The sequence below is a fragment of the Canis aureus genome, chromosome 10 (assembly GCF_053574225.1).
Source record: "Canis aureus isolate CA01 chromosome 10, VMU_Caureus_v.1.0, whole genome shotgun sequence".
Lineage (NCBI taxonomy): Eukaryota > Metazoa > Chordata > Mammalia > Carnivora > Canidae > Canis > Canis aureus.
The window spans coordinates 61,086,556-61,208,057 of record NC_135620.1 but is presented as its reverse complement, the minus strand read 5'-3'; the positions used below and the strand labels follow the sequence as shown (position 1 = coordinate 61,208,057).

Genomic DNA, 121,502 nt, shown 5'->3' with positions numbered 1-121,502 from the left:
GTATAAAAAGAATTATGAAAATATACTGTATATTTACAAGAAATCTAGAGATGTTTTATTCTGTGGAAGGAGTCTCATGCTTCTTAGAATTTTTCTGTTTTTGAACACAAATTCATACAAACTTTATCCTAAAAGTTCAATTTCATGTGTGTATATATAGACTATTTGTGTGTGTATGCGTGTGTGTGTGTGTGTGTGTGTGTGTGTGTGTATTTTCTAGTAAATGTACCTGGAACCTACAGAATCCTTACAGTTTTGGCATTGAGATCTTTCTTCATCTCAATGAATTTTTATTTTTCTTTTAGACATTAATTTATTATTGTTGTGCCCATTATCTACAAGTTATTTTCCAATTCAAGTTTTGTTATGATTTTTTTTTATTTTTTTTATTTATTTATGATAGTCACAGAGAGAGAGAGAGAGAGAGAGAGAGAGAGGCAGAGACATAGGCAGAGGGAGAAGCAGGCTCCATGCACCGAGAGCCCGATGTGGGATTTGATCCCGGGTCTCCAGGATCGCGCCCGGGGCCAAAGGCAGGCGCTAAACCGCTGCACCACCCAGGGATCCCAGTTATGATTTTTAAAATTGTGTCTGTACTTTCATATATATCCAGATCAGTCTCCTTTCATTTATCTACAGAATGCAGAGTTGGAAAGTCATACATTTTTCTCAAGAGAGTGTTTCATTTAAAGCTCCCAAAGCATATCTTTTTATTATTATTATTTTTAAAGTTTTAAAATTCTGTTTCTTGAACATGTATTACAACCATTGTGTCTAACTACCTGTTTGTATTAATTTTGATTGATATTCTCTCCAGACATGGGCCTACATGGATGGTTTGGCCTACTACCCCTCCTTCCTTCCTCCCTTTCTACCATTCTTCCTGCTTTCCTGCCAGCTCACTTCATCTCGGTATCCTAAGAGGCAAATGGAATCAATCCTTTGCTTAGTGAAACACATAACACAATGTCCACACCTATGGACCTACAGTGTAATAGTAGACACAATACCTATCCTTTGCAGAGGCATCTGGAAACATCCTCCCTGCTCTCAGATCTCTTTCTGATCCCCTTGCATGAGTGTCATGGAGAATTTTGCCCAACTCCTTAATCTCTTGGCACTTTAGAGGTCCTGACTTTCACACAGGACCAATGTGGACTAACTCCCAATACTTTTACAGGATCCACAGATCTCTGAGAAGCAAGGTCCCTCCAGAATTCAGAGATTTTTGTTGTTTCATTGCCTACTTTTCTCAAAGGGGGAAGTAATTCTATAGCAGTTTTATAATTAGATCATATTTTTAAAATTCACTCTACCAAAAACTGACTTTTAATTGGAGTATTTAGGCCAGTTACATATAGTATAATTATTGATATGTTAGGGATTTAGTCTGACATTTTATTTTCTGTTTTCTCTCTGTTCTCTCTGCCTTTGATTTCTGTGTTTTCTTTTTTTTTTTTTTTAAGAATTTTATTTATTTATTTGAGAGAGAGAGAGAATAAGCAGGAAGAGTTGCAGAGGGTGAGGCAGAAGCAGACTCTGAACAAGGAGCCCGACTTGGGTCTTGATCCCAGGACACTGCAATCGCGATCTGAGCCAAAGGCAGGCGCTTGGCCAACTGAGCCATCGAGGCTTCCTGATTTCTGTTTTCTTTTTCATGCCTTTGTTGGGTTACTTTGGATTTGATGTTTTTTTGTTTTTTGTTTTTCGTTTTTTTTTCTGTTTTAAGTGCATATCTTTGTATTTTTTTTTTTATGTAATTGCTCTTGTTGTTACATTCAATATATGTGACTTCTCACAGTCTGTTGGTGTTAACATTTTACCAGAAGGAACAAAATATACAGTGTACAAAGCTTATTTCCTTTTATGCCTTTTTACCTTCCTCATTTATTATATAATTGCTTTAAATATTTTCTCTACATTAATTGAGAAGCATATCAGATAGTATTACAATTTTTGCTTTGACCATCAAACATAATTTAGAAAATTCAAAAGGAAAAGAATAATGTATATATTTACCTACTTACCCAGACTTCTACTCTTCTTTTTGTTCTTTCTTAATGCCTTGTGTTCCAGGATTCTGTACTAACTAGATAATTCCTTTTAGCCATCATTTTAGGTAGGTCTGCTACAACAAATTCAATTAGTTTTATGTCATCCCTATAGGATATTTGTACTGGATATAGAATTCTGATTTGAGAGTTTTTTTTTTCTTTCAGCATTTAAAACATGTAGTGACACTTTATTGTGGCTTCCATAGTTTCCTATGAGAAATCCACTGGCATTTGTTTCATTCCAGGTTAGGTATTAATCTTCTCTGGCTGTTTTTGAGGTATTTTCTTTTGCTTTCATTTCCCAACTGTAACTATAATTTGCTTTGCAGTGACTCTTATTGTATTTATCTTAATTAAGGTTTATTTAACTTCTTAAATCTATAGATTTTTTAACCAAATTTGGGAAGTTTTATTCTTTTATTCCTTCAATTACTTTTTCAACTTTACCTTGCTTTTCTTAATTTTTTGCTGGGCTCCAATAGCATAAGTATAGATCTTTTATACTTTTCACAGGCCCCTAAGAATTTGTTCTTGTCTTCTTTTTTCTGACTCTTATTCAGATTGGGTAATCCCTTGTTCTATCTTTCAGTTCACTGATTTATTCCTCTGTATACTCCATTCTGCTGTTAAAGCCAAAACTGAATTTGTGTGTGAGGGGAAGGGGTATTTTTTAGTTCTAAAATTTCTATTTGGTTCTTCATGTCTTATACTTTTACTGACACCATTTCCTTACTGAAACTTTATTTTTTATTTGTATCAGGTATGTTGATAATTGCTTGTTGAAGCATTATTATGATGACTGCTTTACAATGTTTGTTAGATAATTCTACCATCTTTGTTATATAGGTTTTGGGCCTTTCTCATTCAAGTTGCAGTTTTCCTTATTTTCAGTGTTACAGGTGATTTTTTACATGTGGTTATTATAAGATCTGGAACTTATTCAAAGATTCTTTGAACTTTTTCAAAGATACCTTGAATCTGGCTTTCTCTGATACTATTTTTGCCAAGGAGAGGGAGGAGGGTAGAAGTCCAGGCTCCCCACTCTCCCTTTGTTGACACTGGTATGGGTGAGGGCTCCTCATTATTGCTATGGTAGATCTGGCTTCTCTCTATAACTCTGTAGATATTACCCTACTGGGAAGGATAGAAATGCCTTGTTAATGTTTCTCTTATGACCTCAGCTGATCCCATAGGGACCTTGTTACTGCTTGGTAGTGGTGGTGAAAATCCTGACTCTAATAGGTCTCCTCTGAAACCAACTCATCAAACGCATAAAAATATTATAAAGACACAAATGTATGATTTCTTCTGTACTTTTTAAGCTGGCGAATTATTTTCTTTATTAAAATTTCAGCTATTCCTATTTCCATTTTTATATACCTTATATATTGGTTTCCATTTGATATGCCTTATATAAAGATATTTTAACTGTTTCACCTACAATATATTTTAGTTAAAGTTGAGGTATGAGATTCTAAACTAAGTTTTATTTGCAAGCTATTAACTACTTACCCCAACACATTTTATGGAATAACCCTTTTCCAGTTAGTTTATAATGCTTTTTGAATTAGGATTAAAATCCTCATGTGTGTCTTATTCTGTTTTTCTGTTCTGTCTAGTACATTGTAGACATTTGTTTTAATCTTTCTACTTCATAATTTATATGGTGATCTTACTCTCACAATTCTTGTCTACTAATTGTTTTTCTTCTGAAAAATATTTTCTAATTTGCTTTTTAGCTGTATTTGTAACAGTAGGAATTCAAGTTCTACCTATGATATTGACTAATATGAAGAGAGGAGATTGTAACTCCTCAGTGGGAATGAGAATTCTGGCTTCCTATCAGGTCTTCTCTGACACTACCCCAGTGGGGAAGTAAGTGACTCAATACAGCCAAGAAAAGGTAGAAGTCCAAACTCCCTAGTTCTTTGCTGAGAATGGTGGAATTGAACCCTATTTGTGTATAGAGGTTATACTCTAAAATTTTTGTCTTGTTAAGTTATCCCTTTCCTGGTCTTTTGGTTAGAAAGAATTTTATTGGGGCTTTTGTTTGTTTGTGTTCACTCATGTTTCTGGTTTGTCAGCTTCTTCAGGTCTAAGCCTGGGATATATGAGGCAAAATGAAAATCCAGGAAACTCACCATTGTGCTGTTTCTTGGGTTCCACGGTTCTTAGCCTTGTTTTTCCTTTGTCTTTCCAACTTTCAGAGCCTTCTTATTATTGACTTAATATAATATGCAGGGATTTAAGTTGTACTTATGTATGAAGAATAGGGAAATAGAAGTCTCATCTAACTTTCTGTCAGAGGAAGTTGATTGTTCTCTTCAAAATAGAATTTTTATAGTGCTTAGTGTTTTTAAATTTGCTGGAAATTATCTCAGTGTACTTGGTATTTATACCTAATAAAAACCCTTTTATAAACTTTCGAATCCTTTGTGTGTGTGTAGTATGTGAGCTGTGGAGAAATAGAATCCAAATTTCTGACCAAATGATTTGCCATCACCTAAAACGTTTTGATACATCTGAAAAATGTTTTTTCCCCCTAATTATAACTATACTACCATTATCTCAGCTTTCAACAATATATTGAAGTGATTTCTGAAGAAATGTTTTTTGATCATTATTTCTTTTAATCTGGGATTTGGGATCATAATGAGTAAATTTTTGTTATTTTAAATTCATTTTTACACTTTTTCTAGTCCTTTCTTCTTTTTGACACAGTCAGCATACCAATTACAATGTAGAAACTCCGTGAAAAAGACTTGTTTTATTTGCCAGCTAACAGGATGCCTCAGTTGGTACAAGGTTATTCTCCTTTCTTTTTTAAAGAATCAATATACGGCTTATGATGCTTTTAATAGGGAGCAAGTAAACTGAAGGAGATTTTATATTAATGTAGGGTTATGGTATTTTCAATATTCTATGCCAGAAAATTTCATTGGTAATAGCTGTAACTCAAATTTTAAAAAAAGCATTTCTTGGATTATTTTAAAAGTTACATGGTTAAAAAATAAATATATGAGCAATATTTGAGTAAAAGTAGTTCTCCAAAAGTGACATGCTTGGGCAATGACCAAGGCTTTCTCATTCAGTCACTATTGATTCAAAAAAGCATCTACTGAGCACCAGCTATACATTCACCATTAAGTTAAACATGTATAAACTTATAAATTACAAGGAGATCTTCTCACTATTCAGATATGCAAAGGGAAACTATCATACCTTAAAGAAGGTGGGAATAAAATCTATCTATCTAACCACTGGTGTTAGGTTTTATATATCTATTATAAGGATATATTAAAAAGCAAGTGTATGCTTATTTTCATGAAGTTTAATTTTAATTACATTTTGAAAGATGAAATTGGAGCATCTTTCTTTTCTACCTGCCATCCTTCTTACTAAATTGAACAATTATATTCTCACTTATTTGCGTGATTTTATAATGAAATATAAAGTGCTATTATTAACTTAATAGGAAAATGATTTTAAGAATCATTAAATGCATTTTGTGACTTTAAGATATAATTAAATATAGTTTCTGACTTAATAACACATATTTATTGATTAGTTTTATACATTAGTTATTTTCTTAAATGTCTTAAATGTACATCACACTTAATTTTTGCTATTAAAATTTTTTTTTGCAACAATACTACAATATAGGACCATGGTTGCCTCAGTTTTACAGAAAATACATCATTCTTATAGATTAAGCAACTTGACCAATCTTCAACAGATGGTTAATATTTCAAAGGCAACCCATGTTTGTCTTATCCTAAGGTTTAAATTTTTAAAAGCCATAATAGACATCTAAGTACCAATCCAAAGGAATTATCACAGGATTTTGTTAAGGCATTTTTAAAGTATTCACTTTAAAGTGGGAAAATGAAGTTCTAGGGTATTAGGCATACTTCTAGTTTGTCCTTCAGTACAGGTTAGATTCTAATTTACCACAGGTCATGTAAAATATCTAGAAATAAAAACCAACCTAGAGCTATAAAATAAAAAGTGACCTTTAAAATCCAATATTCCAGGCAAACAACTTTTGCCTCTGGAAGCTGTTGAAGGACGAAATAGGAAGAGGAACAGTCACTCTCATTTCCTAGTACACATATTTTCTTGCCAGGGCAGCAGCCACTAGAATTAAAGGCTTAGGGCTGCTAAAATGTGAGTGCATTTTCAACATTTCCGAGGCTTTTGAAAACCTCTACACCTCCGAACAAACAACCCAAATAGAAACCAGCAGCTTCTAATAGTGGTCTTATGATGAAGAGGGTCAATATGAGATTCGCTAATATGTTGTTATGTCCATTCTTTCTGCAATCCTTGTATACCCTCTGAAAACAAAAACTAAAGCTTTAGGTTTCAAGAATAAAAACCTTAGCGTTACAAGAAATGCAATTGGAATAAGTACTGTGAGCAGCATGATTAGAACATAGGGAGGAACTGCTGCCTATACTTTGAATCCTAGTGTAATTAATGCAGTTAAGGCATTTCCTGTATTACCACTGAATCATTAACAGAGGAACCACTGCACATTTGCTTTAGTTACCTAAACATATTGAGTCAAGATTTTCAAATTGTCTGACAGCCTGGGTGGCTCAGTCGTTTAGTGCCATCTTCAGCCCAGGGCGTGATCCTGGAGACCCGGGATCAAGTCCCGTTTTACCCTCTGCCTGTGTCTCTGCCTCTCTCTCTCTGTGTCTCATGAATAAATAAATAAGATCTTTTAAAAAAAAGGATTTTCAAATTGTCTAGCTCATAAAATGTCAAATGGACATTTGAAAATAATCATACTTGAAATTTTAGTTTCAGAAAGTCTGGAATGACTCCCAGGAATGAGCATATTTAACAAGCACAACAGCTGGTTCTTATGCAGATGTTAGAGAACCACACTTCCTGGAGCAGGAAATAGGCAGGTAACCTCCCTTTGGTTAAGTGTGGCCAGATATATTTTCGTAATTTCAGCATTTGATTTTTACAAATTAGAGGTTTGGGGCCATTAGATAAAATTTTATGTCATAATCATAAAATCCCATCTAGAGACCATCAATACCCCTTTCACTAAAATGGTTGTCCTATGCACCAAACTTAATCAGATTAAGTTAAATAATCATAGACGTATTTGATAATTCCAATTAATTGCAGATATGTTTACATTGTAACCCTGGAAGTGTCTAGAAGTTATCCCACACAACCCCATTAAAATAGAATGTCATTATTATAGATAATCTGATTAATGTGTTCAGCATACCTTCCACTCTGTCACTTGAAGTAAGTACTGGTGCTAAATCAGTATGTTAAAATATTTTATTGAAAACTTCCACTAGACTGAGAGAAAGCATGAAGGCATAAGACCTGGGTCCAAACAGTATTTGTGAAATACTTGAAGATTCTATGATTGCTCTATAGAGAAACCCTGCTGTACACTGCCTGACCACACCAGATTTTCATTGTGAGACTTATTTGCACTTTTTCTTCTGAAGTACTGGGTCTGCGTATTTAACAAAATCAAACTGCAACCAGCTTTCTCTAGCTATAATAACTCTTGTTATTGACTCCATCAACATTGACAAATGTCATAAATATAATATTTAACAAAACAGACAAGTTACAGAAGAATACCTACATAGTGTGAAAAGATAAATGTAAACATAAATAAAAGGTCAAAACTGAATCTTCTATTGACATATGATTAATATGGACAGTTGATTCCCATTACAATAAAGTTCCCTGCATAGAGTGGATTAATGAATACTGAACCATTGCTCCTAGGAGAAATACAAAGTTAGGTTCCTGTGAGTCTCTTGTCCTGACATTTTGTCAGCCAGGCAATACCATAATCTTGTTTTGTGTTTGTTTCTGTTTAAAGATACCTTATTTAATATACATTGTTGATTCATTAACATTGAATTCACTATTAACAGCACTGAAACTCATGTGGAAAGAAGCTTATCTAACACACGTATTTTCTCCATAAGATATTTCACCACCTTCTTTTGCTTTGAAACACCACTAAATGCTACATCAGCACTGTTCTTGGGGGTCATTTTTAAAAGTGAAATCAGTACCAAAAATACAGAAATATGAGAAAATGTGGCACTAAATAAATAGTGAAAAGGACACATTTACAGTATGAGAGCTGAAATCCCAAACAAAATATCATCCTGCTCTACCTCACTTGGGAATGTATGCATCAGGAGACTCAACTTTTTCACCAGTTTGCCTTTGGCTGGAATCAATCATGAAAGTGCTATGATATTTGATTTGGGGATCACAAATACATTTTAGCAAATATATAAATTTGCAAATTTAAAATCTGTGAATAGTTAGGATCAGTTATATGTGTAAAAAACATTGAGGAATGCAAGGCTATAATTATTGAAAAGTTAGAGCTCTTTTCTCTAATGAGACTGTGAGATCTGAGAAAGCATCCAAGGGGTTATGAGGTTCTGGCAATACTCTATTTATTAAGTTGTGGTAAGTTATTTTTTTAAAGATTTTATTTATTTATGAGAGACACAGAGAGACACAGGCAGAGGGAGAAGCAGGCTCCATGCAGGGAGCCCGATGTGGGACTCCATCCGGGCCTCCAGGGTCACGCCCTGGGCCGAAGGCAGATGCTCAACTGCTGAGCCACCCAGGGATCCCCCAAGTTGTGGTAAGTTACATGATTTCTTCATTATTACTGTGTACTTGGTACAAATATATTTTTTAGTTTTGTGTATGTGTAAAAGTTGCATAGTAGAAAAGAATAAATCAAGCACACTAGTACATTGTAAATAGACAAAGCTATCATACCTTTCGTGTGTAATTTTTCTTAAAAATGGATCTAGATGTAGCACATTTTTATGAATATTATTGCTGTGTATTTTATGACTTTTGTTCTGTACTTTTAAGGTTTAGTGCGTTTTCATTATATTCTTATTCTTTTCTGGTGCATAAGGATGCTATTGATTTTCTAATTTTATCATATCATACTCCAATTTGTTGGGTTGTTTTGTAACTCTTTTATGTTTCCCTTTATTCTTTTGTTTTTTATATGATGCTATTATCTGAAAATAATGATAAATCTCATTTCTTCCTTACATTTATGGTGTTTTTTAATGTTGTAGTTCAGTGCATTTATTACCAGATAAATTCATTTAGTTTTTTAAAGCATTTATTATTCATTTATTTCTGACCATGAAACTAACACGTTTACTGGTAATTTGGAAAAGATGCAAAGAAGAAAATAAAAATTATTTATCAATTGTATTATCCAGGGACAGTTGTATACTTTTTATAAAATGAAATCATACTGAATACGCTATTTTGTAATGTGCTTTCTTCACCAAATATAAAAATTTATCCATATAAATAAATAATCTTCAATGATATTATTTAAAATCAAAATTTAACCAATCTTTTTTTTGGACATTTGATTTGTTAGATTAGATTTTTTTGTTTGTTTGTTTGAGTATAGTTGACCCTCAGTGTGACATTTGTTTCATTTGTTTCAGGTGTCCAACATAGTGATTCAATAATTTTATACATTATGCTATGTTCACCAGAGGTGTAGCTACCACCTCTGTCCCAATACAGCTCTATAATGATATCATTCACTACTTTAGAAAATATATGTACCCCATGTTTATTGCAGCATTATTTACAATAGCCAAGATATGGGAGGAACCTAAATGCTCATCAAAAGACAAATAGATAAGGAAGATATGATATTTATATAAATAATTTTTTTAAAGATTTTATTTATTTATTCATGATAGACATAGAGGGAGAAAGAGGCAGAGACACAGGCAGAGGGAGAAGCAGGCTCCATGCAGGGAGCCGGATGTGGGACTTGATCCCAGGACTCCAGGATCGCGTCCTGGGCCAAAGGCAGGTGCTAAACCGCTGAGCCACCCAGAGATCCCCTAAATAAAATTGTTCAGCCATAAATTCACTTAGTGTTGTCTTTTTCAGAGTCATTAGTTATTCTTTAATGTTTATCAAATTAAGTGCTAGCACTTTCTAATACTTGGTAACACTTAGAGTTACCAACTAAGAGAGATGATGTATTTTTCACTGATATGTGCATTCTCTTGTCCAATTCTGTAATGATAAAAGATGTACTTTTGCAAATTATAGCCTGTCATTCTCCAAAATTTTCCTCCCAAATTGTTTGAGGCTTGTAAGAAATTTTCAATTTATTTTTCAGCTACTAATTCATTGTAAACTTTCATTCTTTATTTTTTAAACTTTCATTCTTTCATTCTTTAAAATCACTAAAGAAATCATGAATACCTGTATGAATTGGATAAAGAACAGTAAGTAGCACAGAATCAAATTTGGTAGTAACTTTATAGATTCCAATTTGTTTACTTGGTGACATTTTTAGTAGGTGGAAACAATTTCTATGGAGTGAAAATTTTTAGTTCTTGAAATGGAATTTTAGATAAGAAAGACCCAGATAAGCGAGTGGGCCAAAATTCTGAGTGAACTTCACAACTTCATCTTCAAATGTATCTACACTTAAACATATTCCTAAAGTGTCAAATTTAATTTTTTAATTAAATTTTTAATTTTTACTAGAGTTTATTTTTCAAAACGTGATATTTAGAAATAATTCTGGTCCCAGGATCCAGATGAAAATAATGAGAGAACCCACAATAATATTCACTATATGTTGATCAGTATCTGTGATAATAGACAATATATTTAGAAGCTGAAACATAAAATACTCTCCATACCATACTGAAATGCTCTTTTTGAAATCAAAGAATCATAACTTGCTACTGTTTATGGGATTCTTTCTTGTTTGGATTTCTTTCTCTTTAGTTCTAAAAAAATCAACTTGAATTTTTAATTAAGTAATATCTTTCAAAAGTTTGATATGAATTATCCCACAAAACTTCCTATATAATTAGCTATTTTATCTTTAGTGTCATATTTCAAGTTTTTATTTAAATCCAGTTATACATGTTTACCTAAACCCAATTTTCCTGAGAGCACAGGGCTCTGTGTCCTTGATTCTTTCTTTTTTTGTGTGTGTGTGTGTGTGTGTGTGTGCGTCCTTGATTCTTATTCTCAGCTAGTCATCTACCATTCCTTGATGTTCCCCAGGGAAGCATATCCATATAAATCAAGTTTGGAAAAGGGACCACTTTACAGTGTTAGGAGATCTGATCCAAACTCTAATGCAGTCCCTCACAAACTCCTGGACTACCATGAATTACTAATGGCTGTATTACAGACAACTCCAGAGCCTGGAACCAGCTCTGAATGACTATAAATGACTCTATAGTCTATTTTCTCCAACTCCACATCGATGCTCAATCTTCTCTGTCTTCAGCACTCTAGTGGCAAGAGTAGAATAGTCCCAATATACAAATATATTAGCAAGAGGCAAAAATGTCAAGAACAAAATGCTTTTTAAAAATTTATTTTTAATTAATTTAAATTCAATTTGCCAACCAGTATAATACCCAGTGCTCATCTCATCATATGCTCTCCTTAATGCCCATCACCCAGTTATCTCATCCCCTCGTCCCCCATCACCTCCCTTTCTGCAGTCCTTTCCCAGAGTTGGGAGTCTCTCATGGTTTGAAAATACTACTTTTTAAAATTTCTTGGCCCTGAATTTACCTAGGCCTTTCCAGGAAAAGTAAATGCTTATCTTATTTTTCTAGAATCATGGAAAAATATTTCCAGGGAATACAAAGAACAGAATCAAGAAAGAGAGATAGTGAAGACAAAATGGCCTGGAAATTTTCTAAGAGTATGCATGTTTCTACTTATTTCATCAGAATTCATGGAGAAAGGAATCAAATGGCTATTTGATTAAAAAAATATTTTTATACTTCTTCTAAAAAATATACATATTAATGTCTTCAAAAATGCTTTTTGTTGAGTTCTAGTTGTTAGTACTGTGGAGGAGAGGCTAGCTGTGATACTCTCCTTATTAGCTACTTTCTGGTTTTGTCCTTACTGTTCTTCTTGAAGTAGTTAGTTCTCATCTTTACCCAGAACATTTTATAGTCCATTCACAGTCAACTGTGGATTCTTCGTTTTCTGTCAAAGGAAAGAATAAGCAAAGGATTAGAGAATCTCTGCCCATACTTTTTCAGCTCATTACTTCTGTCCTCAATCAAGTTCCTCAACCACATCGGACAACTGATGGAAGTAGCTGAAAGATTTTATAGAGGGGGGGGTGGGAGTGAATGGGTGACGGGCACTGGGGGTTATTCTGTATGTTAGTAAATTGAACACCAATAAAAAATAAATTAAAAAAAAAAGATTTTATGGAGGGACTATGATGTTTCCCTCAAAGTTACTGAAATTTGAGAATCTATGCATTAATTAAATGAGGACACATTGTGCACAGGTTCAGGATTCAGTCTAATTTAAGATACTTATTGATCATGCTCATTTTTGGTGCCCCAAATTCAAGTAAGATTATGTAATGTACATTAGAAACCACTACCACCAACTACAACAAAAACCCCAAAGTAGGAGATGGTGAAGTAGTCTACTACACAGTAACAAATAGTAAACAGACATCTTTCTGTTTCTACATAGAGAAATTTTGGTTTCCTTTTTGGAGTCTGTTTCCCCTTTGGCAGTTGTGGTTGTCCTCCAGTAGAAATTCTGCAGCTCTTTCAATGTTTTTCATATGAAAATACTCTAGAAGAACAACGGAACACATATTATCAAAGCACCAGCTCAGCTATGTATCTATAAAATTTAGGAAATGCAAACATATCTGGAATCAAATATGGCCACTGTAGCTTCCTATACATGAGGGCCAAGTTTCTCATAAAATGGTATTTCCCAAGCCAAAGTATTCTCCTAGAGATAATAATATGCACTATAATCTAGTTTCACATTTTTATTAACAACTAGGATTGATAATAAAGAATTTGTAATATTTGGGAGAAAGAGAGAAAATGAGAACTGAAAGATAAGATTTTCTTGTTTTGTAATTTTGGCAGAATGCCTACCAATTGCTGCTGGTTGTCTGGAGTTTATAACCTGTGAAATTAAAAGTAAATTGGGTTTGGGAGTTGGGGAGCTGTACTATTTAGAGGTTTAAAATATACACATGCATTATTTTCATTTAAAACTATTCTACATTTTAGAAGCAGTTGTATTAATAGAAATTAGTGTTTATCATTGTGTCTTAACTAGACTGACAGTAACCACAACTCTATCAGGTAAGAGAATTGCATAGCACTTTGGGTCTACATTTCTTCATGATAGTATCTGCTAGGCCAAAGACAGGGCATCAGCTCAGATGTTCTCATGAGGACACTTCAAAATCTAAATCTTATCTGTTAATTGCAGCATTATGTATTCATAAAAGTGGTATAACCCAAATGTTTTCAAATAGGAATTGATTAAATAATTCATGTCTATGCAGTTAGCAAAATGAATGAACTTACTGTGTATATTTTAACATCAGAAGGAAAACATATCAAATTGTTAATATTAGCTACCATTTAGGATTGGGACTTAGGAATGAGAAGAGCTTTTCTTTTATAAATCTGGTGCTACATATATATACTTTAATAAAATTCATGGTGTAAAATATATGATCATATAATTAAAATATGGTAAAATGATACAATATAAATGTAAAGGCTCAATTTGAGGAAACTTACATCACCTCTATTATACTTCTTTGGACTTAGCTCCCGAGAACTTTATCATGAACCAAATGATGCATCCATTAGCCTTTCCCATCATTTTACTCTCAAAGAAAAATAAACTAACAGACAAACTTACAATAAGAATGTGTTTCCAGGGATGGCTGGGTGGCTCAGCAGTTGAGGATCTGCCTTTGGCTCGGGTCGTGATCTCACGGTCCCGCCATCGGGTCCCACATCAGGCTCTTTGCATGGAGCCTGCTTCTCCCTCTGCCTATGTCTCTGCCTGCCGCTCTCTCTGTGTCTCTCATGACTAAATAAATACGATCTTTTTTTTTAAATAAATTTATATTTTATTGGTGTTCAATTTGCCAACATATAGAATAACACCCAGTGCTCATCCTGTCAAGTGCCCACCTCAGTGCCCGGCACCCAGTCACCCCCACCCCCTGCCCACCTCCCCTTCCACCACTCCTAGTTAGTTTCCCAGAGTTAGGAATCTTTCATGTTCTCTCTCCCTTTCTGATATTTCCCACTCATTTTTTCTCCTTTCCCCTTTATTCCCTTTCACTATTTTTTGTATTCCCCAAATGAATGAGACCATATAATATTTGTCCTTCTCCGATTGAGTTATTTCACTCAGCATGATACCCTCCAGTTCCATAAAAAAAACATGTGTTTCCCTTTATACTTCACTTTTTCCTAGCTTTTGCATCTCTTAGCATTTAATTAACCTTCACAATTGCAAAATAAAATGCCTTTGTTTGATAATTTTTCTGCTGCATTTGGAATTCGCTGAGAAATATTTGTAAAATATGGTTGAGAAACAGAATAAAGGGAAAAATAATCTGGGTAGCAAATATTTTCCCACCTACTATGATGGACATCATTAAAGGAAAGTCTGTAAGTCAGATTTACTGTTTGGAGTGACTCCTACCCCAGTGCCCTGGGGGGATGGGGAGATACTGAAGTCTCTCTAACCAGAAAAAAAAAGAGTGATCAAGATCAAAGAACTTTTCCCTCTACACATAGGCTTTTGCTTATCAAAAGTTCATCTGACAGTGCATGCTGAATTTTTTTTAGGTAGCCTATGCTGAGAAATCTTAAAAGACATATGATTAATTTTGCATTCAGAGATCATTGACCATGTTATGACCATCCTCTCTCTTAAGGCTGCCCACCTAAATGTACCTGTTCTAGTAGTTTGTTAAGCATTCTGTGGTCCTCAGTATTTGTTATTAATCCCACTAATAGAAGCTGTACTTGCAGTCATCTGTATAAGCTTTGTTGTTCTAAGTGACTTTCTTCTCCCTAGTTCCTGATGGACTTTCCTAAAGGTTTGCAGAATTAAGGAAACTTCATAATTAAGAAAGAGTCACTCACTGAGCAGGAGAACAGAGACAGAGAATGTCAAATTGATAGATGGATTGGGCCTATTTGGCTCTGGCCTATTTTACCTTGCCAAATTACTAGAAAGCGGTGATATTTGTTTCAGTACCCTTTAAAGCATTCTCCCATTATGCTCTCTTCTCTCAAAATGCATCCTGATTAACATTGTTTTACTTATAAACCCAGTATAGCTCTACTCTTCTTTGAATGCAAAAGTCCAAAGTTACTTATTTTTCTTTATTAATCCAATAATTATTGAGGGCTAAAGAACAGTGTGCTACAGATGACTTTAGAGAATGGGGAAAAAAGAGGAGCTGAAGCTCTGCTGGAAAATAGCTTAATTTCCAAGAACAAGTTATGATATTAACATGATTTCCTTGTTGTACTTCCATTGATTTGTTTGAATACCTTGTTTTACTTTCTATTACATTGTATGACAAATAGCTCTTGAATTATCAACAATTGTCTTCTGTAATTTAGATTCTGAGTGAAGAGTTTTAAAACTATTATTTCTAAATGTAAAAGAGGAAACTTGTTATTAGATTTTTAACACGATTTCTAAAGATTTAAAAACCCTTATGAAAGCGCTTTAAAATAATGCTAGACTAAATGCTATCCTAAAATGATATTGAATTAGTAGAGACTGACAAAGTAAACTAGTTTTGTATAAGAGCATGTGCCATTTAATAGTAATTTCAAATCACTGGCACTAAAAAGAGTTGTTTAAAAATACTAGTGTGGCTGTGATTTGACACCTGATTAATTTACCCTTGAATTGTAATGTCCAGTTTTAACAGGAATGACTTATGATTATGACTGAACATGAGAGATTATAAATCTTTTAATATAATGGATTTTGCCTTATAGTTTTAGAAACAACCCTGGATTATTTATTTTCTCTGAAGAGATGGATGCAGTTTGAAATTAATGAGTTGTCCAATATCTGACCTATTTGTAGGCACCAGGGGAGATGTATATTTTTGTCCCTTAAAGAAGAGCTGATATTAAAAGGCTATATTTTAAAATTTGGCATTGGATGGGGTTGGTTGGCAGATGCAAGAAACTAAGGTAAAAAATTTCACGTGTGCAATTGCTTAAATAATAACAGAATGGAAACTTATAGTTTATAAAGGTACTTCCTTATACATTACATTTTATATTCACTATAACCATAATGGTAAAATAAGTGTCATTACTACTGTGCAAATTAGGAGATAAAAGAAATGAGTCTCACAAAGGTTAAATGATTTATCAAAGCACGGATAGGTTAGTCTCAAATATATGATTCAAACTCAACTATTCTGACTCCAAATTCCATCTCTCTTTCTGTCAATGGGTATATATGAGTTTTACACAAAAAAATCACATCTTTGTTGCTCTTGTTTACTTACCCAGTGTCAATAAAGATCTAATTTATGAAAATAGAAAGTATGGCATGATTCAAATAATATTATATCCTAATCAGAATATAAGATCATTTGGGAAAAATTAATAAGACATTTTTAAAGTATAACAATACTTTTAATATTTTAAACTCACGTTTGAGAAATAATTAAAAATGTATCATTGTGTGAATTGTACAGTGGAAAATAACAAAGAGGCATAGTCCTTGCGAGTAGGAAATTGAAAATGTAGTCAGGAATGTTAAACTGAAATGCATGAAACATTAAAAATGAACCTTATTCACCAAAATATTTCAATGTTTTCAGAGAAGGATGATAAATATGGACTACAGGCATCAGAATTCTTTTTCATTTTTGTTCCCCTTCTTATTCTATTTGACCATGGGTTAGGATATCTTCAGACAAAACTGAAGAGATATGTAGTCCTCTCCTTTAAGAATCTGGGACTTATATTTCTTATTGCTTTTGACTAACTTATATTACAGCTCTCCACCTTGTGTTTTCTTAACATCAAAATATCATGCAGAAATTCATACAGAAGTTAATTTTCTCTTGATCAATTTTGTCTTGACATACATCACATAAAATTTATAAAACTAGGAAAATAGTCTCTAAGAAGCAATAAGCTAGTTGAAGCTCTAAATCTACAGGGGCATTTCTTTCCCCCTTGTATATGTCATCTTAAGAGCAAGTGTGGAGGAACAGAATGGTCAAGGTAAAAAATCCAGTGTCATAATGACTTTCTGTGTATAAAACTAGATTGGAGACTATTCTCTCTGTAAGAGAAATAAAATCAGTAATTCTCTGTTTTACTAAATGAGATAACACATGCAGGGATATCAATATAAATAGTGATATTATCACTGTCATTATTGAAATACCTTTCAATATTGAGGCCACCCTTGTAGCTCTAAGGTAAAATGTTTACCAGAAGCAATGCAAAATATTAATAGGATTTCATCTTTTTATTTCTGCTCCTCCTATCATCTCTCCCTGTAATGTTTGTTTTAATGCCCCCTGAACAATTTGTGCTTTATTTTCTCCTGTGAGCCCCAGTGTAAGGTATTTTAGGTAGCCTCTTTGAAAGCAGAACATTTGACTACCCTATTTATGTTCCCACAACAAATACCACCTCTAATATCCCTTATTGTATCATGTTATTAGTATTAGTTTATATGTGTCTCTTTAGTGTACTGGTCAAGACTTATCCTCCTTATTTTTTTTGCATAAACATAAGAACCAGTAGTAATGCTGAAAAATTGTATAAAATTATACTACTTTAGCACTCATAGCAGTAAACATTTTAAGTGCCTACTTTCCATGAATCATATTAGGTGCTAGGGATGTAGTAATCCACAAGAGTATTTGCCCTCAAGGAGTTTTACATTCTGTAATGGAAGGCAGATAATGAGCATGCCAACACATAAGTACATTGAAATTAAAGATATTTTCAAGTCATATAAAAAGAAAAAAGACAGGATAATTCATGACTCCTTTAGAGAGATTGTTCAAGAAAAAAAAAAAAAAAAAAAAAAACAACTCTGAAGAGGGGATATTTGAATTTGAACTGAGTCCTGAATAATGAGAAGTCAACCAACCATTTGAAAGAGCTGAGGTAACAGGATCTGAGACAAAAATAAAAGCCAATAAAAAAAATGTAAGAAGTTGGAATTACTTCATAGATTTTTTTGAAAAAAAAAAAAACAATTTTTGAAAGCCTATTAGAATTCTCTCTTATTCAAAATTAATTTGTTTTAATTACTTCTCTAAGTGAAGTCTTCATAATGCACATCTTTAATGGGAGAGTCTCATGAGTAAGGGAAGATTTTGTAAGGATACATTATATATTTCTTCTCATTCTCAAAAGAAATGTTAAGTAGTAATTAACATATAAAGACTTGGTATCTTTGATCTAAATTATGGTCAGTGGGTCCAAAGACAGTAGTAAGAAACAGTGATAGTGCATTTGGAACAGCTGTTCATTTAAAAATTGGAAATAAGTGATAAGAAGCCCTCAATTTATTATAATCTATCTAAATTGACACAGTAAAACTCTAAAGAGAATAATGAAGAAAAGGGCATTCTTATTAGGTAATCAGAGATGTGCTATACAAATGAGGTAAAATTTTAGAGTAAGACATAGAATTATAAGTTTCAGATCACTGCCTCAGTAATGCCATCACTGTTTTGCATGTTACCCCTATTTGAACTTGAAGGATGGAAGATGGCATTCGTATTGAAATTTGAGATGCAATTTAGAGGTTAGCTGCCTACTTTTAAATATCATTTTAGATCTTTGCTTTTATATAAAGCTTTTTTATCTTACTCTTTTAAATTGTTGAGGTGATTATTATTATTTTTGTCTCTCTGCATTTTCCCTTATAAACCCAAAGAGTGCATACTTATGAGCACTTCAAGTTTACAAAAAAGAATGAATGTGAGAAAAAAACCTAGTGTCTAGATGGCTCATATTGTGAATAAACATTCCCTGAGTAAGCCAAGACATTTCATTCGATCCAAATGCATGTATACTTGATAATTGTAAAGAGTAAGAGCATTGATGAAAGCTATTGATTCCACAAATCACTCATAGTAGAAGAGAATAATACTATAGAAAAGCTGTCCTGTTTCTTTTGTACTCTCCCTTTTTGGAGTCAACTGTTCTGACACAATTTTTCAAACGGGTATCATTCTTTTTAAAAATATGCAATGATTAAATACTATCCATTTTTTTAAAAAAGATTTTATTGGGATGCCTGGGGGGCTCAGCAGTTGAGCATTTGCTTTCAACTCAGGGCATGATCCCGGGGTCCAGGAGTTCAGGATTGAGTCTCACATCGGGTTCCTTGCCGGGAGCCTGCTTCCCCCTCTGCCTGTGTCTCTGCCTCTCTCTCTCTCTCTCTCTCTCTCTCTCTCTCTTTCTCTCTCTCTCTGTACCTCTCAGAATAGAGGGAGTGGGAGAAGGATAAGCAGACTCCCAGCTGAGCAGGGAGCCCAATGCAGGGCTGGATCCCAGAATCCTGAGATCATGTTAACCTACTGAGCCACCCAGGCACCTCCATTTTTCTTAATCAGACAACAAACTTAAATATTAACTCAGTGCTTAAGAGAAAATTTTTTGAGACTATAAAGGACTAGCAAATAGTAATGGCCATTTTTTAAACTCACTATCAGGCAGCCCCAGTGGCTCAGCAGTTTAGTGTTGCCTTCGGTCAGGGTGTCATCGTGGAGACCCAGGATCGAGTCCCACGTTGGGCTCCCTGCATGGAGCCTGTGTCTCTGCCTCTCTCTCTCTGTGTCTCTCATGAGTAAATAAATAAAATCTTTTTTTTTTTAAATAAACTCAATTATCAAAAGTTAAGTCCAAAACCAACTCTGTTCGCTCTGATTCTACTACTATAAGGATAACTTCTTAAGAACGGACACCATTCCTATGCATTCCAGCCTCTAAATGAACTAGACTTTAAGAAGTATTAAGTTCATGGTTAATGAGAAAGTATGTATTTTTTTTAAACGACAGGCTAAAGATACGGGGTTGCATATGGGTCTAAGAATCTGAAATAGAAAGATTTCCAGGTTATGATAAAATATTTTAAAATTTAAATTTATTCAATTATAGTTTTTTGACATTGTCATTTTACGCTAACAAAAGGAATATATATGGTCAGTGATATTATAATAGTGTTGTGTGATGTGATGTCAGATGGCAACTACACTGTAGTGAGCATAGCATATGTACAGAGAAGTTGAATCACTATGTTGTGTACCTGAAACTAATGTAACATTGTGTGTCAACTATTCTCAAAGAAAAAAAAAAACTACAAAGAACAGACATCAGAAAAGTATGTTCTTAAAACATGTAATCTGTTAAGAGTATATGTTGATGCATTCATGGATGCGAAACTTCACAATTTTATATATTCTTTCTCTCAGAAATTCCATTACTAAATATTTATCTTAAGGAAATAATCAGGGATCATTACAGTACTATGGTAACAACTGCACGTATATGGAAGAAAACTAAAAAACGCTGAATTATAAACTTTAAATAGATGAATTCTAAGGTATATGAATTATATCTCAAAAAAACTTAAAAATAAAGACATGGAAGATGTGACAGGATCTAAATTTGAATTTATAGAGATAAAAACTATAATGTCGGGCACAGTGTGAAGAAATTATGGCCTTTTTTTTTTTCTTCTAAATTTGATATGTCAAATCTCAGATCAGGGGATCCCTGGGTGGCTCAGCAGTTTAGTGCTTGCCTTCAGTCTAGGGCATGCTCCTGGAGCCCTGGGATCGAATTCCACATCAGGTTCCCTACACGGAGCCTGCTTCTCCCTCTACCTGTGTCTCTGCCATTCTCTCTCTCTCTCTTTCTCTGTCTCTCTCTGTCTCTCTCTCTCTCTCTCTCGGTGTCTTTCATGAATAAATAAATAAAATCTTAAAAACATCTCAGATCAAAGATGATAACAGATATCATGTACAAGAACCACAAAAAACACCACAAAAAGTCACATCATAATCAAATTACTTAAAATCAATGATAAAGAGAAAATCATAAAGGTATTTATAGAGAAGAAACAATGCATTAGCTATAGAAAAATAACATTTATTGACAGCAGATTTCTCATCATAAACCATGCAAGTGAGAAGACAGCGGAGCAGCATTTCTAAAGTAGAGAAAGAAACTACTTTGAATTCTATTACTGAGTAAAATATTTTTCTAAAATGAAGAAGAAAGAAGAATCTTTTAAGCACTGAAAATCTAAGCATCACAAGAAATGTTAGAGGAAGTTCTTTTGGGAAGGAAAATGACACCTGATGAAAATATAGATCTTAGCAATAAAAAGCACCATAAATGATGAAGAGACATGGTTAAGATTTTTTCTTGTTCAAATATAACAGTTAATTGAATATTAAAATGTAGTGAGGCATGTATACCATATACAAAATAAGATTCTGAAATAATAGTGCATGGGTTGGCAGGAGAAAATTGGAAATATACTGTTATATGAGTCTTGTACATTTCATGACATGGTATAATATTATAATAAAATGGACTCTAAGTTAAAGATATGTACAATATACCCTAAAACAACAACTAAAATAGCTATAGCAGATAAACTAAAAAGGAAGTTAACATTAAAACATCGAAAATCAGTTAATTCAGAGCAAGGTAGAAAAAAGAAAACTCGAAAGAAAAAAACAAATTGGTAGAGAGAAAATAAATAACAAGGTGGTAGCTTTTTAATCCAACTATGTCATTAATCAAAAGGAAAGCAGATCACCCCCTTTTTTGGATACCCTAAAAAACTGCACATAACATGTAACTTAATTACAATTAATCAGTGGTTTCTGCTCAGAATGTTTAATCTTGAAGAAGTCATGCATATATTCAGGATCAGTTAGGGATAAAATCTGATAGCTGAATTTAGCACCAAGAGTTATGTAGACAAATGTTCGTTGTCAGTGGGTCTCCAGGTAATGATAGAATGTTAACTTGCTGCTGTATCAGACATGCTTGTCCCATGTAAATAGTGTCAATGTGTCTTACCTTATCGGTTTTCATTAGAACTTGATTTTTAAAAGCAATTCATTTGATTATGTGGGCTACTTGATATTATTCTAACAATAGGGATATATTGATTGGTGAGATCAATAATGGCAGATTTAAAATCAAATGACACATCTTCAAACACCTACAAAAGCCAGTTCAGTTACTTATTAGTCTCAAGAGCAAAAACAAATCTTAATTAAGTTAAGCAGTAAAATTTTATAGAAGAATTTGGATTCTGATAGTAGGAACAAATAGGCACAAAAACAAACTAATATTCAATTAGTACATAAGAAAATTATTTCACTTTGTAATAACTATGGGATAAATATGTGAATAATGGGATTGGAAATGATGGAGATTGTCTCAGATGATAACTTCTTTAGCTCAGGTGGTTAATAATTTAAGCACTAAATAACAGGGTGAGGATATAACTATTGGACAGAGCTGTGAAGGAATAAGAGGCATTTCCTCTTGGCTAGAAATTAATTTGCCTTTAGATAATTAGACAGTACTGAATAAGAATAATACCTATTTTTCTTGACTATAGAATAAAATATTTCCCTTTGTTTCCTTGTCATATTACCCCATAAAATAAATACCCTTAGGACCAATTTGTTGTCGGAACAGTTCCAGTGTTACTCATACAAGTTGTGTATAAAATACCTATATCCAGGACATGTGGGTGGCTCAGTAGGTTGGGCATCTGACTCTTGATTTTGGTTTGGGTCATGGTCTTGTGCTTGTGAGATCAGCCCCGTGCTGGCTCCCTGTTAGGTGTGGAGCCTGCTTGGGATTCTCTCTTTCTCTTTCCCTCTGCCATTCTCCCTGTACACTTGTGCACTCTCATAAATAAATAAATAAATAAATAAATAAATAAATAAATCTCATAGCCTTTAGCACTCCAGTATTAGAAATTAACGTTTTTGTTATGGTTTGATCTTTGTCTTATAAGTGAAAAAAAATTTTAAACTTATTTTTTAAAGATTTTATTAATTTATTCATGAGAGACACAGAGAGAGAGAGGCAGAGACACAGGCAGAGGGAGAAGCAGGCTCCATGCAGGGAGCCTGATATGGGAATTGATCCTTGGTCTCCAGGATCACACCCTGGGCTGAAGGCGGAGCTAAACCTCTGAGCCACCTGAGCTGCCCCTAAGTGAAAATTTTTATTTTAGAATACGTAAAACTATTTCTATTTTTCACTTTGGAAGTTCCATTTTCTTATCATTGGCCCAATTTAATTTTTAAATAAGAATCTTATTTACTGATGAGTTTGTTTTGTATGTATAGAATGAGAACTTCTTTTCAAATTCTTCATATATTCCCCATCCTCTAACATTTATTCAGGCTCCTCTCACTTACCCCATCCTGTATCCTACCTTGTTATAAGTGTCCCTTCAAACCTGCAGTTGAAATCATTGCCTTGATGTGCCTCCATTATGTTGGAGAGTGTCATATCTTTCAAATATTTTAAGAATACTAATACATGAGTAATTTCTCATTTTAAACTTCTAAGCAGGGATCCCTGGGTGGCGCAGCGGTTTAGCGCCTGCCTTTGCCCCGGGGCGTGATCCTGGAGACCCTGGATCGAATCCCACGTCGGGCTCCCGGTGCATGGAGCCTGCTTCTCCCTCTGCCTGTGTCTGCCTCTCTCTCTCTCTCTGTGTGACTATCATAAATAAATAAAAATTAAAAAAATATAAAAAAATAAACTAAGCAAGTTTACAAACTTGTTAATTGTGCATTCAGGGTATCACCTATATTATTAGTTAATTCCATTGGTTATGATAAAAAGTACAGGAGTTATTTTTAAATAAGGTAAAGTGAACTAAGACAAAACATGAAATTATTAATTTTCTTTTTATAGAAATGATGAAAGTTCATCATTTATGTTTCATCTAAAAGTATTGAAACAAAAAGTTTGATATTTTAATATTTTATATTTTCCTTTGTTTATGGATCACAATTCCTTCTGGAAAGTGAAAAAATAAGAGTTACATCATATCCTTTTTTTTCCTGACAGTGTAGATGATCAGAAGAGGATGATAACCTAAGATTTGGAGTCTCAGCAGAGTTGTAGGTTCTACCTAAACCTTGAGGATTAAGCTGCTTTTTCTAAATCAGGCAGTCTTTCCTAGAAAACATAACTTGCAGGTTCAGACTCTCTTGCAGCTCTAAATAATACTCTGCAAATATCATCATGTTCATTATTCCTTGTATATATAGCTTTCCTGGGAATCTCTCAGGAGAAGTGATGATTGACAAAATAGTAATATGACATTCTCGAGTCCGTATCTATCAAAATTCTACCAATTTAATTTACGGAAATATTCAGTTAAAGAATTATAGGATGATGCAGGTTTATAAATACCCCTTGTCTTAATTCAGACAGGATAATCAATAAGGCAAGTTGAGACTTCTGGAGAAATATAAAAGTATCTGTCAGAATCAGACCTATAGATTTTGGCAATTACAACAATCGATCCTCAAATTTTGGACCCATGAAAGGAGGAAATTTTGGAGGCAGAAGCTCTGGCCCCTATGGTGGTGGAGGCCAATACTTTGCCAAACCACGAAACCAAGGTGGCTATGGCGGTTCCAGCAGCAGCAGCAGCTATGGCAGTGACAGAAGGTTTTAATTACTGCCAGGAAACAAAGCTTAGCAGGAGAGGAGAGCCAGAGAAGGGACAGGGAAACTACAGGTTACAACAGATCTGTGAACTCAGCCACGCACAGTGGTGGCAGGGCCTAGCTGCTACATAGAAGACATGTTTTAGACAATACTCATGGGTACGGGCAAAAAACTCGAGGACTGTATTTGTGACTAATTGTATAACAGGTTATTTTAGTTTCTGTTCTGTGGAAAGTGGAAAGCATTCCAACAAAGGGTTTTAATGTAGATTTTTTTTTTTTTTGCACCCATGCTGTTGATTGCTAAATGTAATAGTCTGATTATGACGCTGAATAAATGTGTCTTTAAAAAAAAAAAAAGAATCAGACCTATAGAACAATTTCTGATGTTAGACTGGGCCATGAAAGAAGTGTACAAATAACAGTGTACCTTGTTGCATCCAAATATCTTTGTATAACCCAAACTGTTTGATTTGACATCCATCTTCAGTGGTTAAAGAAGTTGTTGAAGACCTAGAATAGAAGAAGAAATCAGATACGCCAAGAGAGTCAGGACCTTCTTAACCTATTTTGTAACTATGTAAAGATTGAACATCAAGATTAATTTCTGTTAGTTCTTTCTGCTTCAGTAATTGAAGATCTCAGGTAGCTTATCTTGGAAATTTCTTTCGTGTTAGTATTTTTAAGTTAGATTTGTGCCAGTCCTTCACAGTTGTCTAATATTTGAGTCAGCCTTACTGCACTTCTAATTCCGGCTTACATTTGCCAACATGGTCCTTGCTTCTTGTGCCCTGAATGCCTGATTACAAATTCTAACTGTAGAGTTACCTCCTATAATGCTATACCCAGGGATTCCTGTATTTGGGAGACATTAATGGAGTGAGCTATGGCCACAGAACAGAATCCGTTGATGCTATGTTAGCCTATTTAGAACACCATTCTGTTGGTCACAGCATTCACCCAGCATTAAACTATGGAGATCTGTTCAATATTGTTTTATCACATCTGCTTTCCAACATGCACTTGGAGAATTGGTTGCATTTATTATATTGTTAAGCTTACATATAAACTTTTCTCTGAGTCCTAGTCACAAAATTGAATACATAGCCAACATTCTTAGGAATTGAAGGCTAAATTGAACCTGAATGGTTTCCCCAGAGTATGGTTAGTCACATTGTTTTTCAATATCTTTTTCCTTATTCATCCTATAAACAGAATTATTTTCTTTACTGGACTGTCGTTCAATAGCATTCAATGACATATCTAACATACTTTTAGCTGTTATGCTTGTGAAGTAGTGTGTTACAGTATCTGAAACTCGATATATTTCATAAAATCAAGCCAGCCATACTTTTTTGTAATAATCTACTTTTACTTACAATGTACCTATTTTGTTATATTCTGGTTTGAAAGTCTGTGGAGCTTACTATTCGTAAGACATTCTCATACTCGATACAAAACTTTTATGTCTGCCTTTTTTCTTAGAAGACTGTACTTACTACCCCATGCACACATCCTTTACAAAAGTAATTCTGACATATTTCTTTAAGAAACAAGAAAAAATAAGGTATTGTACCTTGGCAATATTTTAGTGCCTATCTGTTCAAGTTTGTAAAATAAAAAAATACTGAATACATTACTGAGGATCAGCTTTTAAATAGTTACAAGTGGCCATAAAATAATTTATTGAAAGATTTTTAAGAATATAACAAAAATCCTCCAAAAGGCAGAAGTTTTCAAGGTCTTTTATAAAAAGCCACGGCCCAGAACTAACATCAGATAATTTTGACCTAGAGTTAGGGAGACCAACCATTTCAATCTGCCTAGGCCTTAGTTCCTAAGATGTGTACTTCCGGTTTTAAAGCCGGAGGATCCTGGGAAACCTAGGATGAATTGGTTATCCTACCCAAATGCTAAGAATAAATTTAGTGAACAGCATGGATTGTAGGTAAGCCAACACTATGTGAACAAGATAAAACAAGCTAAACCAATTGTAGATGTGTAAAGCAATCAGAAGGGGGTATCAGAGTAACCCTATGTAAAGCATAAGGAATTCAGTACAAGATCATCTTCATTAAATAAAATAAGAGACTATAGGAAAGAGGGATACAATTGTTGATTTTTTTAAAACTAAAAGATGGGCTGAATAGCAGAAAGGACAAAGCTGAAAGGTTAAGTAGCATTGTTAAAGACTAACATAAAGGATTGGACTAGAATACAGCACATAAATATAGAAGGTTGGAAGGTATACGGGGAAAAAGCCATTACAGAATTATCTGGATTTTCAAAAAAAGAGTAGAGAGAATAAAGAAGACAAACTAAACAAAATGTATCCCCTCTTCTATAGCAAAGACTGCACTTAAAATCCATATAGACATATATTCTGCGTGAAAAGTGTACCTCTAATACTTTTTAAAAGAAAATAAAATATACTACATGGGATATATTAGAGATGATAGATGGATAGAAATAGATGATAGATAGATAGATAAAGATATGAATATAGATATGCAAAAAGCAAATATAAAAAAGATATGTAAATATTTTAAGATTTTGCATGAAAAAAGGAAAAAAATTGTTAGCCAGAGAAACTCTGTCCACTTAGCACCTAGTGAAAATATCACTAATTCAGGAGAAGGGCCATTTATAAAATCAGTTTAGCAATTGCCAGAAATCTTGTTTCAGAGGAAATGATTGAAATCAGTCCCAAAGAATTTCAGAAACTCAAAGGCACTATGGAATCTACACTTGGCAGGCAATGAGAACTTTTTTTTAAATTAATTAATTTATTAATTCAGAGAGAGCAAGAGAGAGGCAGAGACACAGGCAGAGAGAGAAGCAGGCTCCATGCAGGATGCCCGACATGGGACTCGATCTCGGGTCTCCAGGATCACACCCGGGGCTGCAGGCGGAGCTAAGCCACTGAGCCATTGCCTGGGCTGCCCAGGCAATGAGAACTTAAACAGTCTTAGGGTTCTTGTTAAATGACAGCTGCCTTGCAAAATATACCCACACTCATAATCAAATATCAGAGCTTTCTTGTTGCTATTGATAGAGGCCAAAATTAAATTGTGTATAATATGTGTTTGGGTTATTGTATGGTTGATGAGAAAAAAGTATTTGTAGTTGGTTTTTGTTATATGAAGTTCAAAAGTATGCACTTTAAAATACAAATAAGCAAACACTCATCTGAGAGATTCTGAAATGAAGAAACAGTTGTTTCATGACTCCTCATCTCCTGCAAAAGAAAAAAGGTTTTGCCCTCACTCTGGTGAAGAGGGCTGGGATAGTCACTGATCAAGAATGAATCATCATTGCTAAGGAATTTTATTTTGGTCTTTAATTGTGTGTGTAATAATATGTAACAAATAAAACAAAAGTTGGTAATAGTTCTATAAACAACAGAGAAGAGAAGATTGTATTTCAAAAAATAGGCTCAAATGTTAAAAATAGACCTGTCCTACGACCCAGCAATTGCACTGCTGGGGATTTACCCCAAAGATATAGATGCAGTGAAACTCCGGGACACCTGCACCCCGATATTTCTAGCAGCAATGTCCACAATAGCCAAACTGTGGAAGGAGCCTCGGTGTCCATCGAAAGATGAATGGATAAAGAAGATGTGGTCTATGTATACGATGGAATATTCCTCAGCCATTAGAAACGACAAATACCCACCATTTGCTTCGACATGGATGGAACTGGAGGGTATTATGCTGAGTGAAATAGGTCAATTGGAGAAGGACAAACATAATATGGTCTCATTCATTTGGGGAATATAAAAAATAGTGAAAGGGAATAAAGGGGAAAGGAGAAAAAATCAGTGGGAAATCAGAGAGGGAGACAGAACATGAGAGACTCCTAACTCTGGGAAATGAACAAGGGGTGGTGGAAAAGGAGGTGGGTAGGGGTGGGGGTGACTGGGTGACAGGCACTGAGGGGGGCACTTGATGGGATGAGCACTGGGTGTTATGCTATATGTTGGCAAATTGAACTCCAATAAAAAAAAATGTTGGTCAGAATGTAAAATTGTGCAGTCCCTATGAAAAACAACATGGAGGTTCCTCAAAAAATACAACTGGAATTGCCATTTGATCCAAAAGTACCACTTTTGGGTATATGGCCAAAAGAACTGAAAGCAGCATCTCAAAGAAATATCTGTACACCCATATTTATAGCATCATCTTTCACAATATCCAAGAGGTGAAAGCAAACCAAGTATCACTTCACAGATGAATGGATAACAAATATGGCATATACATACATGCAGTCCTATTCAGACTTGAAGGATAGGAAACTGTCACATGGCACAACAAAGATAAACCCTGAAGACATTATACTAAATGAAATAATCTCATCACCAAAAGACAAATACCGTATGATTACATGTATATGAGGTCTCTATAGTAGTCAGATTCATAGAAAATAAAGTTGCCATGACTGGGGGAGGAGAGAAAATGGGGAGTTGTTTAATGTGCATACAATTTCAGTTTTGCAAGATGAAAAAAATTGTGACAATTGGTTGCACCACATGGAATATATTTAACATAATTGAACTGAAAGCTTAAAATTGGCCAAAATAATAAATATTATATGTATTTTACCACAACTAAAAAAAAAACATAGGCTCATTTCTACTAATCACATTTTTGGCAGTAATAAAGGATATCCTTGAATTAAAAACATGTGCTACATTTTTTGAAACAGTATTTGAGAGGTAGTTTCAAATAAGTGTAGAAATATGAATTCTCAGTATGTAAGTAGAACTGTAGATTATAAAGTCTGCAATTGTAAGAAAAATAGAAAGCCATACCTCTGAAATATGGTAACAATCTTCTGAGCCAATTGGCTCTTGCTCTTGCTAGTTTCTTTCTCTCTATTCTGCGATTGCAAACACCCAGTATGTAGCATATTAGGTAGCATTTACGGGGAAAAATATCAAGTAGACCTCCATAGCACACACTAACACAAATTACAATTGGACTGAATATTTTAGTATCAAGTCTGGAATAAACATTTCTGGATGTTTTTTAATATTTAGAACATTTCTGATAAAAATAAGGGAAATGAAAAATCAAAAGTTTAATAGATTAGAACACCGGGAAAATAGGTCCTTCTCTAAGTTAAGGGGGGAAAAAGGTAAGTAAAAGACAAAGAATTAGGAAAAATACCAATTATATGAACAAAACTTCCATATTCTTTTTTTTTTAAACTTTCATATTCTTAACACACGTAGGACAATAAAAAATTAATGAGATAATACTCTTCAATGAGAAAAATAAATAATATAGATTATTCATAGAAGAAATAGAAATTTTCAGTAACAAATTATGAAGAGTTCAACTGCAATTCAAAAAAGAAAAGTAAATAAATAAAAATAGAAAATAGAAGTGCCTTTTTTTTGACTTACCAAATGTGCAGATATTTAGGAAGAAAGTAATATTAAGTGCTAATACTATTTGTTGAAATTGATATTCTTCTACATTGTTGAAAGCTCTTAAGTTGTATCAAAAGCCTCAAAATTACTGCATTATTTGATAGTACTTTATACTATGCAGAACCTGTACAAGGAAAAAATCATAATGGAGTGTATTATTTATATATACTGAAATGTAATATATCATAATTTATAATTGCAAAAATTACCAAAATACTTAAAAAGTGGAATGGCTAATTTCTATGCCAGTGAAATAAAATTTTATGTAGGCTTAATGAATGCCTTCGAATAGCATTTTGCTTAAGAAAAAAATGCTATGAGGATCCCTGAGTGGCTCAGCGGTTTGGTGCCTGCCTTTGGCCCAGGGCGCGATCCTGGAGTCTGGGACCAGGTTCCGCGTCGGGCTCCCGGCATGGAGCCTGCTTCTGTCTGTGCCTCTCTCTCTCTCTCTCTCTCTGTGTCTATCATGAATAAATAAATAAAATCTTTAAAAAAGAAAAAGAAAAAATGCTATGGTCAGAAGAGTGCATATGTCAAAACATATATAATATGTTAATACAATATATAAATATAAAAATTTAGAAAAAATTTAAATCATTGGAAAATATTTTAATGGTGCTTTTAATGGATGGTCATATTAGGTTTAAGTTTTTTCTCTTTTTGATATTTTTTATTTTCCAAAAATATTATATACACAAATATTTATCATAAAATAAGTATTTTGAAAATTATTAAGTAACTGTAGAATTCAGAATTAGAAAATGCTTGATATACGAAAGGTCTAAGTTGAATTTTGTATTCTCATTAAAAATAAAATGTGAATTCCAACAATATGTTCTACTTTCTATTTTGCCTTTTTATTTTTAAAGATTTATTTATTTATTCATGAGAGACACAGAGAGAGACACAGAGAGAGAGAGAGAGAGAGAGGCAGAGACAGGCAGAGACAGGCAGAGGAAGAAACAAGCTTCTGGCAGGGAGCCCAATGTGGGTCTTGATCCTGAATCCCAGGATCATGCCCTGGGCAGAAGGCAGACACTCAACCGCTGAGCCACCAGGCATCCCAACTTTCTATTTTATCTTATGTTGATTGCTATTTCTGAGGTACATAAAAGCCTTTGGTATTACATTTGATTTTCATGAAACATTCTATTTTCTCATCTTTCAAGATGAGGAATTGAAAACTTAAAATTTGATTTGAGAAGAGTAGAATGGAATTAAAAGGATACTGTGCTTAGAATTCTAAGCAGTGTGATTAAGTGACCTATAAGTATTTATGGGGCAGGGCCCCATGTAAACTGTGAATCAAGGAGATCAGAGAGGCCTAGGAGGAGAAAGAGATACAAATAATTGTTTGGTTGAAAATAGGGTATTAAGGTAGATTCTACAATTCCTGTCTCTAATGGAGATTGATCTAAAAATTGAGGCAAGACTAAAGCTTTAACTTGATATCAATAGAAATTAATAAAGCATTGAAATTCTTTATTTTATCTCCTTTGAATTCCCATGCAGGGACTTGTTCCTTCCCTCTACAGTACTTTAGGGTCTATTATGTCTTCTTGTCATTATCGGCTTGCATTTCTTTCTTTTCCACTGGACTACAGCCTTCGGTAAAAATAGAATCTACGGCTTACTTGTCTTCTGGTTCTATCACTTACGACAGTGCTTAGGTCAAAATAGATGCCCAGTCAAATGTGTGTTCCTTTATTTTCCTGTTGTTCTTCTTCCTTCTCCTAACTAATATTATTGAGGAATTCTACATGCGATCCCTTGTAGTAATTATTTAACCTAAAACATCTCAGTTCATCATCATATTGAACCTGTTAAATTATTATTGACCCTTCTCTTACCAGATTTGTAGAGAAGAAAACAAAAATCTGCCTGGCAAGAAAGTTGCACAAGCATAAACTTATAAGCAGACAAATGAATAAAGATTTAAGTTTATCTAATGTGAATAATGAAGGAATGTAGTAGATAAAATTTGGGGGCAAATGATACATTGTTTGTATTGAAGAGTATTTGGACATATTTTCTAAATTAGTGGTTATTATCTAAAATTTACTTTGCAAGATTTTGACACCTTATGTAAACTAGGAGTCATTATTTAAATTTTGGCAAAATTTGTGATAAAAGCAGGTAAACTCAAAATATTTGTACCCTACCAATATGGTTGACAATTTAAACTTTAAAAATGGTCAGACTCCCTTCCCTGAATATGTCCAGCTTTTCTTGATAATTTAGATTATTTTATGATTTACATGAAAACATTTAGATAAAAATAACATACAAATGATATTACTGCATTTGATTTTTAATAATTCAAACAAAATTAACTCAGTCTCAGTTAAAGTTTCAAAACATTTTGTGACGTCCAATAAATAAAATAACATCAAATCTTTTTCCCCTAATAGTAAAATTGACTTCATTGATCTTAAGCTCTAGAAACTAAAGTTCACATGACAATGTTAAAATGCCACAGCTTGCATTTGATTCCATCAAAAAAAAATGCTTTCAAAACACTTTTTTTCTTTCATAAATCAAAAACTGTGCTCTGAGGCACAGTTGTAACTTTGGATCAACCTGTACAGCTGAGTAAACATTTTCTAATGAATTTCATTAAGAGTTCAAATCTGCATTAGAGATGAACTAAATGGAAAATGTAGCCCTTGAAGAAATAGGATTATAGTGCTTCTTCTCTCTCCATATCTTCTTCACGAAACTTGCTCCACAGAGAGTTTCCTGGGCAAAATGCCTCTGGCTTATGGGTCAATCCAGCTGTGCCCTACATTTATCCTCCAGCTCAAACTCTTAGAATAATGAGAGGTCTATAAAAAAGAATGCTAATTCAGAATTCAGAGAGTTACGCATGGCCTCTTGCTTATGGGACAAATGAGAGATAAAAGGTCTAAAGTTATACCTGCCTTGATTCTAATTTTACTGAGAAAATAGCCTTCAAAACGCATTGCATTTATTCATCTAATAAAGCAAGCCACACTCTTAGAATATTTTTCTTTTGCCTTCTGTTTGTTATGTGATTTTAAATAGTTAGTAAATATTTTGTTATAGAATAATTTTAGATTTACAGAATTGTTATAAAAATAGCAAAGTTCCAATATGCCCCACATCTGGTTTCTCCCATGATTAATACGTTACCTCAATATTTGTCACAATTAATTAACTGATAATGATACATTATTATTAAAATTCATACTCTTTCAGACCTTTATATCTTTTTTTAGTTTGAGGATTCTGCCCAGATTATCACACTACATTTAGTAGTCATTTCTTGGGATCCTTATAGATATGACGGTTTCTTAGACTACCCTTGTTTTTGATGACCTTGATGGTTTTTTAGGAGGTCTGGTCAGATAGTTTGTAAACAAAGCATTGTACTGATATTTTCTTGATGTTTTCTCTCATGATTAGATTGGGATATGTTTTTGGAGGAAGAGCACAAAGTAAATTGACACTCTCACATCCTATCAAGGGTGATAGTATTAATATTTTATCACTAGTGATGTAAATATTGATCACTGAATTTGAGATAGTACTTTTTAGGTCTCCACCATGAAATTACTATTTTTAGTTCTTTTTCCCCATAATGTATCCTTTGGAAGAAATTCACCATATGCAGTTGGCCCACACTGAAAGATTGGAAAATTATGCCTTACTTCCTTGAGGGCAAAATATCTACATAAACAATTTGGAATTCTTCTGTGGGAGATTTATCTATTTCTCCCATTTATTTGTTTACTCAAGTAGTTATGTTAGCATGATCTCATTTATTTAGATTTCGGATTATTGTCCAATATTACTTTATGTATTTTGTTTTTTAAATTATTACAGTTTTGGCTATTGGAACTCTCATTTGGCTCCTACAACCTTTTACATACTCTGTTGGGTTTTTTGTTTTGTTTTGTTTTGAGTATTTTCTTAATTTCTGACATAAAATATGCCACATAGCTTCATCTTGTATATTTTCTCCCCCATCCTAGAGTCAACCCTTTCTCTAAGGAATTCTATTTCTTTTACTGGAAAAAAATACATAGAAAGCAAGATCTGTGTGTGCTATGTGTATGCATTACTACTATAGTGTTACTTCTAGACAAAGGAGTTTGTATGTGTGTATCTGTGTGTGTATACATGTATACATACAAACATACATATATACATTTCTATATGTAACCATCTCTATTATTATTTTAAAAATATTTTACTTACTTATTTTTAGAGAGAGAGCAAGTGTGAGTGGTTGAGGAAGGGCAGAGGGAGAGGGGGAGAGAGAATCCCAAGCAGGCTCCATGCCCAGAGCAGAGTGAAATACAGGGCTTGATCCCATGACCCCAAGACCACCACCCAAGCCAAAACCAAGAGTCGAACACCCGGCTGGCTGAACCACCTAGGTGCCCCTATATATATTGTTAAGCATGAGTCTATAGTAACATTCCAACTCTAATTCATTACTACATGATTCCTTTTACCAGTTTGTAACCCCTCTCTTGAATAATGAGATCATTAAGCCAGCCATTTAGTTAATTATTCAAGTGTATATGAATAGTAGTATCAGAATTGTTAACCTATTCCCATGCTGGAAACAACTTTATTATTAGTGCTTCTGAAAAGTAACTTTTGTCTTTAATATCATTGATATTACTCATTTCCAATATTTCTTAGGTCAACATCTTGTCCTCGCATTTCCTTCAGGGAGTCTCTTTCATACATTTGTAATAAACTAAAATTCTTTTGCCACATTCTGAATTTCATACTATTATCCTATAATCTCCTAAATAGTGTTTCAATTGTTTTACTATATGTGCAGTAAATTCTGTGGATTTTGACAAAAGCTTAATACTGTTTTCTACTTATAGTACCCTACAAAATAGTTTCAGAGTCTTGAAAAATCCTACGTCTCATGTATTCAAACTTCTCACAAGTTCCTGAACCTTTGGCAGCCACTGATGTTGTTACTAGTTTAAGCTTTTTCAGATGTCATATATTTGCAATAACAGAGTATGCAGCTTTTTAGGACTTCGCAGTATGTATTAGGTAGAAGCTAGACATGAGCAGTAGAAGGAATGGCCTGAGGCAGAGTCCCAAGACCTTGAAGGGGAATGATAGAAACATGAGCTGGAAGCATGGACCATGACAGATAAACTACACATTATAAGCCCTGTAGTACAGCATCCTGACCTTGTGGCTTCCAAGACCTTTGGGGCTGACAGATCAATAGCCACAGGTAAGGAGCATACACTCTCTTCTTCTACCTCTGCCCCAGGGTAATCCCTAGACTCATTATAATGCATTTGCATTGTGGGACAGCCCAACCCTCCACTCCCCACAATGGAGAAAGGCTGCTATTATGGTTCTGGTAGGGTCAAAAACTCCCTTGCTCAACCTGTGGGAAGAATTGCCCAATTGATTGGAAGCAGCCTCCATTAGAGACCACCCCACTATGCATCACAGTTCCTCCCAGCCCAGAGAGACCCGATTTCAAAGCAACCCAAAAAGCAGCCATTCCACCTCATGGAACCTGACCACTCTCCCACCTTGAAAGTATATCTCATTTTAATAAACTGCTTTGTGGTTGCAACTTTCCCAACCTTAACATATGCATTTAAGATTCATATTTTTTTATGGTTTGATATTTTGCTTTGTTTTGTTTCGTTTTGAATCACTGAACAGTACTCCATAGATGGTTAAGGCTTGTGTATCCATTCAGACATTGCAAGACATTGTGATAATTTCCAGTTTTTGACATTATAAATAAGGCTTCTATAAACATTTACAAGTCTTTGTATAGGTATAACTTTTGAAATCATTTCACTATGTGATTGTCGGATGGCAACATAAGACTATTTGGAATTTGGCAAGAAACTACCAAACTGCCTTCCAAATTGGCTATCACTTTGCATTCCCATATTAATGAATGAGAATTCCTGTTGCCCATTATCTTTGTAGTAGCTGAGGGTTGACATTGTTCCCTTCTTTCTTTTCCTCCTTCTCCCCCTCCTCATCTTCCCTCTTCTACCCCTCCTCTTCCTTTTTCTTTGCATGGTAGACATCCCTAATGGTTATGCAGTGATATGTAATTGCTGTTTTAATTATAAATTCCCTAAAGACAAATAGCTATTCCTATGATGTTTTCCATTTTTATGACTTTATTTTTATTTATTTATTTTTAAAGATTTTATTTATTTATTCTTGAGAAACACACAGAGAGAGGTAGAGGCACAAGCAGAGAGAAGCAGGCTTCATGCAGGGAGCCCAATGCAGGACTCAATTCTGGGACCCCAGGATCACACCCTGGGTCAAAAGCAGACACTCAACCGCTGAGCCACCCAGGAGTCCCCATTTTTATAACTTTATTTTTAAGATGTTGTTTAGGTCTTTTAAATCTTAAGAGTTCTTTGAATATTTTAGATACTAGCCTTTTGGTAGGTAAGTGATATAAAATATTTTATACCATTCTATAATTTGCTTTCCTTCTCTTAATAGTAGCTTTCACAAAGCAGAAAATTTTAATTTTAGTGAAGTCCAGTTAGCTTTTTTCTTTAATGAATGGTGCTATTGTTGTATTTTAAAATTCATCAAATCTAAGGTTATATAGGCTTTATTCTGTGATTTATTTGATAATCATTTTAGCGTTGAGTTTGAGATTTAGGTCTATGAACCAGAATTAATTATTGTATATAGTGTAAGGTTAGTTTGTATGATTTTATTTATTTGCATGTGAACACTTTCCATTTTTTGAAAAGACTGCATTTTATGCATCTTATCTTTTACCAGTGTTACAGTGCCTTGAATAACATTTTTATAATAAGTGTATCGTGGGATCCCTGGGTAGCGCAGCGGTTTGGCGCCTGCCTTTGGCCCAGGGCGCGATCCTAGAGACCCGGGATCGAATCCCACATCAGGCTCCCGGTGCATGGAGCCTGCTTCTCCCTCTGCCTGTGTCTCTGCCTCTCTCTCTCTCTCTGTGACTATCATAAATAAAAATTAAAAAAAAATAATAAGTGTATCGTTATAGAAAGGTAGTTTGAGCTCTTCAACTTTGTTCCTCTTCCATGATTTTTTGGCTGTTCTGGGTCCTTTGCATTTTCATAAAATAGTTTGTTGATATCTAAAAAATGATTCCTGGGATGTTGATTAAAATGTTAAATCCGTATATCAAAACTGACATTTTAAAAGTATTGGATCTTCTAGTCCCTGGATGTGATATATATATCCCTCCATGTATTTAAATATTATTTGATAATCAGTTTGGGTTTTATTTTGAGATTTCCACGTAGAGGTCCTTTTTTTTTTTTTTTTTTTTTTTTTTTTTTTTTTTTTTTTTTAGATTTTCATTTATTTATTCGAGAAACAGAGAGAGAGGCAGAGGCACAGGCAGAGGGAGAAGCAGGCTCCATGCAGGAAGCCCGACACAGACCCGATCCCGGGTCCCCAGGATCATACCCTGGGCGGAAGGCAGCACTAAACTGCCGAGCCACCCAGGCTACCCCCACGTAGAGGTTCTATACAGTTTCTTATATTTATACCTGAGTATAAATATGTGAAATATGTGCTTTTGGAGGATATATTACTGTAAATCTTATTTTAAGAAGTTTCAAACTCCTGCCTCATTACTGTTACATGGAAAGAAATTGAATTGCATATCAACCTATATCCTATGACCTTGGTATATTCACTTAGTCCCAGAAAGTTACTATTTTATAAATATTTAGGATTTTCTGTATATAGAATCATTTGAAAACAGAAACAGTTTTATTTATCTTTTTCCAAACTGTGCACTTCATACTTCCTTTTCTTGTCTTATTGCACAAGCTGGAACATACAGGGAAATGTTTAATAGGAGTAATGAGATATTACATCCTTGCCTCTATTGTTTCTGATCTTAGGGAATGGGTATCCAATTTTCACAATAAAGTGTGATTTTAGTGGTAGATATTTTGTTAATGTTCTTTATCAAATTGACAAAGTTCATCTCTCTTGCTAATTTGTTGAGTTTTTTACATGAATGGATATTGGATTTGTCAAGCATTTTTCCTATGTCGATTGATATGTTCATGAAATGTGATAATTTGTACTGACTGATTTTCAGATATCCAATTAACTTTGTATACCTTTTGTGAGATTAAAAGTTGTGGTTGTGTTGTATCATCATATATTATGTTTGCTAATATTTTGGAGGATGTTCTATGTTTATGTTCATGAGGTATATTGGTTTGCAATTTTCCTTCGTTGTCATGTCTTTACATGGATTTAATATGTGGGTAATACTAACTTTACAGAATGAACTATAAGTTTCTCCTTTTGCTTCTATTTTCTAGAAAAGATCCTTAAATGTTTGGTGACTTTATCAATGAAACTATTGGGGCCTGATTATATCTCTTTTGGAAAAATGTTAATGATTGATTTAATGTCTCTTTTTAATACACAGCTATTCATATTATTTGTTTTTCTTTTTGTAAAAATTATTAGTTTGTCTCTGTCAGGTAATTGGCATATTTCACCAAAATTAATACATTTTGAGAATAGAGTTGTCTGTAATGTTCTTTGAATGTCTATGGGATGAGTAATGATGATCCCCTTTTTATTTCTTTTTTTAAACCATTTTTCATTATTTATTATTTTTTTAAAGTGAAGGAGAGAGAGAGATAAGGAAGGGCAGAGAGAGAAGGGGACAAAGAGAAAGAAAAAGACCTACAGACTCAATGTAGGGCTCGATCTCACAACCGTGAGGTCATTGCCTTAGTCAAAATCAAGAGTTGGACACCTAACAGACTGAGCCACCCACTCTTTTTTATTGCTAATTTGCAAATTTGTGGCATCATTTTTATCTTTTCACAGAAGCCTCTTTTGTTTTTAATTTTCTTTTTTTCCCATTATCCATTTTACTGATTTCTGCTTTATTTATTATTATTATTATTATTATTATTATTATTATTATTATTTCTTTTCTTCTGCTGTAGGCTTAATTGCTCTTCTCTCTGTAATTGCCTAACATGGAAGCTTGGATTATTGATTTTAGATCTTCCTTTTTTTCTAATATATACCTTTAATTCTAAAATATTTCTTTACAAACTGCATCACTCCAAAAGTTGATAAGTTGATTTTTTATTTTCACTCCTTTTAAAATATTTTAAATTTTATTTTGAAACTTGTTTTTTAAAAGTTTTTTGTTTTAAACTTTAAATTTTATTATTTTTTTTATTTTTTTAAGTAGGCTCCATGCCCAGCATGAGGCCAATACTGGACTTAAACACATTACACTGAGATCAAGACTTGAGCTGAGATAAAGAGCCAGGCACGTAACTGACTGAGCCACACAAGTGCCCCTGAAACTTGTTTTTTGTTTGATATACTCATTATATGCATGTTGTTAATTTCTCAATGTTGGATTTTTTTCCCTGTCTTTCAACTATTTATTTCTAGTTTAATTCCTTTATGATTAGAGAACATAGTTTGTATGATTTCTTTTTAAAATTGTCTTGCCGGGATCCCTGGGTGGCGCAGCGGTTTGGCGCCTGCCTTTGGCCCAGGGCGCGATCCTGGAGACCCGGGATCGAATCCCACATCAGGCTCCCGGTGCATGGAGCCTGCTTCTCCCTCGGCCTGTGTCTCTGCCTCTCTCTCTCTCTGTGACTATCATAAATAAATAAAAAATTGAAAAAAAAAATATTTAAAAAAAAATAAAATTGTCTTGCCAAGGCATGCTTGTGGACTTGAATGTGGTTTATCTTGGTGAATATTCTATGCGATCTTGGAAAGATTAATTCTAATATTGTTAGATGGATTATCTTGTGTGTGTCAGAGCAGGTTGATTGCTAGTGCTATTCAGGTCAACTACACCTCATTGATTTTTTTTTCCTGTTTATCAACTACTGTTAGAGGGGTTTCAAAATTTTCAAATCTGTGTAGATTTGTCTCTCTCTGTGCAGTTCTGTTAGTTTTGTCTCATGTATTCTGATGTTCTCTTGGGTGTATACAAAAATTAACAATTATTATGTCTTCTTAGAAAACTGGCCATTGATCATTATGTAATGTCTGTCTTTATACTTGATAAGTTTCTTTTTTATAAAGACCGTTTTGTCTGAAATTAATATAACTACTTATTTTTTTCTTCAAAATTAGTGTATCATGATATATCTCTACCCCTTTACTAGAGTTTTACATGTCTTTAATATTTAAAGTGAGTTTCTTACAGACAATGTATAGTCAGATCTTGGTTTCTTTTTTTGTTTTTTTCTAGTTTGACAATTTCTGGCTTTTTTTGGTATAGTCAATTAGCAAATAAAATGATCATTTTTACATTTAGGTTAATGCCAGCTATGATTGCAGTTGCTTTTCCAGAGATACTTCTTTCTAGTTTTGATTATACATTTTATATGATTCCATATTATCTCTCTTCTTGCATACCAGCTATGCTTCCTTAAACAAAATAGTGTTTTCCTTAGGGTTTAGAATAAACATTTGAACTAGGTAAATTCCACTTTTAAATACGTTTATATGCTTCCTATGTGGCAGAGATGTTTTACAATAGAACATTCCCAGTTCCTTCCTCCTATACCTTATGACATAGCCATCATTTATTTCACTCTTTACATGTTGTTATCACCCAATAATTATTACTATTATTATTTTAAAGTGATATTTTAGTTTACAAATAAGAACAATTGATATTTTACCTTATTGTATTTCTTCTCTGACAGACTTCCTTTCTTAATGTAAAACCAGTTTTCTGGCCTATATAATTTTCATTCTGCCTAAAAAAATTGTTTAACCCATTATGCAAGGCAAATCTCCTGTCAAAATGCTGTTAGTTTTGGTTTGTCTAAGAAAGTTATCATTTCCCCCTCACTTTGGAGGATAATTTCTTTGGCTCTAAAATTCTGGGTTGGGCATGCCTGGGTGGCCCAGTTGGTTAAGCATCTGCCTTCAGCTCAAATCATGATCCTGGGGTCTAGGGTCAAGCCCCACATTGGGTCTTTTTGATCAGTGGGGAGCCTGCCTCTCCCTCTCCCTCTACCTCTCTCCAAAGTCCACTGGTGGACTTTCTCTCTTTCTCTTTCTTCTCTCTCTCTCTTTCTCATGTTCACTCTTCCCTTTCTCTCAAATAAATAGATAAAATTAAAAAGAAAAACAACTCTGGGTTGGTGGCATTTTTCTTATAATACTTCACATGTTTTTCCTATTCTCTTATTACATGCTTAGTTTCTGACGAAAAGTCCATTGCAGTTATTCTCCTTGTTTCTAAAGAGATAAGATGCCCTCACCTTCTATGTACACACACTGGCTTTTTCCAGAATTTTCTCTTTGTCTTTGGTATTCTGCATTATAAGACGATGATATGACTAACTAGGGTGTGGTGGTGGTGATTGGTGTTCTCTGATTTTTCTGGATCTATGGTTTGGGTACATAATTAAATGTGGAAAGCCTTTGGATATCATTATGTCAAACTACCTCATATATTTCTTCTTCACTGTTCTTCACTGTTCTTTTTCTTTCCCCTAGTACTCTTGGGATGCATATGTCACACCTTGTAATTGTCTCACAGTTCTTAAGTGTTTTGTTTTGCTGATTATTTTTCCTCTTTAAATTTCATGTTGGAAAGTTTCTGTTAACATAATTTTAAGCTCACTTATTCTTTTTTGGGGGCCATTTTAAGTTGAATAATGAGCACATCAAAGATATTTCTTTTTTTAATATTTCTTTGATAGCGTTTTTTAATTTCTAATATCCCCTTTTGATTTTTATTTAAAAATTCCATCTTTCTGATTACTGACCAATTTTTGTAGGTTGCATTATTTTTCTATTAGAGCTATTAGCATACCAGTCAAAGTTATTTTAAATTCCTGATCTAATAAGTTTAACATCTGTGTTTTATCTGTGTCTGTTCGTGATACTTGCTTTGTCTCTTCAGAGTGTCTTTTTTTTTTTTTTTCCTTGCCTCTCTTGCCTTTTAGTATGCCTTGTAAATTTTGGTTGAAATTCAGGCATGCCATTTTGGTAATTGTAACTGAGGTAAATATGAGTATTTGTGCTGATGTGGCTAGGAGTTAGGCGATGCTAAATGTTTGCTGTAGTAGAGTTGTCAGAGGCTTCATATTCTTCTAGTGTCCTGTTTTTGTCTTCCATCTTGCTAGGCTTCCCTGAGTACTCCCCCATACACAAAGAGTCTATGTCTTTCCACTCTTGGAAGTAAAAATCCATTATTATTATACAGTAGCTCTGTTGGTGTAAGTAGCATGGTGTAGGGCAGATGGAGGATTCCACAATTTTCCAATTAAATTTTAGCATTTTAGTGGACCTGTATTTCTTGCATGTGAACTTAAAAAGGGTTTCATCTTGCATACTACCTTGCTCCCCGCCCCACCCCTCATTTGAAATAAGAAAGCTAGAGAGTTCTGGAGTGGAAAGGATGCCCTTTCTTCACAATTCTTGATAAGACTTTACAAAAGACTCTTCCCTGGAGAGTCAGCCTTTCTTACAGAAAACACTCTGGGCAAATTTCACAATGAAATAATCTCTTCTTGTACCTGCCAGCAACTGGAAGACATTGATCTCAGCAAACTTCTCATCATGAGTACTCAGTGAAGTTTCTGGAGATAAAGTCCATGAAAGTTTAGGGACCAACAGAAAATTGTAGTTTTCAAGAAATTCTAGAAGTTTCTCAGTCTCATACTAATCAACACTCAGTAATTCATCAAAGTTACTTTTTAAATGTTCCTGTCATTTTATGGTTTCATAGGCTTTTGCTCCAGCTAAGTAGATCTCAGCTAAGTAGATCTCAGTTAAGCCTCTCAAGATTCATCTTTTTCACCTGATTTCAGGGGATGATGTATCTAGTTAAGTTCAGTATTCTGATGGATCTAAGAAAGTGATTGTGTGTTTGAATATTGAATCATATATTTCCATTTATTTTCTCTGATGGGCAAAACACTAGTAATCCTTTTTTCCCTTTTAGGGGAAAAAATAACAGGCAGGAGTCAGTCTTCTTATATAAATACATTATATTAAAAATAAAGACTGATTCTAAACCAAAATACTGCATTCCATGAAACTCATGATCAGGTGACTAATATTACTTTAATATCTCCCCCATTTAAATGATAGGAAGATGATTAGAGAGTCATTTATTTATCAGACTAAATAAATATATGGGTGTGTAACATGCGCTTCTACTGTAATTAATAAACTAAGTATCAAGAAGACATAGAACATAGATATTCCTGGCTGGGTTTACTCTAGATTCTTTCTTTCTTTCTTTCTTTCTTTCTTTCTTTCTTTCTTTCTTTCTTTCTTTCTTTCTTTCTTTCTTTCTTTCTTTCTTTCTTTCTTTCTTTCTTTTCTTTCTTTTCTTTCTCTCTTTCTCTCTTTCTCTCTTTCTCCCTTCCTTCCTTCCTTCCTTCCTTCCTTCCTTCCTTCCTTCCTTCCTTCTTCCTTTCTTCCTTTCTTCCTTTCTTCCTTTCTTCCTTTCTTCTTTCTTTCTTTCTTTCTTTCTTTCTTTCTTTCTTTCTTTCTTTTCTTTCTTTTCTTTCTTTCTTCTTTCTTCTTTCTCTCTTTGTTTATCCATGAGAGACACACACAGAAAGAGAGAGAGAGAGAGGCAGAGACACAGGCAGAGGGAGGAGCAGGCTCCATGCAGGGAGCCCGATGTGGGACTCGATCCCAGGTCTCCATGATCACACCCCGGGCTGAAGGCGGCGCTAGACCGCTGAGCAACCGGGGCTGCCCGTTACTTTAGTTTCTGACCCCTTTTTTTCCTCTTAGTCTTTTGGACCTCTAACTTGTCAATGTTTTTATAACAATCATTCTTCAGTATTGGTATTAGAAATAAATTGTTTTAGTTTAGTTTTTATTTAGCACACTATTATGAGGGTAAAAGTGCAGGAACAGAGGAGAATCTACTTACAAGTACAGCTGTGCCTTTCCCAATTAATATTGACAAATAGAAAGCAATACTAAATGAGAACTGTTGAGATAATTTACTATGTACAGAGAAAGTAACATTTGAGATTGTGCTAAGAAAGAATTTATATTAATATATTAGTATAAAATTAAAGGTTGCATTTAGATTGTATTTTATATTGTTACATGATGAAATAGGTGACTAAAAAATCAGATAGATATTGAAGAGTGGCTTACACAAAAATCTAGAAGAATTAAAGTGGATCTGAATGAAATAATATAGGACTCTATGAAACCCATAATACGTTTATATCCTAAGTAATATCAGAAGTATCAGAGCAGAAAAATCAACACTATAAAACATTTTCAGTGATACTTAGTATAAAAAGCCACTCTATCAGATTTCAAAATAATATGGTAAAAATCTAAAATCTTTAGAGAGGAAACAAAATTGTAATAGAAAGTTAAGATCTAAAGTATAGAAATTTAACATAATTAAATTTGATTCAAGAACATTAAAAACAGAAATATAAAGGTAATCATAAGAAACTTTTTTTGGATGAATAAGTGCCTTAATTAAAACAGTCAAACTTTCAGACATATGCCAAGGAAAAGTCTGTTCTGAAGAAATTAGTTTTTGTGTTTTTAAGGTTTGTTTTTTGCTTTTGTTTTTAACTTCATATCTTTAATTCTCTACTCTTAATACTGTCTTCCAGTGGAATATTCTGTACTGTTGCTCCAGTGAACATATTAATATCAGAGCCACAGTTCAATAGAATGTGATCTACCAAGTAATTCACTGAGGGCTGGGTGGGGGGAGGAAGGTGGGGAATGAGGGAGATGAGAAGATAAAGAAAGGGAACAGCAACATCACTGAACTGAAATCAATGGGTGCCGCTGGGATCCCTGGGTGGCGCAGCGGTTTGGCGCCTGCCTTTGGCCCAGGGCGCGATCCTGGAGACCCGGGATCGAATCCCACGTCAGGCTCCCGGTTCATGGAGCCTGCTTCTCCCTCTGCCTGTGTCTCTGCCTCTCTCTCTCTCTCTCTCTCTGTGACTATCAAAAAAAAAAAAAAAAAAAAATCAGTGGGTGCCGCTAAAAATGACTTCCCTGAAAATCTACATACAGAAGAACTTACAAGCCATAAGAAAATGAAGACAAATAAAAAATCAAAATGTGATTAGTTAAAATGACAGATATTGAGAAGCAAAATTATAGAATCTCAGAACTATATGTAAATGAGAATCCTAACAGGATTCAAAATATTTGTGTTAGATAATCTATGTAAACTAATATAATAATTGCCATAAGAAAAATAAATAGAAGAGAATAAATAGGAGAAACTAAGAAATTTAGGCACCACAGCGTTAACCAACCAGAAACTTAATGCAGGAGGGAGCTGGGAGTATACTGTTGTGTCAGTTTCTTTATTTCACCAGAGTAAAAGGCAATAGAAAGAAATTAATATGGTAAGATAGAGAGATGGAGATTTAGGAGTGAATAGATGGCTTCAAGTGTAGTAGACAAAATAATTAATCACTATATGGCTCCCATATTGTTAAAAAAATTGAACAGAAATAAGGATTTCTGTTGACAAATACCATATTTTTAAAATTTTTTTAAAGATTTTATTTATTTGGCAGAGAAAGAGAGAGAGAATAAGCATAAGCAGGGGGAGCAGCAGAGGGAGATACAGAAGCAGACTCCTCACTACACAAGGACCCTATTTTGGGGCTCAGCCCCAGGACCCTGGGATCATGACCTGAGCCAAAAGCAGACACTTAACTGACTGAGTCACCCAGGCTTCCTGACAAATACCTTATTTCTTAAAAATATAAAAATAAAAAGCAAAAAACAAAATAAAACAAACAAAAAAACCCCTGCAGGAATGGTAGAAGGAGGAGACAAAGATGAAAAAAAGGGAGGGAAGAAGAGCAGGAGTAGTAAAAGTAGAAAATAATGGTAGAAGAAAAAGGAAGATAGGAGAGAAATATAAAAATATAGTAAGAAAGACGTATTAGGACAATAAGTATACATGTATTATTATCTTAAAGTTCATGTTTCAGAAATAAAAATAGCAAATATCAATTACATGTTTTCTGCTATTTCTAAAGACATCAAACAACTAAAACAACTACTTAGCAATATGGTATATATATGTAGCAATATATATATATATATATCCTTTTTTTTTTTTTAATTTTTTATTTATTTATGATAGTCACACACAGAGAGAGAGAGAGAGAGAGGCAGGCAGAGGGACATAGGCATAGGCAGAGGGAGAAGCAGGCTCCATGCACCGGGAGCCCGACGTGGGATTCGATCCCGGGTCTCCAGAATCGCGCCCTGGGCCAAAGGCAGGCGCCAAACCGCTGCGCCACCCAGGGATCCCTATATATCCTTTTTATATATATATATATCGTGTGTGTGTGTGTGTGTGTGTGTGTGTGGCTGTATGTTTTCATTTCTCTTAGAGTAGAATTGCTCATTCATATGGTGACTGTTTACCTATTTACAGAACTACCAAGAAGTTTGTGGCTATATCATTCTACATATCTACCCAGCAATGTAGTGCTTCTAATCTCTCCATAGTGTTGGCAGCACATGTTACTATCTTTGTTTTATTTTGGCCATCATAGTGGGCATGAAGTGACATCTCACTGTAGTTTAGAATTGCATTTCCCTATTGACTAATAATGTTGAGCATCTTTTTGTATGTTTATTGGCTGCTTGTCTATCATGCTTGTAGAAATATCTATTCAGATTTTTGTTCATTTTCAAATTTATTTTTTGTGTTATTGTGTTGGCAATATTTATTGTGTTATTGAGTTGGCAGTCATCTTTATATAGTTTTAAGGCAAATATTTTTCTGCAGGTTTTCTTTTTCATGATGATATTCTTTGAAGTGCAGATGTTGGTTTTTTTTGAAATTTCGATGAGATAATTTATATATTTTTATTATTGTTGTTGTTACTGTTCCTTGTATGATGTCATATCTAAGAAACCATTGCTTAACCCAAGTCACAAAGGCTTACTCTTCAGTGTTTTAGAATTGGAATTAGAATTTATTTATTTATAGGAATAAATTAGAATTCATTGGTGTTTTAAAAAGAATTTTATAGTTTTTAGCCCTTATAATTAGGGCTATGGTCTATTTTGGTTAATTTTTGTATATAAGGTGTGGGTCCAACTTCATTCTATTGCCTTGGTTATCTTGTTGTTCCAACACAAGTTGTTGAAAACCTATATTTACACATTGAATTATCTTGAAACCTTTGTCAAAAATCATTTTAAGCATAAACTTAATTTTCTTTCTTCAGGATTTTCACTTCTATCTATATATTTAGCATTATGCCTCTAACTCACTATCTTGATTACTACCTTTGTAGTAAGTTTTGAAATTGTGAAGCATGAGCACTCTCATTTTTTCCTTGTTTTTCAATATTATTTTGGCAATTCTGGGTCCTTTGATTTTCTCATAAGTGTAAGGATCATCTTGTCAGTTTCTGCAAAAAAAGCAAGTTGAAAGTAATAGAGTTTGCATTAAATCTGGAGATCAGTTTGAGAAGTATTGGCATTTCAACAATAGTGAGGCTTCTAGTATATGTGTATGAGATAGCATTCCATTTATCTAGATCTTATTTCCTTCAGCAGTGTTAAGTTTAGTGTAGAAGTCTTGTACTTTTTAATACTCAATTTATTCTGTTTTTGAAGGGGAGATTGGGAGGGGCAAATTGGGAATGAGAGAGAGAATCTTAAGCAGAGTCCTTCCCTACTGTGGAGCCCAGTGTAAGACTTAATCTCACAACCCTGAGATCATAACCTAAGCCAAAATCAAGAGACAGATGCTTAACTGACTGAGCCACCGGGGCACCCATGTTCAATTTATTCTTAACATTTAAAATCATTTTTGTATATATGGTTGCTTTCTTAATTTCATTTTGGATTTAGCTGGGCACTCTGACAATCTTTTTTTTCTTATCTCCTGTTCAGCTTCCAGCTAGTCTGCATCTATTGGTATTGGACCCAACTGTTAGCCTCCATTAACTGCTAGCTGATTGCTTTATTGTTGGGGATCACATCTTGAGGCATGATCCATTTTACAACTTGATAAAAATTAAAGTTTAATCACTTGGTAAGATCTGTGGAGTTTCTAGATGTGATGCTTGCTCATACCCCACCTTGAGATGAACTTCTGAATATACAACAGAACTTGCATGTTTGGGGAGTTAGAGGAGGGAACTTGATCTTTCCCAACTGCCTAACAGATATTTTTCCTATGGAGAGGAGCTGCTTGTGGGGGGAGGTGAGAACTGCTTAGTGTGACCTTCTGTAGCACAGAACTGGGAGGATGGGATCTTCCATTTCCAGTGCCTGTAAGGAAACTAGAGGATAATACGGCTGATGCTTGACTGCCAAGACCACAAGAGCAATTGTCCGGCAACACACAACTCTGCAGGAAAGGGGGACTCTATACTTCAACAGCTGCCACACTGGATCCATATTAGAAGTTTAAGACAGGATAGTGGCACCATTGTCCATTGCTACCACCCACTTGATACAGGCCTGCTGCAGTGAGGGAAATGTAAGGAGTAATGGTATCTGCTGGTGTTCACCAGCCTAATTTACCCAGAATAGCTCCTGTACACAGGGAGCCAGAGGACAGTCCACGGGAGCAGAACTGTGAGTGGATGGTTGTCCATTTTAAGCTCCATAGATCTTTTGTTAAATTTTGCCAATTTTGTGAAAATATTGTATGTTCTTTAGTAAATCTCCAAAGACTTTCAATAACTGTCATTACAAATTTTGAATAGCTTAATACATATTTTACCAGTGAGAGAGGTTTCCCCGAGTTCCTCAGACTGTCATTCTGAAAGTCTTACCTCTTCATAGGATTTTCAGTCAAGCATTTGAAAAACAGTATTGTAAGTAATAATATTAACGTATGTGCATATGTGTGTGTGCACACCTACACACCCCACATGTAATAGTGACAGGACTGCTTTGGAAAAACATCTCTGAAGTGTTAGGAACCCTACTATTTTTTTTTCCGTGACGTTAGTATTCCCTGAAGGAGAGTGGCAAATTTCTGAAACTTTGGAGCAGAATATAGCATAGATTTGAGGCACTGAAATATTCCGAAGATTAGAGCATGCCTTTTGAAATGTGAGATCTTTAGTACATTAATATTTCCCACAGTGATGGATGCATCTAATCCCCAAGGATTTGAAGATGTAAGTGGCAAATAATGCCTAAGGTTCTCGTCCTAGCCCAACTTTAATATATGTAACAAATGCCTACTGCTCCACCGGCAGATAAATTAAATATATCTTAATACAAAAAAAAAAAAAAAAGATTCTAAAGTCAAGAAAATAGGCAAAAATACCTCATAAAATTTAAGAGAGAAGAGACAAAGATGATAATAATGAAAAATAACATCATGATATTTACTGCTTCCCTCAGGCAAAAGAATGAACAGAGGCATTTGTGAGATGATCTCATTAAACATAGAAAGTAGTTTGCATTTTGGCAAGGAATCATTCTATTTATAATGGTTAGAATCCAGCTATTAATTTTGGTCTATATTATTGTAAAAACTGATAACCATAGGAAACAATTGTAATAAAAGCTTAATACGGGAATGTTTCTGAAGCCATATAGAAGTGTCCGTACATGTTTGTGTGTGTGACAATAATAATTACAAAAGTGTTCTTTGAAGATTGAAACAATTTTAACTATAGCAGGAGTGCAATTAACTTGAATGTTTAAAACTGTAGTAGAATGATATCCAGTTAATGACAAGAGATAATTAAAGAGCCAAAAAAAAGTACACCAAATATAAAGGTAAAGTACAGGAAATTATAAATGTGAAATGGAAGGTCACCTTGATAACATATCTTAGTTCTGGGGGAGAATAGCAAACAGGAAACAAAAAGTGTTCCATCATAGCTGAATTGCAGTGAATCAATGAAGAGTTTGTTAAGAGAGATGTAAGTGCAAGAACTTGGGAGGCTTTAAAGGCATAATTTTTCAGCCCATAGAAATTAAGTCATTAAGTACTTTAATCATGAAGACAACAATTAGATTTGTATCAAAAATGCCACATTTCTGCCTGCCACTGGGGAGAATTAGTGTGGAAAGGGATCAGAGCATAAGCAGGAAGATGAAGGCTGTTTTGATAATTCATACATTCTGTGTGGGTGCATATGAACTAGGGTGTTAACAGTAGATATATAAAGAAGTAAATAAATCAGAGATATTTGGGAGCAGATCTGAGAAATGAGCTTAAAAAAAGAAATAGTGGAATTCAGACTGCTGGCTTGAACAATTGAAAAGTAGTTGTAATTTCTGATACAGAATGTTGATAAAAGGGCCAGTTTTGGGAAGGGAACATAAAAAATTTAGCTTGGGGCATTTTTAATTTGAAGTACTTAGAAGGACACAAAATAAGGAAGTTGAAGAATCAGTAGAAAATTCAGATCAGAGTTCAAGAAAGCTCAAAGCCTAAGATGGATATTTAAGAGGTGGTAGTGATAGCAGTTTAAACCAATGGAGTGGATAGGAGGATCTTTTTGTAGGAATATTTATATAGTAGGGTTGAGGGGGGAGAGGAAAGAAAAAGAAGAAAGGGGGGGCACAAAAAAGGACAAGAGATATTTCAACTTCAAAGATCAGCTGACAGAGAGGGAGGTGACAATGGAAATGGAAAGGGAAAACCTGCATAGTACAAATATATCACAATACTATTGTTCTACAATATTTACAGGACAGAGCACTTTTAGAAAGATATGATTAGTGTTGGTGCTATCTGGCTAAGTTAATACAGGAGCTGAAAAGTTTTGAGTAGATAATAACTTGCAAGTTAACTGCTATCTTAGAATAATATATTTTGGAGCAGTATCCACCTTAAGTTCCATTTAAATTTTTAGCAATCCCCTATTAAAATATCAAAGAAAAAGACAAGAGGCTAGCAGTGTAAAATTCAGCACTTTGTATGCTTATTATGACTTGTTTTGCTTCTAAAATATTTGGAATAAAATCAAAACCAAAGCAGATGTCAAGTCACAATTGTGGACTCTGCTTTGACAAGGTGAAATTAGCATTACACCAAAACAGGAATGGAAAAGAAGATCAAAAGCACAGTTGGACTTCTTTTATAATGGAGATCCTGTTGGTGCCCCATGAATTTTATTCTTCCAGTCCCAGTGTTTTAAAAAGAAAAGAGATGACTAGAAAAAACAAAAACAAAAAAGTCCACTGATAAAATTATTATTATCTATAAGGAGTTGGGGTTATTACTCTTAATTTTTTTCAATTTACAAAAACGAACCATAAACTAAACAATCAAGTAAGCATATGAACTGCAGACTTTAAAGGTATCCACATTAAAGGTATACAACGAAGCTATTCTCAGGTGTGATTTTAATTATTATTCTTATTTACGTGTTCTTTGGATACTAGTAATGCAATTACGGAAAATTACGGAAGATTTAAGTATTACAAAAGTTCTCTGTATCTCACCTCCCACCCTCCACCATGCTATAGGTGATAGGATTATCTACCTTCAAAAGCATGTGACAATCAGCTAAACAGGTATCAGAAATATTAAGTGTTTCAGTGAAGTCTTTGTTGTGAAATAGATACAGAAATATCATGGATTTCTTTATGTATCAGAGTGATAATAAAGATAATGATGTGGAATAAAATACCTTGTTCACAGCAGTGAGAAAAATGTAAAATAAAAAAAAAAAACACAAAACTTTATACTGGGATTGACTAAGAATAGGTTCTAGTGGCATGGTTTGTTTCAGTTTGTTGTTTCTCCCTGTCTAAATTTATGTAGATTTTAAGACCCAGGACTGATACGAGGGATTATAATCACAGCAGGCTTTTTTACTGCATTGTATTAGAATTGAGGACTTCAAGAGTGGGTAAACTAATTCATACCATGGTTCAGGCTCACTCAACAAAGCAGAATATTAATTGCAAGCCAAAGCTTTTTATGAAATTCTTTGCTCTGTTCATCACTTATTATTGCTGAGTAACAAAATATACAAAATCTTAATGGGTTCAAACTACAGTGACCATTTATCATCTCACAATATCTGTGCAAGAATCTGGTGACAGCTTAACTGAGCACTTTTTGCATTAGTATCAAATGCTGAAAGCATCAATAAAAATATACGCTGTAGGAGCTTCGGCAAATGGCTGATGCACTGAATTGATGACGTTAGCTTAATAGGCCAAGTTCTAGCTTATTTTATAATATGATTAACTTAGATCAGAACATAGGTAAAGCTAGGGTTCAAATGAAAGTTTTAGTCTTAGGTGTTTCTCTATGGAGTGGTGCTAAGTAGTTTAGGACATCAGAAATTGTTTAGATCCAATGGAAAATCTCACATGAATATCACTTTTAAAGAGTTTAATATAAAATTGAATTATTATAGTACCAGCCTCATGCTACCACCTACTAAGAAAGGAAAGAAACAAATAAAAAGCTAAATCTTAGCCCTCAATAAGCTTCCCAGGAAAATTATGTTCCAGGACTAAATGTTATCTGAGTGGTGGATTGTGAATAGGGAAAAAAATCTAATATTTATCATCATCAAAATTCTTTCAGAATCCATGGCTTTTGTACTTAAACTAAGTCAACTTAAACATTTGATGTTTACTATAATACTTTATTTAAAATATAGAGGGAAAATAAAATGTGCAAATTATCTCTTGGAAAGTGAAAGTAATCAGACCACTTAATTTCAATTTTTCTTTTGAATCCCACATTTGTACCAAATGAGAGCTGCCCTGAGAATGTGCTGCTTTCCTATCCCAGAGCGCGTTACTAATTAAGACACATTGTCCAATGTCTTCCTTAAAAAGTTAAATGTGAATAAGCCTACACTTTCCTGCATATTGGCTTATTTCACTATAAATATCTCATTTTTCATTTCATATGTATCTGATCTGTCCCTTAATATTTTCTCATTTATCTTAAGGAGATCTCTCTCCAATTCTAGCTTATGTATCTTCTGTGCTTCTGTGTTCTTTTTTGTTTTCATTCTGACAGTAAGATAGAATCCACTCTACTTTACTGTTGATTTATTTGCAAACTTGGTTTCCAGAGGCAGTGCTTTAATCTCAGGACTTTTAAATTGCCTTCTTATCCTTTGGGTTTACAATTGTTTCATGAGTATTTTAACTAACTCGACTTAAGAAATTGGCATATTGTCACAATAGTACGAGAGAGCCATAATTCCTTCTTATTTGTGTTTCAATAAAATCTAACAATTTTCATTGGAAAATGTATGTTTGGCTCTCTTACATAATTTATAAACCTAGAATTCATGTGAGACCATATATGACCCTGGATCATGTGTCTGGGGACACCCACATGTATCTAAGTATGAATATTTACTATTTTCTTCTTCACTTCTAATCCCAAATGGAAGTAGGGGTAGTCCATCTCTATTGCCCACCTACAAGCACTAACTAGGTAAAGCTAGAAGCTCACACCTAATTGCTTTTGGGGACTTATTGAAATTAGCAGCTTTAAAATAAGGACATGCTTTATTGTTCAACATTACATAAGGAGGATTGTATTCAGCTTCAGCATCTCCTACTATAAAAGGTAAAGCTAAATATATACATTAGAATATCAAGATCACATACTGTAAAGGTCACTACTATGTATCTAAATCTACCAGTGAAATCTTCAGGCCATTTGAGTACATTTCAGCAGTGCACACACCTCAGTTGAAGTTTTAGGCTCCTGAAACACCTCTCCAAAGAGAAGCAGAGCTACTCTTACTGAATTTAGTCTGGTGGAAGAAGCTTGGTTAAGTGCTATGGCAGGCGGATTCCTGAGAAGTGGGGACAAAGGGTAATTAATTAACAGTCACTTATTTTTTGTGAAAACACAGTCAAAGAAAAGGAGTATATGGCTATGTTAATGAAGTCAGAGAAGGAAAAATAAAGAACAAAGTGATGGAGTATATTTTTAGGGTAGATCAAGAAAATATATTATAAAGCAATTTAAGCAGAGAAAAAGAGTTCAGTGTTAAGGCTCATATCTCCTGACACATTATAAGTATTTAATAAATTTTAATTTTTAAAAAACATATACCAATATTAAAATCTATATTTTTATATTTAGTCAAAGATAGAAAAATAATTTACATTCTATGCTGTTTCCCATAACTCATGTGACCCTGTTATTGTCTATTTTGGTTAGAAACACTAACTCAGGGATCCCTGGGTGGCGCAGCGGTTTGGCGCCTGCCTTTGGCCCAGGGCGCGATCCTGGAGACCCGGGATCGAATCCCACGTCGGGCTCCCGGTGCATGGAGCCTGCTTCTCCCTCTGCCTGTGTCTCTGCCTCTCTCTCTCTCTTTGTGTGTGACTATCATAAATAAATTAAAAAAAAAAAAAAAAGAAACACTAACTCATTAGCTCCAATGTAAATAAAATGAATTTCTGAACACATTGAAAAAAAATCAGTGACAATGAATGCAGTGACAATCGCCTTGCATTATTTTAACTGTCAAAGTCACTGAAAACTAAAATTCATAGGTGAAATACAGACGCATTTGCCATGTCTGTCTTTGCCTTTGTTTTTTTCTGTTTTCTCCCATGTCATCAATCAAATAAATACCACCTGTCAAATGCTATACTGTGGAGTCCTCAGTACAATCTCAGCAAAGCAATAATAATTTCAAAATCTAATCTAGAATACTTTTACCTTTTTTATACAACATATTATAAAAAATGTTGAAGTTAAAATAATTATGTAATTGAAAAATACTATAAAATAATTATGTAATTGAAAAATACTATATTGATCAGTTCTGAACAAATACCACCATTTAACATATCACTGGAAAAAAAAACAAATCACAGAGTGAAATAAGCATAAAGTAAGTATAATATAAAATGTTTAAGAAATCTATAGTCTTATTGCTCCTAAGCCATCAGAAGTATGACTACACTATTCCAAGCAATTGAGAGGGGAGAAAGAAAAAAAAATTACTCCTAAACAATTGTGGAGAAAAAAAGTGCATTATGACGGTTTTGCAATTCTGGCTACATATTTCCCCATGTTGACTGAGAAAAAGAGAAATAGATCCAAGTTAGTACAAGCCAGATGTTATCTGAGGAAAAATTGAAATTAGGAATACCTATATTAGGAAACTAAAAATCAATACAAATAGATAATGTGATAAAGATGTTAAAGCATAAGTTCTGGAGATGAAGAATCATAGTCCCAATCCTGGCTATTCCACTTGTAATCTCTTTGGTAGTATGCAAATCAGCTCTCTGTGCCTTAGGTTCCTAATCTGTATGTTAATAGTATCTGTCTCACGTCGTTTTTATGTTGTACATTATAGTGTCCATAACATAATTAATCATATCTGTTTGCCCATATTTTTAGTGATAGTTCATTATTATCCTATTTTCTCCAGTAAAAGTGGTGTAGGAAGCTCAGATATTTGGGTTGAGTTCTTAGTCCTGGTGAATAACACAGTTGTTGGACCTATGCCAGCTTTATGGGTTATCTGTTACTGGTCTGTACCACGGTGCACTACTTCATAGATCCTTCTCTATTTATCATTACTATATAACAAAGACTTCACCCATATTCTTAAAAAGTCTTCCATTAATTCTCACTAACCATCAACACATATGATGTACCAGTTACATCATCTGCTTCTTTTTTTTTAAAGATTTTATTTATTTATTCATGAGACACACATAGAGAGAGAAGCAGAGACACAGGCAGAGGGAGCAGCAGGCTCCATGCAGGGAGCCCGACATGGGACTCGATCCCGAGTCTCCAGGATCACGCCCTGGGCCAAAGGCAGGCGCTAAACTGCTGAGCCACCCAGCGATCCCCTCATCTGCTTCTTTTTTTCTCTCTCTATAAAGGCCCCATCTACCCTTTCCACAGATCTTCCTGGAAATAACAGATTACTCAATTATAAAAATAAATTTTGCTCTTTTGTGTGAATGTTTTTATTTCTAATATTACCTATTTCCTAGTAATATATATTTTAAGAGCTAATTAACAGCTCAATGTACTTTCCTAATAATAGAAGATAATTGTTTTAGAGTAAGAAAGTGGCTACAGTTTAATTAGTATCTATTTTATTTCAGGTATATTTTTAGGTTTAAACAAATATATATATATATAAATATTTATACTAATATACTAACATATACTAAATATATATATATACAAATATATATATATATTTACACACAAATTTATATATCTATATCTATCTATCTATCTATCTATCTATCTATCTATCTATCTACACACACGCACAAACATTATATTTGGAAACCAAATAATGTTGGAGGAATACACATCTAGAAAATGTCAGGTCCAGAATCTGGGCATATGTTCTGTGTACCACACTACGCTGAAATATCTCTTCTCAACTTTTATATAGAGAACCTTTATCTTTTAGTCAGATTACACTTATATGCTTTCTAGTTATTCAAATGTGTACAGATCTTACCTTCAGAACTGTATTAAATCAATTTAACAGAGTAATGCTATTTATTGAAACCATTTAAGAGAAAAAATGCAAACAGTGGATGTAGAGTGCCTCTTACCCTTCTATGTTATTTTTAACTTTAAATGTTGAACTTTATGAGTATCTGGGGAAAAAAGGAGTTCCTATTACTTTATTTTTTTCTCTTTTTCCCCCTGTTATTTTAGAACAATTGGTAAAGAGTGATTTTTTGCTGTATGATTCATTTGAGGCATGGTTGGCTCTATAGTATAAGGGACCCAGTACCAAATGAAAATGTAGGGCCCTGGTTTGGAGCAGGAAATCAGTTTATTTTTCTCCAGAGCTCATAACCCTGACCCATGCAGACACCCAAGGGATTGTAATGTGCATGCTGGGATGTACTCAGTTATCTGGCTGGGTAACGGGTGAGAGTTTTCCATCAAATCCCCTTGGTAGACACCATTGAGTTAACCTGCCAGAGCCAAGGAGGCGGCTACCTTGCCCAGCCCCAGATGCTGCAATGCTCTCATTTAAATCTGACCATATTGACTCCATTTATAAAACTCAAATTCAAAGATGATTTTTAAGTGATGACAACAAACTATGAAAGTTTAAAAAGTGGAGGGCCTTTTTTAAGTGCTGGTTGCTGCGCAACTTCACTGATCAATGGAGTCAACTCTGATTAGAGGAATTGATAGAGACTTCAAATACAATTCCTTTGGAAGAATTATACTGTTGTCCATAGTTAATGCTGATTTCTGCTCATAAAGATAAGAAGAACCCAACATTTTTCTAGTAGATGCCACTGGGATATTAGGCTCAGATTATTGAAGATGGACTGGAAACATGCCATTAGGCTATCTGCCTCAGTAGGGACATTGGGGGTTATAAGAATATTTGACAGATACAATGGAAGAAAATGATAATTCAGATCAAATAAAAGGTATGATAAAAATACCAGGGAAGGAGAGGATAAAATATTTTGGGGGGAAGAAAGCAATGTTGATATATATTGTTGGATCAAAAGAAGAAAGGTGGGAATATAGTGGGAGTAAGACTGAAAATGTTAGTACCCGGCTGTAAAAGCTTTACATTTAAATTGGAAAAAGAAAAAAAAGTTTGAAATTCAAAAGCAATCCATTAAAGGGGAATGATGCGGACTGGTATTGATTGATTTAGATTTTAATTTTATTGACAGGAATTTTGTTCCCTGATAATGAGTTTAACTCAAGACAACCACGTGTTCACAAAGTTTATTTGCTAAATTACAAGCTGTCAAGAACTGTGATATAAATGGGGAAAGGTAGGAATGAGGAACCTGAATGCTAACATTTTGGTGCTCTTTAGAGCATCCACGTAGAAATAAGCTTTGTAAAGGGAGAAATCTGGGGAATAATAGCCCAGAGCAAGTATAAATTTTTTAATTCATATAAGAACCAAACCAAATTACGAAGTGTGATGATAGAAAATGAAAAAAGTCAGTGTGGAAATTACAGAATAATGTCAAACTCATAACTGCAAACGTTGAGGAAATTTTGAAATTCCTGACAAAAGAATTGTGTTGTGAAGGAGAGAAATATCCCTCCATATTCCAATTTTTAAGGAATAAGAGCTGAAGCCAAGATCAAAGTAGAATAATAGAAAAAAATAGATGATTTTAACTAAGACTGCCTTAACAGTTTTACAAAACAGAAGCCACAAACAACTGTGTGTAGGTGGGATATGAGTTAGGTCAGAAAACATACGGAAAGAGACACTCATAGTATGGAGAGTAGATTTTTTTTAATTGATTTTTTCACCATTGTGTTTAATACGTTCACTCAAAATTAGAGCTGGCAAGCAACTTCCATGAAAGGCAGATTAGCAACAAAATGGGATTTTATACTCCTCCAGGGTGTTAGAATTTTCAGTATATCTTCACGGTAGTCCTAGAATATAATCAGACCAGAGTAGCATCAGATGCTAAAATTCCTCTATTCCTCTACTGCAGCTGTGAGTTCCAAACTCACTACTTTAATATTATGAATAATTAAATCTGTGAAATAAATTAATTTCATATGCCTATTTTCCTGGTCAGAATTGTTTCCCCCAAAATTTAAGTGTTGAAATCCTAACCCCCATTATCTCAGAATGTGTCTGTGCTTGGAGATAAGGACATTAGATAGGTGATTTTGGTTAACTGAAGTCATTAAAGTGGGCCCCAATCCAATATGACTGATGTCCATATAAGAAGAGATTATTAGGACACAGACACATGGAGGATAAACAGGTGAAGACAGAGGGCAATGTCATCTAGAAGCCAAGGACATATATTTCAGAAGACATCAACTCTGCAGACATCTTGATCTTGGACCTCTGTCTTCCAAAGGAATGAGAAAATAAATTTGTTGTTTAGGCCATCCAGTCTGTGGTATTTTATTATGGAAACTCTAGAAAACAAACACACCCCTCCTACATAAATTCTAAGAAAGACTTATTAACTGTGACTAGAAAAGTTTAAAGGCTGTCCAATTGATACCCAGTTATACTGTTTTGGAAAATATGTGTTATGAATATATTTACTTACATTCAAGTATAGTATTTCTAGTATTCCCCCCTTATCTGTGAGAATATATTCCAAGACTCTGGTGGATGCCTAAAACTACTGAATCTTATAGAATAAATCTTTATAAGAACTGAATCTTATAAATACTGTGATTTTTCCTATGCATACGTACCTATGATAAAGTTTAATTTATAAATCAGGCACAATAAGATGTTAATATCAATACTAATAAAATAGAAAAATTATAATACTATGCTCTAATAAAAATTATATGGATGTTTTCTGTCTGTCTCTTTCTCCCCAAATGTCTTATTGTACTATACTCACCCTTCTTGCAATGATGTGAGATGAAAAACTGCCTACATTGTGGGATGAAGTGAGGTGAATGATGATATATGTCATGATATAGTGTTAGGCTACTGTTGACCTTCTAACAGTAAGTCAGAAGGAGAATCATCTTCTGGACCATGGCTAACCACAGGTAACTAAAACCATGGAAGGTGAAACCTTGAATGGAGAGACTACTGTAGGTGTGGATAGGAGGGAAATGCCATGAAAAAGAAGTTTCTGAAGATATAAACAGAGCATACTTTAAAAGAGTTAATGGCCATACTTTTTTTTTCAGATCAATTCATTTGTTAAAGTAAATTAGAGGCAACAAAAACTCTTTTCTTTGAAAATTAAAGAGCTCTTTTCTGAAATGTATTTCAGATGATTCTAAGCCTTGAACATTCTGCGGATGCCCTTTATGTCTAAATAAGAACACTTTAACTATAATCAAATCATCATTGAGACTTTGCAACTATCTAATATTTGAATTTCAGGAGGATTCAATATTAATAGGAGATATATATGAATGACTTGTTCATTTATAAGTTGGTTTCAGAAATGCTGCCCACCTTAAATCCCCTTTTGAAATATCTTCTCTTTTCTCTTTATTATTACCATTTTCCCAACGAATGCATCAGTTATTCTCCATAAATACTATTAAATAAAACTAGTGGTGCAAATGTTTTTCTTTGTAGGTATGGGGCAGCAGATGACAATAGTAGATGAGGCAAGAAAAAAACTTAACATATTAAACATCACTATCCTAAAATTAGATATCAATTACACATAAAAGAGAATTCTCCCTGGGTTTTCTTTTCTTTTCTTTTCTTTTCTTTTCTTTTCTTTTCTTTTCTTTTCTTTTCTTTCTTTCTTTTCTTTTCTTTTCCTTCTTTTTTTCTTTTTTCTTTTTTTCTTTTCTTTTTCTTTTCTTTTCTTTTCTTTTCTTTTTTCTTTTCTTTTCTTTTTTTCTTTTCTTTCTTTCTTTTCTTTTCATGAATTCTCCCTGGATTTCTTTTCTTTCTTTCTTTCTTTCTTTCTTTCTTTCTTTCTTTCTTTCGTCCATACCAGATACTCAACCAACTGAACCACCCAGGTGTCCCTGGTCTCTTAGGCTAACTTTCTTCAGCACCAACTGTCAGCTTTCCCTTTGTCCCCATAAAAAAAAGGAAAGAAAAAGAAAAAAAAATATCCATGTTTGTTTCTTATATAGAGAAATTGACTTTTTTGTAATTTCTATCTGGGATATGCTTAGAAGGCCTCATTTTTCATGCTCAACTACCCCATTATTCTGTTAAGGTACTTTACCTGAGACAAAAAGAATTTCTCTTCCTAAGAGGAAGTTACTTTCCTTGGTAAATCAACTGAATCAATTGGTATGCAGCTTTTTCTTTTTTGTTACTTTCTTGCAAGCAATGATTAATGAGAAACTAAGACAGCAATATGAAATTAATAGAGAACTATTGGAGATAAAAGAATTTAAACTAAAAAATTCTATATAGAATATAATGTCCTTAGAAGTAGTAAATAGCAGAAAATATAACAATGATGGAATAACTGTTGTGAATGCACATACAAAAAGTCTATAAAATTCTAAAGAAAATAAACCAATGTCATGAATAGAAAAAATAATTGATAAGTCAAAAATGCAGTGTTTTAAAATTCTTAATACACTTCATCTACATGCAATTCACAGTAGGGCTTCTGATGAGTGGAAGACTTTTCACATAATCATATTCTTGATCATCCTTTTTTCTTCACTCCCATTAGGTGATTTAGGGAATCATTCCCATTAAAGCTATTTTCCTTGTTTGGTTATAATCCTTGAATAAAAGTCAGGAGAATAATCATCCTACATTGATAGCTACCTGTATGTCACAACAACTCTGGTACTAGCATGATGATACTTTTGTATCTTTTTCTACCCCAAAAGAACAGCAGGTGGCAAGGATCTTTCTGTGGCAATGTGTTAAAGAAAAAAGCTCTCCCATAGCCTGTTTTAAGACCATGGTGATGAGCAACTGTTACCAGAGGTTGCTGCTTTTCCTCAATCCTAGGTCACTCTCTCTACCTAGCTTTTCAGTTCTTTATCAGCTTTTAACATTCATCCATTCATATCTCCAGAACTGAGATATGAATCAAATCAGTGGTTGACATTAATATCCATCTTTCCATCTTTTCTGGTTTTGTGTTTATCTGAAGTTGAACAGATACTGATATTGGTGCAATCTTGGATGTAAGATCTTCTAAAATTAAAGCTAATCAAAGACAAAAATGCCCTACTCTGTGCCAAATCATTATGCTGTGTACCTGAATCTAATGTAAAATTGTATGAAGTACTTCAATTAAAAAAAAAGTCTTCTTCTGTAAGGTAGTGATCCATATCACTTGATATGCTCAAATAGACATTCCAGGGAATATTCAAGAGAAATATTTTAGACATGCTTTATATTAAAATTGTCTTAAAGATGATTTTATTTAAATATATCATTAGATTTCCAAACATCCTGTGTGGTGCTTGCTCTTGGTATCAATAAAAAACACACCTTTACCTTTTTTTTTTTCCTCTACAAAAATGTGTTTCCATTGCCTAGGCATATTTATGACTAACTTCCTATTTATCCCAAGGCTGAACTGCACCATTCCATGTTCTTTTACCATCTCTATATACCTTGAAAAATCTTTCTTTTCTTATTGCCAACTATGCAAATTACAAATGTACTGTGACAACTATTTCCTTTTGCATGCAATAACTTGGGAAATGTAAAAATTTAGTATGTATCTTTTTTGATAACCATAAAATTAATTCCTGAACAAATTCAGTACCATGAATAGATTTCCTGTTATGTTTTTCCCAATAATTTCATCTAATAAGAAAACTAGGTATTACTCTCTGGATATCCCCCGTCCCCATATCTTCTCCTAAAATTATTTTTTGTTTGTAATAGATTATACTTCATTTCCATAGGCAGTGTTGTTTTTTATCATGTGTTAGTCTACAGATTATACTGAAGGCACAAATATTATTTTAATCATTTAACAGGGAAAAAATAGGGATCCCTGGGTGGCGCAGCGGTTTGGCGCCTGCCTTTGGCCCAGGGCGCGATCCTGGAGACCCGGGATCGAATCCCATGTCGGGCTCCGGTGCATGGAGCCTGCTTTTCCCTCTGCCTATGTCTCTGCCTCTCTCTCTCTCTCTCTGTGTGACTATCATAAATAAATAAAAAATAACAGGGAAAAAATAAAGAATTTAACAGGGAAAAGTTTGAAATGGAGGCTGTGTTTTCTTAGAAAGTATTAGATCTCTCCAGATGCCATATTGAATGATCAAAACACCAGAATTCTTCCATCTGGTGAAGTTTCTAATGAATTTTTGTCTGATGGATTAAAAATAGTTCTGAAAGAGCGTAATACAAAAATACTGAAACTACTGAAAAAAACAGGAGAGATAGATGGATATTCCATTATTAATTAGCTTTTGAACATTTCTTTATCTTAACATGATCACTCTCCTCTCATTTTTAAAGATAATAATTCAGGATTTAGCAAGTTCTTCTTTCATCATTTGACAAAGGCCACGGGAGTTTGAATAATATTTTTTTAGAATTGCTTTCATAGAAACTCTGAGCTATCATTTTTTCACTGAGGCCAAACTTTGTGTAAAAAATAATGCAGATGTCTACAGAACTTGCTTATAAGTTTCGGATGTTTATGGGCTTTAGGTTAATACCTTCTCTTGAGGAGGCAAACTTTTTGTATACTTCATGAGAGAACTTTAGAAAACTTTACTCTATAAACCCACAGAGTAGTGGTTTTAGATTTCTGTCATCTCTTGTGAAATTGAGCCCTAACTTAGAACTGTATTAATAATGCTTTATCTACTTAGCCATCCTCCCTTCCTCCAGTTATCAAAATAGGTTTCACTTGGACCTCATTTTTGTCCCTTAGATGGTTTCATCAGGTTTCAAGAACCCTTACAGAATGACTGTCACCTCTTCTACAGAAATAACCTAAATTCCCTTAACCTGAAGTACTAAGGTTCAATAGTGAAGTGAGTTAGCCATCAAACCTGTGTGACAATGTCAAACATGAAGCTTTTTTTTGAGAAAGAGAATATAACTATTTCATGTCTTGTAGTACTTGGAAAACCTACATTATCAACGTTATATAGGAACTTAAAAGAAGAAAATCCAAGCAACTTTCAAATTTATAATAACAAAAGCTACAGAAAAAAATGCAGGCTGTAAAGAAAAATGCAGGCTGTGCTTATGATACAAAACAGTGAGCAAAACAAAAACGACACAAAAACCCAGTCAATTAGTTAAATGTAGAGGTGTGTATGTGCATGTATGGATAGTTTGAGCATCAACTGTCAATCCTTCAATACACCTATACCAAGGAAATCCTTATGTAGGAGGGGTTAGAAAACATTTTTGATGATTAAAAGATAGTCTTACTTCCGTCCTTTCATCTAAGATGATACCTTGCATGACATAACTCATCTCAGCTATGTATTGTTTTCTACTTTACCAAGAACTTACCTATTCATGATGCAGTATTAATGAGTTTCCACTATCCAAAGCTATAATTTCTCAAATATCTGTTTTCATATTATGGCCTCAGTTCTCAACATTCTGTGTCCTGGATCTAGAGTCTCGTGGATTCTTGTCACATTTCTGTCCTGGGTTCTGAACAATATCTCTGAATCCTTCCAATAGTTGTCATTTTTATTGATCTAGGCTAATTTGAATATATGCCTGTTATATTTCCTGACAAAAGTATACTAGACTTCTAGTGTACTGGATTTTTTTAATTGACTAAAAGATTCAACTACCTTAGAAAATTATGAACTTTGCATGAGAAATGTACTTTTGTCCCCCCATTGGAATCTTGTAAATAGCTCAGACATTGGGGATAGAGGATTTTCAACTGAAGAGAATGGATTAATCTGTTCTTAATCATCCTGGAAAATAGAGCAGAATATGAGGCAAACTTTGGACTACAGGGGTAGACATCTTCTCTTATATCAAGTCCAGGTTTTATAATCCATTCTAGTGGGGGGAAGTGATACACCCCTGGGCATATATGGCAGAACAGAAATGAGAAATTAGTGATATCAATGTCATTTTCTTTCTTCTGCTATTAGTGGCAGAAACAATTTCTGGCAGCATCACCAAATCAAGAAACATAAAAACATCCTATTTTTGAAAAATTCTAAATCAGAATCAGTGTCAGTGGGGTAGTCCAGCAGAGTTTAAGATGCTGTATCCCTGGTAAGAACAATGAGAAATGAAAATCCAACTCTAGATATACAGAGAACCATGCCCTTTCTTCAAGATAGGAATAGAGCAGGATAGATATAGCAGGAGTCACAAACAGAGGGTTGCTGGGCTTGCAGAGTGGATTTCTTTATGCAGTAATCAATAGTAGTGGTAACATTCTGGCCAGAGAAGAATTGGAAAAATTTTCTAGAGCACATTTCTCAGAATTAATTCTGCCACTGACCCTTCCTCTTCTACAGGATTATGACCAGTAAGCATCACATGCATACATTACTATATTTGGAAAACAAATATCAATTTAAATTAATTTTGGCAAGAATTTGAAAGAAAAAGTGGATAGAAAACATCGCAAAAGCTGATGGCAGAAAAGAAACTTCTTTCTTTTCATCTCACATTTACACTTCGTAATCCCTTTCTTTGGGTCAATTTACCCCATAGCTTCTATCTGCAGGAGCTCCATACTTGGTCATCTTCCAGATGAAATGATTTTTATTGAGCATCTCCATAGTTGCATGGCAGCAACATTATATTTATAAGATATGGATATATAAGAAGATATTCGATAATGCAGGATTTATCCCGTGGTATGAATTCAGTTCCAGTTGGCACATTCCCTCAGGCTTAAGAATTTTAATGAAAAGTGTGCTGTATGTTCTTTCTCACAATTTTTATCCATCAGATTTTTCATAAACTGGATCTTAGTTAAACTTCATTGCTCCAAAACAACCAGAATGCATTTTTGGCTCTTATTTTCATGTTGCAGTCGTAAATAACAGACCCTAGCATTTCATGAAGAAAAGAATTTAAGAAAAGCCATCTAGAAAAATAATTTGGATTTCCAATTATCAATACCTAATACTTCAAAAGAAATCTCACACAAAGGACTTGATGGACTTTATCTTCCCCTTAATACTAAAAGCCAAATGTGAGATAAGTTTGATGTGAGATACATCTTACTTGGCCCTAGAAAAGGCCTGAGTTCTCAAAATAATACTTCAAAATTTCTGAAAAAAAAAAAAAAAGAAATTCTTCTGTATTCTAATTCCTCAAGGAGAAAATGTCTTCATCTCAGGAAAGTAACCTATATACCTCTATCCATAAATAGATCTGTGACCTCTGATGTTCCAGATATAAGCACATTTTGATTCCTGCAATGATTCATACTCTTTTTAACCCCAGTTGTGATCTTATGTGTGAGACAACAGTCAAAATTATTTTGACAATCTACGTGTGTATACAAAAGGCAAGTAAGGAGAGATGGTGATTAAAATGATGGCATAGAATTGGATCAACAGAGCCCTTCATCTTCCCATGTGGCATTTAGATACCAAATATTAAAAATATTGCATATACTTACTGAAAATTAGCCAGAGCACCTTTGTGTTTCTCCTAAAAGACTGCTAGCCTCAATTTTGTTTTATATTTTGTCTGTGTTTAGAATGTCATCACACATATATGAATTCCTAAAAATTATATTTGAAGTTGCATGAATTTGATATTTATATACATGATATCATACTATAATTTTAGGGCTTTCATATTCCCTTTTCTGTAAATTGCCTCTGTGTATTTCCATTTTTTAAAAAGATTTTATTTATTCATTCATGGGAGACACAGAGAGGCAGAGACACAGGCAGAGGGAGAAGTAGACTCCCTGAGGGGAGCCCGATGTGAGACTCCATCTTGGGATCCCAGGATCATGACTTGAGCCAAAGGCAAATGCTCAATGAACTAAGCCACCCACATGTCCCTGTGTATGTCCATTTATCTTCTTGATACTTCATGGGATTTTTTTGATAAGTTTATAGAAATCCTATGTATAATACCAGTCCTAAATTGTGCAGTCATATGTGTTGAAAATATTTTGGATTAGCTTAAAGCACTGTCATATTATATTGCCATAATTATGGCATCTTTGGAAATGATACTTGATAATTATCTGGTGGGTATCTTGGTCTTTGGGAATTCCTAGACTATTTTTGGCCTTTTACAACTTAAAATTTATAATGTGTTTGTTAATTTCCACCAAATCCTATTGGCGTTTTGATTGGAATTAAATTGAATTTCTATATCATTTTTTATAAATGTAGTATTAAGTTTTCTAATTTACGAGTATGTGATATCTCTTGATTTATTAATATTGCTTTAAATATATATAATTACATTGTATGTATACTAAAAATAACCTATACATAAAATATATAAATTATATATAAATATTATAAATGCATTTTTTTTCCTGTAAAAGTTTTGTCCACATTTTCTTAAATTTTACCTCTTAGGTACATTAAAATTTTTGGTGCTATGTAAAGTGATATATTTTAATTAGTTGTTAGAAATGCTTGTAGTTTTAATATGAAAGTGCAGTAAAATTTCAAATATCAATTTGTATACAAATGCTCCATTGTTAATTTTAATAATTTAAAAATTAAGAACTGACATGTTTTTTCCCATCCACCTATCTATTTTCTTTACTTAATTTATTGCACTAGACAATGTCTCCAGCAGAATAAGAAATAATATCAGTAAGAATGGATGCTTTTTACTTGTTTCTGGTAATAACATAAATATTTTAAATATTTCATATTATGTATTTGTTTCAAGTTTTGCAATAGTTAAGGATTATCAGGTTAAGAACATTCTATTTTCTGCTTTTCTTAGTAAAATTTTTTTTTGAAAATAATGAAAGTTGTGATTCCTTAATCCTCATTTTGGTGACTATTGGGATGATTACTTGATTTTCTCACAAATTAATCCTTTTAAATTGGTTTTTTTCTAATACTGGAAAACAATAAATTGCTGTAAAGTTAAATTATTCAAGGTGTATTATCACCTTTATTTGTTCTTAATTTGGTTTGAGGATATTTAATATATTTGTATCTGTGTTTATATGTGAGAATTGCTTATAATTCTAATTTGAATATTGTCTCTATTAGAGTTGGTACCAAGGTTAGGAGATTTGGTTAAAGTAATATAGATATGTTCCCTTTCTGGACTTTGAAATACTTGTGGTAAATGTGATTTGTTCCTTGAATGTTAGTAGGTAATACTACTTGGACCTGCCATTTTTCATAGGACAATTATTAAAAATCATATTGGGTTTTGACATGAGAGTAATATTAAAGCTTTTTGTTTTGAGTCAGGTTTGACAAATATTATGTTTTCTTGGGAAGTATAAGTTTTCAAATTTATTGGGATAAAGAAATCACAGTTTATCTGTTATTTTTAAAATATAGGTTTCCACTGTTTTCATACATGTTTTACTTTCCTAATATGGTCTGTTTTTTTGCCTTCTCTCTTTCCTCATCAATCTTAGTTGGTAAATGTTAAAGGGTAATGAATCTTATTTTTTTAAGAAGCTCAGTTTTATGGATATGTTGATCTTATATTTTAAAATTTATTTATGATTTCTTTTTGTTCTTTGAAATTTACATTGTATTTAGTTTTTCTAATTTCTTAAGTTGCATTATAGAAAGTTCTCTACTGTAATTTTTTTTTAAGATCTTACTTTATTTAGGTTGAGAGAGAGAGAGAAAGAACATGAGCTGGGTAGGTAGGGAGTTGAGTGAAGAAGAGGGAGAAGCAGAATCCCCATCTGATCATAACCTGAGCTGAAGTCAAATGCTTAACACACTGAGCCACCCAGGCACCCCTCTTCTCCAATTTTAATTAGATCCACAAGATTTATTACACAGTTTTGTCATTACTTTTTCTTTACGCTTTCGTTAAAAATACATTATTCCTTTATTTATAAATGGATAGTTATTAATTTCCAATTAGAATCTTCCTAAATTATGTATATTCTTGATTTTTAATTTAATTAATTTGCAACTAATGATTTTTTTTCATTTTTTGAGTTTTGCCTTAAGCTTTGAATGAGACTTTTTTTGTTGTTATTAATGAAACTATTTTTCATGAATGGACCTTGCATAATGGAGAAAAAAGTATATGTTTTCTTAGTTATTAGGTATGAAGTTATAGATTTATCTAGTATATATAGGTGTTCGCTATTTTGAATTTTTAAAATTCTTACTGATATTTATTGTCTATTCATTCCAGAGAGACATGAATTAAATTTTCCCAATAGGATGTTGGATCTATGTCTCTCTCTTTTTTTTTTTATTGTATTTATTCATTCATGAGAGACACACACAGAGAGGCAGAGATACAGGCAGAGGGAGAAACAGGGTCCATGCGGGGAGCCCGACGTGGGACTCCATCCCGGGCCTCCAGGATCAGGCTCTGAGCTAAAGGCGGAGCTAAACCGCTGAGCAACCGGGCTGCCCCATCTCTTTTTAACTCAATCAATTTTTGCTTTATATTTTTGAGATGCTTTTATTAGTTGTACAAAAGATTAGAATCATCATATTTTCCTGGTAAACTGAAACATATGTTATTGGCAGTGATCCCTTTCATTTCAAACTTTAATTTCTCTGTTAATGAGTCTTTTAATTTATTTAAAATATCTATATCAGTGATCTTTTTGTATTAACCTACAGTTTTTAAAATCTGTCACTGTATAATTATTTTTAATTTTTATTGATAAAATTTTATTGATTTTTATTGATATGGAAAATACTTGTAATAGCTGCTTATTGTTTAATGTGAAACGTAACATTTATATGAAATACTATAGAGACATATAAGATGTCTATTTTTCATGAGTTTTGGAATATTTGTTCACATCAAACTATACTTGATAATTGTAGGGCTAACCAGAATGTGCTTCTGGGATTCAGATGTCTCACCCTCATTCTTTTAGAGTTCAAGATTCTAATTTGCTAAGTAGAGCGAACTACCCAAAGGCGTTGCCCTATCTTTACCAATCCATAACAACTACTCTAAATATAGAAAAAAAATAAATGGGTATTGGAAAGAGATATAGAAACACACACACAGAGGGAAAGAGAGAGAATTTTACGTAAAGTATTTTTAAAGTTTGTCTGACTTGCCAGTTTGTTAGCTTGTCTTCAATTATTCCAACACACATATGTCCTGAAAAAAAGTAACTAGGTCGCACAAACAAATGTGGTTAAACTTGTCCCATCATGGACTTCTAAGAAAGTTATGGTTACTAAACACAATTTATTCTGAGTAATTCTATCTTATATTGGAGTGATGGTTTTTTCAACTCTGTAAGTGCTTACTGGCTTACAAGAAATTTCTCTAGAAAACCTTTACCTCTGCCAAGTTTACTCCCAGATTCTGAAGTCTATTTATACATGCTTTTAATTTTTTAAAGATGCTTATATATGTCTAGAATAAAGAGTTCCAAAGAATCAACCTAAAATTCTAATGTAACATTTCTGAAGCAGAACACATGCATGTACACACATAAGCATCACATATATACACAAACATATACACATACTGTATATATGCATAGAACCACCTGAATTTTGCATGTCTTTTCATTGTATATGCTATCAATTTTAATGAAAGTTACATTTCATAAAAGTAGAACAAAATACTAGTTTCGTGCCCTTTTATAATAAAAGATAATTTCAGTGTAGTATTTAATAAGTATTTCTGTGTATCATGAGTTATATGCTAAATCCATCATAAATTTTATTTTACTTTCATAAAGTTTTATCCTTAAAATATTTTAGGTAGATAAATAGATGAATCTTTATCTTTACCTTTTTCCAGGCATAATTCATTCTTTTTCTAATGCTTTTTAGAATCAGTGCCATTTGGATGTGAGATGATATTTTTCCATTCTGCTTTGGGCCCAGTGTTTTATATTCTTTTCTTTGTCCCTCTTTCATGATACACAATGGATGAACTAGGATTCAAATGCATATTTTCAATTTCCATATTTTTGTTCTCTATAGCATATTCCTGCAAATACCTTTCATGTAACTTGCTAATTTGAGTGCAATGTTTATGAAGAGACACACTAAAAGATGTAGGGAATGGGAAGAGTAGTAGCAGGACAGGTTTCTTTAAGACTAATGGACCCAAGCAATTAAGCATTGAATAATTGCCTTTTTAAAGAAATTATATAGTGGGAACATTACACATGATGTAATTTTGTGTCATTTTAACAAAGCTGTACATTTTTGCAGATACAGAAATGATACTATGAAGAAACTAATGCCGAGATATTAAAGAAAATTCCCCCAAATCTCAGAACAATTAAGACACAAAATCATGGTCGAAGTCCTTGTATCCAATGAGATTTGAATTCAGATTGAAATCCTGGTTTTACCATTAAAATTTACTTCTGTTACTTAACCTCTCTGTGCTTCAGTTAAACAGGTGACGTATTTGGATTTTTATGAGTATTAAATGACAATACAAGAAAAGTGTTTAGCAAATTGTAGCCAATAAATATTAGTTGATTTTGCTATTGCTGTTATTTCAATTTGGAAATATTTTGTAGATTAAGTATTTGATTAGTGGTTTGACATATGATTATGGCATTGAAATATTTTTGGATTTTGCCGTTGGTTTTACAGAATTTCCTGGCTAGACAGTAAAGTGGTCTATGCCTTCTCAGTAAATGATTTCTAACTTTTCTGTCTCTTTTCAGTGATTGTTATTTGCTTTTTAAATTAATAGTACTTGATACCTCCTCGAAATAAAATTGAATATATACACAAGTAGTGATATATATTTTAAGTGTATGTAAGAGTTTTTTGAAAAAATTTAACTGTATTTTATTATTATTATTATTTATGTTTCTGAAATGGAATTGAACCATAGATATAAAAAGATTTTCTGAATTTTTACAACTACTCAATTAATAAAACAAATATATAGTCTTTTCAAACAACTAGATTATAATATTTATTCACACTTCTAGAATGTAAAATGTTATTTTCATATACAATGGTACTTTTTAATGATTCACATTAAGTTCAACATTGAATATATAGAGAAAAAACATTTTTTTTTATTTTTTACCAACTGCAGTCTTTTTAATGGCATAATGATGTGATAAATAAAAATATAAAAATATAACAGTCTAAATAATTTCTGTTTTTCAGTATGTGACATATGTCTTACCAAAAAGCATAAATTAAGTTTAATTAGCACTTGAGTGAATAGAAGGAACTCATGCATTTCTTTTTTTTTTAGGAAATGTAATTATATATACAATTCCAGAATGACTGAACTATGAGTCAATCCCCTTTTATTAGTGGATCATAAATTCTGACAGTTATCTAGTAATGAAATCTAGATTTTTAAAATATCTCTGTTACTTCTACTTTCTCTAGAATATACAGGAAGATATTTATGGGGTACATGATATGTACAGCTCTACTCTGTATAGTTACATGAATTAATTGTAGTCAGAATGGAAAATCTATTAATTTTTTCCATGCAAATAAGTTCACTATTTTAAATTAATCTTTGTAGTGCTAATAATGTGTTTCTAAATCAAGAAAATTGAACTGATGATAATTTAAAGACATTTTAACTCATTGCAAAAGCTAATGCATAGTCCACAAAGATTGGACAGAGAATATTTTGATGAAATTGGAATGCCCAGCAGATAAGGATCACATAAGAGCTAAGTGATAGTTTCTCATATATCATTAAAAATTATTAAAATTCAGCATAATTAAAATTTAGTACATATCATAGATTTTAAATTATAAAACCTTGAAAAGTCTTCATTGCCAAAGTTCTGTTGTACTTTTGGAAGGACCTTTAAGATTTCCTTTTTCTGTATATCTTTCCTTCTTAGTTTTTCCATGCTCATGTTCTCAATTATCTCTATGCTGTTTAGGATCTTCTTTTCTTAAAACATTCTCTACATGATACAGCATTACAGAGATAGAATTAATGATTGCTTCTGGGGATTTTGTAGCCAGTGTTAATGGAATAAAAATTTACACCACCCAAACTACACCTATATTTCTAAATTTAGAATTTGATGTACCTTGGGTATTATTACTTCACTCTTCCTAAACAATGTCTCTACTGCAAATGTTTTCCTTCATAGTAGTGTCTATGCAATACAAAAAATTGTTTCAATTTAGTGAAAAGAAAATAAATTATTGTCTCTAGAACTTAGGAATTCAAAGCCAATTTTATTCCAATAATTATTCTATATGATGATTTAATATATAGAGATTGCATATGTAATAAGAGTTACAGGATCAATAAGGACCAATAACCATACTTTTTATTTTTTTTAATTAAGAGCCTTGTCATAGGATATCCATGCATCATGAATATTTTATAGATAGCTGCAAAAATTCACAAAAATGTTGAAGAAAGAATTAATTTGTTTGTACAGATACATTAGCACATAATAATATGTCTGAAATAATATATATGAGACAGTGCTTAATTTTGTCAAGATATTTTTTCTCAAATACAAAGAATGTAGCATTTGAAGAGTGATGATGCCTGAGTCAGAACATTTTAGTTATCAGTAGCTTATTTTAAACTTTTTATTTTGTCATAATTTCAGTCTTCAGAAATGTTACAGTAATAGACTTGATTTTTCTTATTTCTTTGGTAGTAAATAACCCCTATCAAACTAATAAACTAAAATATATTATCTTTAAATTAGAAAATTTTATTGCAAGAAAAAAAGACAGTGTATAATTCATCCAGATTTGTTGCAAGAAAATCTTATTTCTCTTGAAATTTAGAGATCAATTTATTATAATTAAAATTGTTTTAATCTTCATTTACATTTACACATGTTGTATAAGTTCTACTTGAAAATATACTGACCCTATCTTTAAGTGTATTTATAAGAATTTATGTGTTCAAGACTAAAAGTGAGCTCTATGTGAAGCAAAAAAATAACAAGATCAGTTTTCTTGGACATTTAACTCATATTAATGATGAAATTAAAAAATATTCATTGACACCAGGAAAGGCTACATTTACATATCAAATATATTTTTCCTGAGATTTAAAATATGTGTGTTTTTAATGTCTTGATTAGAGCATTAATTTATTTTGTCTCCAATAAAGCCTGAAAATACTGATTCCATTTCTCCTTTTATATACAGCTATCAAAGAAAATTTAGATTAAAAATGACTTTGTGAGAAGGGTGAAGAGTGACATAAATTTAGTAATCAAAAATTTTGCTTAGTAGGCATAAGCAGAAACAGTGGAATGGGAATTTGAAGAAAAACCAGTATTCTCATCCAAATTCTGTCACTGAGATATTAGAAAAACTTGAAATATTACTCAATTTCATGTGTCCTCAGTCTCCTCATTAAGGGGTATTAGAGATAATCTCTCAGTTTTCACCTATTAAAATATCTACATAGTATAGGAAATCCAAATTTTAGAAAGTTTAGAAAATTTGATATATCTAAAAGTGGTATTGTAAGATTGAAAAGCCAAGAAAAGTACTTTTCCCAAGAAAAAAGTACAAATAAGAGATTCTTTAGTAGACTAAGTAGCACTTCCAAGGTCAGCCATCTAAGACACTCATTTTTTTTCCTCATTATGGTAAGAACACTTAACATGAGATCTATGGTCTTAAAGACTTTTTAGATGCACAGTACAGTATTGTTAACTACTACATGATGTACTCATCTATAACTTATCCATCTTGTATAACTGAAACTTAGTACCTGTTGAAGAGCAACTGCATATCTTCCTCCCTCCATCCCCTGGAAACCACTATTCTAATCTCTATTTCTACGAGCTTGACTATTTTAGATGTTTGATATAGGTAGAATCATGTAGTATTTGTCTCATGACATATTTATTTTTACTTAACAGGATGTATATAACAGGATTTACTTCTTTTTTAAGGTCAAATAGTGTTCCATGGTATGCATGCATCACATTTTCTTCATCCATTCACTTGTTGATGGAAATTTAGGTTATTTTCATATTTTGGTTATTTGATTAATTCTAGAGTGAATGTGAGAGTGCGGTCATCTCTTTGAGATCCTGTTAACAATTCTTTTGGATATATACCCATTCAAATCAGCAATGTACACAGGTTCCAATATCCCCACATTCTCACCCACACTTGTTATCTTTTGTTTTTCTGAAAAATGTGAAGAGATTAGGGATTATTAGGGATGATGTCAAGCACATTTTCATGTCTGTTGGCCAATGTATGTTTACTTTGGAGAAATGCCTCTTCAGGGCCTGGGACCACATTGTTGCTGAGTTGTAGGAGTTTTTGAGGTAGTTTATTTTTTTGCTTATGTTGACTGGTTTTGATGATAAATCTCAGAAACTGTGGTCAAGACCAATGTCATAATGTTTTCTCCTATGTTTTCTTTTAGGAGTTTCACAATTTCAGGTCTTATGTTTAGGTCTTTAATCCATTTGGAGCTCATTTTTTTTTGTATATGGTATAAGATAAGGGTCTAATTTCATATCCAGTTTTTTTTAAAACAATTTATTGGAGAATCTGTCATTTCCTCGTGTATATTCTTGGTAACTTTGTCAAAGATCAACTGTCTATATACATATATTATTCACAAATGTATGGAAATTTAACAACACACTTGAATAACCAGTGGGTTGAAGAAAAAATCAATAGGGAAATTAGAAAATATCTCAAGATAAATAAAAATACAAAATACCAAAACATATGGGATGGAGCAAAAGTCATACTAAGAGGAAGGCTTGTAGCATAAACACATACATTAAAAAAGAAGCAAGATCTTAAATAAACAACATAACTTTACAACTCAAGGAACTATAAAAAGAACAATCCAAGCCTAAAGGTAGCAGAAGGAAGAAATAACGATTAGAGCAGAAATGAATGAAATAAAGAACAAAAGGTATGGTAGAAAAATATCAAAACTGACTTGCTTTCTGAAAAGATAAACAAACTTGGAAAACCTTTTATCAGACTAAGAAAACAAGGTAAAACACAAACAAAATAAGAAATGGAAGAAGAGACATTTACAAGGGATGCTTAAGGAGAAATAAAAGGATCATAAGGAACTACTATGAAAAATTATACACCAACATATTCGATAACCCCAAAGAATGGACAAATTCCTAGAAACATACAGTCTACTAAGACTGCATTATGAATAAATAGAAAATAAATCTGAATTGATTAATAATGAGTTAAGAGATTGAGAGCAGCCCAGGTGGCTCAGCAGTTTAGTGCCACCTTCAGCCCAGGGCCTGATCCTGGAGACCCGGGATCGAGTCCCATGTCAGGCTCCCTTCATGGAGCCTGCTTCTCCCTCTGTCTGTGTCTCTGCCTCTCTCTCTCTGTGTCTCTCATAGATAAATAAATAAAATCTTTTAAAAAGAGAGAGAGAGATTGATCAGTAATCAAAAACCTCCCAGCAATGAAAAGTCCAGGACCAGATGACTTGGCTGGTGAATTATAACAAACATTTAAATAAGAATCAATACCAATTCTTCCCAAACTCTTCCAAAAAACAGAAAAGAAGTGAACACTTGCGGGATCCCTGGGTGGCGCAGCGGTTTGGCGCCTGCCTTTGGCCCAGGGCGCGATCCTGGAGACCCGGGATCGAATCCCACGTCAGGCTCCCGGTGCATGGAGCCTGCTTCTCCCTCTGCCTCTCTCTCTCTCTCTCTCTCTCTCTCTGTGACTATCATAAATAAATAAAAATTAAAAAAAAAAAAAGAAGTGAACACTTGCAAACTCGTTTTGTAAGCCAGCATTTCTCTAATACCAAAACCAAGTAAAAACACTATAAGAAAAGAAAATTACAGGCCAATATCCCTGATGAATATGGATGAAAAATTTCTCAATAAGATGCTATTAAGATGAATTCAACAACACATTAAATGGGTCGTACACCATGATTAAGTGGGTTTATCTCTGGAAACACAATGACATTTCAACATATACAAATAATGTGATACACAACAATAACAGAATGAATGGCAAAAAAATCACATGATCAAGTTTGTAGCTGCAGAAAAATCATCTGACAACATTAAAGGTGTTTTCATGGTAAAAACTCTTAACACACTAGATATAGAAGGGATTTACCTAAACATAAGAAAAGCTGTATATGAAAAGCCCACAGCCGACAGACATCATATTCAACCTTTAAACCTAAAGCTTTTCCTCTAAGATCTATAACAAGGCAAGGATGCCACTCTAGCAATTCCTATTCAACATTGTACTGAAAGTCTTAGAGAAATTAGGCAAGGAAAATAAAAGGCATTTAAATTAGAAAGAAACAAAATTATCTTTCTTTGTAGATGGCATGAACTTGTAAGTAGCAAACCAAAAAAAATTAATAGTCAACTCACTGACTTATCGATATTAAATGTAAACCTAACCTTAGATTCATGCTTGTGCAGAAAAAAGTGACTTACCAAAGATCACACACCTTGTAGTATTAGAACCCAAAACAGATGTCAGTGAGTTGACTCCTTGTGCAGCAACAGCAACTATAGTAGTAAAAGCATGGAAATGATAGTGGCAAGCCTTCTATTGTGTGCCAGCCACAGTTTTAAATACTTTATACACATTGACTAATCTAATTATCACAACTATATGCAGTAGATTCTATTATGTTCATTTAACAGATGGGGAAGTTGAAGTACAGGGAGCTTATCTAAGCAGATAACAGAGTTGATAGGTTGCACACCTGGGTTTTAAAATGTAGGTACTCTTGTTCTCAGAGTACCTACTGGTTTCTTAAAAAGTGAAAAAAAATTAAGTTGTCATTTTCTTTTAAACATCACAGGCATAAATCTTTTTTTAAACTCATAAAAATAATTTTAAGTGGACAGCTAATATGTTTTGGGTCAGCTTGACTATTAGCCCAGATAATGCAGAGTGTACGTATAGTTGACCCAAGGTTAGGGGTGCCAACCCACCCTGCACAGTTGAAAATCTGCATATAACTTTTGACTCCCCCAAAACTTAACTGTTGTAGCCTACCATTGATTGGAAACATTACCAGTGACACAATCAATTATAACATATTTTAATATGTTATCTGTGTTACATATTATATTCTTACAATAAAGTAAGCTAGAGAAAAAAATGTCATTAGGGAAAACACGAGGAAGCAAAAATATATTTACAGAACTGTGCTGTAAATCTGCATATAAGTGGACCACACAGTTCAAACCTGTGTTGTTCAAGGGTCAACTGTCATCTTTAAAGGCCACTTTCAATTGTAAAGAAAATATGTAATCACTGCCTTCTCTTCTTTGTGGTAGCCCTTAACCCAAGTTCCTTGACATTGTAAAAAACAACAAAAGGCCAATAGGCAGGGATCTGAAACTAGATATTTTTCAATAAAAAGAGATTCCTGTGCTAAGAGTAAAAACAAAACTAACAAAGAAAAATGGATCAATCCCCCACTTTCCCTACATGAGTAAAACACAGGCAGTAGTTTGCTGATAATGCTTAATAACTCTCTGGAAAAAAATGTATATTTTATACATAGGTTATTATAAATTTTATATTAGGATGTGTACCACACAATGTATGTATAATAATACACTACACCCTTATTGTAAACTCAGAAAAAAAGAACTAATGAACAAATCCAGTAAATTCATGAGATATAAGATCAGCATTCAAAAATCAGCTGTGTTACTTTGTTTCTTCTTAGTTCATTTTTTTAAATTCCACATATAAGTGAAACTTATATGAAATATTTAGCAATACTTATGTCACACAGATTCTTAAATACAGATAACAAAATGATATTTGCCCTAGGGGAAGTGGATGGAGGATGGGTAAAATAGATAAAGAGGATTAAGGGATCTAACTTGCAGTTATAAAATAGTCATGGAGATGAGAAATACAGCATAGGAAATTTGGTCAATAATATTATAATAATGTTTGGTGACAGATAGTAACTACATTTATCATGGTGAGCACTGAGTAATATAGAGAATTGTTGAATCAATATATTGTACGCCTGAAACTAGTATAACATTGTATGTCAATTATACTTTAATTTTAAAAAAAGTTGTGTTTGTAATAATAAGCTATCTAAAGAAGAAAGTAAAAAAAGATCCAATTTGCAATAGCATCAAAAAAATAAAATACTTAAAAATAAACATAACCAAGGAAGTGAAAGATTATATATACTAAAAATTATGAAACACTGATGAAAGAACAGAAACAAATGGAAATCATTCTGTGTTCATGGATTGGAAGACTTAATATTATTAAAACGTCTATACTACCCAATTCAATCTCCAGGTTCAATGGAACCCCTATCAAAATTTCAATGACATTTCAATGACATTGTTTACTAAAATAGAAAAAAACAGGGCAGCCCGGGTGGCTCAGTGGTTTAGTGCCACCTTTGGCCCAGGGCGTGATGCTGGAGTCCTAGGATGGAGTCCTATGTCAGGCTCCCTGCATGGAACCTGCTTCTCCCTCTGCCTGTGTCTCTGCCTCTCTCTCTCTATGTGTGTGTCTCTCGTGGATAAATAAATAAAATCTTTTTTTTTAAAAAAAAGAGAAAAAAACATTCTAATATTTATATGTAAATACATAAAAGACCCCAGAGAGCCAAAACCAATTTAATAAAGAACAAAGCTGAAGAAATCAACATTCTGATTTAAAAATATATCTCAAAGCTACTGTATGTAAAACAGCACAGTGCTTGCATAAAAACAGACATATAGACAAATTGAACAGAATAGAGAGCCCAGGAACAAATCCACACATATAGAGTCAACTGAGTTTTGACAAGGGTTTCAAGAGTACGTAATGAGGAAAAGATGGTCTCTTCAAAAAATGGTGTTAGACAAACAATATTCACATGAAAAAGATTGAAAATGGGCAATTAATTATGTTATATTATCCTGTACACAAAAATCAACTTAATATGGATTAAAGTCTAAATTGCAAGAACTAAAATTGTAAACCTAGAAGAAAATTTAGAGGAAAATCTTTATGACTTTGGTGTATATAATGCTTTTCTTGAGTCTTACAACCAAAGCAATAAGAGCAAAAATAGGCCACTGGTACTATTTCAAAAGATGTCTTCACAACAAAGGAAACTATCAACAGAATGAGAGGCAATTTATGGAGTAGGAGAAAATGTTTATAATCCAATTAAAAAAAAAACATTTCTTAAGGAGCTAATATGTATACTGCAATATACACTGAGGATGTGGAAGGATGAAGTGTGACCTTTTAAAGGATCCCATGAATTCCAGCAATTGCAAGGAGATCATAAATGGCATATAGAGGTCAGGTTAATCTCCAAATGTCTACTTAATGCTGTAGTGTGGATTATAATACAGGTATGAGTAGATTTTTTTCTTTTTTATTTTCTTCTTTAGATTTTTATTTAAATTCTAGTCAACAGATTGTGTAATATTGGTTTTAGGAATAGTATTCAGTAAGTCATCACTTACATACAACACCCAGTACTCATCACAAAAAGTGCCCTCCTTAATACCTGTTACCCATCTAGGCCATCGCTGATTTTTTTCAATTGGAGTAGCATGTTTAAAGTTTAGGACAAGGCTCTGTGAAACACAATGCAAAATACTGTTATGGGTGCACAACAGATTGTTACTAACATTAGTATTTATTTATTTATATGTTAAAACTATTGCTGATGGTGGCCTTATTAGAATTAAATATAACTGATACCTAAAGTTTCTTACAAGGGGCACCTGAGTGGCTTAATGGTTGAGCATCTGCCTTTGGCTCAGGTCAAGATCCCAGGGTCCTAGGATTGAGTCCCACATCAGGCTCCCTGTGGGGAGCCTGCTTCTCCCTCTGCCTATGTCTCTGCCTCTTTCTGTGTGTGTGTCATGAATAAATAATTAAAATCTTTAAAAAATAAAGGTTCTTACAATTTTGGAAAATTAGTGTCTATTTTATGTTGGGTGTCCTGTAATGTTTGTTCCCCCTACCTAAAAGATAGTTCTTAAAAAGTATTCAAATTTGTCAGTCATTTCATCTTTGATGACACTTTCAACATTTTTTCTTAGTTGCTCTGTGATGTTGATAATATCACAAAAACACAGACACACACATATATGCATATATACAGAGGAGAAAAAAATTCAAACCAAAAGAACCTTGCAAATTACCAAACTATTGCAGCTGATGAGTCATATTGTGGAATATTTATAGATATTTTTTTTTTAAATTAGAGGTTACTTACTTTTCTAAAGAAAGTTTTGTTTTTGTTTTATGACATTTCTTTTTTACTGATATTTCTTCTGTGATTTTAGCCACATCTGAGAGTCTTTAACCATCACTCCAAGCCTTTGCAGAGACTTAATCATATATTCACTAATCAACAAGCCAACAAAACTAGCAATTCTTTAACATCTGTATTTCACTTTTATGGCTCTGAGTTTTACTCAAGGGAAATTTAATTAGTAAAAGAGGAAAAAGTACCTTCTATATACAAACTGTGTGATTAAAAGTCTAAATTGAGAACTGAAACATATGGCAAGATTATTGAGTAGGAAGTTGTGCTATACATGGATCTTTGCTTTGCATTAATCTCCTATCTTGTTTCTTCTGCACTTTTGACTTTGGTACTAAGGAGACCAGGTAAATAAAGGTTGGAGAAATGACCTGTAGTTAGAGAGCCAATCATCTCTGCTGCTTATTGTTTTGTATGAGGAAAAATTAGCAAATAACTAAAAGAAAACTAGATACTTTTTAGAAATGTGCATAATTCATATTGCCTTATTATATTTTTTCTTAATGACCAAAACGTTGTATTGAAAAATAACTTTTTTTTTCTTTACTCACTTCCATATATTTCTAACAGAATTCAGAACCCCCATCTGGGTCATAAAATATAGCTTTGGAAGATAGTCACTATCCTCTGCATAAGTCAGGATCTAACCTGATGGAGAGTCATTAGTAGTCTTTATGGAAGAATTGAGTAACTTAGGTCAGAACTCAGATATATATATAAAGAACTCAGATATATAAAGACTCAAAAAATTCCACCTGTACTTTCCCATTGGATTTTAGAGGGTACAAAATCTTAATTGCTCTCATGTTGTAGGAAATTAAAAAAAAAAAACTACTTATCTCAGTCTATAAATATGAAGGAGGGCATGAATCTAGGTAACTAAGTTCCAAGTTGAGCTGACCATTTGAAGTGGAGTGAAGTTTCATTGAGAAGAACCTTGTTAAATGATATTGAGCCATGTCCATATCCCTTCGAGCCAAATAGCAATTGCAGAATTAGAATCCATGAGTAGTATTCTGTGAGCTGTATGTTCATCAAATGCGAAAAAGATTAATTCTTGTTTCTTGGCAGAAAACGAAACAACTTGAGAGTATTTTAAGATAGTAAAGTGCAGGAAATATCCATTTTTATATTTGTCACTCTTTCTATTCTTTCGGACCACTAGCTTCAATTTACATCATCTACTTCAATAGTGTTTTTTAGAGATGAAGAGATTTCATCTTAGAGAGAAAAATATTTTATGATCAATGGACAGTTTTGTCATCTCTTATTCCCTCTTCCCTCACAGAAAGGCAAATTTAATCTCTTCAATAAAAAAAATTTACAACTCAATAATTTGCCAGGCAATTAAAATAAATTAGAAAACAATGGGAAAGTTAGTTTTGGAAAAGATATATGCATTGTCAAATGGAGGTAAGAGTGGAAAAAGAGAAAATTGCCTTCTTTGTTTATTTCTGTATTTTTCAAATGCTATTACAAGTATGGACATTATAAAAGTGCTCCTTATAAATTATAAAAATTAGAAAAATCCACAATAAGTTTTCTAAAGAAAATAAAACAATGTAACATGTAGAAGCCCATGTTCTCACCTTAATAAAGATCATAAATAAATCCTCATTCCATGATTAGAAATGTTGCAATGTTCAGTTGTCACACTGCAAAAACAAACAAGCAAGCGTGATTGATCAAGGATTAAAATGAATAAAGCCAAAAAGTTCTGCTACCCTGCACACATAGTTTATAAAATCACTACATAGTTCATAAAATTTCCCATATATCATCACATTAAAATAAAGAACACTGTCTGCTGTCCAAATTGCCACTAACCATCAAAATCACCCTTTTTGGGACTTTCCGTTTTTTGAAAGGATACTTATGATTACTTTAGATTGACTTTACTGAGACTGGTATGTTTCAGTTTGGGATTTTGGAAAGGCTCACCCCAAGTACATCATTCTTTTCACTAGATACTCCAAATTGTAAGTGGTCATTTACCTAACCTAGAGTTAATGAGTATATCCTACCTACTTGAGATAGTTCTGTATACTGAAGGTATAGCAATAAATAAGTCACATGATTTTCCTTTCCTAGTGGAGTTTTCAATTCTTGTAGGAGACATAGGCAATGTGCAATAAATGATTTAGATGATGATGGAAATGGTAATAGATGGATAGATAGATGATAGATTAGATAGATGATAGATGATAGATAGATAGATAGATAGATAGATAGATAGATAGATAGATAGATGATAGATAGAGACACACAGGCAGGTGGTTGTGTGTGTTACGTAAAAGAATAAAACATGTTAAAGGATAGAAGTAGGTATGTAATAGGGAAGAGAGTAATGAGAGTGGACAGTGAAATATGTCTATATCAAAAGGACTGCAGACTTAATGTAAAATGCTAAACTATAAAATTCCTAGAAGACAAGATAGGAGAAAATCTGACTGTCAGTTTGTGATGGCTTTTTTAGATACAACACCAAAGGCACAATCCATGAAAGAAAAAACTGATTAGCTAAACTTCATTATAATAAAAAAAAATCTGCTCTGTGAAAGACACTGTTTAGAGAACAAAAGGGAGAAAATATTTAGAAAATACATACCTCATAAAAGATTATTTTGGGGGAGGATTGTATTTACTTACTCGTAAGAGACTCAGAGAGAGGCAGAGACACAAGCAGAGGAAGAAGCAGGTTCCCTGTGGGGAGCCTGATGCAGCACTCGATCTCAGGACCCTGGGATCATGACATGAGCCAAAGACAGATACTCAACCACTGAGCCACCCAGGTGCCCCCAAGGATTGTTATATAAAACATATGAAGAACTTTTAAAATTCAATAATCAGGTAAACAAGCCACCTGATTAAAAAATAAGCCAAAGACCTTAACAGATACATCACCAGAGAAGATAGTCAAGCTGGCAAATAAGCAAATGAAAAATGCTCCACATTATATGATATCAGGGAAATGCAAATCAAAACTACAGTGAGATACCATTACATACCTATTAGAATGACCAAAATCTAAGACAATGATAACACAAGATGCTTCGGAGGGTATGGAGCTATAGGAACTCTCATTCATTGTTAGTGGGAATACAGAATGGTACAGCCATTATAGAAGACAGTTTAGAGATTTCTTTTTAATGTGCATTCTATCTATATCTATATGACACTCAAAAAGCTGTGCAAATTTAATGTATGCAACTTGATGACTTGATGGTTTGGAGATAGGTATACACATACACATCTATGAAACTATTACCACAATCTATACCATAAATATATCTATATCCTCCAAAAGTTTCTTCCACTCTTTTTATATATTATCATCATTCGTATGATAAGAAAACTTAATATAAGATCCCCTTTTATCAATTTTTAGGCATAAAAGACTTGTATTGTCAGAAAACTAAACATTGTTATCATACAATCCAGCAATTTCACTCAATGGTATTTTCTCAAATAAGTCAAAAACATACGTCCTTGCAAAAACCTGCACATGAATGTTTATAGCATCTTTATTCACAGTTGTGAAAATTTAGAATCAACTAAGATGTCTTTTGGTAGGTGAATAGATAAATAATTTGTGGTACATCTAGACAATGTAACATTCAGCGCTAAAGAGAAATGAGCTATCAAGCCATGTAAGGATTAAATGCATATAACTAAATGAAAGAATCCAGCCTTAAAAAGCCATCTATTCCATTATTTCAGCTGTATGACTCTGGAGAGTGGTTGCCAGACATAAAAGGGAAGGATAGGATGAAACAGTTAAGCACAGAGGATTTTTAGGGCAATGAAATTACTCTGTATGATACTATAATGGTTAATATACATCATGATACATTTAAAAGAACCCACAGAATGAATACCACCAGGAGTGAACACTAATATGAATTAAGTGTTTTGGGTGATGATGATATGTCAACATAAGCTTATCAATTATAACAAAATATACTACTATGGTGACAGATATTGATAAATGGGAGGAAGCTATGCGTTTTTTGGTTATAGGGGATAAGTGGGAAATCTCTGCACCTTCTCAACAGTTTTCTTGTGAGCCTAAAAATGCTCTAAAATAAAGTATGTTTTGAAGGTCAGAAAAGGTAAAATTTAAGCTGAGAGTAAATAATTTGGAGTCAGAAATACAAGGTTCTAGGATTGTGTTATAAGCAGAGGAAACAAGCGTAAAGCTTTGAATCTGTAATGATTTGTATAGAAAAATTTAGGAAGTTAAATTTAGGAAGAAATCCAGTGTGACAAGAGCATGATAGATAATTTTGCTACCACATGAAGGCAGGTAAGTAGTCAGAAACCAGATCATTAAAGGCTTTATAAGCTAGTGCAAAAGAAAAGCTTATGCTACATATGACATCAGTACACTAGAAAATTTAGAGTAATGGAAAAACTTGATTTCTGTGTTGAGAATGGGATGTTGGGTGGTGGTGAGAGACGATGTAGGTGGCTTTACCTGCATTTAGGGGGCTTTGAGATTTCTAAGTGTAATATAATGGCTGATTGGACTTCTAGCGTAGATAGAAATGGAATGAAGTAGACCAATTCAAATATTTTAGTGGTAGCCAGGCAGGACTTAATAATAGATAAACATGGTGGGAAAAAAAAAGAATTATGAATGACCCATGGATTTTTTATTGAGTCACAAGTTAGATGCTAGTATCATTTACTGATTTGGTGAAAACCTAGGGAAGACAGGTTTGGGTGGAGAGGTATTGAGTTCTTTTTGGGACATAGTGATTTTGAGATGTCTAGAAGACAGTCAAGCAGATGTTTAACCTAATATTTGGACACATGATTTTGGAACTAAGTGGAAAATTCAGTCCTAGATTTTAAATGTAGGATTCAACAGAAGAATAATGATGTATAAAGCCATGGAAATGGAATGGAATAATTTTAGAGGAATATATAGACAGAAAAGAGGGACTAGGATTGGAACTCCAAGGGGTTGGGGGAACCATCATGCATTTCAGTAGAACGGTAAAGGTAGGAGCTCAATTATTCTTACACGATACATTGAATTTTAATCTAAAACTTGACTTTTGAATACCATGTTAGAAAATAATCTAAGGGCTTTTTTTTTAGAGGAATAAAAAATTTTAAATGATTCCCTAAATCCTTAGAGAGATGATTGAATTTTAATCTAAAACTTGACTTTTGAATACCATGTTAGAAAATAATCTAAGGGCTTTTTTTTTAGAGGAATAAAAAATTTTAAATGATTCCCTAAATCCTTAGAGAGATGCTAAAATTTCCAGAAAATTTTGAAAGTCTGAATATAGAATTTTACTATAAGCAGAGGAAGAGGAAGAATGAGTTTCCTGGAAGAGGGAGAAAACAGTGAGACAGGATTTGACTGTCATTACAGCTGATTTAGATCTGCAAGGTAGAGCCACAAGGATACGTAAATTACAAATGGCCATGAATCGTTCAGTAGTTGGTGTAGGGAAACAGGGGCCAATGTTTAAAGAGAAGGTCACACAATTATATCTCATTATTCATAGAAAGCTAGTTCTTGAAGGCATGTGGAATTAGAAGTATCAAGGAAAGGCTTTATTTTGCATCCAGAATTTATATTGGGAGGGATAAAGGGAGAGAAAATCATTTAGCAAGTTCTGCAACAACGTTTATCTGAAAAAGATGTTAAAAGATCTAATTGCTACTAATTGGATATTTGAAGAGTTTTGCATTTTGCTTTATGTTGCTTTTTATTTTTCTTCACATTAATAGGACTTATGGATCACAAGAGAGTTTAATATAGTTATAAAGATACAAAGTTAATTGTTTTCACATCTAAATAATATGTAGATGCTTTCACTCTGTTAGGCTCTGTTGAATTCTAGCTAATTTGATTTTGCATATGTATTAGCAATTTATCAGGCATCTCCTTAATATGTATTGTTTAAATATACACCTGTCTTAAATGGAGAGAAGTTGGCTACTATTTTCTGCCTGAAGAAAAAAAAAATTCTTGGTAAGTGTTAAAGTTATCATGTATCATAAACCAGTCTCATCTCTCATGACAAATCTACTTTTTCATTAATACTTTTAACATCTTCATTATTGTAGTATTGTCACCAAATTTCCCAGTTATTGTGAATGAGAAAGCACAAAGTAAATGCTACTTCATTCTACCAAATCCCAGTAAAAATGTAGTCAGCAGATTACACAGATTTTTCTAAGAATGGTAGACTTCAATTCAAACTTTAAATTGACTCAAGCATTGTTTAATCCTATTTGACTTAAAATAAAACAAAACTAACTTACCAAGTATGTTTATTTTGGCTTGAAAGTGGAACGTTTAACATCCATCAACCTGGTTGTGGTTATTTATACTTCAGAGATGGTGGTATGGGTTCACAAGGAAATAATAGGTTTTCTTTCTTTCTTTCTTTTTTGAAGAATGTTACATTTAGTTTGTATTTGTATTTATTTTAAAGTAGAGTTCCTTAAATTTTCCTGACTTCCTCTCGTTACTCCTGTGATTCTTTATTTAAATCTGTTGATGCAGCTTGAGACTGTTTGATTCCATAGATTGAACATCTGCCTCCTTGAATTTTTTTGAAGTCTTGATTGATTTTTTTTTTTTTTTTGGTATCCACAGATTGTGTCATTAACTCCTGCATCCTGATTAAATATTATTCTTTGAACCTTTCTAGGGACCTTTCATCGAATCTTTCATATCTCCAAACTTAGCATAAGTATCCTCCAAGTCCTTAAATGAACCATTGCTTAATTTTTCGTATTTCTTACATTTTTATACTTGTCTGAGTCTTTCTTTGTATTCTTCTTTGCTTCGTTTTAAAAATTATTTGATTAATTCTTTGAATCCCCCTGTCACTCATATTCAGTTTCAGACTACTAAAATTGTTTATCAAATGCTTTCGAATTATTATCCAGGGCTTACTTCTTCTTTGCATCTTTCTTCTTTGCATCTTTCTTTGCATCAGCAGATTCTGTGTCAGTATCTTTCTTGCCATCCTTCTTGCCATCCTTCTTAGAGCCCTTCTTGGCCCCCTTCTTGGCATCATCCTTTGTTTCAATATCTGTCCCACTGGCCTTCTTTTCATCTTTCTTATCTTTTTTACTCCCCTTTTTCTTTGTATCTTTCTTGGGACCCTTCTTGTCTTTTGACTGATCATCTTTCTCTCCTAGTTTCTTTGAATCTTTTTTCCCATCCTTATCCATCTTTGCATCTTTCTTTTCATCTTCAGATTCTATAGTTGACCCTTTGCTCTTCTTTGAACCTTTCTTCTCTTTCTTGGCATCTTTCTTTTCATCCTCAGATTCTGTAGCGGACTCCTTGCTCTTCTTTGAACCTTTCTTCTCTTTCTTGGCATCTTTCTTCGTACCTTTCTTTTCATCTTCAGATTCTGTAGCAGACTCCTTGCCCTTCTTTGAAGCTTTCTTCTCTTTCTTGGGACCTTTCTTTTCATCTTCAGATTCTGTAGCAGACTCTTTGCCCTTCTTTGAAGCTTTCCTCTCTTTCTTGGGACCTTTCTTTTCATCTTCAGATTCTGTAGCAGACTCCTTGCCCTTCTTTGGAGCTTTCTTCTCTTTCTTGGGACCTTTCTTTTCATCTTCAGATTCTGTACCTGATTCCTTGCCCTTCTTTGAAGCTTTCCTCTCTTTCTTGGGACCTTTCTTTTCATCTTCAGATTCTGTAGCTGACTCCTTGCCCTTTTTTAAATCTTTTTTTTCTTTTTTGGCATCTGTTTTTGCAACATCCTTTTCACCTTTAGTTCCTTTTTCTATATCCCTATCTTTCATTGGCTTTGTCTTAGTAATTTTTGGCTCCTTTAAAACTGTGGATTCTGTTTCTGATTCTAATTTGTCCTTGTGTGCTTGCTTGTCTTCTTTATCTTTCTTACCTGCTATTGGAGATGTAGGTTTTTCTACATCTGCTACTTTAGCATCTTTCTTCCATTTATATGATTTACATGGAGGCTGACTCCTGGCAGCTAAATAATCAGATGGCCTCTCAGAAATTCTCATTAAAGAACTATGCATCCATAATGGTCGTTTAGAAGCTTCTTTTAATTTATCTGCATCATATACCTAGAATATTGGTTAGAATAATAATCATTAACAACCTGTATGTGAATTACACAGCTTTTATTACCACATACCAAATACATTTTAACTTCGACCATTAAAGGATTTTAGATTTTGATAAATAGTGGATAAAGTGTAGATGTCATAGTGTATTCTGCTTTTCCAATTTCATTCTTTTTTGGACTAATGGGTAGTCATGTCTTATTGTGGGCCTTATTTCAATTTAGAGGATTTTCAAAATTCCCTCAATATATTATGTTAAAATGGGTAGAGAAAAAAAAATGGGTAGAGACCTCCACTGACTAATGACATCAGAATCTCTCTTCACAATCAAGAGAGGCCTCCCCACCCCACCCCCGCTCAGTGTTCTCAAGTAGTATTAGAATATCTTGCCCACTTTTTATTCCTACGCTAAATCAGAAAATAATCATTTTCTAATATGTAATAGTTTTATGTTTAGGCATATCCTGGTCTCTGTTATCAGATTCAGGGTCTCTGGAATTTGGAATACTATGCATAGTAAAAAGTAAAAACATGAAACTCCTGCTTAGCAAGATATAAATTGAGTATCATCAGATAGAAAACTACGATAATAAAGCTGTAACATTCAATGCACATAAAATTGTGCAGAATGGTACATTTTGTTTTCAACTCCTAACCAAGTATTTACAAAAATCTTAATTGCGTGAAGTAAGCCAGTCGGAGAAGGACAAACATTATATGTTCTCATTCATTTGGGGAATATAAATAATAGTGAAAGGGAATATAAGGGAAGGGGGAAGAAATGTGTGGGAAATATCAGAAAGGGAGACAGAACGTAAAGACTGCTAACTCTGGGAAACGAACTAGGGGTGGTGGAAGGGGAGGAGGGCGGGGGGTGGGAGTGACGGGCACTGGGGGTTATTCTGTATGTTAGTAAATTGAACACCAATAAAAAATAAATTAAAAAAAATTAAAAATTAAAAATTAAAAAAAATAAAATTAAAAAAAAAGAAAAAAAATCTTAATTGCAGAAGCAGCAAACTTAGGAAGTAATGTTAACAAACAATGGAGAAAATAAATTGAATAAAGAAGGGAAAAGCAAAGATTGTGAGATAACAGAATAAGCTAGGACCACTACTGAATGGAAACGCTCCCTAAAATAAATAAGAGTTGATGATAAATTTATCTTGTGAAACTTTTTTTAAACATTTCATATCCCTTGATGACTCTAGGAAACATTGAGAAATACTTATCTTCTAATATTCAGAATCCTGAATGCTATACTACAGAAAATGAGAAAGAATTAAAACTTCATCAAAGTATAATATAACCACATGATTATAATGAGTGATTTTTTTTTCCAGCTGGGGAACATTTTCTGAATGTTAATACTAATTGTAGTATTAGGATCTCCAGATTTTTGTGCTTCTTGAACACATATTTTCTATAACGTGGGGCTACTAAATAAATAATTAATATGAAATAAGGGGCAGTGTTTATACAGTGAAATGCAAATAAAATGTATCTACTTTCTTCAAGTGTAGAATTTGAATTACCTTTAACTGTGCTGTCCAATATGGTATTTAAAAGCCACAAGTGAACTGAATTAAATTGAATTGAGATGTAAAATTCAATTCCTCAGTTGCACTAGCCTCATATTAAGTGTTCAATAGCCACATTGGAATGCAAAGACATAAAATATTTCCATCATCACAGAAATCCCATTGGTCAGCGCTGATCTGTAACACATATAACTATACATGATTTCACAAGCTTAGCACTAGTAAAATGATATGATCTTTCCAATACTCACGAAAACTGTATTGTCTCGTAGTTGGGATGGTTTTGATCTCCTTTTTTTTCCTGGCCGTGGTGGTTTGGGAAATCTCAGGGCAAAGTGTTGCTGATTCCATGATTTTTTGCTTAATTCACTGACTAAAATCAGAAAACATTAAATGTTTTAGAGTAAATAGTATTTCATCAGCTCTAAAATGGCAGTATGATAATAGATTTCATGACTGAACAAATGATACAAATTGTGGCTTTATTTATTTAGTTAGGTTTTAAATTCTCTGCTATCAACATATGAAAATAATTTTTTTCTATTTGATCAGTTTTATAGAAAACTACATAGTCATTGTGAAACTAATATAGTCTGTAATATAAATGCAAAGAAATATCTTTACTGCTTTCTTTTAATCTTTCCCTTCTAGTCTATATTTTTGCTTTAGATTCCTTTGGTTAGAATACAATTCTTTTGAGATGAAAAAATATGATAGCTAATTTTGTAGCCTCTAAAGTACTTAGTATTAGTATAGACAGTACCTGTTATAAAATAGTCAGTAAATATATGATTGTATCTGAATGCTAATGAATAAGATTCCTTTGGTTAGTAATCATTTTCCAAGCTATAAGAGTCAATGTTATACACATAAGAATTGCATTGTTGTAGTAAGTGACATATTAATATAGAAAACTGCAAATAAGAATTGTAACTGTGAGGAACAAGTTACCTGGAAACTATAAGAGAAATGTTTAAAGATATTTAGCATAGACCAATGAGAGAGAGATTTTCACTTCCTTTAAATATGTGCAGTATCGAAGTACTACTTCTTGTAAGAGAAAATATACTTTCCTGTGAGTCTCCTGAAAACAGGAACAATGAGAAAATATACAGAATTAAAGGCATATTTAAACTCAATATATGAAGTAAATTGTCCAATACGTGAGTTCCTTCAACATCAGATTGGTGAATTTTTGGCCAACTATAAGAGGACTATAGTTTATCATGAATGTACTTGAAGTCATTGCAGACATGAATGAATTGTTCATCCAGTTTCTACACTACTTTTCAAGTGTAAGATGATCTGATTGTTTGATTTCTAACATGACAACACCTTTATGTTGCTGAACATATTTGCTTAAACTTTGTTGGATTCAAGAACAAAATATATTTAGAAAGTGTTTCCTAAGGGTCCATGAGAAAGCTGATTTTTAATAATATTCCATAAGATCTACTGCTTTATCACTTTGAATAGAGGATAATAATCAGTTATCCTTAAAAGTAATTATAATCCTAAAATCAATCATGTTTGAGAAATAAATATTAATACTTTCTTACCTGGAATGTAATTATCATATGTTCCAAAGTTTATTTTTTGGCTATTAAAATAAGAGGGAAAAGTTTTAATTAATTTACATAAATTCACTGTATTTAATGATTATTGTTATGTGTAAGCATTTGCCATTACCAACTACAGAAATATTTTGTATTCTCAGTTCTCTACTATTATGTAAGATTACATCATCCTAAAAAAATAATAGATGAGTAAATGTGTGTTTTTAGCACAAACTTCAATATAATTAAGACAAAGTAGATAAAAACATTTTAAAAATTACCAAATTGCCATTTCTGAAGTGTAGACCTTTTAAAAAAATTGTGAATTCATGGGTGAATTATTTTTCTCTATCTCATATTCCAAATTCTCTTGCAATTGAATTTCAGCAAAGACATCACTTTAAAAACACTGCTTAAGCAAAATCAGATCCACAAAATATTCTTAAACTTAAGCAAATCCAAATCATTTAGTGGCATACTTGTATGTCTGTGAATGTGTCAGTGTGTACCATAAGCATTGATATGGATTTTAATTTTTAAAAAATATATGTTCTTCAGGAACACCTGAGAAATAAAACTACGTTGTTGTAAAGCATTTTTCATTTTTTTTTAAAGATTATATTTATTTGACAGAGAGAGAGAGAGCACAAGTAGGCAGAGTGGCAGGCAGAGGGAAAAGGAGAAGTAAGCTCCCCACTGAGCAGAGATCCTGATGTGGGGCTGGATCCTAGGACTCTGGGATCATGACCTGAGCCAAAGGCAATTGCTTAACTGAGTCAGCCAGGTGCCCCAGATATTTTTCATTTGAAAGTTTCCATTTGCTTTAGTGCGATGTGAACATGTTTATTCCCACAAAGAGGAATTTTATAATACCGTTTTATTTATTTTTAATGGAGGCATATATTAAGGTCTGATAGAGAAATCTTATTTTACAACATCCTATTACATTACAGAAATATAGCCATTGTCACATATGAGTTTGGGCTTACACACACATGCTCATATAGTATTTTACTTATTTTGTCATTACATAAATATTAAGAAAAAAATTACATTGTAGAATCTAAAACAAACAAAAAACCCCAAGTGAATAAACAAACAAAAAGCAGAAGTAGATCCATAAATAAAACTGATGATTGCTTGGGAGGAGGTGCAAATTGGGTGAAAGGAAGTGGAAGATACAGGCTTCCACTTATAGAATGACTAAGGTATGAGAATAAAAGGCACAGCACAGGTAATATAGGCAATGATACTGTATACTGTAATAGTGTTGTATGATGACAAATGGTAGCTACACTTATGATCAGCATAACATAATATTTAGAGAAGTCTAACCCCTATGTTGTACACTTGGAATTAGTGTAACTATATGTCAGCTATACTCAATGAAAAAAAAATGAGGAATAAAGTACATTAAAATAAAAATCTGATATCTTTATTTAGGTTCTATTTCCAAGCACAAAACTTAGCACATTTCTGTAACTATAAAAATTTTAATGATTTTGGTGAACTGGGAGGCACAGTTGGTTAGGCCTCTAACTCTTGGTTTCAGCTGAGGTCATGATCTCAGCACCATGGGATCAAGTTCCACGTTGGGCTCCACACTCGTGGAGAATCTGCTTAGGACTCTCTTCTTCTCCCTCTGGCCTGCCCTCCCATCAAATAAATTAAAAAAAATAAATAGGGGTGCCTGGGTGCCTCAATTGGTTGAGCATCTGGCTTTTGATTTCAGTTGGGGTCATGATGTTGGGGTCCTGGCATTGAGCCAGGGAGTCTGTCTCCCTCTCCCTTTGCCCCTTCCCCTGCTGGCGTGCTCTTTCTCTCAAATAAATAAATAAATCTCTTTTAAAAATTAAATGATTTTAATTGAATAAAATTTAGGATATATTGATCAAAAAGGTGTCTGGTAGTGGTTTTTAATTTTTTTTTTATCTAAATGCCAGTTAGTGAACATACAATATATTGTTAGTTTCATATGTAGAATATAGTGATTCCACACTTCCCTATGTGGTGATGATCATCACAAGTGCCCTCCTTAATCCCCATCACCAGTTTAACCTATCCCTCCACCCACCTCTCTTCTGGTAACCATCAGTTTGTTCTCTGTAGTTAAGAATCTGTTGCTTGGTTTGCCTCTCTTTCTCTCTCGCTCTCTCTTTTACCTTCAATTGTTTGTTTTGGTTCTTAAATTCCACATATGAGGGAAATCATGAGGTATTTGTCTTTTCCTGACTGACTCATTTCACTTCACATATTACTCTCTAGCTCCATCCACATAACATTGTTATTGTTATTGTTGTTGCTGTTTTTAACTGAGGACTTGCATTAAAATTACCTGCCCCACCATACCTGAATCTCTAGGTTTGCATCTAGCTAATGTACATTTATACACCCCTGAAGAAATTTTGATGTTCTACCCTGGTTATGAACATCTCTGTTTTAAATATTCTGAAAGAGGAACTATTTCAGGTTCATGAAACAATATTATTAAATTTGAGATTTAAAAAAATTACACGTAGACATGATCCATTACTTCCTGGTATAATCTCTAGGGCATATTATTTAATCACCAAGCAACTGAATTAGAAACCAAAAACAAAATTATATAGAAAATACACAAGTATTTTTTAGTAGTTCTTACTAAATAACCAATGGTCAAACAGAAATCACAATTCACACTTATAAAAAAGAAGCAAATAAACAATAACAGTATCAAAAATTATAGAATACTGGGGAGAGGTCATAGAGGAGAATTTAAGCTTTAATGTTTTATATTAGAAAAAAGTTTAAAACAGCGTTTTAAATCCTTCCTATAAAATTAGGGAAATATCAAAGTAAACTCAAAGTTAGAATAATTAATAAAGCTTTAAGAAGGAATCAAAGCGAAAACAAAATTAGGGCAAAAAAATCCAAAATTTTGTTTTTTGAAAAGATTATTAAAATTGATTAACTCCTAGAAAAACTGATAAGAGAAAATACAGATTACCAATATTAGGGTTGATGCAAATGTTAAAATTACATAGATGTTAAAGGATAATGGGGAATATTAATAAGAATTTTATGGCAATAAATTCAGCAACTTAAGTGAAATAGGTGAGCTCCTTGTTAAACTAATTTAGCAAAACAGACACATGATTAATAAATATGTGATTAGTCTCATAGTAATTAAATAAAATGAATCCATTATCAAAAACCTTCTCATAAAGAAGAGTGCAGACTCGGAGTGTTTTACTAAAAAATAGGAAAAATACTAACTACACAGATTTTTCAGAAAGAAGAGAAAGAGGAAAGATGTTTCAACTCATATTTGAGACCAATATAAATAACCCTGACGCCAAAACTTCTTAAAGACAATACCAGAAATGAGTATTATAGACCAATACTTTGCATTAACACAGACACAAAAATTCCTTAACAACTTGCCAACTAATCTTACTGAACAATATATAGAATGGCAGAGGCATCATGGTCATTGAGATTTACTTCCTAGAGTGTAAGATTAGTTTAACATATGTCAATCAATCTATGTAATCACTTAAAATAACAAAATTCATCTAATCATGTCAAGATATGCAGAAGAACTTTTGAAAAATTAACATTGATTCATAATTCAAAACTCTCAGAAAACTAGGAACAGAAGGCATCTTCCTCAGATGGATAAAATGTCTCCAGACAATACTTACTCCATTTCAAATGAAACTGAAGGAGATACCACATTACTGAGAGTCCTTATCCTTTGAATTTATTATACATTTTAAAATGTACCAGAGATATAGTTAAGGGCAAGAGTATTCTGTTAAGTATTCTGTTACAGTTAAGGGCAGGTGTATTTTGTACTAAGTTTAAAATTTTTCAGACTAAGAAGGAAAAAAAATCCACAAATGCAGTTAAAAGTTTACTCCTTTAAAAGAAAAAACCTTTTTCAGAGGTAATATAAAAATAAATTTTTGTCCGAAAAAATAAAGTCTCCATACCTCCTACATTAGGATCTCAACTTTTTATTTAGGAAAACGTAAACCTGTCTCCCTTTCTTAGTCATGAATTCATGACATTCCACGTGCTAACAACGTGCACCTTCTTAAAGCTCACACAATATGGAATCTAAAACAAAATGCAGAATCAGACCTATAAATACAGAGAACAAACTGATGCTGTCAGAGTGGAGGAGGATTGCCAGGATGAACTAAGTGGGAGAAGGGAAATTGGACACACAGATTTCCAGTTATGGAATAAATAAATCACAGAAAAAAGGCACAGCATAGGAAATATAGTCAGTGATACTGTTATACCATTGTATTGTGGCAGATGGCAGCTACACTTATTGGGGGCAAAGCATAATGTATAAACTTGTTCAATCATTATGTTGTACACCTGAAACTAGTGTAACATTGGGTGTCAACTATACTCAAATAAAAAAAATTTTAAAGAATGAAAAGGAATCCTGAGATCAAAGAAAAAAATGCTCAGATATATTGAAATTGATTTTGAAATGATTGGATATTTGGCACTGCACCTGCAGTGAAGGCAGACTCTGTGGCATGTTTTCCATTTTACCTTGGTTGAGATGAAGGGTTAGTTGTTATGTTTGCATCTATCTATATCTATATCTATATCTATCTATATCTATCTATATCTATATCATCTATCTATATCTATCTATATCTATATCATCTATATCTATCTATATCTATATCATCTATCTATATCTATCTATATCTATATCATCTATATCTATATCTATCTATATCTATATTTCTACATCTATACCCATCAATATCCAGAGGCCTTAATTAAAAAACTAGTTATATTAAGAATGAACAACCTTTTTGACTTGTTGCAGTTTTTTTCTTTTTAGATAATTAAATTAGACAATATTTTCAAAATAGAAAATAATAAAACATGCTGACATGTTTGCTGTTGTCATTAATGAGAAACTTCGAAAATTGAATCTAAATATATCCTGGTCTAGAAAATTTCTTGACTGTCTGGGAAAGGTAAAGGGAGAGGTGCTATCACCAGCAGAAACAGATTTAGGTGAAAGAATGGAAAATGCCATCTATTCCCAAAAAGTTAAATGTATTGAATTGCTTATGACATGTAAATTTACATAGGGAGTGAGAACTAGAGTATTCAGATCATGGCTATTTTGGAGTCCTATAAACTTTTCCCAGTGAAAATGAAAGAGAACTAAATTTATTTGTCACTAACCGTGGCCTAACCAACCTTGAGAAACACAGGAATTTTCAACCACACCATTAAGTTACATTGTACCAGTTTCCAGTCAATCCACTCTGGCCCTCCCCCACAAAGCCTGTTAAATTACCATGGACAGCCTTGCCTATGTTTGAGATTCATAGAAATTACATCATACAGTAAATGCTTTTGTGTTTCTGGGTCTTTTCAGTATAATTTTTTTATTCATCCATGTTGCGTATATGAATAGTCCATTCCTTTAGGTTGCAGAGCAGTATTCCATTACAGCAATAGAATACACTGAGTTTTTCCATCCTCCTGTGTATGAACATTTGAGTTATTTTAGTTTGGCTTATTGTGAATAAAGCTGCTATACACATTTTGTCTAAGTATTTTTGCGAACTTGGGTAAGCTATGGTGGAAGTACTAAATCATACATATAATATGGGTGTGTTTAACTTTATTTTTAAAACATCAAGTGGCATTCCAAGTGGTTGTACCATTTTACACCCACTACCAGTGCTGAACATGTCAGATGCCCTACAGTGTTGCTGACTGTTGGTGTCATTAATCTTTAATTTTAGCTGTTCTAGTAGGTAAAAAGGGTATAAAGGATATCTTTGAATCAGAGGATATATATTGACTATATATAGTAAAAATAGCAGTTTATGTGTATGTATGTTTATATATATATTTATATATGTATTATATAACATATATTATATATAAATAAACTTATATATTATTTATATGTCACTTATTTATAATATAATACAATATATTTATTATATATAATATATTTTATATATTTATACCTTCCTCAAAAAATTCCCTGAGGAAAAAAAATTTTAAAAAATTCCCTGAGGAAAGTGTTTAGTTTTCTTATATATGTCCTGTGTATATTTCAATAAACTTGTCTCTAAACAGTTTTTTATGTTATTGCAAATTGTATTGTTTTCTTAAATTTATATTTTCTAATTTTTCCAGTTATAGAAATATAATTTATATAATTAGAACCTGTATATAATATATTCTTATTACATTCCTTTAATAGCTCTAAAAAAATCTTTTTGTAGGTGTTACTGGATAATCCACTCAATCATGTCCTCTGTGAATAAAGATAATTTTACTTCTTCCTGTTCCATCTTAATGTTTTATTGCCTTATGGAACAAAATAGGGTCTGGATTACAAGGTTGAATAGAAATAATGAACATCTTTGCCTTGTTTCTGGCTTATAGAGGAAAGATAGTCAACATTCCACAATGAAGTTTGATTTTAATGGTAAAATGGCTGCAATCATATATGTCAGTGCCACACGATATCCTGTCACGTGGTTTTGGCTTTTTGGATTCTGCATCAGATAAATGGCCAATAAGGTCACAAAGCACGTGGCAGAAAATTTTCCAGGGGCTGAATGGGGCCTGAGCCACTCCTGTATTTGCTATAGAGGTCTCTCTTTTTTAAGGCAAACGTCAACTGCCACATGGTCATTGTCTTGGTGAGGGATGGCTCTATGTGTAGAATGGTGAGATTTGCTGTCTTTTTCTAACATATTCTAGAGCAGTGTTTCTCAACCTGGGTTTATTAAGAATCCCTTCCCCCTGTAGACATTTGCATTATCTAAGATACTTTTATCACAATTGTGGGTCTGTGTCTGAGGGTGGTGGTGAAGGTGTACGCACATGCACGTGCTGACAGTGGCATCTAGTGGGTAGAGACCAGAGATTCTGCTGACAACTAACAAAGCAGAGGCCCTCCCTGTCCTCAACTCCAGTAAGGAGTTATTCTTCCTTAAAAGGTCAATAGTGTTAAGGTTCAGAAACTTTATTCTATATCAAGGTTTCCTAGGCAAGGTAGTAAGAGAGGACCTTGTTAATGCTACTCAGGGGCCCCAAAAAATAAAAATGTACAATGGATATGAGATCCAGAGGCTAACACAGGAAGTTTCAATAGTTTAGATTTTTAGATAGCCCTATGTTTGTAAATAACTCTCCCACTTCCTTCAGAGACCTTAGATCTACCCATTCACTATTAGAAATGGAAGGATTAAGTTGACTGACAACCTGTGTTGGAGGAAAAGGCAAGAAGTATTTCACCTCTTAAAGTGAAACACTTAAATGGAGTTTTTGAGATTTGGGTGAAAGGGTTTTAAAGAAGAGTAAGTGGGGAGGTGGAAAACTGAACTCAAAGAGGAAAATTTATCAAGTAGAAGTTGATAGCCATGACACAGAAACTTAAGTCTAAAATTAAGGTCCTGTCATAGAATTCAGAGGGAAAACAAAGTAGGAAATTGTTTTTTGCATCTCAACTTCTCTATTAAGTGACCTGGAAGTTGCCACTTGAATCTAAATAAGTATAAGAATTTGTCATTAAATTTTTGTGTATCCTTGAGGCCATTTGATAATGAATTTAAACAGTTTCTTTCTATGATAACATGAGAGTTTTAGGATTTTACCAGAAAACAATGTAAAGTAATAGTCATAAAACCAAAAATAAGTTTTTAGTAAAGTTCTCTGAAAGCCATGCAATGCTCATAATAGTAATGTCATCAATATTTTATTGTGCTTAAACATTTTTAAGTAATTAGCATATAGTGTAATTCTGTCCTGCTATGTGCCAGAGTACAGATTGTTTTGTAATCATCAGGAAGTCTCTCAGCCTTTAATCATTACAAATACATTGAATCCTTTTACTGATGATTGTCCCTTAAAGTACTGATTGCATTTTAATGAAGTAGGCACCAGTGCCAATTAAAGCCCATTTTGTTTATTTTTGAGATTTGTGTTTTATCTTTCCTTTAAAAGTACTGCCAAGAAAATCCAGTTACACTTTCCTTTCTATTTCACAGTTCTGTGCCTTCATCTTCATTCTAAACCTACATGGTAAAAAGGCTTATGTAATTGAAGATCTTCTTTCTCTACCTCATTTTAACATGACATGAATTAAGCATAAGGAAACCACTATCATCCAACTTCCTTTGTCTGGATAATCTGCTTTACATTGCAAAGTACTTTTGCATACTCAGTATTTCTTAAGAAGAAATTATTGCCAGAGGTTTAGTGCCCTGACCCACACCCTCTCAAGGTCAGTAGACTCCTCAGTCACTGTGACATTTACAAAAAAAAAAAAAAAAAAAAAATTCCCATCAATTTCCAGATGGCTTCTAAGGAGGTGGTATTTGTCTGAATGAGAACCATGAATTATTTGATTCTGTGTATTAGAAAATACAGTATGATAAAGATAAATGAAGTAAGAATCACATTGATAAAGACTTATCCAAAGCTAAGTATTTATTTTACTGAAGTGAATGAACTAGTTAAGTCTTAGATCAAAACAATCTATGAGAATGTATGTGTCTGCTAAACACAAACTCTCTTGCTTATAACAAATACTAAATAACAAACATCTCTTTACACTAAAGAGGTTGAATAGAAAGCTAACTGTAACATTTCAGCTATTTTAAAACATACAATTTGACCAGAGGACTTACAATCGTGGTACAGACATTTCCCCCACCTCTGATTTGCCAGGACTCAGGCACTGTAAGTTCAAATTAGTGATGTTGAGAGATGACATCATAAAGAGGTCATGCACACTGGCAGTTAAAGGGGAAAACAAGAGGAATCAATTTTACTTGTATGTCACATTCTCTAATATTCAGTCTAAGATTTGTGTTTTCTTTCATTCATTATTCCTGACAAAATAAAACAGGTGGCTTAAAAATAATCAGTTGGTTTTTCATCTTAATAAAAATCTTGTCTGAATTTTTCATGTACTTATAATTTATTGACTGATATAAGAAAAGGATAAATCTAAGCACCTATGATAGTCATGTGTCTTTTGTTAAATCCTTTGCTTAATTTTGTGCCTTTACCTTTTCCCATTTTAAGCACATGTGTTTCTCATAAGATACCAAATTTTACAGAAGGCTAGAGCTTATTAAAATTGTCGACTTACTGATAGATCGGAGTTGGATAATTTTTACTACACCCAGCACTCCAAGCCACTAACAGATGAATGAAAATAACTATATCGAGTAATATTTGAACACATTGCCATTATCTAGCTCCTTTTAGGGAATTTCAGCTGATTTTTTTTCTCTTAAGGAATAGTTTCATTAAATTTCAGCTACTGCAGGAGATCAACTACTAAAATCTCAGTGGTTTTAACTCAGTGAAAGTTTATTGTTCCTTCCCATTTAAACAGTGAAAATTTCTAACTCATGTCTCAGACCATGGTAAGTTCTAGAGTAGTTGGGTAGGAGGTTTCCTTAAGGTGATTTAGTAATTTGGGTTTCTCTGATTTGCTTCATTATCCACTAACTTAACACTATTAATGCTGATGTTTTCCTGCCAAGTGATGACTTAGCAAACAATGTATGATTTCTAAATCCACAATATTTTGTTTAAGATTTTATATGTACCTTGTTTATAAAAATATATGTACCCAATGCATTCCCCCTATCAGTATGTAGTAAGATCCAAATCATGACTAGACACCCAGCTATGCTTGCCTTCTACACCATGATTTCTTGTGTTAATCTCTCATTGTCATTCTTAACTAAATGTGTGTGATCTACTAGGATCTCAGCTAATGATCTTTTTATAATAAGCTTGTGTTAGTTTTCTATTGCTATATAACAAATTACCACAAACTTAGAGTTATAAAACAAAACACATTTATAATCTCATAATTCTGCAGTTCAGTAATCCCAGGCAAGTTCAATTGATTCCTCTGCTCAGTGTCTCATAGGCTGAAGTCAATTTGTTGACTATTCTCTCACCTGTAGGCCCTGAGAAATAATCTATTTCCAAGTGACATTCTGGTTGGTAGAACTCAGTTCCTTGTGGCTCCTAGAAGCTGCTGACATTCCTTCTGACATGACACCTTCCATCGTCAATCCAGGAATGTTTCAAGTCCTTCTCATAGTTCACATCTGTGTTCTTTTTCTGCCTTCCTCCCCTGTCACCAGATAGAGCAAATTTTGTCTTCCAAAAAAACTCAGCTGGATAGATTAGGCCCATGTAGATATTCTCCATTTTAAGGCCACCTGTACCTCATAAAATAGCATAACCATGGGGATGATTATATATATATATTATATATATATATATATATATGTATATATATATTATATATATGGATATATTGTAGCCATAATACAATATAGTTATACTCATATTCACAACCCATCTATTCTCAAAGGGAAGGTTGTTGGGGGTCATTCTTCAGTTCTTGCCTACCATAAAGCCAAAATTAGACTAAAACCTTACTTTGAGGCTTATGAGAAATATATCAACTTCATATGTATTTTTCATGTCCTAAGATTGTGACAATGTCTATTCAGCAGCACTAATACATACAAGCATTTTGTTGTTTTTATTAAAAGACCATTCCTTTTAAAAAGCGTGTCTTCAAATATTATAATTAGGAACTATATATTTGTGAAATGAAAAGATAAAAGTATAATGTATAGAATATATTTTAAGTATTTCACAGGTCATGAAATAATTTGTGTATATTAACTCATTTATTTCTTAAAATAACACAGCATAAAATAGGAACAGTTGGTCCTTGAATTTCAGTTATTTCCTAAGATTTTATAATCTATTACCAATTTAAAAGTATGGTAATTTTTCCCATAAAATCAATGTACTTATATAACTAAAATAGATTTTCAAGCATGTGATTGTTTCAAAGATTCACATATTTATGTGCATATATACATATAAGATTTGTATAATATTAAGCTATTTATGTATCTATACATGTATCATCAAATTATTTAATTCTGTTGTTTAAAATATTTGACACCTAACAAGAATATATAAGTATAAAAATAAATGTATTAAATATAATCTAAACTATTTTGTATACTTTAGTAGTTTGCATCATTATTGTAAAAATTAATCATGAAATTGTATAAAAATCTAAAGTTTTGAGCTTTTATTACTTTTAAATGTAACAAATCTTAAGTGATAAGCATAATAAATATAAAATGAACAAACTTTTAAAGAATTATCTGTTACAGGGCAGCCCCAGTGGCACAGCGGTTTAGTGCCGCATGCAGCCCAGTGCGTGATCCTGGAGACCCTGGATCGAGTCCCACGTCGGGCTCTCTGCATGGAGCCTGCTTCTACCTCTGCCTGTGTCTCTACCTCTCATTCTCTCTGTGTCTCTGTGAATAAATAAATAAAAAATCTAAAAAAAAAAAAGAATTATCTGTTACAATCTGTTTGAACTAGTGACCTATGATCTATTCAATTTGTTTACCTTTATACCCACCCCAAAGGTGATCACTATTATTAAAACTGTTATAACTATTATACTATTAATTATGTCTATTTTTGAAACCCATATTAGTATATAATATGTATTTTCATATATGGCTTCTTTCAATATAACATACTTTTATATTGATCTACATAGTTGGATGTATTTGCAATTTGTTCATAATTTCTCTGTATATATAATTATAACATATGTATATAATATTATTTATATACACCAAAATTGATGAACATTTATTTTACCTCTAATTTTTAAACTATTTTTAATTATTTTGTCATGAAAATTGTTTCACATGTATTTTGGAAGATATGATCATACATTTATGTTGTTATATAACATTTATGAAAGTATTTAGTGATAGGGTATAGTGATATTCAACGTTAGACAATGCCAAACGATTTTCCAAAGTGCCTATATTACTAGGAGTATAGGAGAGCTCCTTTTCATCCACATCCTCACAACAGTGGCTTTTATGAATTATTTTAATTTTAGTTAGTTTAAAGGTATGTGATGGTATATCCCTGCTGCTTTAAATTGCATTTTCCTGATTAATATTATTTTCCTAATAATAATTATGAACACTTGTGAAATGGCAGGTCTAGGGAAAACAACTAGAACAACATATAGCAAACACATAACATACCAAAGAAGAAAAATTAGAATTGTAACAAAATTTTTACTAAAAACTACATAAGACATAGATGTATTAAAAGTAGAAAACTTATATAACATATGGTAGTAATAATACTTAGAAGGTGGAATGACTGTATTAACATTCTAAAAAGTATCCAACTGGGATCCCTGGGTGGCGCAGTGGTTTGGCGCCTGCCTTTGGCCCAGGGCGCGATCTTGGAGTCCCGGGATCGAATCCCACGTCGGGCTCCTGGTGCATGGAGCCTGCTTCTCCCTCTGCCTGTGTCTCTGCCTCTCTCTCTCTCTCTCTGTGACTATCATAAACAAATAAAAATTTAAAAAAATAAAATCTTAAAAAGTATCAAACTAAGAAATAAAACCAAGGATTAAGAAGAACATTACATAAAGACTCAATTCAATATTCTTAAATATTTTTTTAACCTAAAACCAGAATTTACAGTACACAAAGCAAAGGAACTGAAAGGAGAAACAGATCTAGAATTATAGTTGGACACTATTTTTCTTTTAAAAAATATCCAGTATAATTAACATAGAGTAATACAGTTTCAAGTGTATAATATGGTGATTCAACAATTCTATACAGTACCAGTGCTCATCACAAGGTATGTTTTTTTCTTAAAGATTTTATTTATTTATTTATTCATGAGAGACACAGAGAGAAGGCAGAGACATTAGCAGAGGGAGAGGCAGGCTCCCATAGGGAGCCTGATATGGAACTCTATCCCAGAACCCCGGGATCACACCCTGAGCCAAAGGCAGACACTTAACCACTGGCATCCTTGGCATGTATTTTTTAAAGATTTTATTTATTTATTTATTTATTTATTTATTTATTTATTTATTTATTATTTATTTATTTGAGAGAGAGAGAGCATGAAGGGGTGGGGTAGGGGCAGAAGAACAAGCAGATTCCCCATTGAGTACAGACCTCAATGTGGGACTTGATCCCAGGACCCTGAGATCATGACCTGAGCTGAAGTCAGACACTAACTGACGGGGACGCCCCCAGGTGCCCCATGATAGGTATACTCTTAATCCTCTTCATCTATTTACACATTGCCCTACACTACTCCTCTCAGGTAACCACCAGTGCATTCTCTACATTAAGAGTCTGGTTTTTTGGGTTGTCTCTTTTTTCTTTATTTTGTTTCTTAAATTCCATATATGAGTGCAATTATATGATATTTCTCTTTCTCTGACATATTTCACTTAGCATTATACCCTGTAGATCCAACCATGTTGTTGCAAATGGCAAGATTTCATTCTTTTTATGACTAATATTCCATTGTGTGTGTATATCAAATATATATATTAACACCAAATCTTCTTAATCCATTTATCTACTAGTGAACACTTAGGTCGTTTTCATACTTTGATTATTGTGAATAATTGTGTAATAAACATATGGATGCATATATCTTTTGGAATTAGTGTTTTTCATTTTCATTGGGTAATTCCACAATTGGAATTTCCAATGAAAATGGGTAAAATTACCAAGTGTCTAGTGGAATTACCAGACAGTTGGTGATTCCATTTTTAATACTGTTTCCACAGTGGCTGCACCAATTTGCATTATTACTAACAGTGCATGAGGGCTCCTTTTTCACGACATCCTTGTCAACACTTGTTTCTTCTGTTTTTGATTTTAGCGTGAAGTGATGTATCGCTCATTGAGGTTCTGATTTGCATTTCTCTTATGGTGAGTGATGTTGAGCATGTTTTCATTTGTTTGATGGCCATCTGTATGTCTTTTCTGGAGAAATGTTTGCTCGTGTCTTCTGCCCAGTTTTTTAAATTGGATTATTTGGTTTTGGTATTGAGTTGTAAAAGTTCTCCATGTGTTTTGGATACTAACCCTTTGTCAGATATGTCACAAATATTTTCTCAATATTCAATAATTTTTTTATTGTTTATTTTGCCACGTAGAAACTTTTTCTTTTGATGTAGTCCCATTAGTTTATTCTTGCATTTGTATCCCTTGCCTCAGGAGACATGATCTAAAAAAAAAAAAAAAGGTTGTCAATGTTATAAAAATTATTGCCTGTGCTCTCTTCTAGGAATTTTTATGATTTCAAGACTCACATTTAGGTCATTTATCCATTTTGAGGGCAGCCCCGGTGGCTCAGGAGTTTAGCACGTGCCTTTGGCCCAGGGTGTGATCCTGGAGTCCTGGGATAGAGTCCCACGTGGGACTCCCTGCATGGAGCCTGCTTCTCCCTCTGCCTGTGTCTCTGCCTCTCTCTCTCTCTCTCTCTCTGTGTCTCTCATGAATAAATAAATAAAATATTTAAAAAATATTAGCCGTTTTGAGTTTATTTTTGTGTATAGTGTAAGAAAGTAGTCCAGTTTCATTCATTTGAATGTAGCTGTCCAGTTTGTCCAGTTTTCTCAACATCATTTATTAAAGAGTGTCATTTTCCCATTGGATGTTCTTCCATGCATTGTTGGAGATTAATTGACCATATAATTGTGGATATATTTCTGGACTCTATTCTGTTCTATTGATTTATGTGTCTTTCAGAGTGCCAGTTATCATACTGTTTTGATTACTACAGCTTTGTAGGCTATCTTGAGATCTGGGATTGTGATACCTCAATCTTTGTACTTCTTTTTCAAGATTGATTATTTGGGGTCTTTTGTAGTTTCATACAAATTTTAAGATTATTTGTTCTAGTTATGTGAAAAATGCTGTTGGTATTTTGATAGGGATTGCATTATATCTGTAGATTGCTTGGGTAGTATGGACATTTACAATATTTGTTCTCCCAATCTGTGAGCAAGGAATATCATCCCATTTGTTTGTATCACCTTCAGTTTCTTTCATCAGTGTTTTGTAGTTTTCAGAGTGTTCCTTTCAGCTCCTCATTAACTTTATTCCTAGATATGTTATTATTTTGGTGAATTTGTAAACGGGATAGTTTTCATAAATCCTGTTTCTGTTACTTCCTTATTAGTGTACAGAAATGCAACAGATTTCTGCATATTGATTTTGTATTCCACAGCCATACTGATGAATACCAATAATACCAGTAATACCAATTACTTATTGACAATTTCTGATAATTTTTGGTGGAGTCTTTGAGGGTTTTATATATATAATGTTATGTCATCTGCAAATAATGAAAATTTTAATTTTTCCTTACCTATTTGGGTGCCATTCATTTCTTTTTGTTATCTGATTGCCATGGCTAGGACTTCCAGTACCATATTGAATAAACGTGGTGAGAGTGGACATTCTTTTCTTGTTCCTGACCCAAGAAGAAATTTAGTATAAGTATGATGCTAGTTGTGAATTTTTTATATGTTTTATATGCCTTTACTATGTTGATGTATATTCCTAGTAAGCCTGATTTGCTGAGGGTTCTTATCATGAATGGATTTTATACTTTGTCAAATGATTTTTTCTGCATCTATTGAAATGATTCTATAGTTTTTATCTTGTCTCTTATTGATGTGAGGTATCACATTGATTTGCAAATATGGGACCAGCTTTGTATCCCAGGAATAAATGCCACTTCATTGTGAATGATCTTTATGAATATGTTGTTGGATTTGGTTTGCCAATATTTTGGTGAAGATTTTTACATATATGTTCACCAGCGATATTGGACTGTAGTTCTCCTTTTTTATGGTGTCTTTATCTGGTTTTGAAATCAGGGTAATGCTGGCCTCATAGAATGAATCTGGAAGCTTTCCTTCCTCTTCTATTTTTTTTTTTTTTTTTGGAATAGTTTGAGGGGAATAAAAATTAACTCTTTAAATGTTTGGTAGAACTTTTCTGTGAAGCCATCTGATCCTGGAGTTTTATTTATTGGGAGTTTTTAGGTTAGTGATTCAATTTCATTGCTAGTAATCAGTCTATTCAAATTCTCTATTTCTGCTTGATTTAGTTTTGGAAGATTACGTGCTTCTAGGAATTTATCCATTTCTTCTAGATTGTCCAATTTGTTGACATATAATTCTTCCACAAGAAGAATTGGTTGTTACTTCTCTTATTTCTGATTTTGTTTACTTGAGTCCTCCCCATCTCTTTGGATGAGTGGCTAAAAGTTTATCAATTTTGTTGATCTTTTCAAAGAAATAGCTTCTGGTTTTGTTGATCTGTTCTATTTTTTTAAGTTTCTATTATTTATTTCTGCTCTAATATTTTTTTTAAGATTTTATTTACTGATTCATAAGAGACACACAGAGAGAGGCAGAGACATAGACAGAGGGAGAAGCAGGCTCAGAGCCTCCGGGGAACCTGAAGTCGGACTTGATCCCAGGACACCGGGATCATGACCTGAGCCAAAGGCAGACGCTGAAACACAGCCACACATGCATCACTCTGCTCTAATCCTTATTTCCTTTTTTCTACTGCTTTTGCCCCCAAGTTCCTCTAGGTGTAAGGTTCTTATTTATTTGAGATTTTTCTTGCTTCTTGAGGTAGGCCTGTCAGCTTTTGCTGCTTCCTAAAATATTGGATCATTGTGTGTTCGTTTTTGTTTCTCTTCATATATATTTATATATATTTTTTTCTCCTTTGATTTCTTGTTTGGCCTATTCATTGTTTAGTAGCATGCTACTTAATCTCAGTGTATTTGTGTTCTTTCCAGATTTTTCTTGTGGTTGATTTTTAGTTTCTTAGTCTTGTGGTCAGAAAAGATACATGGTACATCAACCTTTTTTAATTTTTTGAGACTTGTTTTGTGGCCTAATATATGATCTATTATGGAGAACGTTCTATACATACTTGAAAGGAATGTGTATTCTGCTGTTTTAGGGTGGAATGTTCTGAATATATCTTTTAGATACATCTAGTTTAATGTGTCATTTAAAGCCACTGTTTCCTTGTTGATTTTCTGTTTGGATTATCTATCCATTGATGTAAGTGGAATGTGAAAGTCCCCTACTATTATTGTACTACTATCAATTAGTGCATTTATGTTTGTAACAGCTACTTTATGTATTTGGATGCTGCATGTTGGGTCCATAAATATTTACAATTGTTATGTTTCATTGGATTGTTCCCATTATGATTATGCATAATCATAATCTTCTTTGTCTCTCATTGCAGTTTTTGTTTTAAAATGTACTTGGTCTGATATAAATATTACTACACTGGCTTTCTTTTCAACTGTATTTGCATGTCAAATGCCCTTTCATCCCTTCACTTTCAATCTGCACATATCTTTAGGTCTAAAATGAGTCTCTTGTAGGCAGTGTATGGATGAGTTTTGTTTTTTTATCTATTCTCTTACCCTTTGTCTTTTGATTGAAGTGTTTAGTCCATTTACATTCAAAGTGAGTACTGCTCGGTATGTTCTTATTACTATTTTGTTACTTGTTTTATGATCGTTTTTGTAGTTCTTCTGTATTCCTTTCTTATCTTGCTCTTTTCTCTCACAGTTACTGGCTTCCTTTGTGATATACTTGGATTTCTTTCTTTCTCTCTCTCTCTCTCTTTTTTTTTTTTGCATACCCCTCACTTGTTTTTTATTTGTAGTGTTATATATACAGATAGATATAGATATAGATATAGATATAGATATGATATAGGATATAGATATCTTTTGCATTTAGCAGTGTATTTTAAGTCGATGGTTGCTTAACTTTGAACCTGTTCTAAAAGTACTAAATTTTTTCCTCCTCTCCCTTCCATGTTTTAGGCATATGATGTTATACTTCATATCCTTTAATTTTGTGAATTCCTTAACTTATTTGTATAGATATATTTAATTGTACTGCTGTTATGCTTCCTACTTTTCTTATTCCTACTTATAATTTTTTCTTTGTATTCAAAGAGTCCCCTTTGACATTTATTGTAAATCTTGTTCAGTGGTGATGAATTCCTTTCACTTTTGTCCATGAAATTTTTCATCTCTCCTTCTATTCTGAATCATAGCCTTGCTGGATAGACTGTTTTCAGTTGTAGGGTTTTTTTTGTTTGTTTGTTTTGTTTTGTTTTGTTTTGTTTTTTCAGCACTTGAATGTATCATGCCACTTTTTTCTGGCCTCAAAATTTCTGCTGAAAAATCCTCTGATAACCATATGGGGTTTCCCTTATATATAACAATTTTCTTTTCTCTTGCTGCTTTAAAAATTCTGTCTTTCTTACTACTTTTTGCCATTTTAATTGCCAGGTACCTTGGTGTAGATGTCATTGGGTTGATTTTTCTTGAGGTCTGTCTCTGCCTCCTGCATTTTTGGTTCCTTCTCAGATTCAGGAAGTTTTCAGCTATTATTTCTTCAAGTAAATTTTCTACCTTCTTTTCTTTTTTCCTTCTTGGATCCCCATAATGTGAAAGTTATTGTGCTTGATGGCGTTTCTGAGTTTCCTTGATCTATTTTCTTTTTTTATTGTTCTTTTTTCTCTCTCCTATTCAGTTTGATTGCTTTCCACTCTACTCTATTCTCTGATCTGTTCATCTGATTCCTCTAGTTTATTATTTATTCCCTCTAGTGTATTTTTAATTTGTTATTGAGTTCTTCATCTCTGATTGGTTCTTTTTTGTTTTCTATCTCTATGTTGAGGGTCTCACTGAGGTCCTCCAGTGAGGACCGGGTTTTCTCAAGCCCGGTGAGTATCTTTATGACCATTATTTAAAATTCTTTATCAGACATGTTACTTATCTTTATTTTGTTTTACTTTTTTATTTGCTGTGATTTTGTCCTGGTCTTTCATGGGACATGGGTCTTTTCTTGGGACATATACCTCTGTCTCCTCATGTTGTCTAACCTTCTGTCTTTTTCTATGTGTTAGGAATGTCACCCACATCACCTGCTGGTTAAAGTAGTAGCATCATGAAGAAGAGATCTGTAGTGCTTTACAATGAAATGCCCCCTGTTTATCAGAACTTGGTGCTTCAGGGGTGTCCCCTATGTGTGTTGCATGAACCCTACTGTTTTGGTTGAGCTGCCTTTCTGTTCAGACTAATTGTCTGCAATGGCTCTCTTTGCCTGTTGTGGACAATGTTCAGGCCCTGTGTTATTACTGGTTGAGTCTGGGGATGCCTTGGGCTTCAGTTGAATCAGACCAGGCAACTGCCAGAGCTGCAGGAGCACTAAGCTTCAGGGTACTCTCCCTGTATTATCCCCTGAGAACCTTTGGTGGAGAAATCCTGCAGTCAGACCAGACCACTTCTGGGCTGCAATATATGGTTATCTTCTCTTCTCCTTGGGACGAGAGTCAATTTGAGGTGGTGCTGACCTAGATCTGTGCTTCTTGAACACTGCCACACTTGTAGTGCCACTTGGATAAACTTTTACTGAAGGTGTGTTTGAGGGACTTGGTCTGCAGAAGAGTACAGGGGTGGGACATTTGGTATTACCAAGGTTTACACCTTGCTGAATTGAGGAAGTCTGGTTGGAGTGAGCAGATTCACAGAAGCATGTGGGGCAGGGTGTACTGTTAGCAAGCTAGGCAGAGAGTGTTCATGGTGCTCAGGTCCCTGTTGGTACCCATGTATTTAGGCTGGAGGCAGGGGAAAGAAATGATGCCTGCCAGGTCCTTTTTTTTTTTTTTTTTTTTTTTTTTTTTTTTTTTTTAGAAGTCTTCCTAAAGATCCCCATCCCTTCAGCACATGCTCTAAGATTAGTATATAAATCTCCTTCTTGTATACCCCAGGCATTTTTCAAACTGCTGCTCCTGTGCTGTATCTCAGCAGGTCTGTTTATTGTGCTGTCTCAGTTTCCCATTGCCCTTCGACTCTCCCAGAATTGAGCCCCCTGATTTCTTAAATTCCTTATGGTAAGCCCCAGTGATTATAAGAACTCAAGAAGTTAAGCCCCTCTGGTTTTCAAAGCCAAATATTATGAGAATTCACCTTTCCAGTATGAGTCCTCTGTATTTTGTGTACTTTGTGTTGAGGTGTGATCCTCCCTCCTATCATGGCCTTTGGCATCATTTTCTCTCTTTCAGATAATCCTGAGTCAGTTCACTCCTTCCTGGGTCTCTGCCCTTTCTACCCTCTTTGATGTGGACTTTTCTCTACATTTAGGTATGGATAGTCTGTCAATCTTCAGGTCATTTTCTGGGTTATTTAGACTGATGCAGGTGTTATCTAAGTGTATCCATGGGGTAAGTTGAACCAAACATCCTCCTACTCTGCTATCTTCTTCTACTATCACACTTTATTCCTTTTAATAATCATATAAAAAATAGACAGAAAACACCAAGAAATGTAAAAGACCCAATGAACTATCAACCAACATGTCCTCATTTACATTTAAAACAGTCCAACAAGAGGAGAGTATTTATTCATTTCAAGTTTTTAGGTAAATATATATGACTTTCTCCAATATAGAGCATATTATCCACCATAAAAAGAAGTCTTGCAAAGTATGTTCATGGACCATAATGGAATTAAACTAGAAAATAATAATAAGATATCTGGAAAGTCACCAGATTAAACAAAATTCTTCTAATAGTGCAGGGATCAAGAGGAAGTTACATGTGAATTTATAATTTGTGTAACTTCTTATGTTAACTAATTTTGGAATTGCCAATAAATTATAAAATGATACAGGTTCTCCTGTCACATTCATCCAAATTCCCCTGATGTTAACACCATACATCATGACCAAAACTTATGTTAACATCATGCACAACCTGAAAAACTAAAACTAATATTGGTACAATACTATTAAATTAACTATCTTTTTTTAAGATTTACCACTTTTTTCACTAATGTTTTTCTGTTCAAGGACAGCCCAGGATCTCACATTGCATTTAGTTGTCATGGCACCTTCTCCAAATCTGTGGAGTTCCTCTACAATTTCTGGACTTTCATGCTTTGACACTTCTGAAGAATGCCGCTCTATTGTTTTGTAAAATTCTCCAGAGTGTGCACTTTCAACATGCCCCATGCTTTTGCTTAAGTATGTCCTTATTTTTTGCTACCACAGGTTGTTCTAGGATCAATATTTTTTCTTTCTATGGTTATAAAATCAAACACTTCTCCAAGGAGCCCTGGTTCGTTGTATTAGAAACCAAGATATTAACAACAACTCATGGTTAGCTGTTGGTTTTACATATCTATTTATTTATTTTTAAAAATATTCCATAGATAGGTCAAATTCAAGAAGTTAAACAGAAGAAAAAATCTGCCCCTTATTCAGAATGTATTACTTTTCAATTTAAAATATTCTTTCTCTGTATCAAATTAAAACTTACTCGTGTTAGAAAGCAATTTAAAAATACAAACATATACATTAGAATGTGTTCTTTTTTCCCATTTCACAGAGACAACAGTTTTGAAATCACAATATATAGTTTAAATCACAAAAATACGTGTAAAATTATAATCAATAGATTTTTAAATCATGGAATATAATTTATATTTACACAAATACTTATTAAACTGAGATGATATTATAAATACAGTTTTAGATATTTACTAGACTTATCATCTTAAAACCCCTGCATGATTAAAATAAAATGAGAACTGAATTGTTCAATAAAAAGGATGGGGGTAGGTTGAAAGCACATAAGAGCTAAGCTAAAAGAGCTTTCAACAACAAAATCTAGAACAATTTGAACAACAAAATAACATGTGCATTGGATTATAATCCATGAAATAATATAATTATCCATGAGTTCATAAATAGTAGGGTAAATAAAGGGAGAGAGAAGAGACAGGTCTTCCTTAGAGAAGATATCCAAGTAATAAATGCAAAGGCATTGAGGGATCTAGAAAATGTTATTAGAATATGCCATGAATAATTAAGCCTGAATTTAAAGCCCTGAATAGAACAATCACAAGTGTTGTGATTATGTGGAAAATATGGAAAAGTAGACATATTGCATAAAAAAGTAACTCGATCACATTGCAAATTAAAATGGCAAATGTTTAAACCACTTGATACAACTCTTCAAGTGTGATGCTTTAATAATTTCTCCACTTATAAAATATTTATACCTCTATATTCTTGTCTATATTTGTGGCAACATTTTAAATACTGTATATGTATATTTAATGTTTTATGGTTACAAAACTGGTCATATGTTTGTTTTTGCTTTTCAAAAGAAATCACTGAATTTAGAGGACTCTGGATCACAAACAGAAATACAAAACCTTTTATGTATGTATTTTTTCAATTTGATCCTGTAAGAGTGTTGTGACAGTTTGATCAAACAAAACTCATGGGAGAGAGATCTTAAACCAAACTTGCCCTCAGATCAGAGGATCAGGGCTGAGTGAGCTCTAGTATGTATGTATGTGTGTGTGTGTGTGTGTGTATGTCTGTGTGTGTGTGTGTGCACGTATACATAGTTCTCCAAAGAGCTTGCATGAATAGGATGAGAAAGGTGGGAATGAAAAAAATCAGAGTCAGCTCTTGGATTAGAAAAAGTGTAGAGCAACTTGGTCCTGGGTAGGAATACTGGGTGGGCCATGGTCTTAACTTGACTTAGAAGTCATAGACTTAGTCATATACTATTTGGGCTTATATCTCTATTCTTGCCCCAACCCCTGCAGATGTTAGAGTATAATCTAAATCACAATTTTTGTAATTTTGGTCAGGTCCTTTTTCACACTAAATCATTTTATTATGTAGTCTTCTTTTCTGTCTATCATGTTATGTCTTGCCTTGATTTATGAACCTAATAAGCTACGTGTAGTAGCAAGTGAGAGAATAAGAATGTCGAACAGTTTTTGTATCATTATAGACAAAGGTACCATGTTGGCATAAATCACCAAAGTTCACAGAAGAGAGTTAAAAAATTAATGAACTAAGAAAATAGAGAACACCTAGAAAGACTATGAAAATTATGTTTGCATTATACAGATATGTAATGTATTTTATCATTTAATATGGAAGTATTAGGCATAAACAACTCTATGTATTGATATGTTTGTGCAAAGGTGTTATCAGAAAATAGCCATCATGTATTCCCACGTGTAATTCATTAGCAACTATTCATATCTCTTTAGTCATCAGACATTTGCAATTATTTTTCTCCTACCCAATGTAGACAAATAAGGTAAACAATTTATCTTATTAATGATGCTCTATAAATTTATAACAACCCACATTCTACAATTTATGGAGAAGGCATTATAAATAAAGGTAAAAGAGAAGATTTTGCAAATGTTGTCTAAACCCACTTTTTCAGAAGTATGTTCACCAGTGTCATATGTTGGGATCTCATTTAATATATATCAGCCAATCAACATTAGAAAGCTTCTTAAGATATAATGGGCTCTTGATACCAGAAATAATGCCTAGGATCCCAATTTTCTTCCTAAACATCAAATTTCCGTAGATAAACTCAAATATTCATTGTAGATTCTAGCAATATATACATAAATATATCTGATAAAGGTGATTGTAAAACTGCAAAATATATAAAAGGCAACCTATAGGATAGGAGAAGATATTTGCAAATGACATATCTGCTAAAGGGTTAGTATCAAAAATACATAAAGAGCTTATAAAACTCAACACCCAAAATATGAATAATCCAATTAAAAAATGGGAAGAAGACATTAGACATTTTTCCAAAGAAGACATACAGATGGCCTACAGACACATGAAAAGATATTCAGAATCAGTCATCATCAGGGAAATAACAATTCAAAACTACAATGAGACATCATCTCACACCTACCTGAATGGCTAAAATCAACACTAGAAACAACAGATGTTGCGGAGGATGTGGAGAAAAGGGAACCCTGTTGCCCTGTTGATGGGAATGCAAACCAGTGCAGCCACTCTGGAAAACAGTAGGAGTTTCTCAAAAAGTTAAAAATAAAACCACCCCATGATCCAGCAGTTACACTACTAGGTATTTATACAAAGAATGCAGAAATACTAATTCAAAAGGGTAGATGCACCCTAATGTTTATAGTAGCATTATTTACAATAGCCAATTATGGAAACATCCCAAGTGTCCATCAGGTGACAATAAAGAAAGAAGAAATGGTATACATACACAATGTAATATTACTCAACCATGAAAAGAATGAAATATTTCCATTTCCAACAACATGGATGGAGATAGACAGTATTATGATAAGTAAAATATGCCAGTTAGAGAAAGATACCATATAATTTCACTTGAATGTGGAAATTAAGAAACAAAACAAATAAGCAAAAGGCAAGAGAGAGAGAGAGAGAGAGAGAGAAGAGAAGGCAAGCCAAAAATAGACTCTTAACTATAGAGAACAAACTAAACTGATGGATACCAGAAGGGAAGTGGGTGGAAGAATGGGTGAAATAAGTGATAAGGGTTAAAGAGTGCCCTTGTGATACCACCAGGTGGTGTATGGAGGTGTTGAATCACTATAGTGTACACCGGAAACTAAATGCTGTTTGTAAACTAACTAGAGTTTGAATAAAAACTTTTTTAAAGGGCAGCCCGGGTGGCTCAGCGGTTTAGCGCCTGCCTTTGACCCAGGGCATGATCCTGGAGTCCCGGGATGGAGTCCCACATTGGGCTCCCTGCATGGAGCCTGCTTCTCCCTCTGCCTGTGTCTCTGTGTCTCTCACGAATAAATAAATAAAATCTTAAAAATAAACTTTTTTAAAAACTGCAAAAGATAAACGTAATGAGAATACTTGAAAAGAAATGCACGACTTAGCTAGGGATAAAGTTATTCTCCTGAAAAGCAAAGTGAAGAGGTATTACAGATTAAAGTAAGATCGAAATATTTACTGATTAATGATGTCTCTTAACGTAAGCCAAACTTTTGGGGCACCTGGCTGGCTCAGTTAAGTGTCTGCCGTTGGCTCAGATCATGATCCCAGGAGTCCTGGGATGAACCATAAGTTGGGGTCCCTACTCAGTGGGAATTCTACTTCTCCTTCTCCCTCTGGCCCTCCCCCTGTCATGCTTTCTCACATGCACAAATAATAAATAAATAAAATATTTGATAAAAACCTATAAACTAATTTTGAGTATAGAAAATTAGATCTTTCTAAGAGCATAATTACTTTTTACAAAATAAAATATCTTATTCAATATATCTATATGCTTGTTGTTATATTTCCTTATTTCCCTTGAATTTAGTCCCCCCCCCACCTCCCCACCCCCGATTTACCAGACTCTTGAAGCACATCTGTCTAGGGACAGAATTCCCAATCATTTCCTGTATAGCTATCCAGGCTTCCATAGGAAATCTATATATTTCTATTTGTAGCTTTCTTTTGATAAGAGCTCTATTTCGGGATTACAAAAAGTTTCTGTGGTGTTATGCATAACTGTATCATTTAAATTTATTTGTCTAATATTTTGTGCGTTGAGAAGTTATTAGAGATTTTTGTCATGTGCTCAGTTCACTGCCTGTGGCAGATAGTTTGTGGGTTTCAGAAGGTGTCTGTGGAATTGAAGGTAGAACTTTAACTATTGAAGTAACCTCTGAATTTCCACATCAAATATGAACATGCAAAAATGGAAGGATTGTCAGAGAGAAGCAACCTAAGTATTATTCTGGTTCATATAATGACTGATGCCAAAAGCAAACTTTTTAGCTTTTTATATATTTGTGAATCATCAATATATATATTGATGCTCTCTATATAAAACCTGAAGATACCTAATATCCATTTAGAAATTATCTGATAATAATCCACAGGGATTAAGGAGATTTTTAGCAGGTGACTCCTCTGTGGCCCTCAATTATTTCTTTTCTTTAAGCTAATGTCACCTGTTTAGGAAACATCAGGAGAGATCTGTATGGAGTAAAATAAATGCTCAATAAACATTTGTTGAATAAATTAATAACTTAAAATCAAATAAACTGTTTAATAAGAGGTCAAATAAATAAGCCAAGGATGTCACCATTGCCTTCCCGGAAATGCAGCATAGAATTTGCAAGAGGCTGTTAGTTTGGGCTTCTCACCTCCTTGTCCAAATGTCTGCAAAGTTAAGAGTCAAAGTAGTCACATAAAACAGATGTTTAATAGTAAAGTTAGATTGAGTGTTTTCGGGTATTGTGAATTTTGACATAATCAAGATACTGCCATAGCAAAAGCTAGTTCCAAAATGTTGATTAACTTGTATCAGTATATAAAAGATCTAACCATTCTTGTTCTCAAGATTTTATGTGTAAATGTATACATAACTATTGATTATCTCTAAGAACTTTTTTTTTCTAAGAACTTTTTTTAAATTGAAGTATGGTTGACACACCATGACTCCTAGCAATTCAACAAATTTACTACTATCTCTAAGAATCTTACATGGCTAAACCAGTGATTTAGTGTGCTCCATTAAACTTGAGAATTAGCACACATCTATCTACTCTCCTCCATTTAATGCAAGTATCAAAATGTATCTTTCGGGAATATTTCTTTAACATATATTGAAATCACCTGGAGGACTTGTTAAATCATAATTGTTGAGCCCGACCTCCAGAGTTTCTGATTTAATGGTTCTTAGTAGGCTTGTGAAATTGAATATCTAATAAGTTCCCAGTGGATATAACGCTTCTTCCTGGCCAAGGAACCATGCTGATAACTCTTGCTTTATGCTATGACTTGATACAATTGTAAAGGACTATTTAATTTTGTAATAGGAGATCTTTGGCATGCAATGAGTCACTATTGCCATATGGAAACATCTATAAGTAGGTTTTTTTTGTAGAAAAATGAAAATATCTCTTTATTCTCCCTGTATAAAAATGAAAATCTACATATAAAATTTATTCATCATTTGGAACACTACATTTGGAATAAGAAGTAATCTAGGAATATAAAATATAAAAATTATAGATAAGGATTTTTAGTTCATCTTTAATACATTTATACTATATTTTATGTTTCTGTTACAACCAAGAGAATGCAAATGCTATTGGATAAACAGTTTGCCATCAATGACATTTATCCATGAATCATTTTTTGGCTTGGGAAATTATCTAAACTGCATAGTTTGAAGATTACTTTCCCTCCTTTGTGCTTAGCTGAAAATTTAATTAGCTTCAATATCTTTCTCCCCTTACTTTTATTTTTCTGACTTAAGTGACAGTAATTAAACTGAGTGAAAGGGATGTTTAGAACATTCAAGATATAGTATGTGCAAATTTTCTTTTTTCTACTATGCCAAGTATAGAAAAACTGATATAAATGACAGTGATAGGAACAAAATACATTGCCTTGAAAAGAACTGATTTTAGCTATTGATTGTGAAATCTTCTTTTTCAACTACTCCATTCATCTCTGATCTTAAAATATATCTGCTTTATTTGTTTGGAGATTATTCTCCAAATGCAAATATCTTGTCAAATCCCAGCATCTTTTGTACTATGAATATCAAAACATAGCATTTCTGAATATGGGATCCTAGAGAAACCACTTGGGCTAGATCAGTTGTTATAGGATTACAGAATGCTCAGTTATTCACTCATACAACAGGTATTTATTAAATTTCTATTGCACATCAGGAATTAAGACTTGCAAACATGAGAATTGTTTCCTTGAATTAAATAATATAGAGAAACATGGAAGCAAATAATTTCATACAAATTTAAGGGAAATATGATAAAAGTAAAAATCATCAGAGATTTATTTTACTTTTTTATTAACTCATTTAATGAAATAGTTTCCATTGTTATCCCTATTATTATCCTGATCCCGAGGGCAGCATTTGATTAAATTGCAGTTTGAGGAATTGTACCTAGGTAATTTGGCTCCAGAATCAGTACTTTTAACCACTGTGCCTATAAATCATAATTTTTTACTTGCAGAAGCAAGTATGAGAGATTATATGATCACAGATAACCAACCTGCCCAGAAAATTCAGAAAGTAATGTTTTATAAAGAGTTAATATTTAATCTAGTTGTCAAAGGACAAGAAATATATGAACATTTATAAAGCCATAGAAGTATAAAAAATCAAGGAGTAAAAAAAGTAGTTTGATGTGAAACAACTGAAAGGAAAAGATGTCAGAAGATGAGGTTGGGATTTAGATAGGAATAAGTTTGAGATAATGTTTGTATGCAAAGAAAATCTTAGCATGGTTAGATGCTGTGATGGTAAAGAAGGAGGCCAGTGGACAATTTAGAAATATAGCAAGATGAAATAGTGCCATGTGTGAATAGTGTGATGGGATGTGATTTAGGAGTTATATATAGGTTCCTTCCTAGTTAGTGTCTCTATCACCCTGCACGACATATAGACAAGGCTTTTATCTCAGTTTCAGTGTCCCCATGTGTAAAAGAAAACTGATGATTTATCAGTTGCATATAATACCAGTGCTTATCACATCATGTGCCCTCCTTAATGCCCATCACCAATTTATTGAACACTACATCTGAAACTAAGTTTGTACCATATGTTGGCTAATTAATTTAAATTTAAAAGAAAAAGAAAATTAATGAGCTTGATATTCTTTTCAGGTCCACTTCTACTGAATCAACATTTTTATTGAGGCAAAAAATCATGAATGGAAGTGATTTTCTACTTAGATCTTTGTATGTGTATGGGCAGTTTTTAAGCAGAGGTATGATCATTTGACTAATAAAAGATCATTCTAGCTACAGTCCAATGTGGGTCCTTCAAAACTACTCTGCCTTGAGGGTGTTTTGTGAGGAGAACATAGGAAATGACCATTAAAAAGCTTTCTATCCATCTGAGTGTATTTAGGCTCAGTATTTAATCTCTTTAAGTTAATATGGGACATTGCAAAGTTAATATTTTCGTAATTTGGAAACGTGATGCACAGGGTTATGGTATGGATTAAATTGAGATTAGGTAGGACAAGACATAAATTACAAAGGACAGTGTTATAGTGTATAAAGATGATAGTTTCCCTTCCCGTATCTTGTCTAATGTTCTTCAAAATACTCAAGACACAATAATAGGGGGGTAATAGTTTCATGAGGGTAAGTGTTGAGCAAAAGTAAAAGAAGAGAAGCAGATTAGTTTGAGCATAAATTTTAGCATAATATTACCTTACAAACAATGGGAGTATTTTCCTAAATTTTTTTATCAATCCAAGAAGCACTGAGAACTACTTCTTGGGAATTAACCTTGAGTAAGAAGCTGACTATAAAATTCTGGTCAAAAAAATAATGAACATTCATGCTGAATAGGAGTTTTCCTATTCAAAAAAAAATTATCAATACTCAAAAAAATTATCCATAAAATTATGACATTAAAATTAATGCATTAAAGTTTAAACAATAAAAATGAATGATATTGTTCTTATAAAAGTTAAACAAGCTCATTTTGTAAAATGAAATAGTAGAAATAAGAAAACTATATATTTCAGGAGTTAAATTTTAACAGTCATTTCCAAGGATGCAAGGGAGGATAGCTGAGGTTTCTGAAACATGTTACTCATTTTTCAAAGATGCCACAACAAATTTACAACAATTTTAAAAGAACAATAAGAGTTAAAATAATAAAATATTTTAAGATATATTTTTGACCTCTTGCAGGTGATAGTCTATACATGAAAATAAAAATATAAATATTTTTTCTAATTTGAAGTGTAT

At 33.3% G+C, this 121,502-nt stretch overlaps 2 protein-coding genes across 5 annotated transcripts; both read right to left on the bottom strand.

Moving 5' to 3' along the window:
• Positions 1–25,090: 25,090 nt before the first annotated feature.
• Positions 25,091–87,198, bottom strand: LOC144322564 (uncharacterized). Of its 4 annotated transcripts, none has more exons than XR_013388178.1 (7): positions 87,058–87,198; positions 82,359–82,424; positions 80,002–80,071; positions 76,937–77,011; positions 70,317–70,462; positions 30,071–30,221; positions 25,091–25,173 (listed from the first exon to the last, which is right to left on the bottom strand). XR_013388178.1 is itself a non-coding variant. In XM_077912752.1 (7 exons), the coding sequence occupies exons 3-7, from the start codon at positions 82,371–82,373 to the stop codon at positions 58,350–58,352; spliced, it is 408 nt and encodes a 135-aa protein (XP_077768878.1). In that variant the 5' UTR covers positions 82,374–82,424; positions 83,419–83,509; positions 87,058–87,193; the 3' UTR covers positions 58,284–58,349. The 4 variants fall into 4 exon arrangements, 3 of the variants coding, with proteins under 3 accessions (XP_077768878.1, XP_077768877.1, XP_077768879.1); XM_077912752.1 differs by lacking the exons at positions 25,091–25,173; positions 30,071–30,221 and adding exons at positions 58,284–58,451; positions 83,419–83,509 and having other exon boundaries at positions 87,058–87,193; XM_077912751.1 differs by lacking the exons at positions 25,091–25,173; positions 30,071–30,221 and adding an exon at positions 58,284–58,451.
• A 113-nt stretch (positions 87,199–87,311) lies between these two features.
• Positions 87,312–100,704, bottom strand: CYLC2 (cylicin 2). Its single transcript, XM_077912750.1, has 4 exons — positions 100,630–100,704; positions 91,949–91,989; positions 90,641–90,762; positions 87,312–88,848 (listed from the first exon to the last, which is right to left on the bottom strand). Exons 1-4 carry the CDS (start codon positions 100,644–100,646, stop codon positions 87,694–87,696), a joined length of 1,335 nt encoding a protein of 444 aa, XP_077768876.1. The 5' UTR covers positions 100,647–100,704; the 3' UTR covers positions 87,312–87,693.
• Between the last annotated feature and the right edge of the window lie 20,798 nt (positions 100,705–121,502).

Bases quoted from the DNA above. Each gene is read 5' to 3' on its own strand.
- LOC144322564 (XM_077912751.1), bottom strand. The intron at 77,012-80,001 runs GTATTAAGGAGG...TTACTACTATAG, and splicing joins ATGGCCTAGATGGGTAACAG to TTGCTGTTGCTGCACAAGGA. The intron at 70,463-76,936 runs GTAAGTCACTTT...TTTGAATCCTAG, and splicing joins TACAAGGTGTGTGATCTTTG to TTCATCCATTGTGTATCATG.
- CYLC2 (XM_077912750.1), bottom strand. The intron at 90,763-91,948 runs GTAAGAAAGTAT...TTCTGATTTTAG, and splicing joins ATATGATAATTACATTCCAG to TCAGTGAATTAAGCAAAAAA. The intron at 88,849-90,640 runs GTGAGTATTGGA...CCAATATTCTAG, and splicing joins TACGAGACAATACAGTTTTC to GTATATGATGCAGATAAATT.